The 144,179-nt window shown below is 39.0% G+C and overlaps 5 pseudogenes; all 5 read left to right on the forward strand.

Annotated features, from left to right (window-relative positions):
• The first annotated feature begins 23,600 nt into the window (after positions 1 to 23,600).
• LOC142840626 (transcription factor BTF3 pseudogene) lies at positions 23,601 to 66,527 on the forward strand (annotated as a pseudogene).
• LOC142841500 (uncharacterized) lies at positions 25,450 to 27,463 on the forward strand (annotated as a pseudogene).
• Positions 65,727 to 66,287, forward strand: LOC142840625 (transcription factor BTF3 pseudogene; annotated as a pseudogene).
• A 1,047-nt stretch (positions 66,528 to 67,574) lies between the features above and the next one.
• On the forward strand, positions 67,575 to 69,500 carry LOC142840305 (uncharacterized; annotated as a pseudogene).
• A 49,649-nt stretch (positions 69,501 to 119,149) lies between these two features.
• Positions 119,150 to 120,017, forward strand: LOC142841324 (large ribosomal subunit protein eL21-like; annotated as a pseudogene).
• Positions 120,018 to 144,179: the final 24,162 nt, after the last annotated feature.

Genomic DNA, 144,179 nt, shown 5'->3' on the forward strand with positions numbered 1-144,179 from the left:
TTAATATATCAAGAAACTGGGAAATATTTTTCCAAGTTATTGTCCCCTGTTTTCCATGGCCACCAGCAGTGGGTATGAGAGTTTCATCCTCCACAACCTTGCCAGGTCTTTGTATGACAAGTCTTTATTTCTGAGTATTTTATGGGGGTGTCGAGAGTCCCCTCAGAGTCACCTGTCTCTCTTCCCTAAGTGTTAAGCATGTTGCTGCTGTATGTTTCTCTTAGTGGAGCATCTACTCACCCTTCTGGCCAAGTTTTTTTTTTTTTTCGTGAATTGTCTATTTTCTTAGTGGCGCTTTTTGAAGCTTTCTGTATTCTGGAAACAAGAAGACTGTCATCTGATACACAAGTTCCCACATTCATTTTCCCAGGTAGGAAAAATATGTTTCTATCATATATTTGGAAAAGTGGACATTTTCTCACTTTATGGAATTCTTAACAATCCAGTTCTCCATTTAATGAAAGGTTGTTTGTTGTATCTAAGAAGTTTGTCTGTAATTCATGAACCTGAACATTAAATTATTTTCTGCTACAAGATTCATGTGTAGGTTGTATTTTGGATAAATTTCCTTTTAGATTTATTTTTACTACTTACTGAGTGTCTGCCTGTATGTCTGTGTGTGCCTTATATGAATATGAGTGCAGATGCCCACTGAGACCAGAAAAGACAGTCTGGATCTGGAGTTCTAGGCGACTGTGGGTACCATATGGGTGCTGGAAACTGAAGTCAGGTCCTCTGCAATAGCCAAAGGCTCTCCTAACCTCGGAGATGTCTCTCTAGTCCTGTGTTGATCATTTGTTCATTTTCGGTTGACTTTTGTATCCTGCGACAAACAACTTGTCTATATTTATATCTGTGCATGGTGATGTCTGCCTGTCCCAAAATAAGACAGAAAGACAGGGCATTGAAGTGGACATGAGAGGGGAATACACAGCCCCTCACCCTGTGATCATTTTTGATCATTTTTTCATTTTTATGACATTCAAGAAACCTCAACCCAACTGACAGAGCCAAAATTATCTGCAGATATGATGTAACTATTTCTAATCACATCTCAAAAAGAGTTTGAAAATAACAACAAATAAACTAGGGCCTGAAGAAATGGCTCATTTTTTTTTAATAAATGACTGGATGTCTTCCAGAGGATCCAGGAGCAACTACCCTATGGTTCACAACTGTCTGTAAGTCCAGATTCGAGACATCTCAAACTCTGGTGCTCTCCGTGGGCAGTAGGTACTCACTCATGTGGTGCACAGACATCCCTGTGGAAAAACATTAAAAAATAAGAAAAATTAATTGATTGTGCTTACTTAGGACAAGAATACTTGTAGAATCACATATTAACCTTACAATTTAACTTACTAAAGAAATTTTTAAAGTGATAAGAACATTTTAAAAGATTTTATTTTCATTTTTGACTATTTATTACCTATTGTATATTTTTTCTAATAGGAAAACAGAACCCATTTAAAGACTCAAAGTATTCTTATACGTAATTATAAAACAATGTAACATTGAGAGCCATAAATATCTTCCCATTTCTCCCTCTCCCACTTTCCCTCCCTCCCTGCCCTCCTCACATACCCTTTGTTATGACACCTAATCTCAAGTCTCCCTCTCGTCCTCACTCAGGCCTTCTTGCATGAGCCATCCTTATTCTATGTGAGCTTCTGTACAAAGGATTAATAAGCTCACAAGGTTTGCTTCATCCTGGCTTTTCCTGAATTTCTTTTCTGCAGCCTAATCATAGATACAGCTTCACCAGGGTCAAGGTCATCAAAGGGACAGATTGATCCTCAGGCTCCTGGTCATGGTGCTGGGCTGTACAACCACCAACAGTCCCAGAAAAACACGGTGAAGAACATATGTTTTGTTCAATGAAGTATCTTTGTGTCTTTGCTAAAGGTGTCCCCTCACACGTGTGTGACTCTTCTGTCCCTTCATATTCTTTTCTGTCTTATTGTCATTACCAATCAGGCCTGCTGTCTTCATTTCTCTAGGTTTATAAGGAGTCTGGAAATCATGTGTTCATCCTCCAAGTTTGTTCCTTTTCAAGGTTGTTTTCAAGCTGGGGTTCTTTATATTCACTGTGAGTTTCAGGATAAGCCTATTAGTTTATGAAAAGTCTGTTAGAGTTCTGTTGGTATTGCACTGGAGCTATAGGTCTGTATGAGGAGAAGAGACACCTGTATTTTTCATTGCATGAAGATGATTGTAGCGTGAATTCTAATTGGTCTTAATAATAAAATCTGGAGTCAGATATTAGGGGGTGAAAGGTGAAAGATGAGCAGAAAGGAGCAGCTAGACACTAGTTCTTTCCTCGACAAAATCCTTTGACCAAATGGAGTATCCTGTCTCTACAAGACCTCAGACTGAATGCCTGGATCTCCTATATCTTCCCACCTTATATTCCTCTCTTGGCCCAGCCATATCCCTTTCAGTCTCCATCGCCCTAGTGCTCGGATTAAAGGTGTGTGACACCAAAGCACTGATGAAAGATGTGAGTCAGGACTACCTGACTCTGTTTCTCTTTTAGACCTGATCAATCTAATGTAGCCCAGGATGGCCTTGAACTCAGAGTTCTGTTTCTTGAGTGTTGGGAAAGGTGAGAGAAAACTGCCTGTGCTCTCTGGCTAACTAGTGACTATCTGCACACACTGAGACTCAGGCAAGCTTTTTGTCATGGAAGAAACAAAATATCACCACAGTAGACGAATCTATACATCTTTACTCTCAGCAATGAGTTGTCCCATTCAGTGTCTAGGCACTACAGAGAAGCGGGCAGAGTTGTCCTAATTATTTCATATTTCCTGATGCTATCTCCAGTGACAGGGATTTTAAATTACAGCTTCTACACATTTCACTGTGGTCAACTGTCTGTGGGTAGATTTTAACAGAAGCTCTCTTTTAGGTTGAAATGTCAGGTTTCTTTCTCTATGATGAAAATGTCCTTGATGCTAACATATATTTGTTGTGTTTCAATTCCAGTTCTTGGAAGTTGCAAGGAATTTAGAGAATTACAAGAAAAGAAACAAATGTCCAACTCCCAGTTTGAGTAAAACTTTCTAAGGCAGCCATATGCAGAACATTTGCCCAAGTGGAATCTTTGGAATCATAGAGATAGTCCTTTAACTCCCAGCCAGCTCCATCATGGAGGTGCTGAGAGCACGGGTGGAGAGAAAAAAGGGGATACATGTGAAGAATTAGGTATGTATGTATAACTCCAGTAAGCTTCTTATTGTGAAGAATACTTAGATAAACATTTTCATAAGATGTAATATAATTTTTCTCAACAAAAAAAAGAGGTTAGTACTCATGTGTTTTCCCCTCTTGTTTTTCCATCAGTCATGCAGATTTCAACAGTTGTCTTCTGTGAAGAGTGTACAGAGGGGGTGTTTTATGTATAAATCTTTCCATATTGATTATTACCATGATACCTGCTAAGTGTTGCTGTGATACCTACTTCCCTGTGCAGTTACTAGTCTACAAGCATTGCTTGTCTTTGAGTAAAGTTTCACTTTTTCTCTTTTGCTTATTAATGTATTTACTCATGTGTTTGTGTCTACTCAGAAACACTCATTTTTAAAGGAGTACTCCTTTGTCATCATTATATACTGTGATGCTTAAATTATCCCATAACGTGCCCGTGCAAGGACACATATTCAAGTGGACCTGCTCTTCACTTGTTATCTGCCTAGAATTCTGGATTATCTGACCACCCCTGGAAGACAGTCACCAGGAAATGCTAGTTGTCAGTGACACTATGTATCCTCTGTCTGTCCATTTCAGGTCTCTTCTATGAGAAGAACAACAGGACTGCGGAGAGAACATGCAGAATGTTGACAAGAAGCAGACATGAGCCCTTGTTTCAAGTGTGTAAGTCATGTGTGTGTGTGAGAGAGAGATGTGTACATGGGTGTGTATAGGAAAGATCTGTGAGATGAACAAAGAAGAGGAAGATGTCACTGCACATCTTTGTCTTGACTGGATGCAGACAGACTACTCCATCACTATATTCAGTACAGTAGAGTGCATGAGCATTCTCATCTGCCTTCCTCCCCTCTCCATAAGATTTCTCTCCCCTTTCTCTGCCTTCTAGTAGAACAGGGGAGAAAACTGTGAACTCTCCCTGCAGAACCAGCTCCTGGAGAAGAACCAAGTGTGGTGTGGTCTTGCCAGCCTGTTACCTAGCAAGAGTGACAAGATCATGTGGGACTCACCAGGTGAGTCATTTCCTTTTCTCTTCCCATCTTTGTTACCTGCAGTGGATCTGTGATGCCTGGTAGGAACACATCCTGTTGAGCAGGTAGCAGCAAAGAGCAGCACACTGTGGAACAATGACATTCATAGACTCCCCAGATGACTGAACCCTGTAGGGGTTTCTTTAAATGACCAGGACTGAAATGGAAGCCATCCCCATCAGACCATTTCCTGAATGGGCCATGCATTTCTGCATCACATTTGCAGGGAGTGCTATTGAAATGGTAGATATCTGAGTCCACAATAGACACCGAATCAAACCCTGTGAAGTGGGGTGTTGCATAGCCACTTCTTTCTGATGGCTGTCCATTTTAAAATGTATTGCCAATGGGTTATATATTCTGTCTTTCAGGATATGGGGTCACAGACTGCTTAATTCCATATTGTGTTCTCTTGTTATTCCCGTAAATATCAGTGTGTTACATGGCATGTCACATACACATCAATTCCTTCATGTATATTTATTTAGATATTCACATACAAGCCTCTTTTGTGAGCACCAGGGTCCTGCACTGAGAAGATTAGCACGGGCCCTTGTATATCTTGTTAGATATGTAAACTGTCAGTAAGCAAAAGAAATCAGTAATGAGAGCAATTTCATGTATTATTTCTGTTTAATAGGTCATAAAGAGGATAGGAAATAGTTGTGATGGGCATTTTGGTATGTGATGTTACCTCCAAAGGTTTCAAAATTTAGAATGTGATCTGAGTCCTGAATGACAAAAAGAATCAAGGCCGTGCACAAACCATGTCATGGGCGTGCTTGCCCCAAGGGAGATCAGTGGATCTAAGAGCAGAGGAGAAGGCCAGTGGCCAGAGCCTTGAAGACAATGTGGACACTGCTTGGGGATAGGATAGAAAGGAAGATGTGTGTTGTTTTCAGCTGTGTATGACATTTGGATTATATGATAAGTGTGGAAGGTGAGTTATGGAATTGGTGTTATTTGATTCCTTTTGATGGAAGGTGACTTGGCACTGCACAGAGAAAGGCCTGAGGAGGGCGAGATGAGGGAGTGTGTGGAGACAGTGGAGATGTTTCAGAAGACAAGGGAGGGATGGAAGTGGATTGAAAGAGAGATGAAGCCATGCTGCAGTAATCAGTGGGAGAGCTGCCCTGTGCAGCCTTGTCTTGGAGAAGGCAGATAGCATCTGTATGCACTGTGCATTTTCCTTGTGGAGACATTGCTCTAACGTCTCTGGATTTGTCTGACCACATGGAGGCACAGTGCTTCCTTTTACTGACATCAGCTGTTCCACGTGTTTTTACACAGGATAGTTTGAATACCCAAACTAGTTATTGTAAAACTTAGTAATTTTCCTGAATATTTATGCCCCTAATATAAAAGCACCCATGTATGTAAAAGAAGCATTACTAAAACTCAAGGCCACCATCAAACCGCACACACTAATAGTAGGAGACTTCAACACTCCTCTCTCACCAATGGACAGGTCAATCAGACAGAAACCTAACAGAGAAATTAGAGAATTAATGGAGGTAAAGAATAAGTTGGACTTAACAGACATCTATATAATATTCCACCCAAATAGGAAAGAATATACCTTATTCTCTGCAGCTCATGGAACCTTCTCGAAAACTGATCACATACTCAGTAACAAAGCAAACTTCCACAGTTACAAAAAAATATTAGTAACCACCTGTGTCTTATCAGATCACCATGGATTAAAGTTAGAATTCAACAACAATGCTACCCCCAGAAAGCCTACAAACTCATGGAAACTGAACAGTCAACTACTGAACCATACCTGGATTAAGGAAGAAATAAAGAAAGAAATTAAAGTCTTCCTTGAATTCAATGAAAATAAAGAAACAACCTACTCAAACTTATGGGACACTATGAAAGCAGTCCTGAGAGGAAAGTTCATAGTACTAAGTGCCCACTTAAAGAAAACAGAAAAAGCACACATTGGAGACTTAACAGCCCACCTGAAAGCTCTAGAAAAAAAAGAAGCAGACTCACCTAGGAGGAGTAAAAGACTGGAAATAATCAAACTGAGGGCTGAAATCAACAAAATAGAAACACAGAAAACAATCCAAAGAATCAATGAAACAAAAAGCTGGTTCCTGGAGAAAATCAACAAGATTGATAAACCCCTATCCAAATTAATCAAATGGCAGAGAGAGAATATGCAAATTAATAAGATCAGAAATGAAAAGGGGGACATAACCACAGACACAGAGGAAATTCAGAGAATCGTTAGATCTTACTACAAAAGCCTGTATGCCACAAAACTGGAAAATGTAAAAGAAATGGACACTTTTGTAGATAAATACCATATACCAAAGTTAAACCAGGACCAGGTGAACAATCTAAATAGACCTGTTAGTCACAAAGAATTAGAAGCTGTTATCAAAAACCTCCCTACCAAAAAAAGCTCAGGACCAGATGGTTTCAATGCGGAATTCTACCAGAACTTCCAAGAAGACCTAATACCTATACTCCTTAATGTATTTCACAATATAGAAACAGAAGAGTCATTACCAAATTCCTTTTTTGAAGCTACAGTTACTCTTCCTCTACCAAAACCACACAAAGAGTCAACCAGGAAAGAGAATTTCAGGAAAATCTCACTCATGAACATCAACGCAAAAATCCTCAACAAAATACTGGCAAACCGAATCCAAGAACACATTAGAAAAATTATCCATTAAAAAAAAAGAAAAATTATCCATTAAGATCAAGTAGGCTTCATACCAGAGATGCAGGGCTGGTTCAACATGCAAAAATCTATCAATGTAATCCATCATATAAATAAACTGAAAGAAAAAAACCATATGATCATTTCATTAGATGCTGAAAAAGCATTTGACAAAATTTAACATCCCTTTATGATGAAAGTATTGGAGAGATTAGGGATACAAGGGTCATACCTAAATATAATAAAAGCTATACACAGCAAGCCGACAGCTGACATCAAATTAAATGGAGAGAAACTCAAAGCCATCCCACTAAACTCAGGAACACGTCAAAGCTGTCCACTCTTGCCATACCTCTTCAATATAGTGCTTGAAGTTCTAGCAATAGCAATAAAACAACATAATGGGAACAAGGGAATTCGAATTGGAAAGGAAGATGTTAAACTTTCGTTATTTGGAGATGAGATGATAGTGTACATAAGCGACCCCCAAAACTCCACCAAAGAATTTTACAGCTGATAAACACCTTTAATAATGTGGCCGGATACAAGATCAACTCCAAAAAATCAGTTGCCCTCCTATACACAAAGGATATGGAAGCAGAGAGAGAAATCAGAGAAGCTTCACCTTTCACGATAGCCAAAAATAGCATAAAATATCTTGGGGTAACTCTAACCAAGAAAGTGAAAGATCTATTTGACAAGAACTTTAAGACATTGAAGAAAGAAATTGAAGAGGATACCAGAAAACAGAAGGACCTCCCTTGCTCTTGGATTGGGAGGAACAACATAGTAAAAATGGCAATTCTACTGAAGGCAATTTATAGATTCAATGCAATCCCCATCAAGGTCCCATCAAAATTCTTCACAGATCTTGAGGAAAAAATAATCAACTTTATAAGGAAAAACAAAAAACCCAGGATAGCCAAAACAGTCCTATACAATAAAGGATATTCTGGAGGCATTACCATCCCTGAATTCAAACTCTATTACAAAGCTACAGTAATGAAAACAGTGTGGTACTGGCATAAAAACAGAGAAGTCGACCAATGGAATCATATAGAAGACCCGAATTTTAACCCACAAACCTATGAACAGCTCATTTTCAATAAAGGAGCTAAAAGTATACAATGGAAGAAAGAAAGCATCTTCAACAAATGGTGCTGGCACAACTGGATGTCAAGCTGTAGAAGAATGAAAATAGACCCATATCTATCACCATGCAAAAAAACTCAGTCCAAATGGATTAAAGACCTCAAGATCAGTCCGAATACACTGAACCTGATAGAAGAGAAAGTGGGAAGTACCCTACAACAGATGGGCACAGGAGATCGCTTCCTATATATAAGCCCAGCAGCACAGACATTAAGGGCAACATTGAGTAAATGGGACCTACTAAAACTGAGAAGCTTCTGTAAAGCAAAGGACACTGTCACTAAGACAAAAAGGGAACCTACTGACTGGGAGAAGATCTTCACCAACCCCGCAACAGACAAAGGTCTGATCTCCAAAATATATAGAGAACTCAAGAAACTAGACTGTAAAAGGCTAATCAACCCAATTAAAAACTGGGGCACTGAACTGAACAGAGAACAGAAGAAGTTCAAATGGCCAAAAGACACTTAAGGTCATGTTCAACCTCCTTAGCAATCAGGGAAATGCAAATCAAAACAACTGTGAGATATCATCTTACACCTGTCAGAATGGCTAAAGTCAAAAACACCAATGATAGCCTTTGCTGGAGAGGCTGTGGAGGAAGGGGTACCCTCATCCATTGCTGGTGGGAATGCAAACTTGTGCAACCACTTTGGAAATCAGTGTTTCGGTTTCTCAGGAAATTCGGGATCACCTACCCCTGGAGCCAGCAATACCACTCTTGGGAATAGACCCAAGAGATGCCCGATCATATGACAAAAGCATTTGTTCAACTATGTTCATAGCAGTATTATTTGTAATAGCCAGAACCTGGAAACAACCTAGATGCCCTTCAATGGAAGAATGGATGAAGAAAGTGTGGTATATATACACATTAGGGTACTACGCTGGGGTAAAAACAATGACTTCTCGAATTTTGCATGCAAATGGATGGAAATAGAAAACACTATCCTGCTTGAGGTAACCCAGACCCAAAAAGATGAACATGGAATGTACTCACTCATAATTGGTTTCTAGCCATAAATAAGGGTCACAGATTCTACAATTGGTGAACCTAAAGAAGCTAAATAAGAAGGTGAACCCAAGGAAAAACATATAGTTATCCTCTTGGCTATGAGAAGTAGACAAAATTGTCGGGGAGAAAATTGGGATCTTGGGGGTGCGGTGGGCTGGGGGTAAGGGGAGATGGGGAGAGAAAAGTGAGAAGTGGAGGATGGGGGGAACTTGGGGAAACAGGATGATTGGGATAAAGGAAGGTTGGATAGGGGAGCACGGAAGCACAATTCTTAGTTAAGGGAGCCACCTTAGGGTTGGCAAGAGACTTGAACCTAGAGTGGCTCCCAGAAGCCCAAGACGATGTCCCCAGTTAGTTCCTGGGACAGCTGAGAATAGGGAACCTGAAATGACCCTATCCTATAGCAATACTGATGAATATCTTGCATATCACCATAGAACCTTCATCTGGTGATAGATGGAGATAGAGACAGAGACAAAAACTTTTTTTTCCTTTTCTCAATAAAAAAAGAACACCTGAAAAAAAACTTAGTAATTTAACAACGTGTCAGCTGATGAATAATTTTCAGATGTAAAGTTTTCTGAGTACAACTGTAGCAGAATTTTCAAAAGAATAAGAATCTAACATTTGTCTAAAAAAAGTGAACAAAACATTTATTGTATTTTTGAAAGTGGTTATTCTACAGCATGTACTGCTCTTGGCAGGTTTACAGATGAAGCAAGTGAGTAGGTTTTAGGCAGAGTAAAGGTGAAATCAGTCTCTAGGTGCTGCAGCTACTGCTTGTCCCTATTCTTTCTCTAGAAGAAGACTTCCTTTAGAAATGTGTATTTTTGACAGGTGGGCATGGCGCAAATATTCACAAGACAGAGGCAGTGGGATATCTGAATGCAAGGCCAGCCTGTAATTCCAATCGCATATATCAACATTAGTCTGTCACATATGCAGGAACTTGTGACTGGTATTTAAAGCAGATATTATCACTAAAGACCCCCAAATTAGCACATGAGCAGTGTGATGCTATCATTTCACAGAGTGGGAAGCAGGGCTCAGAGCAGAACGTCTCCTTCTGTTTTCTCCTCACAGAAATTCCCAGCCTGTGTTTGGAAAATGGGTCCAGGACATCCTGGCTCAGGGAACCAAAGTTGCTGGGGCTAGAAGGTCCCACATCTCTCTGAATCTAGAAGAGTGTTTTTTAACCTGTAACATTTAACCTCTTCAGCAAACGTCTATCTCCAAAACTATTTCCATCATGATTCTGAACTGTAACAATATTACAGCGATGATGTAGCAACAGAAATAATTTTCTGGCTGGGATCAGCACAACATGAAGGACTGTATTAAGAGTCACGTCACAGCATTAGGCAGGCTGAGAACCACTGCTGTACAGACATCCAAACACACAATCTGGCTTCTCAGATATGTCTGGGATCCCTTCATCATTGTCCCCATACTCCTAGGGAGTCACAGCCCCACATCAGGACACACACACTCACATCTCTGTGCAAGGGGAACCCTGTTCTTCTTTCTCCGTCATTTCTATCTCCACACACTATGCTATATTTCCAAAGTTTCTTTTTTTATATCTTCATCACTCATTTTAAGGATGTATCTGATCTTTTGGCCAACCTTTTTCGTGTTTTGTGATTCTTTTGCAGGCTCTGTGTCATTTGCTCTGCACGCACAACCACAGACAGTACAACAGCAGCCTCCAGTCCCTTGTTGCTGACTTTTGAGGACGCTGGGCATGTAAGGTAGGTTTGCTGGCAGTAGACTTGTTCTCAGGAACATGATGTCCTTGCCAGAGTCTGGACTCGAGATTGCTCCAGCACTTAGATCTGCCCAGCATCTGACAGCCCTGTCCCACGCTCTTCACAAATGTGGTGGGAGCACATTTGGGGATATTTTAAAGTGGTCCCTAGACACTGTTATTGCCTCCCTGGCTGTGCAGGACATTCCCAGCTATATTCTTGATTTCTCTGGTAGCTGTTCAATGAGAATGCTATACCATGAAAAGAAGTCATTGGTGAATTTAAAAAGACACAGTATGGGGACTGGCGACGTAGCTCACGTGGTAGAATGATTGTCTAGAATGGAAATTGCTCTGTGTTCTTTGACACTCTGGGCATGTTCACCCTCACCTGTAATACCATCACTCAAGACGTAGAAGGAGGAGGAAAGAGATGTGAGAGTCATTACTGTTTATGTGAGTATGGCTCCCAGCACCCATGGCAGATAGCTCACAACTGCCTTTAACTCAAGCTCCATCAGGAGTCAATGCCTCTGACAATAAAGTGCATACCACAGACAGACATAATTAAAAGTAAAACTAAAATCTAAACAACAAAAAAAGGAGAATCAGCTCCAGGTCATTGAACCAAGGAGAAAACACAGTGAAATTTAAAATATATGAACATTATAATGGCTAATGGACTTTAACAGTCTACAGTCTTACAGGAGAGACGTTCAGTGGTTAAGAGTGCATTCTGTTCTTGCTAGGGACACAAGGTCTGTTTCCAGCATCCATTTCCAACATCTGTGATGGACCGTACCTCAGCTCCAGGAAGGTATGATCCCACCTGACCTCTGTAGGCACCGGAATTCATGAGTACATACACATAGGAATATACACAATGTAATTATTATTAAGTTATGTATATTTTCATATTATTTACAAATTAAAATAATTGTTGTGAAACATTAAAGAAAAATGCTCAAATGCCAGGCAATAATGAAAACAGTTTTTATCAGCTTTATGTGGCAAATGCGTGCACTTCCAGCTATTTGAACACTGGGGTTACAGGATCATTAGTGCTAAGAAGTTCCAGAACAGCCTAAATACAATAGAGAGGCCCTGACTTAAAATGAAAACCAAATAAAAACCAGAAATATCTCAGAAAATGCTAAATTTCTTAGAATAACAATCTTAGGATACATGGTTTTTCAAGAGATGTGTATCATTATAAAATAAATGTTTGCAGACAAAACAACTATAAAATTATTTAATTCTTTGGAATTAAACAATACATATGTGGAAAATGGAATGAAAATGTTACTGGGCTGAGAAGAAAACAGTAGCATTAAGAATGTGTTTACATTAAAATGAATACTTGAGCTGGGACAGTGTGGTAAGCTGGGAAGGCCGGCACTCTGAAGGCTGAGGAAGAAAGTTAAAGAGTCCCAGGCTGGACTGGGCTGCTCCGTGAGACTCTGCACTAAACACACAAAGTAGTTAGCGGGACTATAATCATTCCATTCACTGTGGGAAAATTTGAGCTTAGTTCTGGCATGGGAAGTCATCCTCTTTCCACCGGATGAGAGGCACAGCCCTGTGTGCCCCTGGCAGACACATTATAGATTACCATCCCCTAAATGGGGAAGTGACTTCTCCACCACTACATACAGCAAGGCGCACAGAAAATGGAGGCTGGGACTGTACTCACATAGCTCGTTCTCAGGAGATTTCGCTGCAGACAATCCTGTGTCTTAGGGGTCGGAAACAGCCCAGCGACAGACACAGGTTTTCTTATGGTACTACATGTGCTTTCCTGTGGTGTTTGAAATTTTGTGTCCAGGAAGGAAAGTACTTTAAAGTGTAAACTGAGAAAATACTTGTCCTCCAGCTGGTAAAAGCGGGGCTTAGGAGACAGCTAAATCAGTAAAGTGCTGGCCTTGTGGGTATGAGGCCCTGAGTTCCATTCCCAGAGAGCATCATCAAGAAAATGAAGCTAAACTACAGCAGGAAAAGTAGCAGGTGTGTCGGGAGATGCTTGTGTGTGAAGGTCGAGGTAAGCCCATCCCTGGAGTGTGCTGACGAGCTAACCCAGGTTGCCTTGTGTGTTCCAGGCCAGTGAGAAACCTTGTCTAAGAAAAACTTCAGGGGAATAGCGCCTGAGGTACAACACCAGAGGCTGTCTTCTGTCCCCTGACCACATGCATGTATGCATACAATTACAGAGACACACACACAGACACACACATATGCACACAGGCACACATCCACACACTGGATAAAGGATGTTTATACCTTCTGTACTTTAGAAGTAGTCATTGTGTTCTGATTCTGGGCAATGAAGTAGAAGGACAAATGGAATGTACTCTGATGTTCTGTGAATGCTTGTGTGCATGTGTGTGTGTGTGTGTTCGTGTTTACACACACAGCTCCACCATCTGTATCTAATGAGGCTGCTTTATGTTAACCTTAGACTGGGATTGGTCTCCAATCTCAGGTTTACATTTGATATACCTAAGATGTCAAGTTTTATGTGCCAGGAAAATATACTTAGGTGAAAAAACACTGCCTTATCTCCAGAGGAAAGGTCCCTTCAAGTCCAGGTCACAGGAAATGTTCCCTCCCACCCAACCATAGACTCCACTGGGCCCAAGACTCTCACTGATGTAGTTCCCACTATGGCCAGGAGGTGGCATTCAAACTACATGCCTACATTTATTTTCTTAAAAAGGGCTGATGTTTTATGGACCAGCAATGCGTTTTTAGTGTGTTTGGAAAGCTGGCACACATATAGAGCAGTTCCATTTATGGATTGCAGCAACTGTAGTGCTCCACAACTCACTTCATCCTCCCTGAGTGTAAAGTGGGCAGTGCACACGGGATACAGAGTGGTGCTCTGTAGAGAATATGAATGTGGTGGTCACCTTGAATCCCCTGACACTGGGATGGATGGATTTCCTAGACTTTCCCTCTCCTCTCCAGGAGGTTGTGGTACAGCCCCCAGATCGCTGCCTGCCAGGCAAGTTGTATCCTGGTCAGTCACTGCCATTGTATTGCACCATGCCTGCTGGGGAAATCCAAGAGCAACGTGGTGTTTGTGGTGCGGTTGCCAAGTACGCTTCCATGGTGTTTGTGATGTGTTTGCCATGTACTTTTCCATGAATATGGTCTGCATATGGTTTAGATGTAATATGTATTCACCCTTACGATTTAGACCAAGCTTGGGGTCTCTTCTCTGTTGCACGAAGGTCTACAAAGTATTTCCTTTGCCTCACCATCGTTTTGGAGCCACTAACTTGATACTGAAAGAGAAATTATCCCCTGAGCCGTACAAGAAGAGATAACACAGAAGAAAAGAGGCAGGAACCGCAAGTCCCTTGACAGCCACAGGACATTGTCTTAGCTACTGTTCTATTGCTGTGAAGAGGCGCTGTGCTGAAGGGAATTTACAGAACAAAGCATTAAATTGGGAGCTTGCTTTCAGTGTCAGAGGGTTAGTCCAGTACCATCACTGTGGGCAGCATGGCAGCAGGCAGCCTGGCAGGGCACTGAAGCAGTAACTGAGAGTTTACATCCGGATCACAGGAGGGGGCAGAGGGCTTTGAGACATCAGAACACACACCCAGTGACACGCCTCGTCCAATAGGGCCACACTTCCTAATCTTTCTTAAACCACCCACCATTGAAACATTAACCAGAGGAGCTTATGGGGACCATCCTCATTCAAACTACCACCGTCCTGTAAGGGATTTTCTCTCCCCATCAGCAGCTACAGAGGGAGAATTGGGGCTGGTTGAATACTCAAAACTGCATAGACTAGAATCTGTTCCAAGATGTCAGTCATTAATAGAAGAGACTACTGTGTGACATTTGGGGCGAGCAGGAAGCCATTCAAGTTACTTGTCTAAAATAATGTGCTCTTCAGAAGACAGTAGTCCCCTTTTGGCCCTCTTCATGGATACACCTGCATATACTGAAACTGTAAAGACCTTGAGCACACAGGAATTTACGAAACGCATCTGTCGTGGTCACTGTTCTATCACTGTGAAGAGACACCATGAGCAAGGCCACTCTTATCAAAGAAAGCATTCATGTGCCTTGCTTATAGTTTCAGAGGTTGGTCTGTTACCATCCCGGCAGGGAGCATGGTGGCACTCAGGCAGACATGGTGTTGGAGAAGTAGCTGAGAGTTCTATTACCTGATGCACAGGGAGAGAGACGTTGACACTGGGCCTGCCATGGGATTTTGAAATTCAAAGCCCACCCCCAGCGGCACACTTCTTCCAATGATGCCACATCTACTCCAACATGGACACCACACCACCTAAGCCTTCTCAAAGAGTGCCCCTCCCTGGAGACTAAGCATTCAAATACATGAGCCTATGGAGACCATTCTTATTCAAACCTCCACACCACCTCCAGACTCCAAGAGATTTGAGCTCTGTGTTTGCCAGGCGCATATCCCTGGGATTGTCTACGCTGTAACTAAGAGAACAAGAGCAGACGAAAAGCTTCCCTTTTATCCCACATTGATGCTCCCCCACTTTTCTACAAAGAGGATGTGTGAAATGTCTCTCTTTTATTCAGCATAATATGACCTTCTCCCCACTTTGTGCTCTTATAGGGGTAGCATAAACACAACTTGGCCAGTAAGGTTTCCCTTCCAATTCTAGAGTGGCTTCTAAGATACAGTCTGAGCCACTATAGCAGGATATCAGATGTGCACATAGCCAGACTTTGTGGAACTCATCAATTTCTCAGACATGCACAGAAAGGTGTTTTCTTCGGGTGCTTAGCAGACTTGGGGCAAAGGAAAACATCGTGCAACTTACTAAAACGGGAAACTCAGAGATTTGAATTGTCAAGATGCTTGAAAAAGCAGGCCCACTGGTAAAAGGAACTCTCCTTGGGCCATTTCTTATGAGTGGGCACAAATATCCACAGGGGAATTTCCTTTTGTAAGAAGCAGCTATAGAATGAGATGGTGGAGCATGCAGACATGGTACTACCATAATAAATTCCTAGTGCACTGTAGTAAGTTAACTATGTACATCACCCTTGGGGAGCTGGAGAGATAGATGGCTCATGGTAAGAAAAATAATCTGTTAAAATGGAGGCAGGTGGCCTGGTGGTAGTGGCACACACCTTTAATCCCAGCACTCCGGAGGCAGAGGCAGGTGGATCTCTGTGAGCTCAAGGCCAGCCTGGTCTACAAGAGCTAGTTCCAGGAGGGTTCCAAAGCTACAGAGACACCCTGTCTCAACCCCATCCCCCAGTGGAGGGAGGTAAAATCTGATGATTCATGTCATAATGGCAGGATCACAAGCTGTCTAGACAATTGTTCTATATCCATGAGAACTGGGGCTGCTGACGGGGATTCAAGGATCCATGAATACAGGGCAACAGAGAAATCAGTACACTCTGGTTCGTGGCATCTTTTAGCCATAATAGGAAAACTTTTGAGAAATTACATTTCCAGTGATTATCTCGCAAATGAGCTGAGGGTTTTTTTTTCCAGAATAGCAGTCCTTCACGTACAATATGGTACATAGAAGGACCTAACCCTAACCCTAACCTAACCCTAACACTAACCCTTGGGGAGCTGAACAGATAGATGGTTCATTAGTTAGGAGCGATACTTGTTTCCCCAGAGGAGCTGAGTACAAATCCCAGCACCCATGACAGGAAGCTCAGAACCTTGTGCAACTCCAGCCTCCGGGATCCAACACCACTGGGCACTGACATTCACATACATAGCACTCCTACCCAGAATTACAATAAATCTAAAGGCAAACACAAACAATGAAAATTAAAAAAGTTGTTGTCTGTCCTGTTGTATTTTGAAGAAAATTTTGTTTCTGTTCGTTAAAAAAAAAAAAGCCATTTAAAAAAAAATTTAAAAGATGTCATTTCGTGGTGATAAAATAATCTTATAAAAATGGAGTCAGGAGACATTTCATGATCCATGTAGGAACAGCAGGACTGTTTCCTATCACACACCCCAATCCAGAGCCCCTGCACATACAAACTCAGTGTCTCTATTGAGCTCTGACACTGCCAGCAGGTATTTTCCACTGTAAACATTGTGAGGCCTGCTACCACATAGCTCAGGGAAGTCCATGAATTCCAGAGCTTTCTGACATTCTTCAGAGGGCTGAACTACAAGCCTGCCTGTCACCTGGTGTGGAAGGAATACTGAGGCTCCTGCCTCGTTTTCCCCCTGCTTTTTCTTAATCTCTCTGCTGCTTCCTCTTGTGGAGGTTGTGTGGCAAGAGAGGCTGCTCATCTCAGCCACTGGGAGGACCAGACTCTCCCATAGCAGCAGCCACCTGGACACTTACCTGATCCTGCAAGAGCAGAGATGGAAGGCGCATTGTGAAACAATGCCTCAGGGTCAGAGTTCCCAAAGGAAAGGCTCTAGAAAATCTGGGGACATGGTCACCTCTATCTGAGCAGTGTGGACAGCAGGAGAAGAGGGACTGCTTCCTTAGGCAGTAGGAAAATTCATAGTTTTAACAAGAATTCATTGTACATATTTAGTGTGCTGGTATGTAGTGCGTTCATTCCAGGGAATGAGTGTGAGGCTCAGACGACAATTTACCAGCTTTGGCTCTTATCGTCCACCAAGCAGGTTCCAGGCATTGAACTTGTTGGGCTGGGCTGCAAGCACCTTTGCCTGGTGAGCCCTCAGATGGGCCAAGAATTCCATAGTCTTGGTACTTCTGTGTGCATGTCCCAACCCTGCCATAAAAGAATGCATGTATGTTTCCAATTGGCCAAAATATGCAAGTCACGAAATTGTAGTAGATGTTAGTCTTTGTTCTTGTAGTGTTAGAAAGTAGAATTGCTTTTCATTTTCTCTAATTTCCATATGTATTCCATAGTTTATATTGATGCCCCAACATATGTCTTGGGGTAATTCTGGACTTCATACTCTAGAAGGGAAAGCTTAATGACTGAGTTGTCTCTATGCTACACCCACTTAAATGGAAAATGTGACAGAGGAAAACCCCATACATTGCTGGAGGAGAAATTCCATGTACTTCCTATGTAGAAAAACTAGGCAACATTGACCAACAGTCAGATGTGAAGCTTCCACAGCTACCACAGTCACAGGTACTAAGGAGAGAGTCGCAGGGATGATGTACACATGAGAAAACATGCACAAAATGGTCGCACAGCATAGCTACACATGTCCAAGTGGTCCCAGATGACCTGACCCCAGAAACCTCAGAAATCCTCTCTGGAATGGAAAGTTGTAGTCTGTATATTAATCTATGGGTTCTTTGGCAGCTACGTACACGCTAACACTCAGTTGTATTGCATAATTCTCTAACCATCCCCAGATGTTGGGATCCTAAGGGCACTGATCTCCCTGAGGGCTCTGAGTCAGTGGACCCTGGCACTGCCCTCTGATGCCCCAACCTTGCCTATAAGGAAACTCCATAGTTGCCTTGAAGTCCTGCAACTCACATTTTGATCACCAGATGGCGCTTGGCTCTATTCTTTAAAGGCTACTTTTTCACTGAAAAAGGAAATGTTTTTTATGAACGGAAAAAAAATATATTCCTCAAAATAGGCAACAAAATAATAAGTACCAAAACACCATGATTCTCTTTGTGTATTGTGAATTATACAAGATTGAGTGAAGGTACACACACATTCAAACACACACACACACACACACACACACACACACACGCACACTTCCTTCAGCCACGTCATCAATTTATTTCTGTGAATTAGTAGTTTATTGTGTGCCAGGCATCATCAATCTAACCCCACATATACCTGTCTCACACAATTCCTTTTTTCCCTCTTTTGATCTGCTCAAGTGGATTACCATGGAAACCATTCAAAGAGACTGCTTTAAACTGTCTGGTCCACAAAGAAAAACAAATGCTGCCTTGGAAACCAAGGAAAATTTGGCCCATCCTTCCCATTGTGCTCGCTATCAGGCCCTACCCTGCTCCTGGTTATATCTCCCTTACAGAGGGGAGGGAGGATAAACCTTGTGTGGTGCCTGTCTTGGAAGCTATCCTGGGTGAGGAGTAGATTTTTTTCTGATTCTGCTTTCCATGTGATAGTACAGTTACCATGTCTCCATACTTAACCAAGTATGGATGATCTATAAGAAAGCAATTTGTTTAAGGGGGACATTGAGGTGACACCAAACACACGACTTCCCTTTCCCACACTGTGTGACTAGAACCAGAGCCACAGGACTCAGAGAGGAAGAGGAACCACGTCTTCAAAGACAAAGACAGGCAGAGGGTCCAGTCTGAGCATGTAACTCTCCTGATTTCAGGAAATGCTCACCGCAGGTTTCTCACATAGCAGTCACCTCCTCTCAGCTCTCTAAGTGGGTAGTCTGTGAGCAAAGAGACACTCTTCTCCATTGCTAGAGAGAATGCAACTGTTCTCCAAGCCTATGGATGGATCTTATGCTAGTGAAAACCACAAGTGTGCATTTTGTGGACCAGGGATCTTTCTTCTAAGGATCCATCCCAAAGAACACAGAAGGGGACACAAAGACTGTCAGAGCAACAATGTAGAACTCCAAGAGCAGAAGTATGAAAATCATCTGTGGGAAGGAGAGAGTGACGGCATGATCTCAGGTGTATCTATGACTGAAATGACGAGGTATGCATGTGCTTAGCCAGGTATGATGGTATGCATCTATGATGCCAACAGGCTGATGGTAAAGACAAGAGAATAGTCGTTTTGATGCTATCATGAGCTACGTAGTGAGTTCATGTTTTACCTGACTTATATACTGAGATTCTATCTCAAAACAAACAAAATAAATTTTAAGAAGGCAACATGAACTCCATGATTATAATTATAGAGTGATCTCCAGGACATATTGTGATTACACAATATAAGGTGACGAAATGAGGCCAGTGTTATCTGCCTAATGTTTTCCTCACAGTTACATGTGGCACATGGAAGTTAATAAATTATATAACCCTATTTAAAATGAATAAAGTCAGCTTTTAACAAACAAAATTTAACCATAATTATAAGTGTCACCCTTAGCACTGCTCAGATTTCTGGTGGCCAACAGCCACAGACAGCTAGTGCTTCCTGGGCTGGGCAGTGCAGATCCAGAGCATTTTCATCAATTCAGAAAGGTGCATTGGGAACAGAGAGTGCACACCTTTATTGTGAGTAGGAGAATTGATAAAATATGTATGCTTGTGCTTTGAAACACTGGATAGTTGAGCACCCCCGAAGAAAAGAAAATGATCTCCTATAGAGTGCCCTGGAAGAAACCATGACAGAGGTTGACATTTATGCTCTCGAAGATGCTGAAGTACTCATTCCGTGCACCAATTCCAATCAACTACTTATCACCAAAAACTCTATTGCTCAGATTGAGTACACTAAAAACACTGCCCCCTCAAAGATGGCTGGGGAAAGTGGCTGATTACAGATTTGGGGCCAGGAATGCAATAGATAAGTGCACAGTGACCTATCGCATCAGGAAGAATTTGTAAAAGACTAAGAAGTCTTTGTTAAAATGGAGATCTTCACGTGAGTGCAGCAAGTCAGACTTATCAGGAAGATGTGGAATATTTTCTCTTACAGATAGAATTAAAGACCAGACGTGATAGTAGTAGCCAAACCTATGATTGTTTAACATATATGAGTTTAATTGGAGTTACCTGACAAAAGAGATGATGCTCTTCCCAGAAGCCATGGATTATTAAAAAGCCCAGTGCCAAGTGTGGAACACCCCCTCCAGCTGTTGGTCAGGGCTGTTCCAGTGATCCCCCAAAACAATACAGGTCATTGTATTGTTTTGATCATGATTCCTATTGTCATTGCTCTTGATTCCTATTGCTTAAGACACCACACACGTTGGCCACAGGGTATGGAGAAATTAAGTTGACACTGACCAGAAACCTTCCTTCATACTACCTAGCTTTCCTATTACCAGAAGATACTACCAGGCTATTGAGGGGAGGAAACTCGTCAATGTTCTTATTCCTCTGTGAACTACAATAATGGCCAGCATGACAAGATATACCCATGGGTCAACAGTGGCATGAATATCACAAAGGTAACCAAGTAACTTTATGTTTCAATTTAAGGCCCATTCCACAGGAGGAAACAGTTGCCTAGTACTGTAAATCTGATCATGATCCCATGGTTGGCGAGTTCAGAGGTCCCAGAGGTAAAACTACTACCACTCCCACTACCACCACCAGTAACACCACCACCATCACCACTACCACCACCATCACCACCACTACTACTACCACCACCATTACCACCATCACAACCACCACCACCACCACTACCACTACCAACACCATTACCACCAACACCAACACCAATACCACCACCACTATCACTACCAACACCATTACCACCAAGACCAACACCAATACCACCACAACTATCACTACTACTACCTTTACCACTTGTACCATTACTCCTCCTCCTCCTCCTCTGGTAGGTGAACATTGTATGACACTTCCAGGTGTCACTAAGATGAGCAAGTATTTCTGGAGAGATGAGAGAAGCTTCTACATCAACTGATATGTGTTATTAAATCACCAAGTTTCACGATAAAGGGTCATTGGGTTTACAAACCATCCAGGGAATGTCTCAGAAACACAAGAAACAACTGATATCAGAAAACAGCACCACTATGTGACCAGTAGGATCAAAACCTAGTGCCATTGTTCTTGATGTCTCAGCAGTCCTCATTGTCCACTATGTTCAGCGAGTCCGGTTTTATCCCATGCTTTTTCAGACCCAGTCCAGCTGGCCTTGGTGAGTTCTCCATAGAACATTCTCATTGTCTCAGTGTGTGGGTGCACCCCTTGCTGTCCTGAGTTCCTTGCCTGTGCTCTCTTCACCTTCTGCTCCTGATTTGGACCTTGGGGTTTCAGTCCAGTGCTCCAATGTGGAACTCTGTCTCTGTCTCCTTTCATCGCCTGATAAAGGTTAATATCCAGGAGGATGACTATATGCTTTTCTTTTCATTCACCTTCTTATTTAGCTTCTGTAGGATCACGAATAATAGGGTCAATGTCCTTTATTTATGTCTAGAAACCAATTGTGAGTGAGTACATCAGGAGACCGCTTCCTACGTATAACCCCAGCAGCATAGACATTAAGGGCATCATTGAATAAATGGGACCTCCCGAGACTGAGAAGCTTCTGTAAAGCAAAGACACGGTCACTAAGACAAAGAGGCAACCTACTGACTGGGAGAAGATCTTCACCAACCCCGCAACAGACAAAGGTATGATCTCCAAAATATATAAAGAACTCAAGAAACTAGATTGTAAAAGGCTAATCAACCCAATTATATAATGGGTCACTGAGCTGAACAGAGAATTCTCAACAGAAGAAGGTCAAATGGCCAAAAGACACTTAAGGTCATTCTCAACTTCCTTAGCAATCAGGGAAATGCAAATCAAGACAACTTTAAGATACCATCTTACACCTGTCAGGATGGCTAAAATCAAAAACAAAAATGATAGCCTTTGCTGGAGAGGTTGTGGTGAAAGGGGTACACTCATCCATTGCTGGTGGGAATGCAAACCTGTGCAACCACTTTGGAAAACAGTGTGGCGGTTTCTCAGGAAATTCAAGATCAACCTACCCCTGGACCCAGCAATACCACTCTTGGGAATATACCCAAGAGATGCCCTATCATACAACAAAAGTATATGATCTACTATGTTCATAACAGTATTGTTTGTAATAGCAAGAACCTGGAAACAACCTAGATGCCCTTCAATGGAAGAATGGATGAAGAGTGTATGGAATATATACGTATTAGAGTACTACTCAGCAGTAAAAAACTATGACTTCTTGAATCTTCTGTTTAATCCTAACGCTCTTAATATTACTTCTCATCATGTAGTTTCTATACCAGCTTTCCCTGATGGATCCATAAGACAGAAACTCATGTTCTTGTCCTCTTCATAGTCCCAAGTCCTATCTGTGGGAACACAGATTAAGCACTGATTTCCATGATGATTTTCCCCATAATCTCTTCTGCTCTGTGTCATTTCCACACTCCTTGACTTTGCTCTGGTAACACAAGTTCATTCACTGGCTTTCTCTGCCATGTACCATAAGAACAGATCTTGCACCAGTGCCTTGATATGATACCTACTTCTCAATACACACATTGCTTAGCCATTTTCCTACTGCAAAAACCTCAGCTGTCAGAGTTATCCCCATGTCCCCAGTCCTACTTCTGATGACACAGTTATGTAACTGCCTTGCCTTGTGAGTGCCCCTATTCCATATACACCTACTTTATCTCCAAATACAAAGCCCTAGACCTGAATGCAGATTCAGTACTCAGTTTTCCTCATGACATTCAACTTATACTCTGCTATCTCTGGACTAGCCAACTGTACAATGGCTTTGCATGGGAGTTTTCCAAGAATACCAATTCACAGCCTCAAAACCACACCTCTAACCCAACCAGTAGTCATGCAATTCCTACATCAGATTTCATCAAATCCAAATTCATCTGATCCATCTCTACACTTCAGTTCAACCCCGTGTTTGCAGGAATCTAACACATGATTGGCTCGGGACAAAAGACAGATACCACAAGAGAACTGAAGGAGACTTTGAAAGGACAAACACGACCCATACCCATTCAAACCAGACCATATGCCAGTATTATTAACTGTTTAGCAGACACAAAAAGTCTCCACTAACGAAGAAGATATTTGCAATTGATACTTGCTGGAAAAAGAAGATCAGAGCTGCCACTGTGCGTCCCTGCATGTGTGCGCATTACCTCAGCTGATCCGCCTGAGACCCCCTGAGTGCAAACCCTAGTCCCCCACGCGGCCCCATTTCCACTCTGAGAAGATGAAAGAAACGATCATGAACCAGGAAAAACTGGCAGAGCTGCAGGCAAAAGTGCGCATTGGTGGGAAAGGAACTGCTTGCAGAAAGAAGAAGGTGGTTCACAGAACAGCCACAGCAGATGATAAAAAACTGCAGTTCTCTTTAAAGAAGTTCTCTGCTATTGAAGAGGTGAACATGTTCACAAACCAAGGAACAGTGATCCATTTTAACAACCCTAAAGTTCAGGCGTCTCTGGTAGCAAACACCTTCACCTTTACAGGCCACGCCAAGACAAAGCAACTGACAGAAATGCTTCTCAGCATTCTAAACCAGCTTGGGGCAGACATTCTGACTAGTTTAAGGAGACTGGCTGAAGCTCTGTCCAAACAATCTGTGGATGGAAAAGCACCCCTTGCTACTGGAGAGGATGATGATGATGAAGTCCCAGACCTGGTAGAGAATTTTGATGAGGCTTCTAAGAATGAGGCAAACTGAACGGAGGCGACTTCTGAAGAACTGACACTTGCAGAAGTTACAGGAGCTGCTATTTTATATCATTGCTGCTTTTAAAAGGTCTTTTGTTTATGGATCTGATCAAATCTAGATCGCTAATATTTTTAAGCCCAAGCCCCTTGGACACTGCAGCTCTTTTCAGTTTTTGCTTAAATACAATTCATTCTTTGCAGCAAATTAAGCTGAAGAAGCCTGGGAATAAAGTTTGGAAAAGGGTTAATAAAATTCTTTGCCTAGAAAAAAATCAAAAGAAAATCAGTTTTGTTCAATGGAATATAACTGGGAATACTCAATACATTCCAGTGTAGGCTTCATAACTAGAAGTAGCTGGCCAATGCAAACCTTATGCCATGTGTTCATTTTGGATTTTCGTCTTTCTAGTATTAAGATTTTTTTTCAGAGGGACAGAGAAAGCAAAGACTGAACAAGTGGGCAGGTAGAGATGTGGGAAACAAAGGGAGTAGAAAACGTTGTTGAAGGGAGAAATCATGATAAATTTATTCTATTAGAATTTTTTCAAATTAATCCTAGATTAATTTATACCTTTTATAGATTATTTATATCTCTAAAGGTTTGTACATATGAGAGGGGCATTAACAACTCTGGCCCTTTAAGACTATATGTCTTGACTCTGGTTCTTTGCTCATAATGTGACATTCATCTCTGGTAGCTACGGAAACAAGAATTTTTTAAAGTCACTCTCTCATACTGGGCAGTCACAAGCATTTGGCCTTCATAGAAGGGAAGAAAGGCAAGTATTTTATGTTTTCTAGATGGTTTTTGTTAAAAGCTTTCAATTTCAGGAGACATAGAAGGTCAAAGAAGTCAATGACCTAAGATTCAACTCTTCGTTGATATCATTTCTATGTAAGTAAATCCTACTGAATATAAGCACTGGAAATCCCTGTGTAGCTGTGAAGCCTCTGTAGCCTGTATTGACCTCTATACATTTGCAGTTTTTTGAAAGTGAGTATGTGAATTAGACTTTCTGTGTTTTTTTTTCTGTTTATATAATGGGGTAATGATTGTGTGGATCTCATTGGAGGGTCAGGACTATCAGATGGGCTAATATCCCTGAAGAGTATAAATGAGGCTTCAACTAAGCAAAGCAGAGGAAGGGGTTGGTTTGTGTGAACCAGAGGTTGATGGTGAGACACCATTCTGAGCTGAAATATCTGCCTAACAGAACTTCTTTTACTGAAGGTGATTCAACTCTTGTGTGACTCCCTGTCTGTTCAACATTTCCTGCTATTAGGAAGATATTTATGATCTCGACATTTCTCAAATGGATCTCTTCCTCCTTGATAAACAAAGGTAAAAGCTTAAGATGAGCTTCATGGAGGGTTTCAAATTGGATCTTTATGAAGAATAAGCACCTCTTCCATAGGTTTCAGACATGGGCATCTTGCCATGCTAGCTCATTTGTCTTGCACAACAGAATTTTCCACCCTGATTCTGGTTGTGCTTCAAAACTCACTGATTCTGACATCCAAAGTCTCATATCTGCCTTAACAAGGATAGGGCATGGGTAGGGTGTTAATCAATTCATACTAGATTTTAAAGTCACCTTGCTGATATGACTTCCCAATTCAGTAGAGCTACTTCCTTCACCCTGTTAGGAAGTACATTCCACAGACAATGTGGAATAGTGGGAAGCTGGTAGGGAAATTTTTGTGGCAAGGAGGTACAGTTTGTAGTGCACTCAAACCTTCCGCATTGGAGGTGGCAATGTTATCATGTACATGCCTGAACTTTATTTATGCTCAAGAACACAGTGACATCCTTCAGGGCATAGTTATTCATGAACATTAACCCTACATCCAAAGATAGGAACCAATAAGTGATCTAAATAAATTGGTGCATACAGTAAATGTATAGTACTAATTTGGTGCTGGAGAAGATAGTTTCTCACATAAGACAATTGGGATACTTCACATTCAGCAATGAAATGAAGGTAATTTTCTAATGTGTATGTTTGAGTAAGTCATGAGAAATGATTGAAATATTCATGAGGGCTCATGTTTCACATACAGATTTTAATTTTGGTCACATAATAATAATTCAGGTTTTCCAATATGTTTTCCGATAACACATACGCTAGCATACGCATGTAGAAATATAGCAGACAATATAGGTGAATTATATTTGTGTAAGTTCACTACCATAATTTATAGATATTTGTGCATTCTTCTGCTTATACCTCTCATTTAAGCTATTTATCTTATTTATGTATTGTAAACACTGCTTAATTAAACATCATTTAACATGTGTTGTAAATTATTGAGTATTAATTCCAAGCATTAACATGTTTAGTTAACAAATTTGCACATTTCAGCATTTGATAGATATAGTGAAATTGCTAATCAAAACCTCATATAGAGGGAACTTTGGCCATAGGTATATTACTTGAATACAACTTTTTGTGACAGCAAGGACAAGGTATGAGAACTTATTGCTCTGTAAACCATGACTCATTTTGTTTTCCACTGTCCCTTGTGTTCCTGACATGACTATATACTTGTTCAATTTCATCTTCAGACTTGCCAATGCGAAGCAGTACCTCTTCAAGTTTAGTGGCCTCCTTTGCAGCCTATCAGCCTTGGTGTTTCAGATAATCATCTCAAGCAGCCAATTCTGGCACCTCTGGGAATTCAACGACAAGCTTGTGCAATTCGTGTCTTTTGGCCTGTGGTAAGCTTACTACCCTCAAGAATTTAATATTTCAGGCACTGTAACCAAAATTTTGGTGGAAACCCCTTTCAATTCCACGTGGACCATTTCACCTGAATTTCAGTATGCACAGACCCTGATCATGTGGTCTGTTACGATGAAGCCTGTAGTTCTGATTTTCATTGCAATCGCCATTAATATTGGCTGCATGAAAGACCCATTTATTGAGATGCGGTTATATTGCTACAAGGTTGCTGCCTTAGTTTTGTGTGTTAGCAGCATCTTCACATTTGTTTCTGTGAGCTGGAACCACTTTGCAGATCATTATGGCCAAACCACTTTTGACTTTCCACCTGACTTTCCGGTTAAAAAAGAAGACTTAATAAGCAAACACTATACTGTTGTGTTCCCAATAGGGGTACTGATTGCCACCATGTCACTGTTTGGTGTTATCTTCTTTCTCTTTGAGATAAACTCTTTGAAACTAAAGAATCAGGTGAAGGCCAAGTGTGCTTCCATAGTGGCCGATCAAGAGATATGAAGTGAGAACTACATTTGCAACATCTGTCAGAAGGTTCCTAGAAGAAAGTTCCTATTCATATAAATACTCTTGTAGTTCTCAACTCGTTCTAAATAAAGCATCAACTTTATTTTCTTGGTCTGTCTAAATGACTTCCTCCTCTGTCTAACCTGTTTCTTTCTTTGGGTATCTTCGTATCCTAATCTCTGAAGGCCACGATCATGGGTTCAGATATTTCCGACAGGCAGGAGCATGGAAAAGGAATGGTGAAATGCATGCTGCAAAGATATTGATCACAGGATAAATATCAAGTGAAAGAAGGTTTGTAAGGAAGCTGACACATAAACAGAAAAGTAAACACAATTCTGTCTGGAGACAGTCTGAAACTCAGGTCTCCTGAAGGGAGAGCTGGACTTCATAGTGTTAGATCTGCAAATAGTTTGTTCCCTTGTCATGTAGTAGGAAGACTATGCTGTACACTGGACAGTCATGCATATCTTTCTGTTTGTGAGTATCACAAATTGCTGAGCATTCCCTGTGTGATCTGATAGAAAATATGGTGTAAAGATCAGAGGGCTGCTTGTCCGAGTTGTTTTTCTTGTTTTTACCTTCTGAACCACTGGGTTCAAACCCACATTAAGCTTGGTGGCAATCTTACATAGCTACTGGGCAATCTCGCTAACTTCAAATATACCCCACTTCACATTTAGGATATCCCATGCTTGGCATCCATAGGATGTAGGCCATTTTATAAAGTACAAGAAATTTGCTTGCAAATGGGTAGAACTAGAAAAGTTCATCCTAGAGTGAGGTAACCCAGACCCAGATAGACAATTATATTATGTACTCACGTATAAGTTAATATTAGCTGTAAGGTAACCATGATGCAATCACAGGCCCAGAGAGGATAACCATGCTACAATCACAGGCTCAGAGAGAAGCTAATTAACAAGGGGTCACAATGGGGCTTGAGAATCTCACTGTGAAAGCATAATAGAATAGACATCACTGATGGATGGGATAGGGGTCTAGATGGGGGCAAGGAATGACAACAGTATGGATCAGGTGAGGGTAAAATGGAGAGAGAGGTACTGAGCGAGACAACTGGCTTCTGGGACATCTCTGGGATGAGCTATAAACCTAGTAAAATGAAAATTCCCAGCAATCTAACCCATTCCTCTCCATCATGCCTTGTACTCCATCCACTCTTCCTCCTCTGTTTCTCTTCAGAAAAGGGTGGGACTCCCATGGTTTTCAGTCAATCAAGGAATATCAAGTTGCAATGAGACTAGGCATCTCCTGTTTCATTTAGGCTGGATGAGGTAATCTGGTAGGCAGAAAGGGTCCCCAAAGTAGGCAACAGCATCAGAGATAGCCCCTGTTGCCATTGTTAGGAGTCCCACAAGTAGACCAATCTACATGGCTGTAACACACACACATACACACTCATATATAAGTACACAGAAGGCCTAGGGTTCCTGTTTTTCCTTGTTAGATTTACATATCTTTATTCACCAGGGCAATTTCTAACAATCAAGACCTATTTCCTGTATCTCTGCTACTATATGGATTCCCTGCTTAATCCCATTAAAGCCAGGCCTACCAGAATAATCTGCAATCCTCAAATCCTGACTGTGGACGAGTATATTATAATTTGGAATTCCCTGTTGCTTTTGACCATATCTTACTCTTCTTTTTAATCCTTTTTTGCATAATAGTTCAGGTTTAATAATTAAAGCAATAATGAAATAAGAACAATGACAAATGACCAGAAGAGGTTAAGCAGCTTGTGCCACAGAAACAATATGTTATGTTCTGTGGACTTAAGGGCCTCTTGCTTCAAAGGCAACAGGAAGAACATGTTTATAACAGTAGTTGAAAATAAATGATAAATATGAGCATAGGAATATAGTAGGTGAAAATATTCTACACGTGAAAAAGAAAATATATTCAGAAAAATATTAAGTGAGCATGTTTATTTATTTATTTATTTATTCATTCATTAAAGATTTCTGTCTCCTCCCCAACAAAACCTTCCATTACCCTTCCCCTACCCCTCCTCCAATCCTTCTCTCTCATCAGCCTGAAGAGCAGTCAGGCTTCCCTGCCCTGTGGGGAGCCCAAGAACCTCCCACCTCCTTCTAGGTCTAGTAAGGTGAGCATCCAAACAGCCTAGGCTCCCACAAAGCCAGGACGTGCAGTAGGATCAAAACCCAGTGCCATTGTTCTTGACTTCTCAGCAGTCCTCATTGTCCACTATGTTCAGCGAGTCCAGTTTTATCCCATGCTTTTTCAGACCCAGTCCAGCTGGCCTTGGTGAGTTCTCCATAGAACATTCCCATTGTCTCAGTGTGTGGATGCACCCCTTGCTGTTCTGAGTTCCTTGCCTGTGCTCTCTTCTTCTGCTCCTGATTTGGACCTTGGGGTTTCAGTCCAGTGCTCCAATGTGGAACTCTGTCTCTGTCTCCTTTCATCGCCTGATAAAGGTTAATATCCAGGAGGAAGACTGTATGTTTTTATTTGGGTTCACCTTCTTATTTAGCTTCTGTAGGATCACGAATAATAGGGTCAATGTCCTTTATTTATGTCTAGAAACCAATTGTGAGTGAGTACATCAGGAGACCGCTTCCTACGTATAACCCCAGCAGCATAGACATTAAGGGCATCATTGAATAAATGGGACCTCCTGAGACTGAGAAGCTTCTGTAAAGCAAAGGACACTGTCACTAAGACAAAAAGGCAACCTACTGACTGGGAGAAGATCTTCACCAACCCTGCAACTGACAAAGGTCTGATCTCCAAAATATATAAAGAACTCAAGAAACTAGACTGTAAAAGGCTAATCAACCCAATTATAAAATGGGGCACTGATCTGAACAGAGAATTCTCAACAGAAGAAGTTCAAATGGACAAAAGACACTTAAGGTCATGCTCAACTTCCTTAGCAATCAGGGAAATGCAAATCAAGACAACTTTAAGATACCATCTTACACCTGTCAGAATGGCTAAAATCAAAAACACCAATGAAAGCCTTTGCTGGAGAGGTTGTGGAGTAAGGGGTACACTCATCCATTGCTGGTGGGAATGCGAACTTGTGCAACCACTTTGGAAAGCAGTGTGGCGGTTTCTCAGGAAATCCGGGATCAACCTACCCCTGGACCCAGCAATACCACTCTTGGGAATATACCCAAGAGATGACCTATCATACAACAAAAGTATATGCTCAACTATATTCATAGCAGCATTGTTCGTAATAGCCAGAACATGGAAACAACCTAGATGCCCTTCAATGGAAGAATGGATGAAGAGTGTATGGAATATATACATATTAGTGTACTACTCATCAGTAAAAAACCAATGACTTCTTGAATTTTGCATGCAAAGGGATGGAAATAGAAAACACTATCCTGCTTGAGGTAACCCAGACCCAAAAAGATGAACTTGGGATGTACCCACTTTTAATTGGTTCCTAGCCATGAATAAAGGACATTGAGGCTATAATTTGTGATCCTAGAGAAGCTAAGTAAGAAGGTGAACCCAAAGAAAAACATATAGTCATCCACCTGGATATGGGAAGTAGACAAGATTGCCGGGCAAAAACTGGGAACTTGAAGGTGGGGTGGGATGGGGCTGAGGAGAAATGGGGAGAGAAAAGTGAGTAGGGAAGGATGGGGGGAACTTGGGGAAATGGGATGTTTGGGATAAAGAAAGGGTGGATATGGGAGCAGGGATGTATATATCCTTTTTAAGGGAGCTATCTTAGGGTTGGCAAGAGACTTGATTCTAGAGGGGCTCGCAGATGTCCAGGGAGATGTCCAGAGCTAATTCCTTGGGCAACTGAGGAAAGATAACCTGAAATGACTCTATCCTATAGCCATACTTATGATATTTCTTGAATATCACCATAGAAACTTCATCTGGCGATAGATGGAGATAGAGACAGAGACCCACATTGGAGCACTGGACTGAACTCCCAAGGTCCAAATGAGGAGCAGAAGGATGGAGAACATGAGCAAGGAAGTCAGGACCAAGAGGGGTGCACCCACCCACTGTGACAGTGGGGCTGATCTATTGGGAGCTCACCAAGGCCAGCTGGACTGGGACTGAATAAGCATGGTATAAAATCAGACTCTATGAACATGACGAACAATGAGGGGTGATTAGAAGCCAAGGACAATGGCACTGGGTTTTGATCTTACTACATGAACTGGCTTTGTGGAAGCCTAGCCTGTTTGGATGCTCACCTTCCTGGACCTTGATGGAGGGGGGAGGATCTTGGACTTTCCACAGGGCAGGGAATCCGGACTGCTCTTCAGACTGGAAAGGGAGGGGGAACGGAGTGGGGGAGGGGGAGAGGAGTAGGGGAGGAGGAGAGGAGTGGGAAGAGGGGAAGATAATGGGAGGCAGGGAGGAGGCAGAAATTATTTCAATAAATAAATATATAAATAAATAAATTGGAAAAAAGAAAACTTTTCTAAACTAAAGAAAAAAAATTGATGGGTAACCTCCTTCAGCCAAACGCCTTTGAAAGGTATACTGTAATAAAATCTGGTGGTTCTTCTGCCAGTAGCACATAGTTCATGACTCACAACTGAATGAAAGCTTTGGTCTTCCTTCTTCTTCTGATCATCAACTCTCAAAACCACATCAATTGTTCTTAATAACTGCTATCAATTTGTTAAACAAAGCATATTTATCAGTATAAAAGAAATGATGTCCCTCTACTAGATGGCTGCAACCATGACACCTTCTGGTCAACAAAGATTATTACACCTATTCCAATTCACCATAATTACCTAAGGCAGGTTAAGATTTGAGAGTTATATGATGACTAACAGTATTACCATTCACAAATTTAATAATCATTTTGCAAGGCTTATGTGATTTTCCTGATACATCCATTTATTTGATTTGGGGAAATAGTTTTGTTTTTCATATTATATCGCTAAGAATATGGATTTATAACAGAGCCAAGAAGAAGACACTTTTAGAAATAGTACAGTCTTAACAGACTAATAATGAACAGCTAGTTGAAAAATTTATACTATTGAAAAGGATAACATTAATTTAACAGACAAAATCCAATTAATGTTGAAGGATGCTGAGATATTTGACAGAATTCATTACCTCTAGCACAAGGTAATGCAGAAATTGATCAATTATTGATTACAAGTGTGTTGAAGGCCTCAGAATTTCATAAGATACATCATTTCAATAGCAAAGGTTTAACAAAGGAGTTTTCTATTACATGACAACAAGCTAATGAGATTATAAAGAGATGTCCTACTTGCTGCTTCTATAATCAAACACCACTATCTGCAGGGAATAACCCAAAGGATACTCAAAGGAATAAACTTTGGCAGATGGATTTGTTCCACTTTGCAGAATTTGGAAAATTAAAATATGTACAGCACACTATTGATACTTATTCAGGTTTTCAATGGGCAACTGCCTTGAGCTCAGAAAAGGCTGGTTCAGCAATCATGTGTTTATTATAAGTTATGACCATCATGGGTATTCCTGAGCAAATAAAGATAGACAATGGTCAAGCATATGTGTCTAAGAAAATGAAATGTTTTCTTGTTTATTATAATATAAGGCATATTATAGATATACCAAACAATTCTACAGGTTAGGCAGTTGTAGAAATGTCAAATGTGAAGCAAAGAGAAAGTTATGGAAAATACCCCCAGAAATAGATTGCATAATGCTTTATTAACCTTAAATCTTCTTAACATTGGTGAGAAAGATTCAATGGCAGCAGAGAGACATTGGATAATAGAAAAGACTTCTGAATTAAATCAGCCATTGTATTTCAAAGATGTGTTTACCTCAGAATGGAAACCAGGAAATGTTCTACATTGGAGCAGGGGGTTTGCTCTTGTTTCCACAGGAGAAGAAAAGTATAAATAGAATCAAAATTAATAGATTCGATTTGAAAAGGAGAGACCTCTTGAGAAAGAGAAATGACAGCTCATTCACATAGGTGGCAATCATACATGTGGTAAGGAAACCTCAAAATGATTTGTACTATTCTTTTCTTTGCAGGAAAATTCAAATCTTCAAAAAATTAAGAGACCCTGTATTTTTAGATTCCTAAAGAGGAAAAAATAACAATCAAGAAATGATCATCAAGCAAAAAGGAATATGATTTATGAGGACATGTCACCTGAAGTTAAAAATTCATATATATACTTAAAAAAAACAGACTTAAAATTTAAAGCTGGCTTTGGAGTTGGACAATGGCTATTCTTCCCTAAATTCAGAGTTTCTGTCTCATGTCAGGAGCCATCTGGTATGTGACACAAAGAAGAAAGATTTTAGGAAAACTTTACTTTTCTCCATACCTATATTTATTATCTATTGTATATTTTATTGAATATATGTATATACAAATAATGTTTAAGTTTTCTACAATGAACAGTATATATTCTTGTAGTAATTTTTAAAGCTTTCAGGGAGAAGATGAGGCCCCACAACGACTCCATGTGATTGATATGGTGTTATGATGCTGATAGCACTACTATAAGAATGGCTTTAGGTACCAGCTGCTCAAGACGTTTCAGCATTGTTACCTGAAATGTTGCACCTTATTACAACATTCTGGTCAGAACTCCAAGTAAGAACTACAGAATAGCCATATCTACTACCAGGGGAACAAATGCAATTATGCCAGACAGTAATCTTGAAACTTAACCATTGTTTTAGTTTTACAGGATCCCTTAGAAAGAATATTGCCCCTATGTCAGTTGGAAGTTAAAAGACGACAGCCCTTCTCCCAACAAACTCTGTTCTCAGAGTTAGTGTCATCATTTAAGAGTTGATTGTTACTGGTATGGGGTTGGGGGTTGGGGTAGAAATTATGTAGGTCTAGAGATCTCTTTTAAAAAAGAAGAAAAACAAAGGGGAATTGATTGGGATTGTTGGGGACTGCAGACACTCAGAACCTCTCCCTCTCCCCCCACTCCTCTCCCCCTCCCTCTCAAGTCTGAAGAGCAGTCAGGGTTCCCTGGCCTGTGGAAAGTCCAAAGTCCTCCCCCCTCCATCCTGGTCTAGGAAGGTGAACATCCAAACTGGCTAGGCTCCCACAAAGCCAGAACATGAAGTAGGATCAAAACCCATTGCCATTGTCCTTGGCTTCTCAGCAGCCCTCATTGTCCGCCATATTCAGAGAGTCCGGTTTTATCCCCTGCTTTTTCAGTCACAGTCCAGCTGGCCTTGGTGATCTCCCAATAGATCAGCCCCACTGTCTCCGTGGGTGGGTGCACCCCTCTTGGTCCTGACTTCCTTGCTCATCTTCTCCCTCCTTCTGTTCCTCATTGGGACTTTGGGAGCTCAGTCCAGTACTCCAGTGTGGGTCTCTGTCTCTATCTCCATCCATCGCCAGATGAAGGTTCTATGGTGATATGCAAAATATTCATCAGTATGGTTATAGGATAGGATCATTTCAGGTTCCCTATCTTCAGCTGTCCCAGGAACTAACTGGGGACCTCGCCTTGGGCACCTGGAAGCCCCTCTAGGTCCAAGTCTCTTCCCAACCCTAAGATGGCTCCGTTAATTAAGATATGTGCTTCCCTGCTCCCCTATCCAACCTTCCTTTATCCCAATCATCTTGTTGCCCCAAGTTCTCCCCATCCTACCCTTCTCACTTTTCTCTCCCCATCTCCCCTTACCCCCCTCCCACTCCACCCTTAAGATCCCGATTTTTTGCCTGGCAATCTTGTCTACTTCCCCTACCCAGGAGGATAGCTATATGTTTTCTTTGGGTTCACCTTCTTACTTAGCTTCTTTAGGATATCCAATTATAGACTCACTGACCTTTACTTAAGGCTAGAAACCAATTATGAGTGAGTACATCCCATGATCATCTTTTTGGGTCTGGGTTACCTCATTCAGGATAGTATTTTCTATTTCCATCCATTTGTATGCAAAATTTGAGAAGTCATTGTTTTTTACCGCTGAGTAGTACTCTAATGTGTATATATTCCACACTTTCTTCATCCATTCTTCCATTGAAGGACACCTAGGTTGTTTCCAGGTTCTGGCTATTACAAATAATGCTACTATGAACAATGCCCTTGTCATATGATTGGGCATCTCTTGGGTATATTCCCAAGAGTGGTATTGCTGGGTCCAGGGGTAGGTTGATCCCGAATTTCCTGAGAAACCGAAACACTGCTTTCCAAAGTGGTTGCACAAGTTTGCATTCCCACCAGCAATGGATGAGGGAACCCTTTCCTCCACAACCTCTCCAGTAGAGGCTATCATTGGAAGAGGGAAGGAAGTAAATACAGAGGAATATGGGAGGTAGATAAAGCAGATTATCTGTATATAATAAATCTGGTAGGGGAAATAGAAAAAGGGGGTCCTTAGGGATAGGTGAAGGTAAACACAGGGAAGGAAGGAGGTGAGTAAGAGAACAATATGGGTGGTTGAAAAAGCCACAAGTAATCATACTTATTTTACTATTTACTATTTATCTACAGTGGTCCTATGCAAGTTCCCTGTTGTCTGTCCAGAGTCAGTGAGTTCCCCTAGCTCAGGTCAGCTTTCTGTTGTCAAACTTCACTCATCAATTGATAGAAGCAGATGCAGAGATCCATAGCTAGTACCAGGCAGAGTTCCCAGAGTCTAGTTCAAGAGAGGAAGGAGCAATAATATGAGCAAAATGGTCAAGACCAGGATGGGAATATCCATAGAAACAGCTGACCAATTATTCTTAGAAGTTTGGTTTTAGACTGGAGTGTGGGCAAGTTATCAGGGGCTACACTCAGAGAAACTTGATTCTTCCTTTTCCATGAATCAGCAATTGCCAATTATTCTTTGGCTAGGAGTAGAGTTCCTGCCTAGTTCTCTCCATGCTAAGGTTACTCTAGCCACAGCCTGTGGAATCAGGTATTATACATGATATCATACCTATCATGAATATAAATATGCAGGTAGGTGTTTTTCTGTGTTCAGAATTTACTTTTTCCTTGTAACCATCAACTATTTCTGTCTCTTATACCCTTTCTGTCCCTTCTTTCACAATGGCCCCTGAGACTTGGGAAGAGGTGTAAAAATATGTAAGTTTCTGTTAGGGTTGAGAATTCAGGGACATCTTATTATCTGCACCTTGTACAGCTGTGGGTCTCTATGTTGATTATTATCTAGTACAAACAGAAGCTTCTCCCATGAGTGTTAATAATTGTCTTCATCTATATGTATAACAATAAATTATTAGGAGTTGTTTTAATGCTATGTTAATTTGGCAGAATAATAATAGAGTCTATAATCTGTCTAGCCATAGGTTCTTGGCCCAATAATCGTAAAAGATACGGGTTTAACCTTGAGACGTAGGCCTTAAATACATTCTGAAAGTAATTGGTAATGTCTATAACTTTCATTGCACAATTGTACCAATGGACATTTCTTGCTAGACCAGCCATTATTGTGACTTGCAGGATTCACAGTTGGGTAGTTGTATGATTACTTTTTTCCTTTTGATAGTATGCATAACAACTTCCAGCAACTATTCACTAAGTGCGTTTGTGTTGTAATTGTCTCTTTGTTATTGGTGGTTGTATTTAGGCCTAATGTTTCCAGGTTCTTGGCATCTTACTCAAGAATAAAATTGATGTGCATATAGGTTGCAAAGTAGGAAGACTAATGTATGCAAACAAAAGTAATAGTATAGATCAGACATAATAGTACAGCAGCCCAGATACACAATACTCAAACACCCTGACTACGGCCCTGGTCTTCCTTTATGGAGTTTGATTGCTAAGGAAAATGGCATATGTATTTCTGACTTGACTGAGAGGCTTGAATTAACTTTTTGCTTACTGTCTATGTCTTTTTCCATTATGCATCTGATTTTAATTATTTATATACTCAACTGTTCATAGGCATGAGATAGTATCTAGGGTCTAGGGCAGTTTTCATAAAAGTTCATTCAGGAGACAGTTTCCCTTCTTGTCTGTGTTAACTAGTCTTAGCAAGTTATGCCTCCTTAATTCTGTACCCTGGTATGTTTTGAAATGCATTTCAATAGATTTTTGCAGGCAAATGGATGGGTCTAGAAAACATCATCTTGAGTGAGGTAACCCAGACACAGAAAGACAATTATCACATGTACTCAATCATAAGTGGTTTTTAAACATGAAGCAAAGAAATCCAAGCCACAAATCACAACCCCAGAGAACTTAGACAACAATTAGGACACCAAGGAGACAAATATAGATCTAATTTACATGGAAGTAGAAAAAGGCATGATCTCCTGAGTAAATTGGGCACATGGGGACCTTGGGGGAGGGTTGAAGAGGAAGAGGAAGGCAGGGAGGGGAGCAGAGAAAAATGTAGAGCTCAGTAAAAAAAATTGTATTCTATGTTGTTAATACATAAAATAGAAATAAAATTTGGGCAAATAAAAAAAAGGAATTCTCTGTCAAATGGCCAAGAAACCCTTAAAAGAAATGTTCAACGTTCTTAGTCACTGGGGAAATTTAAGCCAAAATGACTCTGAGATTCCTTCTTATACCTGTCAGAGAGGCTAAGATCTAAATACAAATGACATGCTGCAGAGGATGTGAAGCAAGGGAAAGATTTCTTCATTGCTGGCAGGAGTGCAAACTTGTACAACCACTTTGGAAATCTGTATGGCAGTTTCTGAGAAAATTAGAAATTGATCTACCCCAAGACACAGCCATTCCTCGTCAATCATACCACAAAGCTCCTTACTCAATTATGTTCAGAGTAGCTTCTTTCATAATAGACAGAAACAACTTAGATGTCTCTCAACTGAATAATTGATAAAGAAAATGTGATACATTTGTACAATGGAGTATTACACAATTGTTAAAATGTGTGATACCAGGAATTTAATGACAAATGGATTGAACTAGAAAAGATAATCCTGAGAGAGGTCACCCAGGTCCAGAAAATAAGTGTGGTATGTACTTACTCCTAAATGAATATTATCTCCAAAGGAGGACCATACTACAACCCACAGACTCAGAGAAGCTAAGAATCAAGGAAAGCACAACGCAGGATACATGGATCTCCCTATAAAGGGAAAATAGAAGAGATCTCATATGTGGACTGGGTTGAGAACAAGAGGAATCAGGTTGGGGGTGGATGGAGGGAGCGAGTTACTAAAATAAATAACTGGAAAGGGGAGGGGTGTCATTTCAGGGTCAGGTAGAAATTTGGTGCAAGAGAAACTCCCAGGAATCTACAATGATGACACCAGCTAAGATTCCCATAAATAGTGGCTAAGTACCCTGAACTGGCCATCACCTGTGGCCAGGCAAGACTTTCAGTAGATGGATTCGGACATCAACCCAATCACACAACTTTTGACCTACAATCTGTCCTGCCTATGGGATATGCTGGGTTAGTAAGAATGGAACAGAGATTGTGGGACTGACCAAACAGTGACTGGTCCATCCATCCTCAGGTGCATGCTACACTCTGATCCTGCTTGAAGCACCAGGACCCAGAGCCTAGATGGCCCAGAGACCTAGTATAAAACTAATAATGAATGGAGGAAAAAAAAGTCAGTATAATGATGGCTAATGATATTCTTCTATATGCTAGCTCAATTGTCATCAGTAAGGCTTCATTCAGCAACTGATGGAAACAGATGCAGAGACACATGGGCAAATACTAGGCAGAGCTTGAAGAATCCTGCTGAAGAGAAGAAGGATTGTAGGAGCCAGAGGGGTCAAGGATATCACAAGAAAACCCACAGAATCAACTAACCTGAGATTACAGGGGCTCACAGAGACTGAACCAAAAATTAGGGAGCCTGCACGTGATTGACCTAGTTTGGTTTTCTTGTGGGACTACTAATAGGAGGAGCAGAAGATCTCTCTGATCTTTTACTAGCTTTTGGGAATCTATTCCTCATACTGGGTTACCTTATCCAGGCTTAATACATGAGTAGGTGATTAGTCCTACAGCAACTTGATACTCCATGCTGTGTTGATACCCAGGAGAGTCCTGCCCCTTTCTCAACAGAAAGAGGGGAGCACATTGGGGGACGGAGGGAAAGTGGGGTGAGAAAATGGCAGATGAAGGAGAGAAAAACAGCAGTCAGGATGTAAAATAAATTTAATAATAAAAGTGCACTGTTTATATCTGTACTCCAGTTTTCATTGATATCGAGTTTTTTCTTTAGTTCTTTTTATGTTTTGATATTAGCTCTCTATCAGACTTGTAGCTAATAAAAATCTTTTTCCAATTTGTAGCCTGCCACTTTGTCTGAACAATAATGTCTTTGCCATATAGAGGGTTTTCAGTTTCTTGATATCCCACTTAAAAAGTATTCATAGTATCCTTCTTATAGGATATCTGATCACACTGTGAACCTCGAGATTGTGTTATTTACTGGAAAAACCTGCTTCTAGCTGTAGTATGGCTCAGCCCTAGCACACATCTTTAAGTCAAGAGTTTTCTGCTTGAATTTTGTAAACAGAATTATATAAAATCAACCAAAGGTCGAGAGGCAGAGCAAGCAACCAGGTGACAGGCAAGGATGACCCCAGCTAAGAAAGAGAAAGTGAGGAGGACAGAGAGAGATGCACAGGAGGTATGACGGAAGGACTTCTGGTTGGAGGAGTTTTTGTTTCAGAAGAGGAGAAAGATCTATTTCTGAGATAACAATGGAGGAGAAAGCAGTTGCTTTCTCTGCTTCTCTGAGCTATCAGGTTTTCAGGTCAGCATCTGGCTTCCAACAGTGCCTGTGTAAATACTGTTCTATTTAGAAAACTATTTGCTTTACCAATAAGTTCAGTATTACTCCCAACATTATATTATGTTTGATTCGGTGTATCTGGCATTATGAAAGGTCCTTGATTTATTTGCAGTTCAGTTTTATGCAGGGTAGATTTATTTACATCCTTCTACATGCAGCCACCAATAAGATCAACAATTAATAAAGGGACCTCATGAAATAGAAAAGCTTCTGTATGCCTAAGGACATTTGGACAAAGAGGCAGGCTACAGGGTGGGAACAATTCTTTATCATTAACACATCTAATATCCAGATTATATCTAATAAGAACTAAAATAAGTGGACATCAAAAAATTCAATTAAAAAATGGGGCACAGAAGTAATCAGTGATTTCTAAAAAGAAGAAAACAAGTAAAAATGACTAGCATCACTAGTTAACAGAGAGATGCAAATCAAAACTACTTTTTCTTTTGAGACAGGGTTTCTCTGTAGCTTCGGAGCCTGTCCTGGAACTAGCTCTTGTAGACCAGGCTAGCCTCGAACTTACAAAGATCCACCTGCCTCTGCCTCCCAAGTGCTGAGATCCACCTGCTTCTGCTTCCTGAGTGTGAGTGCTAGGATTAAAGGCATGCACCACCTCCACACGGCCAAATGTACTTTGATACTTCATTTCATATCATTCAGAATGGGCAAGATCAGCAAAACAAATGACAGTTCGTGATAGCTAGCATGTGGAAAAAGGAGAATACTTATGCCTTGCTGGTTTGAGTACAAACTTATACAGCCACTATGGAAATCAGTGTTGCAGTTCCTGGGGAAATTGGGAATAGATTTACCTTATGGACCAGCTATACCACTCCAGAGCAATTACACAAAGGAATTTACATTCTAATATACATAGACATTGTTTCTCTATGTTCATTTCTGCATTATTCAGAAGAATCTGAAATTCAAAACAGCCTAGATGCCTATCAACAGAAAAAAATGGTCAAGGAAAATGTGCTTTTATATAAAATATTACTCAGTTGTTAAAAATGAAATTATTAAATCTGAAGAAAATGGATTAAGATATAAAATGTTACCTTGAGTTAAACCAGACCCCAAAAGACAAATATATGTATTCCTTTTTTTAAGCCTTTGAACTGCATGTTCCAATTCATAAAACCACAGGTTAGATATTCAGTAAGGAACTAGTTGGGAGAGAATGGTCTCACAATCAAGGGGAAATATAAAGCACAGCTGAAGGGTTGTAAGAAAATCTACTACTGCAGGAGGTTTTTCATTTTCTTCTTTTTACATACTAACCATAGCGTCCTCTCTGCCCCCTTTTCCCAGATCTCCCTCATTCTTCTCTTCCTTCCCCAATCCATCTATTCTTCCTCTACTTTTTCTCTTCGGATACAAGTGGGCATCCTTTGAGTATCAGCCAGCCATGCTATATAAAGCTGCAGTAACACCAGGCACCTCCTTCTCCAGTAAAGTTGGATGAGGCAAGCCAGCAGGAGTAATGGGTTCCAAAATCAGACAAAAATGTAAGACACTTGCTCTACTCTCACAGCTAGGAGCTCACCACAAAGACCAAGTTACACAAATGTAACATATATGTAGAGTGCCTAGTTCAGTTCCATGCAGGTCCCCTGGTGGTCAGTTCAGTCTCTGTTGACCCCCTATAAGCCCTGCTTAGTTGGTTCTGTGGATTATCTTGTGGAGCCCTTGACACCATTGGTTCCTACAATCCTTCATCCTCTCTTCTGCAAGATTCCCTGACCTCCACCTAACATTTGGCTATTGGTCTCTGAATCTGTTTCCAACAGTTGCTGCATGAAGCCTCTCTAATGACAACTGTCCTAGGCACCAGTCTGTAATATAGATAAATATCATTAGGACACCAGGGATACAGAGTTTCTGAGATACAACATGACTGACACACAAATCAACTCACTGAGATGGTAGCAGCATGCACTAGGCCTGCACAGGTTCAAGTAAGACAGGGTCCTGACACTGACATGGTGAAGTGGATACGATTTTCCATAAGCTATCTTCATTTGATTTTCACCTGTATAGAAAAAAAAAATTGTTTTCCCCAATGAAGTCTGTAGTAAAAGACACTTGTTTGTTCCCAGATGCTCAGCCCTGAAATAATCACATAGAAAACATACTGTTTGCAATACTGTTTGGCTAATAGCTTAAGCATATTTCTGGCTAACTCATATCTTAAATTAACCAATCTCCATTAATCTGTGTACTGTCATGAGGCTGTGCCTTACCAGGTAAAGTTTGAACATCTGTCTCCAGCAGGGCTACAGGGTTTCTCCTTGATTCCGCCTCACCTAGCATTCAGTTTAGCTTTCCCTGCCTAGCTCTAGTCTACCCTATCACAGGCCAAGGCAGATTTCTTTATTAACTAATGGTATTCACAGCATACAGAGGGGGGAATCCCACATCACGTTCCCTTTTCTGTTTAAATAAAAAGGAAGGTTTTAACTTTAGCACAGAAAATTATAATATTTATACATACTTTATCTTTTATCATAACTAAGGAAAACTATAATTATAACTATCTATTCTTCAACGCCATCAAAGACTCCAGAGGAATATAATATTACCTAAGCAAACAAGAAGTGCACTGTAAGCAACTTCCAAAACTTTAGACTTGATAGAGATATCTTGCTGCCTAGAGAGTCACTCCAAGTTCTTCTGTAATACTGCAGGCATCCATCTCCAGCCTACTGGCCCACAGTTTCTGAAAGACTTTACCATAAAACAGGATATTTCAAAGACAATTCCACCTATATTGGCAGTTTGTCAGTCACTTTCTTCTGTGTCTTACAGAATGTCTGCAGAATCTTTTATGAAGCATGAACCCTGGAGGATCATTGGGGAAATTAATAACTTAAGGGTAGGCCCCACAACCAGCAATAGATGGCCAACACTAAATGAATTCAAAAGATTTTTGTTGCATATTATTTTATTTGTACTTTTGTCTCACATTGTTTTATTCGATATTTTTTTTACTTATCTTTTGAGTGTATATTATGGTATCTAATTTTGTATTTTATAGGGTTTTTTATGTTTGTATGTTTCTTATGCTTTCTCTGTATTTTTTTTAAATTCTGGTTACTTTGCTGTTTTATTTCCCTTTAATTTTTTCAAAAAGATGAGAAAGAAGAGGTGGAATTTGGTGGATGGATGGGGAATAACTGAAAGGAGTAAAGAGGAGAAACTTTGATTAGAATATAGTATATAATATTATTTTCTATAAAATTTAGAGAAAGGAATATGTATATTCCATCTTATAAGATAAGAAAATATCTAAAGTTCATTTTTATACATATGCATCTGTCATTATGTGCCCATATATGTAGGTAACTGTTGAATACAAAAATATCTTAATTACTGCTCTATTGCAAAGACACCATGATTAAGACAGCTTATGAAAGAAAGCATTTAGTTGGGAGCTTGTTTAGTTTTGAGGATTTACCCATGACTAACACAATGAGAAGCAGGTTGGCAAGCAGGCAGACATGGTGCTGGAGAAGTAGCTGAAAACTTAAGTCTTCATCTGCAGGCAGAGATCAAGGCTGGGCCTCACATGGATTTTGAAAGCTCAAAGCCCACTGTAGAAGGAGCTGTGGGCTGCTTCCCACTGCCCGGCACCCGCATGGCTAGCTTTACATCCGAAATAACAACACACAAATTGTATTTATTTAACACTGCCTGGCCCATTATATCTAGCCTCTTCTTAGCTAACTCTCACATCTTGCTTAACCCATATTTAGTAATCTATGTAGCACCACGAAGTGGTGGCTTACCGGAAAGGATTCTAGTGTATGTCCATCTTGGGCTGGAGCTTCATCACGTCTGCCCCAGAGAGGAGAGGCATGGCATCTGGCTCACTTCTCGTCTTCCCAGCATTCTGTTCTGTCTACTCCACCTACCTAATTTTCTGACCTTTCAGACCAAGCAGTTTTTTTATTGATTAACCAGTGAAACAACAGATTGACAAATGACCTTCCCACATCAGCCCACCCCCAATGACACACTTCCTTCAATGAAGCCTCACCTCATAGTCCTAGCTAAAAGGTTCACCAACTGTGAAACATGGCATTCAAATATATGAGCCTATGCTGGCCTTTCTCATTCAAATCACCAAGAAGTAACTTCAATACTGGTTCTGAAGCAATGCTTTTCAAAGAATAAAACAGTTATTAATGTAAATGAAAAAATATGAACATGTTTTTCCTAAATGACAGAAGACATCTAATCTAGGGTTGGTTGAAGAACTCTTTCATTTCTTTTATTTTTTTATTTATTAAAAATTTCCACCTCCTCCCATCCCCCATTTCCCTCCCACTCCCCAACTCCCCCACCCCTCCCTCTTCAATCCTAAGAGAAGTCAGGGTGCCCTGCCCTGTGGGAAGTCCAAGGCCCTCCCCTCTAATATTCAGGTCTAGGAAAGTGTGCATCCAAACAGACTAGGCTCCCAAAAAGCCAGTACATGCAGTAGAATCAAAACCTGGTGTCATTACTATTGGCTTCTCAGTCTGCCCTCATTGTCAGCCACATTCAGAGAGTCCAGTTTGATCACATAGAAATTAAGCTACAAAATAGGATACAATATTTTCAAACATTTCTGAAAACTAGTATTTCCAAAACTCAACTGTTCAAAAAAATTCAATTAGAAAACGGAAAAAATATACTAGCAGAATATTTAATTTATGGCATAAAGATATGGCAGATAACTTCGTGGGATTATGTGTACCATCAGCATGAAGAAAGACGCAGACAGCACAATGAGTATCAGCACACTCTAATCAAACCAGTTAAATTTAATGACAATAGGTATAACAGCACATTTTGGCCAGAATATTGAAAAATCTGTGCTATGAATTCACTGCACATGGGTGTAGTAATAAGGAGCGGCGGCAGGGCTGCGTCCCCAACACCCCAGCCGCCTGCCCGGCTAGCTTATGCCCAGAAATAATTACACACAAACTGTATTCATTTAAACACTGCTTTGGCTCATTTCTACCTAGCTTCTTCTAGGCTAACTCTCGCACCTGGACTAACCCATTTCTTATCATCTGTATGGCACCGGTCTTACCGGGAAGATTCTAGCCAAAGTCCATCCTGGGTGGGAGCTTCATAGTGTGCATCTTCCCTGGAGCAGGGAGCATGGCATCTATCTGAGGCGTCTGCTCCGGAGAGGAGAGCTGTGGAATCTGAGCTCACTTCCTCTTCCTCTCAGCATTTTGTTCTGCTTACTCCTCCTACCTATCTTCTAATGAAATGGGCCGAGGCAGTTCCTTTATTAGCCAATGACCTTCCTCCATCACATGGGAATATAGGTAATATTACCATTAAAAAGAAAATAGTACCTGAGTGGTGTTGACGCACACATTTAATCTAAGGAGAATAATCTATTTTCACTAAAGGAAAAATTAGTTAAAAATACCTATTCAAGATCTTGAGATCTAAACAGAGTTCTCAAAGGAAGATATAAAGCTAGTTATGAAATATCTAAAAAAAATATCACCACCCCAAGCAATTAGAGAACTGAAAATCAAAACAACTTTGGTATTCCACCTTACCCTATTTAAAATGCCAAACAAAAGAATAAAATAACCAACAACAAATGCTGGAGAAGATATGGGGAAATGGGGAAATATTGGAAACCATTTCATTTTTACTGCCGATGGGATTAGAAACTGGATTGTAGCAACTTTTAAAATCAGTATGGGAAACACTTCAAAGACTAAAACTAAATATACTGCATGACTCATATTTACCACTGCTTTGCATATATCCATGGGATTTGACATCATGCTCCATTGATATTTGCTTAGCCATCTTTATTGCCACGTTACTATCAATGGGTACTGGAAAAAATCTTAATGCCCTACAACTGATGAATGAATGATGAAAATGCGGTTCATATATACCACTGAATACTAGTCAGTTGTAAAGGAAAATAAATATCAGCATGTAAGTATCTACCTAAAATAAATTGTATGCATATATACATACATACTTACATACATACATACATACATACATACATAGTTGAAATGAAAGTTCCTCATGTTTGTTTACAAGTCTCCTTCCAAGAGCCATAGCCTACATAACAAAACCCAAAACACCATATATCTGAAGTCTTCTTTGGAGTTGTTGGTCAGGGCTGTTCAAGAGAGTTAACATTATATTTTCTTGCTCTGGTCCCTGGCTACTTCCAACAGTTGAAAGGATAAGGTCCCAATTGCTAAAGACACCATGTACTTCTGCCTCATAACATAGAGAATCTGAACTGGATAGGATTTGAAAACTTCTTTTCTAAGGACTACCTTTTATAGTACCAGAAGTTTCTATGCAAGCATCTGAGAGATGAAAGCCACCAATATTCCTACCCAACTATAATGCTCATGAAGTACAATAATGAACAACATGGCATCATATACCTAATGGTGCAACAGTGTCGCACATTTTCTGATGGTAAACAATGTGACTTAAGGCTACTCAAGAAGAGGGAAATCATGCCTGGTACTAAAAACCTACCCAGTTATCTTTGGGATAGTGAAGTTATGGATCTTGGAAAACTTCCACTGCCTTTTTACTAAAACAGCACAATCCCTTCTAAATATTTAACCTTATACCAACAGCTATGTATAGTTTTACCTTCTCATCCAAAGAAGGTCTCTTTGAACAGACTAAGGCCATTGTGGGAAATCACAACTGATTTGCACAAATGCAGATAATTAAGTGACCATATGTTATCCACCCAGCCCCAATTTTGTAGTTCGTTGGCATCTGTTAACACAGCTTTTGCACCCAAGGCTCAAGAACCACAGGAGAAGAGCAGCCTGGAAGATTTTAAGAAGCCAGAGGAAAAAGAAGTTTGCTGTAAAACTTTGTCTCCTAGAAAATCCACAGAAGCTACACTCATGAATTTTCAACAACAGGGCTGCCTAAACAAGACCAGAACATGGATGACACTAATTGTCATGCTAATATGGAAGGGGGTCCCAACCCTAATGAAAGAATTACAGGCATTCTAGGAATGTTAAGATCAGCAGAAACTGTTCAGCAGAGAGAACCCACTAATTGCTTATCCAATTCCAAGTGGTCAGTGCTAAAGTCACATACAATACAACCTACATAAAATGACTGAGCAGAGCATGAATTTGATTAAAGTTGTTGAAGGGAAGAAAAGGAAGGGAGAATAATAAAATTTTGATACTAAATTGATTACCTTTCGTTTTGATAGTACCATGTCCATAAAAGTTCTTAGTATTTTTCACCTTTGACATGTAGGAATTATATGTAAGGTTGCTCCTCTATCTCCATGTAAAGGAAGTCTTGTGAAGTGGCTACAATACATCTTAGGATCAAAAGACAAATACTCTATGCATGTGCATCTATATCATCATGTTCTTACATTTACAATGACATTATTTTATAAGCATGATATTTACAATGAGTCCAAGTATGTCATTTACAAATAAAAGTATTGTATTATCCATGTAAGCCTAATCATATGGAGAGAGGTTGGAGTTACTCATATTAGAAAGTGACTAGTGATCGGGAACTCACCAAGGCCAGCTGGCCCGGGTCTGAAAAAGCATGGGATAAAACCGGACTCGCTGAACATAGCGGACAATGAGGACTACTGAGAACTCAAGAACAATGGCAATGGGTTTTTGATCCTACTGCATGTACTGGCTTTGTGGGAGCCAAGGCAGTTTGGATGCTCACCTTACTAGACCTGGATGGAGTTGGGTGGTCCTTGGACTTCCCACAGGGCAGGGAACCCTGATTGCTCTTTGGGCTGAAGAGTGAGAGGGACTTGACCGGGGAAGGGGGAGGGAAATGGGAGGCGGTGGCGGGGAGGAGGCAGAAATCTTTAATAAATAATTAAAAAAAAAGAAAGTTACTAGTGCCTGTGCAAGTATCACAGTGCACACTGCTTGTCTCATCTGACTCTTCTATTGTCGAGAACATTCATGAGTCCTCCCAGTAGCATATAGATACATGAATGATAAATTTATTTAGTCAACTCCTAGGGAACAAATGTACTATCCTTCACTTTTCATCTCTACTTCTGGATCCAGGGAAATAATAGTCTTTTAACTTTATTTAATCTAACCACTGAGAAAGAAATTGCTCTCTTTTTTCTTAAGATTGTCTTCTTCCTTTGCATTCTCTATCTTGTAGGTATCCATGAGGTATGGGTAGCCTATACTATCTTAAAGCCAGGATATGAGGCAACAAAGGCTAGTATATAAGTAAGACTCATTAAAATGCCAGTTTTAACCTTTCATTCTGAAGACAACACAGTATATCTCATTCAAGCAAACATTTTCAGGATTCTCACATAAAAAGAGCCATCACTACCTAGAAGTTATAATACTTAAATTTATGAGCAATACTTTACCTAGAAAAACTTTGCAGGCAGTCTAATTATCTAACAACTCTGAGTGAGACATTACCAAAAGCAAGATGATGTGAAGGCAGCATCTATGTAGCCCAATCATCCTAAGCAGTTTTCTTAACTTCACTAATTACAGCATAACATATTAACAGATTGATTTACTCTTAACTGTTAGGTAATAAAAAATACATTTTGTAACCTTATATGACAAAGGAAGACATATTTACTTATACCCAGAAAAAAATAGGTGATTCTAATGATCAGAGACATATTTTTCATATAAATTTCTTGATCCTGGGATTAAAGGTACACATTACCATGCCTGGCTAACTTCGTAGACTTTTATCATTTATGTATACCCAATGGTGTGAAACCTAAATCCTGATTTTGTTTATCTACAGTTTCTAGGAAATGTACCTACAACTGTCATTTATCTTATATTTCCTACCCAAATACTGTAACTGGTTATTCATTCAGATTATTTAAATACATGTAGTAATTAAAAAATGTAGTAATTTTATTTACATAAAGGTTAATTTTATTCTCATAGTTTTATGTTTCTGAGTCTATCTGTTCCTGAAGCAAATGCTGTAGAAAAGAAATTTTAGTTACAGACCAAGGTTCATACAGGTACAAGAAAGCAAGTTATGAAGCCATAGTGTAGATAGTTGAAGTTTCTTCAACTTTACTACCCAAGGCCAAAACAAATGAGCATTATTCTACTCAATATGGTGGCTTTCACTTGCGTTTCACATGATTAGCATTCATCTAGTAAAGCACTGCCCAGGCACTCCATAACTACCATTTCTGGTCTTCATTTCAGCATTTGGAATAAAGAAGTCTGGGACAATGAGCTATTTTTTTAACAAGTCATAGACAATAGTTACTTAACTTTACCACACATTCCTCTCAAAAGCAATACTATCTGTTACATCATTATCATTTTTCTTTCTTGGTGTGCTTCTAAGGGTTCTCCGACTTTTTCTTCTATAACCCATAGAACTGAAACCATCAAGAAGAAGTCAGATGTGAAGACAGATGAAATGTATTCTGGATTCAGTAAATTCATCTTCTGTTTGGAGACATATTATGACTATATCCATGCAGCTACCACCCTTGCATTTGTTGAACCTTACAATACCGAGAGAGGTTGCAGTTACTCATAGTACAAAGTAACTGCTACTTCTCTCAGCATTATAGTGCACACAATTTATTAGATGTGGATTCACTGTCTCAGTTGACTCCAAAAATCAACAACTTTCATAATTATTCTCAGGATAACATGCTACAAATGCAATACATCTCTTTATTTATAATTTCTATGGAATGATAATCATATTGCCCATTGCCATCCACCTTCATTTCAAGGTATCAAACTTGTTTCTTCTTTCTTTACATTCTCAAATCTTTGTGTATTAATGAGGTGAAGAATTAACAAACCCAAACATCTTACAAAGACTTAAGTCAGGAGACAAAAACTAACATATAAATAAGGCAGAACTCAAGATATCGGCAATAATTCAATCATCATCAACAAAAGGACACATTAAACGAAGACTCTGGTGTGTTTTAATCTACTCTAAAAGTAGACACATTGCAATGGAATTGAACTGAAGACCCATATATAAGTCCTCACACTTAAAAGACATTCGATAATTTGTTAAAGTATACAGAAATACAGAGATACATACAGCATCTTAAACAATTGGTGCTGGTCAGACTGGATAGCTGCATGTAGAACACAAATAGATCCATATTCACCATGCTTCGTAACATCAACTCCAAATAGGTCAATGACCTCAATTCTGAAAATTTATCAGCCTTTGGGGGTACTGAATTTAGGGGTGTAATCATCTGCAGACATGATCACTTATAAGAGAAAGGAAGGGGTTTTCTTGCTCTCCTTCGCTAATAATTGGAATTCTGCTCACAGCGCCCACAGAGCAGAGAACCTTGGTAGCTGGTGGTTCTCTACCTTTATTGTATGAGTGTTCCTCAAATAAATATTTGTTATCCTTTACTCTGGACTCTTGTTGACTTCCTCAGTTATGTCAACAGACCTCAACATGAGGTAGTATACACCTCATCTAATAGATAAAGTGTGGACTATTCTAACTCATTACACAGGAAGACTTTTTGAACAAAACACTGATAGCACAGGCACGAAGAAAAACAATTAAATAAATAATACCTCATGACCCTGAAAATCTTCTGTTATGACAAAAGACACCTTCATTTACACAAGGCAGCAGGTTACAGCATGGAAAATGATTTTTACTAACTATACATGAGATAGACAGTTAACATCTAAAACATATAAAGAGGTCAAAGAACTGGAAATCATGAAGACACTTAATACAGAGTTCTAAAATGTGGATATACAAGTGGCTGACAAAGACTTATAGAAATGTTCAACATCCTTAGCCACAAGGGAAACATAAATAAAAACTTTGTCATTTTTTTTTCTTACACCAGTCAGAATGGCCAAGATCAATAAAACAAATGTCAGCTCATGGTCACAAAAATGTGCAGTAAGAGGAAGACTCAACCCTTGCTGATGGGTTAGCAAACATGGATAGCCACAAAGGTAATCAGTTTTAGTTTCACAGAAAAATAGGAATAGATTGATCCAACTCCTAGCCATATATCCAAAAGATTCTTCAACCTACTAGAAATTCTCTATACAACTATGCTCATAGCTGTTCTATTTCTAATAGCTGGAATTTAGAAACATCTTAGATACCCATGAACAGATGAATGCATAAAGAATGTGTGATACATTTGCACAATGGAGTATTATTCAGTGCTTTAAAAAATGAAATTTGAAGTTAAAGGAATTGAACTAAAATAAAATTCATCCTAAGTGAGGTAAACCAGATTCAAAGACAGATACAATACATATACTCTTATATGTGAATGTCACCTGTTAATTCACTCATAAGCAGGCTACAGTCTACACAGCCACAAAGGTTAAGAAGAGAGTAAGCTACTAACTATGGTTTGGGAGGAGGAAGGTTCTCCCTACTAAAAGGGGTGAAGTAGGGATAAAATTGGGAGGGGATGGAAAAAAAGAACTAAGCGAGAGGAAACATAAAAGGATAACTAAATCTAAGGTCATTTGTGCTCTTGTATGAAAAATTAATACTGTTGAGGATTCTGAGAAGATGCATGTATATGAAGGTGTTCTAAATGGAATCTACAAATAACAGGGAAGACAAAGCCACATCTCCTGCCACAAATGAAACCTCCATTGTCCAGAATGGGTTACATCTAATAGAGTTTTTGTCCAAAGGGCTTCAATTGGAAGCCCCAAATGACCCAGCCTATTAGTCACTCTCAATAAAATGATGTTGAAGACAACACCTATATAACTCACTGGATACAGAGTTGAGCTGGTGCCTCTATAGCTCCTTCACCACTCTGTTGTACTGAAAATTACTCTGCATACTACCAGAGGAGAAAGGTAAACAACAGTGTAGCTACCAACCATTCTATCTACACAGGTGACTTGATGCATGGTACAGTGGTCCAATAGTGGCACGGAAGTGTGGGAGTAACCAAACAAAATCTGACTGAATTTAATGCCCAATCAATGAGATAGAACCCATGCCTGGTACTACTTGGATGGCCAGAAACCTAAGACTAAATAGTACATGGACCTAGGAGGAAAAAGTACTTCTGTTCTACAAAATAAATAAATAAATAAATAAATAAATAAATAAATAAATAAATAAAATAAAATAAAATGGCTCCCCGTGACATTCTGCTATTCTCATAGATCAGTGTCTTGCTTGGCGACCATCAGAGAAGCCTCTCTCTGCAGTCTATGTGATCAAATACAAAGACCTACAACTGGATAAAGTGCAGAGAGTGAGAGACTTGGAAACAACCAGTCCTAAAGGGGATGCTTAAGACAAATTCCTCCTTTCAGGATTCAGGGAACTCTTCCAAACAGGGTGTCACAAATTACAAATATTGTTAAGAGCCAGCAGGATGGAAGACACTAAGGAAACCACAGGTTCTAAAATGGACATCACTGATGCACATATAAACTCAAAGAGACTGTGGTAATGTGAAGGGCCTATACAGGTCTGAGCCACAGGAGGTCCCAATGCTAAAAGAATACAAGCACCCATTCCTAACCTAGAACCCATCACCAACTGATAACTACTGGAAAAGCAAAACTTAAGTTTTCACCAATGGAGTCTCACTGGGTATTCCAACTATATTTAAAGGAAGACCCCATATCCTACAGTAGATAGTCAACAAAATAAAAAAACTCAATTGCATTTTTGGAGGGTTTCTTTTTATCTTTTATCTCATGCTTTCCTGTGCATTTCATTTTTAGCATAATGTGTCTTTTACTCATAAAAGTTTCTGATTGTGAGTCTTCATGGGGTTTTTGCACGTCAGAGTAAAAGTGTATGTGCATCTATGTGTTTCTTGTGCTTTTACTTTGGCTCTTTTTGTTTCTGTTCAATTGTTTGTCATATTCAAATGTGTTTGTCTTTCTTTATTAATTTAGAGGCCTGTGTGTTTTCTAATGAGAGGGTGTGGATTAAGGTAGGTGGGGAGGATCTGGGAGAAGTTGGGCGAGGGTAACCAGTAATCAGAATATATTATATAGACAAATCCTATTTTCAATAAAATAAAATATATTAACAGAGTTATTTCAATAAGCATTAGTAGGCACAAAGGAATAAAATGTATGCATGCATTTCATTGCCACAATACCCACCATCACCAGGCAGGTGCCTCATTCATCAGTGAAGTACTTGGTTTATGTTTCACTTAAAAAAAAACACCTCAGAAATCAATAGTAAAATGTACCTGATAACTCTCTGAGTAGGGGATATCTTCTTCTTCCCGTGGAAGATATGTTTCTTTATGAAAACTATCAATTACTATATCAACTTCGAACTTGATATGAAGGACTTTCTCATAGAATGAGATAACTGAAACTCCTATTTATTTACTCCTCCAACCTCAGAAATGAGATTTATAATGATCTTCAACTTTCCATGTCTGTCTCCTAACCTATTTATCTATTTTGTATTTGGTCTACCCTGACAACCCAAGGCCAAAACCAATGAAGACTACAAAGAGACTAACCTTACCCAGAATGTCATCTTTTACTTGTAGTTCACATGATAAATGCTGTTATGATGACTTTCCACAAGATGTATACTAATACTAATGTTACACTGGAACCCCAGCTACCATAATATCATTAGTATTTATCTCAATATCAGGAATAAAGAAGACTCACATTCCTTCTGCTCTTCATCTGGACCTTGGGAGCTCAGTCCAGTGCGCCAATGTGGGTCTCTGTCTCTATCTCCGCCCATCGCCAGATGAAGGTTCTATGGTGATATGCAAGATATTCATCAGTCTGGCTATAGGATAAGGCCAGTTCAGGCGCCCTCTCTTCTGCTGCCCAAGGACCTAGCTTAAATCCCCTTGGACACCTGGGAACCCCTCTAAAATCAAGTCTCTTGCCAACCCTAAAATGGCTCCCTTAGTTAAGATATCTTCTTCCCTGCTCCCATATCTACCCTTCCTCCATCTCAACCATCTCATTCCCCCAAGCTCTCCCCAATCCTCCCCTTCTCCCACAACCCACCTCACCCCCATGCTCCCAACTTTTGCCCGGCGATCTTGTCTACTTCCAGTATCCAGGAGGATAAATACATGTTTTTCTTTGGGTTCACCTTATTATTTAGCTTCTCTAGGATCACGAATTATAGGCTCAAAGTCTTTCATTTATGGGTAGAATCCACTTACGAGTGAGTACATACCATATTCCTCTTTTTGAGTCTGGGTTATCTCACTCAGTAAAGTGTTTTCTATTTCCATCCATTTGCATGCAAAATTCAAGATGTCCTTTTTTTTTGTTTTGTTTTGCTGCTGAGTAGAACTCTATGTATATGTGCCACACCTTCTTTATCCATTCTTCTATTAAGAAGGGAGAACATGAGCAAGGAAGTCAGGACCGCCAGGGGTGTATCCAAACACGGAAATGGTGGGACACTCTGAACTGGAACTGAACGAGCATGTGATCAAAGCGAACTCTCTGAAAGTGGCTAACAATGAGGGCTGACTGAGAAGCCAATGATAATGACACCGGGTTTTGATTCTACTGCATGTACTGGCTTTTTGGGAGCCTAGTCTGTTTGGATGCATACCTTCCTAGACATGGATGGAGGTGGAAGGGCTTTGGACTTCCCACAGGGCAGGGCACCCTGTCTTCTCTTAGGACTGGAGAGCGAGGGGGAGAGGGAGTGGGAGGAGTGGGAGGGAAATGAGAGGATGGAAAGAGGTGGAAATTTTTAATAAATGAGTTAAAACAAAAAGACTCACACTCTATTCTGGTTAGTTTTAACTGTTAACTTGATACAAGCTAGATTTATATAAGAAAACCTCAGTGAGGTAATGTCTACATTTGTTTTGACTACAGAAAAGCAAAAGGGGATTTTCTTGATTGTTAATTGATATGAGACTATCTACCCTAAATATGGGTTGTACCATTTCATGGGTTGAACCCTAGACTGGGACTGGAGAGGTAGCGCAGTGGTTAAGAGTACTTGCTGTTCTTGCAAAGTACAAAGACTGGGAAAAACTAAATGGCATGGTGGGAAAAAGGAGGAAGAGTCAGAGAGAAGCCATGTACTCCTGCTGGACACAGATGCCGGAACTTTAGCTGGTAAGCTACAACCTCAAAGCAATACACAGATTACTAAAAATGGGTTAAATTAATAGATAAGAGTTAGCCAATAAGAAGCTAGAGCTAATGAGCCAAGCAGTGATTTAATTAATACAGTTTCTGTATCACTAATGTATCCATGTATCACTAATGTAACCATATAAGACTACAACAAATGAAGAATATTGTGAGCCTTTCTCTACCCAGTGGGGTGTCATGCACTTCAATTTTACATGATTGACACCGAACTAGATAAAGCACTGCACACGAATGACACATTTCATATTCATTTCTGTGTATGCAGCCTCTATCATACACCTCAGCTTTCATCAGAGCTTAAAATACTTAAACATGATAACTGCCTTTGACATAATTTGTTTATCTGTCTTTGAGAATAATTGCTCACTTTCCTTGACCACACATTTTTTTCTTAGGCATGTCCTTTGACTTACTTTCTGTTTTAATGAATACATTCAGAACCCACCCCCAATAAGCATATTGTATTAGGATAACCCAATGGTTCTCTTTGACTTCTTTTTTAAACCTGTAGATTTACAATTAAAATTACCAATGAATCCATCTTGAGGATGTCTGTTGTAATGATGGATACAATGCCTCTTGGGATGTTCAAAGAGCATACCACAAGGGTTAGATTTGGCAATCATTATTCTATTCAGAAAGGCCACAGTTACACTGAGTACACAGTGAACTGTTTGAATATCACAGTGCACACTACTTTATCAATAAGGATGAGATTTGTCAGCAGAGTCCTGAAACACCAGAACTTTTTATATTATATTACACACAAATCATATGGGACTAGTCTCATCAACCACTTCGTGTGGAATTCAATTTAATACACATACTACAGATTATAAATTCTCAGTACTGATCATATTTATAATAATCACAGATCTTCTCGCTTACACTCTTACAAACTGGATGTTTTTGAAAAGCAGTATTATAACCTTTGTATTATCATTAAGTTTTATATTGTATTTAATCCTGTCCAAATTAATGAAGTAAAGAATAGGAATCAAAATAATCATAATGATGCTTGTATCCCATAAGTATATCATTGTATTAAAATGCTGAATGATCATATTTCTCAATCCACAGGGACCAATGAGTGGCTATCCCTGAGACGGGTTACTAGGTCCTGAGCCTTAAACTATGCATAAAGTATACTTACATTTAGGCACTGCATAGAGAACAGAGTTTGCTGAATTTAGAGGTACTGACTCTGGTTACTATAACATCACTAGAACATTAATCAGTCCTCCAAGTACTGTGTGATACCTGAATACTGAATACATTTATTCCTAACTAATATTTTGAGAGATGTTCAACATATTTTCATTTATAGTGCATGACAAATGCAAACCTTTAGTCCTATTCTCTTACTTATCTGGATGATTTCACAGACCAGAAATGTATGTTCATTTCATATTTTTATAGAAAAGGTATTTTTATGTTATTTAACCTATGTAAGCCAATTAGACAAATAATAGGAATGAAGTCATTATTAATAAACCATATGTTCTAGAAGTATCAAAGAACTACTTAAGATAATTAAGGAACAGACAAAAAGTTCAGGAGCTACACAAAAGTCATTGTCCAGACTTATAATGAAGTAATATACTTAGTGAAACTTACTCTTAAGCAGTTGGTAACACTTCACTCAAACTGGGACAACTTTGTTCCCACACAAACAAGAAATCTTGCCATGTAATGTGTATGTTATTTTAATTGCAAAATTTTAAGAATGGGATAAACTATGAAACATAATTCTAGGCATATTATTGAATATGTTCCCAGAAGGAATTAAATGAATGGAGATAACCCATCAAAATGGACAACTCAGATTAAAGAAAAGGGGGTCCCAAAAACAAAAAAAATTGTTGCATACAAGCCTTCTATTCTTTCTGAACAAATGCAGATAGCCTATATATTGCTGCTATCCTTCACTGATATCAAAGTAAGGCTTCTTTAATTTGACCTTGCAATATGGACTAAAGAAAAATGATATATCAAGCTGAGTACTAGTACTCCTCTTTCACTGTTTTCTAACTACGAGGACCTTATTACAAGACATAGAAAAACTCATTAAAAATACAAATTGAAACTATAATAGATGAAAATTTTTAAGTTAAATAAAAATCATAGTGCAAAGTTTCACAAAAATTAAATCAAGATGAAATACATAATTAGATATATAACTAGCAATGTGAGGTGGTTGTATTTTATCAACTTGACACAAACCTACACATATCTGGGAATAGGGAAATACTAATTTTGAAAGTATCTCCAGAAGGTTTACATTTGATATACCTAAGATGTCAAGTTTTATGTGCCAGGAAAATATACTTAGGTGAAAGAACACTGCCTTATCTCCAGAGGAAAGGTCCCTTCAAGTCCAGGTCACAGCCAATGTTCCCTCCCACCCAACCATAGACTCCACTGGGCCCAAGACTCTCACTGATGTAGTTCCCACTATGGCCAGGAGGTGGCATTCAAACTACATGCCTACTTTTATTTTCTAGAGTGGCTTCTAAGATACAATCTGAGACACTATAGCAGGATATCAGATGTGCACATAGCCAGACTTTGTGGAACTCTTCAATTTCTCAGACATGCACAGAAAGGTGTTCTCTTCGGGTGCTTAGCAGACTTGGAGCAAAGGAAAACATCGTGCAACTTACTAAAACAGGAAACTCAGAGATTTGAATTGTCAAGATGCTTGAAAAAGCAGGCCCACTGGTAAAAGGAACTCTCCTTGGGCCATTTCTTATGAGTGGGCACAAATATCCACAGGGGAATTTCCTTTTGTAAGAAGCAGCTATAGAATGAGATGGTGGAGCATGCAGACATGGTACTACCATAATAAATTCCTAGTGCACTGTAGTAAGTTAACTATGTATGTCACCCTTGGGGAGCTGGAGAGATAGATGGCTCATGGTAAGAAAAATAATCTGTTAAAATGGAGGCAGGTGGCCTGGTGGTAGTGGCACACACCTTTAATCCCAGCACTCCGGAGGCAGAGGCAGGTGGATCTCTGTGAGCTCAAGGCCAGCCTGGTCTACAAGAGCTAGTTCCAGGAGGGTTCCAAAGCTACAGAGACACCCTGTCTCAACCCCATCCCCCAGTGGAGGGAGGTAAAATCTGATGATTCATGTCATAATGGCAGGATCACAAGCTGTCTAGACAATTGTTCTATATCCGTGAGAACTGGGGCTGCTGACGGGGATTCAAGGATCCATGAATACAGGGCAACAGAGAAATCAGTACACTCTGGTTCGTGGCATCTTTTAGCCATAATAGGAAAACTTTTGAGAAATTACATTTCCAGTGATTATCTCGCAAATGAGCTGAGGGTTTTTTTCCAGAATAGCAGTCCTTCACGTACTATATGGTACATAGAAGGACCTAACCCTAACCTAACCCTAACACTAACCCTTGGGGAGCTGAACAGATAGATGGTTCATTAGTTAGGAGCGATACTTGTTTCCCCAGAGGAGCTGAGTACAAATCCCAGCACCCATGACAGGAAGCTCAGAACCTTGTGCAACTCCAGCCTCCGGGATCCAACACCACTGGGCACTGACATTCACATACATAGCACTCCTACCCAGAATTACAATAAATCTAAAGGCAAACACAAACAATGAAAATTAAAAAAGTTGTTGTCTGTCCTGTTGTATTTTGAAGAAAATTTTGTTTCTGTTCGTTAAAAAAAAAAAAGCCATTTAAAAAAAAATTTAAAAGATGTCATTTCGTGGTGATAAAATAATCTTATAAAAATGGAGTCAGGAGACATTTCATGATCCATGTAGGAACAGCAGGACTGTTTCCTATCACACACCCCAATCCAGAGCCCCTGCACATACAAACTCAGTGTCTCTATTGAGCTCTGACACTGCCAGCAGGTATTTTCCACTGTAAACATTGTGAGGCCTGCTACCACATAGCTCAGGGAAGTCCATGAATTCCAGAGCTTTCTGACATTCTTCAGAGGGCTGAACTACAAGCCTGCCTGTCACCTGGTGTGGAAGGAATACTGAGGCTCCTGCCTCGTTTTCCCCCTGCTTTTTCTTAATCTCTCTGCTGCTTCCTCTTGTGGAGGTTGTGTGGCAAGAGAGGCTGCTCATCTCAGCCACTGGGAGGACCAGACTCTCCCATAGCAGCAGCCACCTGGACACTTACCTGATCCTGCAAGAGCAGAGATGGAAGGCGCATTGTGAAACAATGCCTCAGGGTCAGAGTTCCCAAAGGAAAGGCTCTAGAAAATCTGGGGACATGGTCACCTCTATCTGAGCAGTGTGGACAGCAGGAGAAGAGGGACTGCTTCCTTAGGCAGTAGGAAAATTCATAGTTTTAACAAGAATTCATTGTACATATTTAGTGTGCTGGTATGTAGTGCGTTCATTCCAGGGAATGAGTGTGAGGCTCAGACGACAATTTACCAGCTTTGGCTCTTATCGTCCACCAAGCAGGTTCCAGGCATTGAACTCGTTGGGCTGGGCTGCAAGCACTTTTGCCTGGTGAGCCCTCAGATGGGCCAAGAATTCCATAGTCTTGGTACTTTTGTGTGCATGTCCCAACCCTGCCATAAAAGAATGCATGTATGTTTCCTATTGGCCAAAATATATAAGTCACGAAATTGTAGTAGATGTTAGTCTTTGTTCTTGTAGTGTTAGAAAGTAGAATTGCTTTTCATTTTCTCTAATTTCCATATGTATTCCATAGTTTATATTGATGCCCCAACATATGTCTTGGGGTAATTCTGGACTTCATACTCTAGAAGGGAAAGCTTAATGACTGAGTTGTCTCTATGCTACACCCACTTAAATGGAAAATGTGACAGAGGAAAACCCCATACATTGCTGGAGGAGAAATTCCATATACTTCCTATGTAGAAACACTAGGCAACATTGACCAACAGTCAGATGTGAAGCTTCCACAGCTACCACAGTCACAGGTACTAAGGAGAGAGTCGCAGGGATGATGTACACATGAGAAAACATGCACAAAATGGTCGCACAGCATAGCTACACATGTCCAAGTGGTCCCAGATGACCTGACCCCAGAAACCTCAGAAATCCTCTCTGGAATGGAAAGTTGTAGTCTGTATATTAATCTATGGGTTCTTTGGCAGCTACGTACACGCTAACACTCAGTTGTATTGCATAATTCTCTAACCATCCCCAGATGTTGGGATCCTAAGGGCACTGATCTCCCTGAGGGCTCTGAGTCAGTGGACCCTGGCACTGCCCTCTGATGCCCCAACCTTGCCTATAAGGAAACTCCATAGTTGCCTTGAAGTCCTGCAACTCACATTTTGATCACCAGATGGCGCTTGGCTCTATTCTTTAAAGGCTACTTTTTCACTGAAAAAGGAAATGTTTTTTATGAACGAAAAAAAAATATATTCCTCAAAATAGGCAACAAAATAATAAGTACCAAAACACCATTATTCTCTTTGTGTATTGTGAATTATACAAGATTGACTGAAGGTACACACACATTCAAACACACACACACACACACACACACACACACACACACACACTTCCTTCAGCCATGTCATCAATTTATTTCTGTGAATTAGTAGTTTATTGTGTGCCAGGCATCATCATTTTAACCCCACATCTACATGTCTCACACAATTCCTTCTTCCCTCTTTTGATCTGCTCAAGTGGATTACCATGGAAACCATTCAAAGAGACTGCTTTAAACTGTCTGGTCCACAAAGAAAAACAAATGCTGCCTTGGGAACCAAGGAAAATTTGGCCCATTCTTCCCATAGTGATAGCTATCAGGCCCCACCCTGTTCCTGGCTATATCTCCCTTACAGAGGGGAGGGAGGATAAACCTCGTGTGGTGCCTGTCTTGGAAGTTATCCTGGGTGAGGAGAAGATTTTTTTCTGATTCTGCTTTCCATGTGATAGTGCAGTTAACATGTCTCCATAATTAACCAAGTATGGATGATCTATAAGAAAGCAGTTTGTTTAAGGGGGACATTGAGGTGACACCAAACACGTGACTTCCCCTTCCCACACTGTGGGACTACAGTCAGAGCTACAGGACACAGAGAGGAAGAGGAAGCACGTCTTCAAAGACAAAGACAGGCAGAGGGTCCAGTCTGAGCATGTAACTCTCCTGATTTCAGGAAATGCTCACCGCAGGTTTCTCATATAGCAGTCACCTCCTCTCAGCTCTCTAAGTGGGTAGTCTGTGAGCAAAGAGACACTCTTCTCCATTGCTGGAGAGAATGCAACTGATCTCCAAGTCTATGGAGGGATCTGATACTAGTGAAAACCACAAGCGTGTATTCTGGGGACCAGGGATCTTTCTTCTAAGGATCCATCCCAAAGAACACAGAAGGGGACACAAAGACTCTGACAGAGCCACAATGTAGAACTCCAAGAGCAGAACTATGAAAATCATCTGTGGGAAGGAGAGAGTGACGGCATGATCTCAGGTGTATCTATGACTGAAATGACGAGGTATGCATGTGCTTAGCCAGGTATGATGGTATGCATCTATGATGCCAACAGGGTGATGGTAAAGACAAGAGAATAGTCGTTTTGAGGCTATCCTGAGCTACGTAGTGAGTTTATGTTTTACCTGACTTATATACTGAGATTCTATCTCAAAACAAACAAAATAAATTTTAAGAAGGCAACATGAACTCCATGATTATAATTATAGAGTGATCTCCAGGACATATTGTGATTACACAATATAAGGTGACGAAATGAGGCCAGTGTTATCTGCCTAATGTTTTCCTCACAGTTACATGTGGCACATGGAAGTTAATAAATTATATAACCCTATTTAAAATAAATAAAGTCAGCTTTTAACAAACAAAATTTAACCATACTTATAAGTGTCACCCTTAGCACTGCTCAGATTTCTGGTGGCCAACAGCCACAGACAGCTAAGTGCTTCCTGGGCTGGGCAGTGCAGATCCAGAGCATTTTCATCAATTCAGAAAGGTACATTGGGAACAGAGAGTGCACACCTTTATTGTGAGTGGGAGAATTGATAAAATATGTATGCTTGTGCTTTGAAACACTGGATAGTTGAGCACCCCCGAAGAAAAGAAAATGATCTCCTATAGAGTGCCCTGGAAGAAACCATGACAGAGGCTGACATTTATGCTCTCGAAGATGCTGAAGTACTCATTCCATGCACCAATTCCAATCAACTACTTATCACCAACAACTCCATTGCTCAGATTGAGTACACTAAAAACACTGCCCCCCTCAAAGATGGCTGGGGAAAGTGGCTGATTCCAGATTTGGGGCCAGGAATGCAATAGATAAGTGCACAGTGACCTATCGCATCAGGAAGAATTTGTAAAAGACTAAGAAGTCTGTGTTAAAATGGAGATCTTCACGTGAGTGCAGCAAGTCAGACTTATCAGGGAGATGTGGAATATTTTCTCTTACAGATAGAATTAAAGACCAGACGTGATAGTAGTAGCCAAACCTATGATTGTTTAACATGTATGAGTTTAATTGGAGTTACCTGACAAAAGGGATGATGCTCCTCCCAGAAGCCATGGATTATTAAAAAGCCCAGTGCCAAGTGTGGAACACCCCCTCCAGCTGTTGGTCAGGGCTGTTCCAGTGATCCCCCAAAACAATACAGGTCATTGTATTGTTTTGATCATGATTCCTATTGTCATTGCTCTTGATTCCTATTGCTTAAGACACCACACATGTTGGCCACAGGGTATGGAGAAATTAAGTTGACACTGACCAGAAACCTTCCTTCATACTACCTAGCTTTCCTATTACCAGAAGATACTACCAGGCTATTGAGGGGAGGAAACTCGTCAATGTTCTTATTCCTCTGTGAACTACAATAATGGCCAGCATGACAAGATATACCCATGGGTCAACAGTGGCATGAATATCACAAAGGTAACCAAGTAACTTTATGTTTCAATTTAAGGCCCATTCCACAGGAGGAAACAGTTGCCTAGTACTATAAATCTGATCATGATCCCATGGTTGGCGAGTTCAGAGGTCCCAGAGGTAAAACTACTACCACTCCCACTACCACCACCAGTAACACCACCATCACCACCACCACTACCACTACCAACACCATTACCACCACCACCAATACCATCACCACTATCACTACTACTACCTTTACCACTTGTACCATTACTACTACTCCTCCTCCTCTGGTAGGTGAACATTGTATGACACTTTCAGGTGTCACTAAGATGAGCAAGTATTTCTGGAGAGATGAGAGAAGCTTCTACATCAAGTGATATGTGTTATTAAATCACCAAGTTTCACAATAAAGGGTCATTGGGTTTACAAACCATCCAGGGAATGTCTCAGAAACACAAGAAACAACTGATATCAGAAAACAGCACCACTATGTGACCAGTAGGATCAAAACCTAGTGCCATTGTTCTTGATGTCTCAGCAGTCCTCATTGTCCACTATGTTCAGCGAGTCCGGTTTTTGCCCATGCTTTTTCAGACCCAGTCCAGCTGGCCTTGGTGAGTTCTCCATAGAACATTCTCATTGTCTCAGTGTGTGGGTGCACCCCTCGCTGTCCTGAGTTCCTTGCCTGTGCTCTCTTCTCCTTCTACTCCTGATTTGGACCTTGGGGTTTCAGTCCAGTGCTCCAATGTGGAACTCTGTCTCTGTCTCCTTTCATCGCCTGATGAAGGTTAATATCCAGGAGGATGACTATATGCTTTTCTTTGCATTCACCTTCTTATTTAGCTTCTCTAGGATCATGAATTATAGGCTCAATGTCCTCTATTTATGTCTAGAAACCAATTATGAGTGAGCACATCAGGAGACCGCTTCCTACGTATAACCCCAGCAGCATAGACATTAAGGGCATCATTGAATAAATGGGACCTCTTGAGACTGAGAAGCTTCTGTAAAGCAAAGGACACTGTCACTAAGACAAAGAGGCAATCCACTGACTGGGAGAAGATCTTCACCAACCCCACAACAGACAAAGGTCTGATCTCCAAAATATATAAAGAACTCAAGAAACTAGATTGTAAAAGGCTAATCAACCCAATTATATAATGGGTCACTGAGCTGAACAGAGAATTCTCAACAGAAGAAGGTCAAATGGCCAAAAGACACTTAAGGTCATTCTCAACTTCCTTAGCAATCAGGGAAATGCAAATCAAGACAACTTTAAGATACCATCTTACACCTGTCAGGATGGCTAAAATCAAAAACAAAAATGATAGCCTTTGCTGGAGAGGTTGTGGAGAAAGGGGTACACTCATCCATTGCTGGTGGGAATGCAAACCTGTGCAACCACTTTGGAAATCAGTGTGGCGGTTTCTCAGGAAATTCGGGATCAACCTACCCCTAGACCCAGCAACACCACTCTTGGGAATATACCCAAGAGATGCCCTATCATACAACAAAAGTATATGCTCAACTATGTTCATAGCAGTATTATTTGTAATAGCAAGAACTTGGAAACAACCTAGATGCCCTTCAATGGAAGAATGGATGAAGAGTGTATGGAATATATACGTATTAGAGTACTACTCAGCAGTAAAAAACTATGACTTCTTGAATCTTCTGTTTAATCCTAATGCTCTTAATATTACTTCTCATCATGTAGTTTCTATACCAGCTTTCCCTGATGGATCCATAAGACAGAAACTCATGTTCTTGTCCTCTTCATAGTCCCAAGTCCTATCTGTGGGAACACAGATTAAGCACTGATTTCCATGATGATTTTCCCCATAACCTCTTCTGCTCTGTGTCATTTCCACACTCCTTGACTTTGCTCTGGTAACACAAGTTCATTCACTGGCTTTCTCTGCCATGTACCATAAGAACAGATCTTGCACCAGTGCCTTGATATGATACCTACTTCTCAATACACACATTGCTTAGCCATTTTCCTACTGCAAAAACCTCAGCTGTCAGAGTTATCCCCATGTCCCCAGTCCTACTTCTGATGACACAGTTATGTAACTGCCTTGCCTTGTGAGTGCCCCTATTCCATATACACCTACTTTATCTCCAAATACAAAGCCCTAGACCTGAATGCAGATTCAGTACTCAGTTTTCCTCATGACATTCAACTTATACTCTGCTATCTCTGGACTAGCCAACTGTACAATGGCTTTGCAAGGGAGTTTTCCAAGAATACCAATTCACAGCCTCAAAACCACACCTCTAACCCAACCAGTAGTCATGCAATTCCTACATCAGATTTCATCAAATCCAAATTCATCTGATCCATCTCTACACTTCAGTTCAACCCCGTGTTTGCAGGAATCTAACACATGATTGGCTCGGGACAAAAGACAGATACCACAAGAGAACTGAAGGAGACTTTGAAAGGACAAACACGACCCATACCCATTCAAACCAGACCATATGCCAGTATTATTAACTGTTTAGCAGACACAAAAAGTCTCCACTAACGAAGAAGATATTTGCAATTGATACTTGCTGGAAAAAGAAGATCAGAGCTGCCACTGTGCGTCCCTGCATGTGTGCGCATTACCTCAGCTGATCCGCCCGAGACCCCCTGAGTGCAAACCCTAGTCCCCCACGCGGCCCCATTTCCACTCTGAGAAGATGAAAGAAACGATCATGAACCAGGAAAAACTGGCAGAGCTGCAGGCAAAAGTGCGCATTGGTGGAAAAGGAACTGCTTGCAGAAAGAAGAAGGTGGTTCACAGAACAGCCACAGCAGATGATAAAAAACTGCAGTTCTCCTTAAAGAAGTTCTCTGCTATTGAAGAGGTGAACATGTTCACAAACCAAGGAACAGTGATCCATTTTAACAACCCTTAAGTTCAGGCGTCTCTGGTAGCAAACACCTTCACCTTTACAGGCCACGTCAAGACAAAGCAACTGACAGAAATGCTTCTCAGCATTCTAAACCAGCTTGGGGCAGACATTCTGACTAGTTTAAGGAGACTGGCTGAAGCTCTGCCAAAACAATCTGTGGATGGAAAAGCACCCCTTGCTACTGGAGAGGATGATGATGATGAAGTCCCAGATCTGGTGGAGAATTTTGATGAGGCTTCTAAGAATGAGGCAAACTGAACGGAGGCGACTTCTGAAGAACTGACACTTGCAGAAGTTACAGGAGCTGCTATTTTATATCATTGCTGCTTTTAAAAGGTCTTTTGTTTATGGATCTGATCAAATCTAGATCGCTAATATTTTTAAGCCCAAGCCCCTTGGACACTGCAGCTCTTTTCAGTTTTTGCTTAAATACAATTCATTCTTTGCAGCAAATTAAGCTGAAGAAGCCTGGGAATAAAGTTTGGAAAAGGGTTAATAAAATTCTTTGCCTAGAAAAAAATCAAAAGAAAATCAGTTTTGTTCAATGGACTATAACTGGGAATACTCAATACATTCCAGTGTAGGCTTCATAACTAGAAGTAGCTGGCCAATGCAAACCTTATGCCATGTGTTCATTTTGGATTTTCATCTTTCTAGTATTAAGATTTTTTTCAGAGAGACAGAGAAAGCAAAGACTGAACAAGTGGGCAGGTAGAGATGTGGGAAACAAAGGGAGTAGAAAACGTTGTTGAAGGGAGAAATCATGATAAATTTATTCTATTAGAATTTTTTCAAATTAATCCTAGATTAATTTATACCTTTTATAGATTACTTATATCTCTAAAGGTTTGTACATATGAGAGGGACATTAACAACTCTGGCCCTTTAAGACTATATGTCTTGACTCTGGTTCTTTGCTCATAATGTGACATTCATCTCTGGTAGCTACGGAAACAAGAATTTTTTAAAGTCACTCTCTCATACTGGGCAGTCACAAGCATTTGGCCTTCATAGAAGGGAAGAAAGGCAAGTATTTTATGTTTTCTAGATGGTTTTTGTTAAAAGCTTTCAATTTCAGGAGACATAGAAGGTCAAAGAAGTCAATGACCTAAGATTCAACTCTTCGTTGATATCATTTCTATGTAAGTAAATCCTTCTGAATATAAGTACTGGAAATCCCTGTGTAGCTGTGAAGGCTCTATAGCCTGTATTGACCTCTATACATTTGCAGTTTCTTGAAAGTGAGTATGTGAATTAGACTTTCTGTGTTTTTTTTTCTGTTTATATAATGGGGTAATGATTGTGTGGATCTCATTGGAGGGTCAGGACTATCAGATGGGCTAATATCCCTGAAGAGTATAAATGAGGCTTCAACTAAGCAAAGCAGAGGAAGGGGTTGGTTTGTGTGAACCAGAGGTTGATGGTGAGACACCATTCTGAGCTGAAATATCTGCCTAACAGAACTTCTTTTACTGAAGGTGATTCAACTCTTGTGTGACTCCCTGTCTGTTCAACATTTCCTGCTATTAGGAAGATATTTATGATCTCGACATTTCTCAAATGGATCTCTTCCTCCTTGATAAACAAAGGTAAAAGCTTAAGATGAGCTTCATGGAGGGTTTCAAATTGGATCTTTATGAAGAATAAGCACCTCTTCCATAGGTTTCAGACATGGGCATCTTGCCATGCTAGCTCATTTGTCTTGCACAACAGAATTTTCCACCCTGATTCTGGTTGTGCTTCAAAACTCACTGATTCTGACATCCAAAGTCTCATATCTGCCTTAACAAGGATAGGGCATGGGTAGGGTGTTAATCAATTCATACTAGATTTTAAAGTCACCTTGCTGATATGACTTCCCAATTCAGTAGAGCTACTTCCTTCACCCTGTTAGGAAGTACATTCCACAGACAATGTGGAATAGTGGGAAGCTGGTAGGGAAATTTTTGTGGCAAGGAGGTACAGTTTGTAGTGCACTCAAACCTTCCGCATTGGAGGTGGCAATGTTATCATGTACATGCCTGAACTTTATTTATGCTCAAGAACACAGTGACATCCTTCAGGGCATAGTTATTCATGAACATTAACCCTACATCCAAAGATAGGAACCAATAAGTGATCTAAATAAATTGGTGCATACAGTAAATGTATAGTACTAATTTGGTGCTGGAGAAGATAGTTTCTCACATAAGACAATTGGGATACTTCACATTCAGCAATGAAATGAAGGTAATTTTCTAATGTGTATGTTTGAGTAAGTCATGAGAAATGATTGAAATATTCATGAGGGCTCATGTTTCACATACAGATTTTAATTTTGGTCACATAATAATAATTCAGGTTTTCCAATATGTTTTCCGATAACACATACGCTAGCATACGCATGTAGAAATATAGCAGACAATATAGGTGAATTATATTTGTGTAAGTTCACTACCATAATTTATAGATATTTGTGCATTCTTCTGCTTATACCTCTCATTTAAGCTATTTATCTTATTTATGTATTGTAAACACTGCTTAATTAAACATCATTTAACATGTGTTGTAAATTATTGAGTATTAATTCCAAGCATTAACATGTTTAGTTAACAAATTTGCACATTTCAGCATTTGATAGATATAGTGAAATTGCTAATCAAAACCTCATATAGAGGGAACTTTGGCCATAGGTATATTACTTGAATACAACTTTTTGTGACAGCAAGGACAAGGTATGAGAACTTATTGCTCTGTAAACCATGACTCATTTTGTTTTCCACTGTCCCTTGTGTTCCTGACATGACTATATACTTGTTCAATTTCATCTTCAGACTTGCCAATGCGAAGCAGTACCTCTTCAAGTTTAGTGGCCTCCTTTGCAGCCTATCAGCCTTGGTGTTTCAGATAGTCATCTCAAGCAGCCAATTCTGGCACCTCTGGGAATTCAACGACAAGCTTGTGCAATTCGTGTCTTTTGGCCTGTGGTAAGCTTACTACCCTCAAGAATTTAATATTTCAGGCACTGTAACCAAAATTTTGGTGGAAACCCCTTTCAATTCCACGTGGACCATTTCACCTGAATTTCAGTATGCACAGACCCTGATCATGTGGTCTGTTACGATGAAGCCTGTAGTTCTGATTTTCATTGCAATCGCCATTAATATTGGCTGCATGAAAGACCCATTTATTGAGATGCGGTTATATTGCTACAAGGTTGCTGCCTTAGTTTTGTGTGTTAGCAGCATCTTCACATTTGTTTCTGTGAGCTGGAACCACTTTGCAGATCATTATGGCCAAACCACTTTTGACTTTCCACCTGACTTTCCGGTTAAAAAAGAAGACTTAATAAGCAAACACTATACTGTTGTGTTCCCAATAGGGGTACTGATTGCCACCATGTCACTCTTTGGTGTTATCTTCTTTCTCTTTGAGATAAACTCTTTGAAACTAAAGAATCAGGTGAAGGCCAAGTGTGCTTCCATAGTGGCCGATCAAGAGATATGAAGTGAGAACTATATTTGCAACATCTGTCAGAAGGTTCCTAGAAGAAAGTTCCTATTCATGTAAATACTCCTGTAGTTCTCAACTCGTTCTAAACAAAGCATCAACTTTATTTTCTTGGTCTGTCTAAATGACTTCCTCCTCTGTCTAACCTGTTTCTTTCTTTGGGTATCTTCATATCCTAATCTCTGAAGGCCACGATCATGGGTTCAGATATTTCCGACAGGCAGGAGCATGGAAAAGGAATGGTGAAATGCATGCTGCAAAGATATTGATCACAGGATAAATATCAAGTGAAAGAAGGTTTGTAAGGAAGCTGACATATAAACAGAAAAGTAAACACAATTCTGTCTGGAGACAGTCTGAAACTCAGGTCTCCTGAAGGGAGAGCTGGACTTCATAGTGTTAGATCTGCAAATAGTGTGTTCCCTTGTCATGTAGTAGGAAGACTATGCTGTACACTGGACAGCCATTCATATCTTTCTGTTTGTGAGTATCACAAATTGCTGAGCATTCCCTGTGTGCTCTGATAGAAAATATGGTGTAAAAATCAGAGGGCTGCTTGTCCGAGTTGTTTTTCTTGTTTTTACCTTCTGAACCACTGGGTTCAAACCCACATTAAGCTTGGTGGCAATCTTACATAGCTACTGGGCAATCTCGCTAACTTCAAATATACCCCACTTCACATTCAGGATATCCCATGCTTGGCATCCATAGAATGTAGGCCATTTTATAAAGTACAAGAAATTTGCTTGCAAATGGGTAGAACTAGAAAAGTTCACCCTGAGTGAGGTAACCCAGACCCAGATAGACAATTATATTATGTACTCACGTATAAGTTAATATTAGCTGTAAGGTAACCATGATGCAATCACAGGCCCAGAGAGGATAACCATGCTACAATCACAGGCTCAGAGAGAAGCTAATTAACAAGGGGTCACAATGGGGCTTGAGAATCTCACTGTGAAAGCGTAATAGAATAGACATCACTGATGGATGGGATAGGGGTCTAGATGGGGGCAAGGAATGACAACAGTATGGATCAGGTGAGGGTAAAATGGAGAGAGAGTACTGAGCGAGACAACTGGCTTCTGGGACATCTCTGGGATAAGCTATAAACCTAGTAAAATGAAAATTACCAGCAATCTAACCCATTCCTCTCCATCATGCCTTGTACTCCATCCACTCTTCCTCCTCTGTTTCTCTTCAGAAAAGGGTGGGACTCCCATGGTTTTCAGTCAATCAAGGAATATCAAGTTGTAATGAGACTAGGCATCTCCTGTTTCATTTAGGCTGGATGAGGTAATCTGGTAGGCAGAAAGGGTCCCCAAAGTAGGCAACAGCATCAGAGATAGCCCCTGTTGCCATTGTTAGGAGTCCCACAAGAAGACCAATCTACATGGCTGTAACACACACACACACACACATACACACTCATATATACGTACACAGAAGGCCTAGGGTTCCTGTTTTTCCTTGTTAGATTTACATATCTTTATTCACCAGGGCAATTTCTAACAACCAAGACCTATTTCCTGTATCTCTGCTACTATATGGATTCCCTGCTTAATCCCATTAAAGCCAGGCCTACCAGAATAATCTGCAATCCTCACGTCCTGATTGTGGACGAGTATATTATAACTTGGAATTCCCTGTTGCTTTTGACCATATCTTACTCTTCTTTTTAATCCTTTTTCGCATAATAGTTCAGGTTTAATAATTAAAGCAATAATCAAATAAGAACAATGTCAAATGACCAGAAGAGGTTAAGCAGCTTGTGCCACAGAAACAATATGTTATGTTCTGTGGACTTAAGGGCCTCTTGCTTCAAAGGCAACAGGAAGAACATGCTTATAACAGTAGTTGAAAATAAATGATAAATATGAGCATAGGAATATAGTAGGTGAAAATATTCTACACGTGAAAAAGAAAATATATTCAGAAAATTATTAAGTGGGCATGTTTATTTATTAATTTATTCATTCATTCATTCATTAAAGATTTCTGTCTCCTCCCCAACAAAACCTTCCATTACCCTCCCCCTACCCCTCCTCCAATCCTTCTCTCTCATCAGCCTGAAGAGCAGTCAGGCTTCCCTGCCCTGTGGGGAGCCCAAGAACCTCCCACCTCCTTCTAGGTCTAGTAAGGTGAGCATCCAAACAGCCTAGGCTCCCACAAAGCCAGGACGTGCAGTAGGATCAAAACCCAGTGCCATTGTTCTTGAGTTCTCAGTAGTCCTCATTGTCCACTATGTTCAGCGAGTCCAGTTTTATCCCATGCTTTTTCAGACCCAGTCCAGCTGGCCTTGGTGAGTTCTCCATAGAACATTCCCATTGTCTCAGTGTGTGGATGCACCCCTTGCTGTTCTGAGTTCCTTGCCTGTGCTCTCTTCTTCTGCTCCTGATTTGGACCTTGGGGTTTCAGTCCAGTGCTCCAATGTGGAACTCTGTCTCTGTCTCCTTTCATCGCCTGATAAAGGTTAATATCCAGGAGGAAGACTATATGTTTTTATTTGGGTCCACCTTCTTATTTAGCTTCTCTAGGATCACGAATAATAGGGTCAATGCCCTTTATTTATGTCTAGAAACCAATTGTGAGTGAGTACATCAGGAGACCGCTTCCTACGTATAACCCCAGCAGCATAGACATTAAGGGCATCATTGAATAAATGGGACCTCCTGAGACTGAGAAGCTTCTGTAAAGCAAAGGACACTGTCACTAAGACAAAAAGGCAACCTACTGACTGGGAGAAGATCTTCACCAACCCCGCAACTGACAAAGGTCTGATCTGCAAAATATATAAAGAACTCAAGAAACTAGACTGTAAAAGGCTAATCAACCCAATTATAAAATGGGGCACTGATCTGAACAGAGAATTCTCAACAGAAGAAGTTCAAATGGCCAAAAGACACTTAAGGTCATGCTCAACTTCCTTAGCAATCAGGGAAATGCAAATCAAGACAACTTTAAGATACCATCTTACACCTGTCAGAATGGTTAAAATCAAAAACACCAATGAAAGCCTTTGCTGGAGAGGTTGTGGAGAAAGGGGTACACTCATCCATTGCTGGTGGGAATGCGAACTTGTGCAACCACTTTGGAAAGCAGTGTGGCGGTTTCTCAGGAAATTCGAGGTCAACCTACCCCTGGACCCAGCAATACCACTCTTGGGAATATACCCAAGAGATGACCTATCATACAACAAAAGTATATGCTCAACTATATTCATAGCAGCATTGTTTGTAATAGCCAGAACATGGAAACAACCTAGATGCCCTTCAATGGAAGAATGGATGAAGAGTGTATGGAATATATACATATTAGTGTACTACTCATCAGTAAAAAACCAATGACTTCTTGAATTTTGCATGCAAAGGGATGGAAATAGAAAACACTATCCTGCTTGAGGTAACCCAGACCCAAAAAGATGAACTTGGGATGTACCCACTTTTAATTGGTTCCTAACCATGAATAAAGGACATTGAGGCTATAATTTGTGATCCTAGAGAAGCTAAGTAAGAAGGTGAACCCAAAGAAAAACATATAGTCATCCACCTGGATATGGGAAGTAGACAAGATTGCCGGGCAAAAACTGGGAACTTGAAGGTGGGGTGGGATGGGGCTGAGGAGAAATGGGGAGAGAAAAGTGAGTAGGGAAGGATGGGGGGAACTTGGGGAAATGGGATGTTTGGGATAAAGAAAGGGTGGATATGGGAGCAGGGATGTATATATCCTTTTTAAGGGAGCTATCTTAGGGTTGGCAAGAGACTTGATTCTAGAGGGGCTCGCAGATGTCCAGGGAGATGTCCAGAGCTAATTCCTTGGGCAACTGAGGAAAGATAACCTGAAATGACTCTATCCTATAGCCATACTGATGAATATCTTGAATATCACCATAGAAACTTCATCTGGCGATAGATGGAGATAGAGACAGAGACCCACATTGGAGCACTGGACTGAACTCCCAAGGTCCAAATGAGGAGCAGAAGGATGGAGAACATGAGCAAGGAAGTCAGGACCAAGAGGGGTGCACCCACCCACTGTGACAGTGGGGCTGATCTATTGGGAGCTCACCAAGGCCAGCTGTACTGGGACTGAATAAGCATGGTATAAAATCAGACTCTATGAACATGACGAACAATGAGGGGTGATTAGAAGCCAAGGACAATGGCACTGGGTTTTGATCTTACTACATGAACTGGCTTTGTGGAAGCCTAGCCTGTTTGGATGCTCACCTTCCTGGACCTTGATGGAGGGGGGAGGACCTTGGACTTTCCACAGGGCAGGGAATCCGGACTGCTCTTCAGACTGGAAAGGGAGGGGGAACGGAGTGGGGGAGGGGGAGAGGAGTAGGGGAGGAGGAGAGGAGTGGGAAGAGGGGAAGATAATGGGAGGCAGGGAGGAGGCAGAAATTATTTCAATAAATAAATATATAAATAAATAAATTGGAAAAAAGAAAACTTTTCTAAACTAAAGAAAAAAAATTGATGGGTAACCTCCTTCAGCCAAACGCCTTTGAAAGGTATACTGTAATAAAATCTGGTGGTTCTTCTGCCAGTAGCACATAGTTCATGACTCACAACTGAATGAAAGCTTTGGTCTTCCTTCTTCTTCTGATCATCAACTCTCAAAACCACATCAATTGTTCTTAATAACTGCTATCAATTTGTTAAACAAAGCATATTTATCAGTATAAAAGAAATGATGTCCCTCTACTAGATGGCTGCAACCATGACACCTTCTGGTCAACAAAGATTATTACACCTATTCCAATTCACCATAATTACCTAAGGCAGGTTAAGATTTGAGAGTTATATGATGACTAACAGTATTACCATTCACAAATTTAATAATCATTTTGCAAGGCTTATGTGATTTTCCTGATACATCCATTTATTTGATTTGGGGAAATAGTTTTGTTTTTCATATTATATCGCTAAGAATATGGATTTATAACAGAGCCAAGAAGAAGACACTTTTAGAAATAGTACAGTCTTAACAGACTAATAATGAACAGCTAGTTGAAAAATTTATACTATTGAAAAGGATAACATTAATTTAACAGACAAAATCCAATTAATGTTGAAGGATGCTGAGATATTTGACAGAATTCATTACCTCTAGCACAAGGTAATGCAGAAATTGATCAATTATTGATTACAAGTGTGTTGAAGGCCTCAGAATTTCATAAGATACATCATTTCAATAGCAAAGGTTTAACAAAGGAGTTTTCTATTACATGACAACAAGCTAATGAGATTATAAAGAGATGTCCTACTTGCTGCTTCTATAATCAAACACCACTATCTGCAGGGAATAACCCAAAGGATACTCAAAGGAATAAACTTTGGCAGATGGATTTGTTCCACTTTGCAGAATTTGGAAAATTAAAATATGTACAGCACACTATTGATACTTATTCAGGTTTTCAATGGGCAACTGCCTTGAGCTCAGAAAAGGCTGGTTCAGCAATCATGTGTTTATTATAAGTTATGACCATCATGGGTATTCCTGAGCAAATAAAGATAGACAATGGTCAAGCATATGTGTCTAAGAAAATGAAATGTTTTCTTGTTTATTATAATATAAGGCATATTATAGATATACCAAACAATTCTACAGGTTAGGCAGTTGTAGAAATGTCAAATGTGAAGCAAAGAGAAAGTTATGGAAAATACCCCCAGAAATAGATTGCATAATGCTTTATTAACCTTAAATCTTCTTAACATTGGTGAGAAAGATTCAATGGCAGCGGAGAGACATTGGATAATAGAAAAGACTTCTGAATTAAATCAGCCATTGTATTTCAAAGATGTGTTTACCTCAGAATGGAAACCAGGAAATGTTCTACATTGGAGCAGGGGGTTTGCTCTTGTTTCCACAGGAGAAGAAAAGTATAAATAGAATCAAAATTAATAGATTCGATTTGAAAAGGAGAGACCTCTTGAGAAAGAGAAATGACAGCTCATTCACATAGGTGGCAATCATACATGTGGTAAGGAAACCTCAAAATGATTTGTACTATTCTTTTCTTTGCAGGAAAATTCAAATCTTCAAAAAATTAAGAGACCCTGTATTTTTAGATTCCTAAAGAGGAAAAAATAACAATCAAGAAATGATCATCAAGCAAAAAGGAATATGATTTATGAGGACATGTCACCTGAAGTTAAAAATTCATATATATACTTAAAAAAAACAGACTTAAAATTTAAAGCTGGCTTTGGAGTTGGACAATGGCTATTCTTCCCTAAATTCAGAGTTTCTGTCTCATGTCAGGAGCCATCTGGTATGTGACACAAAGAAGAAAGATTTTAGGAAAACTTTACTTTTCTCCATACCTATATTTATTATCTATTGTATATTTTATTGAATATATGTATATACAAATAATGTTTAAGTTTTCTACAATGAACAGTATATATTCTTGTAGTAATTTTTAAAGCTTTCAGGGAGAAGATGAGGCCCCACAACGACTCCATGTGATTGATATGGTGTTATGATGCTGATAGCACTACTATAAGAATGGCTTTAGGTACCAGCTGCTCAAGACGTTTCAGCATTGTTACCTGAAATGTTGCACCTTATTACAACATTCTGGTCAGAACTCCAAGTAAGAACTACAGAATAGCCATATCTACTACCAGGGGAACAAATGCAATTATGCCAGACAGTAATCTTGAAACTTAACCATTGTTTTAGTTTTACAGGATCCCTTAGAAAGAATATTGCCCCTATGTCAGTTGGAAGTTAAAAGACGACAGCCCTTCTCCCAACAAAGTCTGTTCTCAGAGTTAGTGTCATCATTTAAGAGTTGATTGTTACTGGTATGGGGTTGGGGGTTGGGGTAGAAATTATGTAGGTCTAGAGATCTCTTTTAAAAAAGAAGAAAAACAAAGGGGAATTGATTGGGATTGTTGGGGACTGCAGACACTCAGAGCCTCTCCCTCTCCCCCCACTCCTCTCCCCCTCCCTCTCAAGTCTGAAGAGCAGTCAGGGTTCCCTGCCCTGTGGAAAGTCCAAAGTCCTCCCCCTTCCATCCTGGTCTAGGAAGGTGAACATCCAAACTGGCTAGGCTCCCACGAAGCCAGAACATGAAGTAGGATCAAAACCCATTGCCATTGTCCTTGGCTTCTCAGCAGCCCTCATTGTCCGCCATATTCAGAGAGTCCAGTTTTATCCCCTGCTTTTTCAGTCACAGTCCAGCTGGCCTTGGTGATCTCCCAATAGATCAGCCCACTGTCTCCGTGGGTGGGTGCACCCCTCTTGGTCCTGACTTCCTTGCTCATCTTCTCCCTCCTTCTGTTCCTCATTGGGACTTTGGGAGCTCAGTCCAGTACTCCAGTGTGGGTCTCTGTCTCTATCTCCATCCATCGCCAGATGAAGGTTCTATGGTGATATGCAAAATATTCATCAGTATGGTTATAGGATAGGATCATTTCAGGTTCCCTATCTTCAGCTGTCCCAGGAACTAACTGGGGACCTCGTCTTGGGCACCTGGAAGCCCCTCTAGGTCCAAGTCTCTTCCCAACCCTAAGATGGCTCCGTTAATTAAGATATGTGCTTCCCTCCTCCCCTATCCAACCTTCCTTTATCCCAATCACCCCGTTGCCCCAAGTTCTCCCCATCCTACCCTTCTCACTTTTCTCTCCCCATCTCCCCTTACCCCCCTCCCACTCCACCCTTAAGATCCCGATTTTTTGCCTGGCAATCTTGTCTACTTCCCCTACCCAGGAGGATAGAAAAACAAAGGGGAATTGATTGGGATTGTTGGGGACTGCAGACACTCAGAGCCTCTCCCTCTCCCCCCACTCCTCTCCCCCTCCCTCTCAAGTCTGAAGAGCAGTCAGGGTTCCCTGCCCTGTGGAAAGTCCAAAGTCCTCCCCCTTCCATCCTGGTCTAGGAAGGTGAACATCCAAACTGGCTAGGCTCCCACGAAGCCAGAACATGAAGTAGGATCAAAACCCATTGCCATTGTCCTTGGCTTCTCAGCAGCCCTCATTGTCCGCCATATTCAGAGAGTTTTCTTTGGGTTCACCTTCTTATTTAGCTTCTTTAGGATATCCAATTATAGACTCACTGACCTTTACTTAAAGCTAGAAACCAATTATGAGTGAGTACATCCCATGATCATCTTTTTGGGTCTGGGTTACCTCACTCAGGATAGTATTTTCTATTTCCATCCATTTGTATGCAAAATTTGAGAAGTCATTGTTTTTTACCGCTGAGTAGTACTCTAATGTGTATATATTCCACACTTTCTTCATCCATTCTTCCATTGAAGGACATCTAGGTTGTTTCCAGTTTCTGGCTATTACAAATAATGCTGCTATGAACAAATGCCCTTGTCATATGATTGGACATCTCTTGGGTATATTCCCAAGAGTGGTATTGCTGGGTCCAGGGGTACGTTGATCCCGAATTTCCTGAGAAACCGCCATACTGCCTTCCAAAGTGGTTGCACAAGTTTGCATTCCCACCAGCAATGGATGAGTGTACCCCTTTCTCCACAACCTCTCCAACAAAGGCTATCATTGGTATTTTTGATTTTAGCCATTCTGACACGTGTAAGATGGTATCTTAAAGTTGTCTTGATTTGCATTTCCCTGATCGCTAAGGAAGTTGAGCATGACCTTAAGTGTCTTTTGGCCATTTGAACTTCTTCTGTTGAGAATTCTCTGTTCAGCTCAATGCCCCATTTTATAATTGGGTTGATTAGCCTTTTACGGTCTAGTTTCTTGAGTTCTTTATATATTTTGGAGATCAGACCTTTGTCAGTTGCGGGGTTGGTGAAGATCTTCTCCCAGTTGGTGGGTTGCCTTTGTGTCTTAGTGACAGTGTCCTTTGCTTTACAGAAGCTTCTCAGTCTCAGGAGGTCCCATTTATTCAATGAGGTCCTTAATGTCTGTGCTGCTGGGGTTATACGTAAGAAGTGGTCTCCTGTGCCCATGTGTTGTAGAGTACTTCCCACTTTCTCTTCTATCAGGTTCACTGTGTTCAAACTGATATTGAGGTCTTTAATCCATTTGGACTTGAGTTTTGTGCATGGTGATAGATATGGATCTATTTTCATTCTTCTACAGGTTGACATCCAGTTTTGCCAGCACAATTTGTTGAAGATGCTCTCTTTTTTCCATTGTATACTTTTAGCTCCTTTATCGAAAATCAGGTGTTCATAGGTTTGTGGGTTAATGTCAGGGTCTTCTATTCGATTCCATTGGTCGACTTCTCTGTTTTTATGCCAATACCAAGCTGTTTTCAATACTGTAGCTCTGTAGTAGAGTTTGAAGTCAGGGATGGTAATGCCTCCAGACGATCCTTTGTTGTATAAGATTGTTTTGGCTATCCTGGGTTTTTTGTTTTTCCATATAAAGTTGATTATTGTCTTCTCCAGATCTGTGAAGAATTTTGATGGGATTTTGATGGGGATTGCATTGAATCTATAGATTGCTTTTGGTAGAATTGCCATTTTTACTATGTTGATCCTCCCAATCCAGGAGCAAGGAAGATCTTTCCATTTTCTGGTGTCCTCTTCAATTTCTTTCTTCAAAGACTTAAAGTTCTTGTCAAATAGATCTTTCACATCCTTGGTCAGAGTTACCCCAAGATATTTTATGCTATTTGTGACTATCGTGAAAGGTGATGCTTCTCTAATTTCCCTCTCTGTTTCCTTATCCTTAGTGTATAGGAAGGCCACTGATTTTTTGGAGTTGATCTTGTATCCCGCCACATTACTAAAGGTGTTTATCAGCTGTAGGAGTTCTTTGGTAGAGTTTTTGGGGTCGCTTATGTATACTATCATATCATCTGCAAATAACGAGAGCTTAACTTCTTCTTTTCCGATACGAATCCCCTTGATCCCTTTATGTTGTCTTATTGCTATTGCTAGAACTTCAAGCACTATATTGAAGAGGTATGGAGAGAGTGGACAGCCTTGTCGTGTTCCTGATTTTAGTGGGATGGCTTTACCGCTGAGTAGTACTCTAATGTGTATATATTCCACACTTTCTTCATCCATTCTTCCATCAAGGACATCTAGGTTGTTTCCAGGTTCTGGCTATTACAAATAATGCTGCTATGAACAAATGCCCTTGTCATATGATTGGGCATCTCTTGGGTATATTCCCAAGAGTGGTATTGCTGGGTCCAGGGGTAGGTTGATCCCGAATTTCCTGAGAAACCGAAACACTGCTTTCCAAAGTGGTTGCACAAGTTTGCATTCCCACCAGCAATGGATGAGGGTACCCTGTCCTCCACAGCCTCTCCAGCAGAGGCTATCATTGGAAGAGAGAAGGAAGTAAATACAGAGGAATATGGGAGGTAGATAAAGCAGATTATCTGGATAAAATAAATCTGGTAGGGGAAATAGAAAAAGGGGGTCCTTAGGGATAGGTGAAGGTAAACACAGGGAAGGAAGGAGATGAGTAAGAGAACAATATGGGTGGCTGAAAAAGCCACAAGTAATCATACTTATTTTACTATTTATCTACAGTGGTCCTATGCAAGTTCCCTGTTGTCTGTCCAGAGTCAGTGAGTTCCCCTAGCTCAGGTCAGCTTTCTGTTGTCAAACTTCACCCATCAATTGATAGAAGCAGATGCAGAGATCCATAGCTAGTACCAGGCAGAGTTCCCAGAGTCTAGTTCAAGAGAGGAAGGAGCAATAATATGAGCAAAATGGTCAAGACCAGGATGGGAATATCCATAGAAACAGCTGACCAATTATTCTTAGAAGTTTGGTTTTATACAGGAGTGTGGGCAAGTTATCAGGGGCTACACTCAGAGAAACTTGATTCTTCCTTTTCCATGAATCAGCAATTGCCAATTATTCTTTGGCTAGGAGTAGAGTTCCTGCCTAGTGCTCTCCATGCTAAGCCTACTCTAGCCACAGCCTGTGGAATCAGGTATTATACATGATATTACACCTAGCATGAATATAAATATGCAGGTAGGTGTTTTTCTGTGTTCAGAATTTACTTTTTCCTTGTAACCATCAACTATTTCTGTCTCTTATGCCCTTTCTGTCCCTTCTTTCACAATGGCCCCTGAGACTTGGGAAGAGGTGTAAAAATATGTAAGTTTCTGTTAGGGTTGAGAATTCAGGGACATCTTATTATCTGCACCTTGTACAGCTGTGGGTCTCTATGTTCATTATTATCTAGTACAAACAGAAGCTTCTCCCATGAGTGTTAATAATTGTCTTCATCTATATGTATAACAATAAATTATTAGGAGTTATTTTAATGCTATGTTAATTTGGCAGAATAATAATAGAGTCTATAATCTGTCTAGCCATAGGTTCTTGGCCCAATAATCGTAAAAGATACGGGTTTAACCTTGAGACGTAGGCCTTAAATACATTCTGAAAGTAATTGGTAATGTCTATAACTTTCATTGCACAATTGTACCAATGGACATTTCTTGCTAGACCAGCCATTATTGTGACTTGCAGGATTCACAGTTGGGTAGTTGTATGATTACTTTTTTCCTTTTGATAGTATGCATAACAACTTCCAGCAACTATTCACTAAGTGCGTTTGTGTTGTAATTGTCTCTTTGTTATTGGTGGTTGTATTTAGGCCTAATGTTTCCAGGTTCTTGGCATCTTACTCAAGAATAAAATTGATGTGCATATAGGTTGCAAAATAGGAAGACTAATGTATGCAAACAAAAGCAATAGTATAGATCAGACATAATAGTACAGCAGCCCAGATACACAATACTCAAACACCCTGACTACGGCCCTGGTCTTCCTTTATGGAGTTTGATTGCTAAGGAAAATGGCATATGTATTTCTGACTTGACTGAGAGGCTTGAATTAACTTTTTGCTTACTGTCTATGTCTTTTTCCATTATGCATCTGATTTTAATTATTTATATACTCAACTGTTCATAGGCATGAGATAGTATCTAGGGTCTAGGGCAGTTTTCATAAAAGTTCATTCAGGAGACAGTTTCCCTTCTTGTCTGTGTTAACTAGTCTTAGCAAGTTATGCCTCCTTAATTCTGTACCCTGGTATGTTTTGAAATGCATTTCAATAGATTTTTGCAGGCAAATGGATGGGTCTAGAAAACATCATCTTGAGTGAGGTAACCCAGACACAGAAAGACAATTATCACATGTACTCAATCATAAGTGGTTTTTAAACATGAAGCAAAGAAATCCAGGCCACAAATCACAACGCCAGAGAACTTAGACAACAATTAGGACACCAAGGAGACAAATATAGATCTAATTTACATGGAAGTAGAAAAAGGCATGATCTCCTGAGTAAATTGGGCACATGGGGACCTTGGGGGAGGGTTGAAGAGGAGGAGGAAGGCAGGGAGGGGAGCAGAGAAAAATGTAGAGCTCAGTAAAAAAAAATTGTATTCTATGTTGTTAATACATAAAATAGAAATAAAATTTGGGCAAATAAAAAAAAAGGAATTCTCTGTCAAATGGCCAAGAAACCCTTAAAAGAAATGTTCAACGTTCTTAGTCACTGGGGAAATTTAAGCCAAAATGACTCTGAGATTCCTTCTTATACCTGTCAGAGAGGCTAAGATCTAAATACAAATGACATCTTATGCTGCAGAGGATGTGAAGCAAGGGAAAGATTTCTTCATTGCTGGCAGGAGTGCAAACTTGTACAACCACTTTGGAAATCCGTATGGCAGTTTCTGAGAAAATTAGAAATAGATCTACCCCAAGACACAGCCATTCCTCGTCAATCATACCACAAAGCTCCTTACTCAATTATGTTCAGAGTAGCTTTTTTCATAATAGACAGAAACAACCTAGATGTCTCTCAACTGAATAATTGATAAAGAAAATGTGATACATTTGTACAATGGAGTATTACACAATTGTTAAAATGTGTGATACCAGGAACTTTACTGACAAATGGATTGAACTAGAAAAGATAATCCTGAGAGAGGTCACCCAGATCCAGAAAATAAGTGTGGTATGTACTTACTCCTAAATGAATATTATCTCCAAAGGAGGACCATACTACAACCCACAGACTCAGAGAAGCTAAGAATCAAGGAAAGCACAACGCAGGATACATGGATCTCCCTATAAAGGGAAAATAGAAGAGATCTCATATGTGGACTGGGTTGAGAACAAGAGGAATCAGGTTGGGGGTGGATGGAGGGAGCGAGTTACTAAAATAAATAACTGGAGAGGGGAGGGGTGTCATTTCAGGGTCAGGTAGAAATTTGGTGCAAGAGAAACTCCCAGGAATCTACAATGATGACACCAGCTAAGATTCCCATAAATAGTGGCTAAGTACCCTGAACTGGCCATCACCTGTGGCCAGGCAAGACTTTCAGTAGATGGATTCGGACATCAACCCAATCACACAACTTTTGACCTACAATCTGTCCTGCCTATGGGATATGCTGGGTTAGTAAGAATGGAACAGAGATTGTGGGACTGACCAAACAGTGACTGGTCCATCCATCCTCAGGTGCATGCTACACTCTGATCCTGCTTGAGGCACCAGGACCCAGAGCCTAGATGGCCCAGAGACCTAGTATAAAACTAATAATGAATGGAGGAAAAAAAAGTCAGTATAATGATGGCTAATGATATTCTTCTATATGCTAGCTCAATTGTCATCAGTAAGGCTTCATTCAGCAACTGATGGAAACAGATGCAGAGACACATGGGCAAATATTAGGCAGAGCTCGAAGAATCCTGCTGAAGAGAAGAAGGATTGTAGGAGCCAGAGGGGTCAAGGATATCACAAGAAAACCCACAGAATCAACTAACCTGAGATTACAGGGGCTCACAGAGACTGAACCAAAAATTAGGGAGCCTGCACGTGATTGACCTAGTTTGGTTTTCTTGTGGGACTACTAATAGGAGGAGCAGAAGATCTCTCTGAGCTTTTACTAGCTTTTGGGAATCTATTCCTCATACTGGGTTACCTTATCCAGGCTTAATACATGAGTAGGTGATTAGTCCTACAGCAACTTGATACTCCATGCTGTGTTGATACCCAGGAGAGTCCTGCCCCTTTCTGAACAGAAAGAGGGGAGCATATTGGGGGACGGAGGGAAAGTGGGGTGAGAAAATGGCAGATGAAGGAGAGAAAAACAGCAGTCAGGATGTAAAATAAATTTAATAATAAAAGTTCACTGTTTATATCTGTATTCCAGTTTTCATTGATATCGAGTTTTTTCTTTAGTTCTTTTTATGTTTTGATATTAGCTCTCTATCAGACTTGTAGCTAATAAAAATCTTTTTTCCAATTTGTAGCCTGCCACTTTGTCTGAACAATAATGTCTTTGCCATATAGAGGGTTTTCAGTTTCTTGATATCCCACTTAAAAAGTATTCATAGTATCCTTCTTATAGGATATCTGATCACACTGTGAACCTCGAGATTGTGTTATTTACTGGAAAAACCTGCTTCTAGCTGTAGTATGGCTCAGCCCTAGCACACATCTTTAAGTCAAGAGTTTTCTGCTTGAATTTTGTAAACAGAATTATATAAAATCAACCAAAGGTCGAGAGGCAGAGCAAGCAACCAGGTGACAGGCAAGGATGACCCCAGCTAAGAAAGAGAAAGTGAGGAGGACAGAGAGAGATGCACAGGAGGTATGAGGGAAGGACTTCTGGTTGGAGGAGTTTTTGTTTCAGAAGAGGAGAAAGATCTATTTCTGAGATGACAATGGAGGAGAAAGCAGTTGCTTTCTCTGCTTCTCTAAGCTATCAGGTTTTCAAGTCAGCATCTGGCTTCCAACAGTGCCTGTGTAAATACTGTTCTATTTAGAAAACTATTTGCTTTACCAATAAGTTCAGTATTACTCCCAACATTATATTATGTTTGATTCGGTGTATCTGGCATTATGAAAGGTCCTTGATTTATTTGCAGTTCAGTTTTATGCAGGGTAGATTTATTTACATCCTTCTACATGCAGCCACCAATAAGATCAACAATTAATAAAGGGACCTCATGAAATAGAAAAGCTTCTGTATGCCTAAGGACATTTGGACAAAGAGGCAGGCTACAGGGTGGGAACAATTCTTTATCATTAACACATCTAATATCCAGATTATATCTAATAAGAACTAAAATAAGTGGACATCAAAAAATTCAATTAAAAAATGGGGCACAGAAGTAATCAGTGATTTCTAAAAAGAAGAAAACAAGTAAAAATGACTAGCATCACTAGTTAACAGAGAGATGCAAATCAAAACTACTTTTTCTTTTGAGACAGGGTTTCTCTGTAGCTTCGGAGCCTGTCCTGGAACTAGCTCTTATAGACCAGGCTAGCCTCGAACTTACAAAGATCCACCTGCCTCTGCCTCCCAAGTGCTGAGATCCACCTGCTTCTGCTTCCTGAGTGCGAGTGCTAGGATTAAAGGCATGCACCACCTCCACACGGCCAAATGTACTTTGATACTTCATTTCATATCATTCAGAATGGGCAAGATCAGCAAAACAAATGACAGTTCGTGATAGCTAGCATGTGGAAAAAGGAGAATACTTATGCCTTGTTGGTTTGAGTACAAACTTATACAGCCACTATGGAAATCAGTGTTGCAGTTCCTTGGGAAATTGGGAATAGATTTACCTTATGGAGCAGCTATACCACTCCAGAGCAATTACACAAAGGAATTTACATTCTAATATACAGAGACATTGTTTCTCTATGTTCATTTCTGCATTATTCAGAAGAATCTGAAATTCAAAACAGCCTAGGTGCCTATCAACAGAAAAAAAATGGTCAAGGAAAATGTGCTTTTATATAAAATATTACTCAGTTGTTAAAAATGAAATTATTAAATCTGAAGAAAATGGATTAAGATATAAAATGTTACGTTGAGTTAAACCAGACCCCAAAAGACAAATATATGTATTCCTTTTTTTAAGCCTTTGAAGCGCATGTTCCAATTCATAAAACCACAGGTTAGATATTCAGTAAGGAACTAGCTGGGAGAGAATGGTCTCACAATAAAGGGGAAATATAAAGCACAGCTGAAGGGTTGTAAGAAAATCTACTACTGCAGGAGGTTTTTCATTTTCTTCTTTTTACATACTAACCATAGCGTCCTCTCTGCCCCCTTTTCCCAGATCTCCCTCATTCTTCTCTTCCTTCCCCAATCCATCTATTCTTCCTCTACTTTTTCTCTTCGGATACAAGTGGGCATCCTTTGAGTATCAGCCAGCCATGCTATATAAAGCTGCAGTAACACCAGGCACCTCCTTCTCCAGTAAAGTTGGATGAGGCAAGCCAGCAGGAGTAATGGGTTCCAAAATCAGACAAAAATGTAAGACACTTGCTCTACTCTCACAGCTAGGAGCTCACCACAAAGACCAAGTTACACAAATGTAACATATATGTAGAGTGCCTAGTTCAGTTCCATGCAGGTCCCCTGGTGGTCAGTTCAGTCTCTGTTGACCCCCTATAAGCCCTGCTTAGTTGGTTCTGTGGATTATCTTGTGGAGCCCTTGACACCATTGGTTCCTACAATCCTTCATCCCCTCTTCTGCAAAATTCCCTGACCTCCACCTAACATTTGGCTATTGGTCTCTGAATCTGTTTCCAACAGTTGCTGCATGAAGCCTCTCTAATGACAACTGGCCTAGGCACCAGTCTGTAATATAGATAAATATCATTAGGACACCAGGGATACAGAGTTTCTGAGATACAACATGACTGACACACAAATCAACTCACTGAGATGGTAGCAGCATGCACTAGGCCTGCACAGGTTCAAGTAAGACAGGGTCCTGGCACTGACATGGTGAAGTGGGTACGATTTTCCATAAGCTATCTTCATTTGATTTTCACCTGTATAGAAAAAAATTGTTTTCCCCAATGAAGTCTGTAGTAAAAGACACTTGTTTGTTCCCAGATGCTCAGCCCTGAAATAATCACATAGAAAACATACTGTTTGCAATACTGTTTGGCTAATAGCTTAAGCATATTTCTGGTTAACTCATATCTTAAATTAACAAATCTCCATTAATCTGTGTACTGTCATGAGGTTGTGCCTTACCAGGTAAAGTTTGAACATCTGTCTCCAGCAGGGCTACAGGGTTTCTCCTTGACTCTGCCTCCCCTAGCATTCAGTTTAGCTTTCCCTGCCTAGCTCTACTCTACCCTATCACAGGCCAAGGCAGATTTCTTTATTAACTAATGGTATTCACAGCATACAGAGGGGGGAATCCCACATCACGTTCCCTTTTCTGTTTAAATAAAAAGGTTTTAACTTTAGCACAGAAAATTATAATATTTATACATACTTTATCTTTTATCATAACTAAGGAAAACTATAATTATAACTATCTATTCTTCAATGCCATCAAAGACTCCAGAGGATTATAATATTACCTAAGCAAACAAGAAGTGCACTGTAAGCAACTTCCAAAACTTTAGACTTGATAGAGATATCTTGCTGCCTAGAGAGTCACTCCAAGTTCTTCTGTAATACTGCAGGCATCCATCTCCAGCCTACTGGCCCACAGTTTCTGAAAGACTTTACCATAAAACAGGAAATTTCAAAGACAGTTCCACCTATATTGGCAGTTTGTCAGTCACTTTCTTCTGTGTCTTACAGAATGTCTGCAGACTCTTTTATGAAGCATGAACCCTGGAGGATCATTGGGGAAATTAATAACTTAAGGGTAGGCCCCACAACCAGCAATAGATGGCCAACACTAAGTGAATTCAAAAGATTTTTGTTGCATATTATTTTATTTGTACTTTTGTCTCACATTGTTTTATTCAATATTTTTTCTTACTTATCTTTTGAGTGTATATTATGGTATCTAATTTTGTATTTTATAGGGTTTTCTATGTTTTTATGTTTCTTATGCTTTCTCTGTATTTTTTTTTAAATTCTGGTTACTTTGCTGTTTTATTTCCCTTTAATTTTTTCAAAAAGATGAGAAAGAAGAGGTGGAATTTGGTGGGTGGATGGGGAATAACTGAAAGGAGTAAAGAGGAGAAACTTTGATTAGAATATAGTATATCAAATTATTTTCTATAAAATTTAGAGAAAGGAATATGTATATTCCATCTTATAAGATAATAAAATACCTAAAGTTCATTTTTATACATATGCATCTGTCATTATGTGCACATATATGCAGGTAACTGCTGAATACAAAAATATCTTAATTACTGCTCTATTGCAAAGACACCATGATTAAGACAGCTTATGAAAGAAAGCATTTAGTTGGAAGCTTGTTTAGTTTTGAGGGTTTACCCATGACTAAAACAGTGAAAAGCAGGTTGGCAAGCAGGCAGACATGGTGCTGGAGAAGTAGCTGAAAACTTAAGTCCTCATCTGCAGGCAGAGATCAAGGCTGGGCCTCACATGGATTTTGAAAGCTCAAAGCCCACTGTAGAAGGAGCTGTGGGCCGCTTCCCACTGCCCGGCACCCGCATGGCTAGCTTTACATCCGAAATAACAACACACAAATTGTATTCATTTAACACTGCCTGGCCCATTATATCTAGCCTCTTCTTAGCTAACTCTCACATCTTGCTTAACCCATATTTAGTAATCTGTGTAGCACCACGAAGTGGTGGCTTACCGGAAAGGATTCTAGTGTATGTCCATCTTGGGCTGGAGCTTCATCACATCTACCCCAGAGAGGAGAGGCATGGCATCTGGCTCACTTCTCTTCTTCCCAGCATTCTGTTCTGTCTACTCCACCTACCTAATTTTCTGACCTATCAGACCAAGCAGTTTTTTTTATTGATTAACCAATGAAACAACAGATTGACAAATGACCTTCCCACATCAGCCCACCCCCAATGACACACTTCCTTCAATGAAGCCTCACCTCATAGTCCTAGCTAAAAGGTTCACCAACTGTGAAACATGGCATTCAAATATATGAGCCTATGCTGGCCTTTCTCATTCAAATCACCAAGAAGTAACTTCAATACTGGTTCTGAAGCAATGCTTTTCAAAGAATAAAACAGTTATTAATGTAAATGAAAAAATATGAACATGTTTTTCCTAAATGACAGAAGACATCTAATCTAGGGTTGGTTGAAGAACTCTTTCATTTCTTTTATTTTTTTATTTATTAAAAATTTCCACCTCCTCCCATCTCCCATTTCCCTCCCACTCCCCAACTCCCCCACCCATCCCTCTTCAATCCTAAGAGAAGTCAGGGTGCCCTGCCCTTTGGGAAGTCCAAGGCCCTCCCCTCTAACATTCAGGTCTAGGAAAGTGTGCATCCAAACAGACTAGGCTCCCAAAAAGCCAGTACATGCAGTAGAATCAAAACCTGGTGTCATTACTATTGGCTTCTCAGTCTGCCCTCATTGTCAGCCACATTCAGAGAGTCCAGTTTGATCACATAGAAATTAAGCTACAAAATAGGATACAATATTTTCAAACATTTCTGAAAACTAGTATTTCCAAAACTCAACTGTTCAAAAAAATTCAATTAGAAAACGGAAAAAATATACTAGCAGAATATTTAATTTATGGCATAAAGATATGGCAGATAAGTTCGTGGGATTATGTGTACCATGAGCATGAAGAAAGACGCAGACAGCACAATGAGTATCAGCACACTCTAATCAAACCAGTTAAATTTAATGACAATAGGTATAACAGCACATTTTGGCCAGAATATTGAAAAATCTGTGCTATGAATTCACTGCACATGGGTGTAGTAATAAGGAGCGGCGGCAGGGCTGCGTCCCCAACACCCCAGCCGCCTGCCCGGCTAGCTTATGCCCAGAAATAATTACACACAAACTGTATTCATTTAAACACTGCTTTGGCTCATTTCTACCTAGCTTCTTCTAGGCTAACTCTCGCACCTGGACTAGCCCATTTCTTATCATCTGTATAGCACCGGTCTTACTGGGAAGATTCTAGCCAAAGTCCATCCTGGGTCGGAGCTTCATAGCGTGCATCTTCCCTGGAATTGGGAGCATGGCGTCTCTCTGAGGCATCTGCTCCGGAGAGGAGAGCTGTGGAATCTGAGCTCACTTCCTCTTCCTCTCAGCGTTTTGTTCTGTTTACTCCTCCTACCTATCTTCTAACCAATGAAATGGGCCAAGGCAGTTCCTTTATTAGCCAATGACCTTACTCCATCACATGGGAATATAGGTAATATTACCATTAAAAAGAAAATAGTACCTGAGTGGTGTTGACGCACACATTTAATCTAAGGAGAATAATCTATTTTCACTAAAGGAAAAATTAGTTAAAAATACCTATTCAAGATCTTGAGATCTAAACAGAGTTCTCAAAGGAAGATATAAAGCTAGTTATGAAATAGCTAAAAAAATACCACCACCCCAAGAAATTAGAGAACTGAAAATCAAAACAACTTTGGTATTCCACCTTACCCTATTTAAAATGCCAAACAAAAGAATAAAATAACCAACAACAAATGCTGCAGAAGATATGGGGAAATGGGGAAATATTGGAAACCATTTCATTTTTACTGCCGATGGGATTAGAAACTGGATTGTAGCAACTTTTAAAATCAGTATGGGAAACACTTCAAAGACTAAAACTAAATATACTGCATGACTCATATTTACCACTGCTTTGCATATATCCATGGGATTTGACATCATGCTCCATTGATATTTGCTTAGCCATCTTTATTGCCATGTTACTATCAATGGGTACTGGAAAAAATCTTAATGCCCTACAACTGATGAATGAATGATGAAAATGCGGTTCATATATACCACTGAATACTAGTCAGTTGTAAAGGAAAATAAATATCAGCATGTAAGTATCTACCTAAAATAAATTGTATGCATATATACATACATACTTACATACATACATACATACATACATACATAGTTGAAATGAAAGTTCCTCATGTTTGTTTACAAGTCTCCTTCCAAGAGCCATAGCCTACATAACAAAACCCAAAACACCATATATCTGAAGTCTTCTTTGGAGTTGTTGGTCAGGGCTGTTCAAGAGAGTTAACATTATATTTTCTTGCTCTGGTCCCTGGCTACTTCCAACAGTTGAAAGGATAAGGTCCCAATTGCTAAAGACACCATGTACTTCTGCCTCATAACATAGAGAATCTGAACTGGATAGGATTTGAAAACTTCTTTTCTAAGGACTACCTTTTATAGTACCAGAAGTTTCTATGCAAGCATCTGAGAGATGAAAGCCACCAATATTCCTACCCAACTATAATGCTCATGAAGTACAATAATGAACAACATGGCATCATATACCTAATGGTGCAACAGTGTCGCACATTTTCTGATGGTAAACAATGTGACTTAAGGCTACTCAAGAAGAGGGAAATCATGCCTGGTACTAAAAACCTACCCAGTTATCTTTGGGATAGTGAAGTTATGGATCTTGGAAAACTTCCACTGCCTTTTTACTAAAACAGCACAATCCCTTCTAAATATTTAACCTTATACCAACAGCTATGTATAGTTTTACCTTCTCATCCAAAGAAGGTCTCTTTGAACAGACTAAGGCCATTGTGGGAAATCACAACTGATTTGCACAAATGCAGATAATTAAGTGACCATATGTTATCCACCCAGCCCCAATTTTGTAGTTCGTTGGCATCTGTTAACACAGCTTTTGCACCCAAGGCTCAAGAACCACAGGAGAAGAGCAGCCTGGAAGATTTTAAGAAGCCAGAGGAAAAAGAAGTTTGCTGTAAAACTTTGTCTCCTAGAAAATCCACAGAAGCTACACTCATGAATTTTCAACAACAGGGCTGCCTAAACAAGACCAGAACATGGATGACACTAATTGTCATGCTAATATGGAAGGGGGTCCCAACCCTAATGAAAGAATTACAGGCATTCTAGGAATGTTAAGATCAGCAGAAACTGTTCAGCAGAGAGAACCCACTAATTGCTTATCCAATTCCAAGTGGTCAGTGCTAAAGTCACATACAATACAACCTACATAAAATGACTGAGCAGAGCATGAATTTGATTAAAGTTGTTGAAGGGAAGAAAAGGAAGGGAGAATAATAAAATTTTGATACTAAATTGATTACCTTTCGTTTTGATAGTACCATGTCCATAAAAGTTCTTAGTATTTTTCACCTTTGACATGTAGGAATTATATGTAAGGTTGCTCCTCTATCTCCATGTAAAGGAAGTCTTGTGAAGTGGCTACAATACATCTTAGGATCAAAAGACAAATACTCTATGCATGTGCATCTATATCATCATGTTCTTACATTTACAATGACATTATTTTATAAGCATGATATTTACAATGAGTCCAAGTATGTCATTTACAAATAAAAGTATTGTATTATCCATGTAAGCCTAATCATATGGAGAGAGGTTGGAGTTACTCATATTAGAAAGTGACTAGTGATCGGGAACTCACCAAGGCCAGCTGGCCCGGGTCTGAAAAAGCATGGGATAAAACCGGACTCGCTGAACATAGCGGACAATGAGGACTACTGAGAACTCAAGAACAATGGCAATGGGTTTTTGATCCTACTGCATGTACTGGCTTTGTGGGAGCCAAGGCAGTTTGGATGCTCACCTTACTAGACCTGGATGGAGTTGGGTGGTCCTTGGACTTCCCACAGGGCAGGGAACCCTGATTGCTCTTTGGGCTGAAGAGTGAGAGGGACTTGACCGGGGAAGGGGGAGGGAAATGGGAGGCGGTGGCGGGGAGGAGGCAGAAATCTTTAATAAATAATTAAAAAAAAAGAAAGTTACTAGTGCCTGTGCAAGTATCACAGTGCACACTGCTTGTCTCATCTGACTCTTCTATTGTCGAGAACATTCATGAGTCCTCCCAGTAGCATATAGATACATGAATGATAAATTTATTTAGTCAACTCCTAGGGAACAAATGTACTATCCTTCACTTTTCATCTCTACTTCTGGATCCAGGGAAATAATAGTCTTTTAACTTTATTTAATCTAACCACTGAGAAAGAAATTGCTCTCTTTTTTCTTAAGATTGTCTTCTTCCTTTGCATTCTCTATCTTGTAGGTATCCATGAGGTATGGGTAGCCTATACTATCTTAAAGCCAGGATATGAGGCAACAAAGGCTAGTATATAAGTAAGACTCATTAAAATGCCAGTTTTAACCTTTCATTCTGAAGACAACACAGTATATCTCATTCAAGCAAACATTTTCAGGATTCTCACATAAAAAGAGCCATCACTACCTAGAAGTTATAATACTTAAATTTATGAGCAATACTTTACCTAGAAAAACTTTGCAGGCAGTCTAATTATCTAACAACTCTGAGTGAGACATTACCAAAAGCAAGATGATGTGAAGGCAGCATCTATGTAGCCCAATCATCCTAAGCAGTTTTCTTAACTTCACTAATTACAGCATAACATATTAACAGATTGATTTACTCTTAACTGTTAGGTAATAAAAATACATTTTGTAACTTTATATGACAAAGGAAGACATATTTACTTATACCCAGAAAAAAATAGGTGATTCTAATGATCAGAGACATATTTTTTTCATATAAATTTCTTGATCCTGGGATTAAAGGTACACATTACCATGCCTGGCTAACTTCGTAGATTTTTATCATTTATGTATACCCAATGGTGTGAAACCTAAATCCTGATTTTGTTTATCTACAGTTTCTAGGAAATGTACCTACAACTGTCATTTATCTTATATTTCCTACCCAAATACTGTAACTGGTTATTCATTCAGATTATTTAAATACATGTAGTAATTAAAAAATGTAGTAATTTTATTTACATAAAGGTTAATTTTATTCTCATAGTTTTATGTTTCTGAGTCTATCTGTTCCTGAAGCAAATGCTGTAGAAAAGAAATTTTAGTTACAGACCAAGGTTCATACAGGTACAAGAAAGCAAGTTATGAAGCCATAGTGTAGATAGTTGAAGTTTCTTCAACTTTACTACCCAAGGCCAAAACAAATGAGCATTATTCTACTCAATATGCGTTTCACATGATTAGCATTCATCTAGTAAAGCACTGCCCAGGCACTCCATAACTACCATTTCTGGTCTTCATTTCAGCATTTGGAATAAAGAAGTCTGGGACAATGAGCTATTTTTTTAACAAGTCATAGACAATAGTTACTTAACTTTACCACACATTCCTCTCAAAAGCAATACTATCTGTTACATCATTATCATTTTTCTTTCTTGGTGTGCTTCTAAGGGTTCTCCGACTTTTTCTTCTATAACCCATAGAACTGAAACCATCAAGAAGTCAGATGTGAAGACAGATGAAATGTATTCTGGATTCAGTAAATTCATCTTCTGTTTGGAGACATATTATGACTATATCCATGCAGCTACCAGCCTTGCATTTGTTGAACCTTACAATACCGAGAGAGGTTGCAGTTACTCATAGTACAAAGTAACTGCTACTTCTCTCAGCATTATAGTGCACACAATTTATTAGATGTGGATTCACTCTCTCAGTTGACTCCAAAAATCAACAACTTTCATAATTATTCTCAGGATAACATGCTACAAATGCAATACATCTCTTTATTTATAATTTCTATGGAATGATAATCATATTGCCCATTGCCATCCACCTTCATTTCAAGGTATCAAACTTGTTTCTTCTTTCTTTACATTCTCAAATCTTTGTGTATTAATGAGGTGAAGAATTAACAAACCCAAACATCTTACAAAGACTTAAGTCAGGAGACAAAAACTAACATATAAATAAGGCAGAACTCAAGATATCGGCAATAATTCAATCATCATCAACAAAAGGACACATTAAACGAAGACTCTGGTGTGTTTTAATCTACTCTAAAAGTAGACACATTGCAATGGAATTGAACTGAAGACCCATATATAAGTCCTCACACTTAAAAGACATTCGATAATTTGTTAAAGTATACAGAAATACAGAGATACATACAGCATCTTAAACAATTGGTGCTGGTCAGACTGGATAGCTGCATGTAGAACACAAATAGATCCATATTCACCATGCTTCGTAACATCAACTCCAAATAGGTCAATGACCTCAATTCTGAAAATTTATCAGCCTTTGGGGGTACTGAATTTAGGGGTGTAATCATCTGCAGACATGATCACTTATAAGAGAAAGGAAGGGGTTTTCTTGCTCTCCTTCGCTAATAATTGGAATTCTGCTCACAGCGCCCACAGAGCAGAGAACCTTGGTAGCTGGTGGTTCTCTACCTTTATTGTATGAGTGTTCCTCAAATAAATATTTGTTATCCTTTACTCTGGACTCTTGTTGACTTCCTCAGTTATGTCAACAGACCTCAACATGAGGTAGTATACACCTCATCTAATAGATAAAGTGTGGACTATTCTAACTCATTACACAGGAAGACTTTTTGAACAAAACACTGATAGCACAGGCACGAAGAAAAACAATTAAATAAATAATACCTCATGACCCTGAAAATCTTCTGTTATGACAAAAGACACCTTCATTTACACAAGGCAGCAGGTTACAGCATGGAAAATGATTTTTACTAACTATACATGAGATAGACAGTTAACATCTAAAACATATAAAGAGGTCAAAGAACTGGAAATCATGAAGACACTTAATACAGAGTTCTAAAATGTGGATATACAAGTGGCTGACAAAGACTTATAGAAATGTTCAACATCCTTAGCCACAAGGGAAACATAAATAAAAACTTTGTCATTTTTTTTTCTTACACCAGTCAGAATGGCCAAGATCAATAAAACAAATGTCAGCTCATGGTCACAAAAATGTGCAGTAAGAGGAAGACTCAACCCTTGCTGATGGGTTAGCAAACATGGATAGCCACAAAGGTAATCAGTTTTAGTTTCACAGAAAAATAGGAATAGATTGATCCAACTCCTAGCCATATATCCAAAAGATTCTTCAACCTACTAGAAATTCTCTATACAACTATGCTCATAGCTGTTCTATTTCTAATAGCTGGAATTTAGAAACATCTTAGATACCCATGAACAGATGAATGCATAAAGAATGTGTGATACATTTGCACAATGGAGTATTATTCAGTGCTTTAAAAAATGAAATTTGAAGTTAAAGGAATTGAACTAAAATAAAATTCATCCTAAGTGAGGTAAACCAGATTCAAAGACAGATACAATACATATACTCTTATATGTGAATGTCACCTGTTAATTCACTCATAAGCAGGCTACAGTCTACACAGCCACAAAGGTTAAGAAGAGAGTAAGTTACTAACTATGGTTTGGGAGGAGGAAGGTTCTCCCTACTAAAAGGGGTGAAGTAGGGATAAAATTGGGAGGGGATGGAAAAAAAGAACTAAGCGAGAGGAAACATAAAAGGATAACTAAATCTAAGGTCATTTGTGCTCTTGTATGAAAAATTAATACTGTTGAGGATTCTGAGAAGATGCATGTATATGAAGGTGTTCTAAATGGAATCTACAAATAACAGAGAAGACAAAGCCACATCTCCTGCCACAAATGAAACCTCCATTGTCCAGAATGGGTTACATCTAATAGAGTTTTTGTCCAAAGGGCTTCAATTGGAAGCCCCAAATGACCTAGCCTATTAGTCACTCTCAATAAAATGATGTTGAAGACAACACCTATATAACTCACTGGATACAGAGTTGAGCTGGTGCCTCTATAGCTCCTTCACCACTCTGTTGTACTGAAAATTACTCTGCATACTACCAGAGGAGAAAGGTAAACAACAGTGTAGCTACCAACCATTCTATCTACACAGGTGACTTGATGCATGGTACAGTGGTCCAATAGTGGCACGGAAGTGTGGGAGTAACCAAACAAAATCTGACTGAATTTAATGCCCAATCAATGAGATAGAACCCATGCCTGGTACTACTTGGATGGCCAGAAACCTAAGACTAAATAGTACATGGACCTAGGAGGAAAAAGTACTTCTGTTCTACAAAATAAATAAATAAATAAATAAAATAAAATAAAATGGCTCCCCGTGACATTCTGCTATTCTCATAGATCAGTGTCTTGCTTGGCGACCATCAGAGAAGCCTCTCTCTGCAGTCTATGTGATCAAATACAAAGACCTACAACTGGATAAAGTGCAGAGAGTGAGAGACTTGGAAACAACCAGTCCTAAAGGGGATGCTTAAGACAAATTCCTCCTTTCAGGATTCAGGGAACTCTTCCAAACAGGGTGTCACAAATTACAAATATTGTTAAGAGCCAGCAGGATGGAAGACACTAAGGAAACCACAGGTTCTAAAATGGACATCACTGATGCACATATAAACTCAAAGAGACTGTGGTAATGTGAAGGGCCTATACAGGTCTGAGCCACAGGAGGTCCCAATGCTAAAAGAATACAAGCACCCATTCCTAACCTAGAACCCATCACCAACTGATAACTACTGGAAAAGCAAAACTTAAGTTTTCACCAATGGAGTCTCACTGGGTATTCCAACTATATTTAAAGGAAGACCCCATATCCTACAGTAGATAGTCAACAAAATAAAAAAACTCAATTGCATTTTTGGAGGGTTTCTTTTTATCTTTTATCTCATGCTTTCCTGTGCATTTCATTTTTAGCATAATGTGTCTTTTACTCATAAAAGTTTCTGATTGTGAGTCTTCATGGGGTTTTTGCACGTCAGAGTAAAAGTGTATGTGCATCTATGTGTTTCTTGTGCTTTTACTTTGGCTCTTTTTGTTTCTGTTCAATTGTTTGTCATATTCAAATGTGTTTGTCTTTCTTTATTAATTTAGAGGCCTGTGTGTTTTCTAATGAGAGGGTGTGGATTAAGGGAGGATCTGGGAGAAGTTGGGCGAGGGTAACCAGTAATCAGAATATACTATATAGACAAATCCTATTTTCAATAAAATAAAATATATTAACAGAGTTATTTCAATAAGCATTAGTAGGCACAAAGGAATAAAATGTATGCATGCATTTCATTGCCACAATACCCACCATCACCAGGCAGGTGCCTCATTCATCAGTGAAGTACTTGGTTTATGTTTCACTTAAAAAAAAAACACCTCAGAAATCAATAGTAAAATGTACCTGATAACTCTCTGAGTAGGGGATATCTTCTTCTTCCCGTGGAAGATATGTTTCTTTATGAAAACTATCAATTACTATATCAACTTCGAACTTGATATGAAGGACTTTCTCATAGAATGAGATAACTGAAACTCCTATTTATTTACTCCTCCAACCTCAGAAATGAGATTTATAATGATCTTCAACTTTCCATGTCTGTCTCCTAACCTATTTATCTATTTTGTATTTGGTCTACCCTGACAACCCAAGGCCAAAACCAATGAAGACTACAAAGAGACTAACCTTACCCAGAATGTCATCTTTTACTTGTAGTTCACATGATAAATGCTGTTATGATGACTTTCCACAAGATGTATACTAATACTAATGTTACACTGGAACCCCAGCTACCATAATATCATTAGTATTTATCTCAATATCAGGAATAAAGAAGACTCACATTCCTTCTGCTCTTCATCTGGACCTTGGGAGCTCAGTCCAGTGCGCCAATGTGGGTCTCTGTCTCTATCTCCGCCCATCGCCAGATGAAGGTTCTATGGTGATATGCAAGATATTCATCAGTCTGGCTATAGGATAAGGCCAGTTCAGGCGCCCTCTCTTCTGCTGCCCAAGGACCTAGCTTAAATCCCCTTGGACACCTGGGAACCCCTCTAAAATCAAGTCTCTTGCCAACCCTAAAATGGCTCCCTTAGTTAAGATATCTTCTTCCCTGCTCCCATATCTACCCTTCCTCCATCTCAACCATCTCATTCCCCCAAGCTCTCCCCAATCCTCCCCTTCTCCCACAACCCACCTCACCCCCATGCTCCCAACTTTTGCCCGGCGATCTTGTCTACTTCCAGTATCCAGGAGGATAAATACATGTTTTTCTTTGGGTTCACCTTATTATTTAGCTTCTCTAGGATCACGAATTATAGGCTCAAAGTCTTTCATTTATGGGTAGAATCCACTTACGAGTGAGTACATACCATATTCCTCTTTTTGAGTCTGGGTTATCTCACTCAGTAAAGTGTTTTCTATTTCCATCCATTTGCATGCAAAATTCAAGATGTCCTTTTTTTTTGTTTTGTTTTGCTGCTGAGTAGAACTCTATGTATATGTGCCACACCTTCTTTATCCATTCTTCTATTAAGAAGGGAGAACATGAGCAAGGAAGTCAGGACCGCCAGGGGTGTATCCAAACACGGAAATGGTGGGACACTCTGAACTGGAACTGAACGAGCATGTGATCAAAGCGAACTCTCTGAAAGTGGCTAACAATGAGGGCTGACTGAGAAGCCAATGATAATGACACCGGGTTTTGATTCTACTGCATGTACTGGCTTTTTGGGAGCCTAGTCTGTTTGGATGCATACCTTCCTAGACATGGATGGAGGTGGAAGGGCTTTGGACTTCCCACAGGGCAGGGCACCCTGTCTTCTCTTAGGACTGGAGAGCGAGGGGGAGAGGGAGTGGGAGGAGTGGGAGGGAAATGAGAGGATGGAAAGAGGTGGAAATTTTTAATAAATGAGTTAAAACAAAAAGACTCACACTCTATTCTGGTTAGTTTTAACTGTTAACTTGATACAAGCTAGATTTATATAAGAAAACCTCAGTGAGGTAATGTCTACATTTGTTTTGACTACAGAAAAGCAAAAGGGGATTTTCTTGATTGTTAATTGATATGAGACTATCTACCCTAAATATGGGTTGTACCATTTCATGGGTTGAACCCTAGACTGGGACTGGAGAGGTAGCGCAGTGGTTAAGAGTACTTGCTGTTCTTGCAAAGTACAAAGACTGGGAAAAACTAAATGGCATGGTGGGAAAAAGGAGGAAGAGTCAGAGAGAAGCCATGTACTCCTGCTGGACACAGATGCCGGAACTTTAGCTGGTAAGCTACAACCTCAAAGCAATACACAGATTACTAAAAATGGGTTAAATTAATAGATAAGAGTTAGCCAATAAGAAGCTAGAGCTAATGAGCCAAGCAGTGATTTAATTAATACAGTTTCTGTATCACTAATGTATCCATGTATCACTAATGTAACCATATAAGACTACAACAAATGAAGAATATTGTGAGCCTTTCTCTACCCAGTGGGGTGTCATGCACTTCAATTTTACATGATTGACACCGAACTAGATAAAGCACTGCACACGAATGACACATTTCATATTCATTTCTGTGTATGCAGCCTCTATCATACACCTCAGCTTTCATCAGAGCTTAAAATACTTAAACATGATAACTGCCTTTGACATAATTTGTTTATCTGTCTTTGAGAATAATTGCTCACTTTCCTTGACCACACATTTTTTTCTTAGGCATGTCCTTTGACTTACTTTCTGTTTTAATGAATACATTCAGAACCCACCCCCAATAAGCATATTGTATTAGGATAACCCAATGGTTCTCTTTGACTTCTTTTTTAAACCTGTAGATTTACAATTAAAATTACCAATGAATCCATCTTGAGGATGTCTGTTGTAATGATGGATACAATGCCTCTTGGGATGTTCAAAGAGCATACCACAAGGGTTAGATTTGGCAATCATTATTCTATTCAGAAAGGCCACAGTTACACTGAGTACACAGTGAACTGTTTGAATATCACAGTGCACACTACTTTATCAATAAGGATGAGATTTGTCAGCAGAGTCCTGAAACACCAGAACTTTTTATATTATATTACACACAAATCATATGGGACTAGTCTCATCAACCACTTCGTGTGGAATTCAATTTAATACACATACTACAGATTATAAATTCTCAGTACTGATCATATTTATAATAATCACAGATCTTCTCGCTTACACTCTTACAAACTGGATGTTTTTGAAAAGCAGTATTATAACCTTTGTATTATCATTAAGTTTTATATTGTATTTAATCCTGTCCAAATTAATGAAGTAAAGAATAGGAATCAAAATAATCATAATGATGCTTGTATCCCATAAGTATATCATTGTATTAAAATGCTGAATGATCATATTTCTCAATCCACAGGGACCAATGAGTGGCTATCCCTGAGACGGGTTACTAGGTCCTGAGCCTTAAACTATGCATAAAGTATACTTACATTTAGGCACTGCATAGAGAACAGAGTTTGCTGAATTTAGAGGTACTGACTCTGGTTACTATAACATCACTAGAACATTAATCAGTCCTCCAAGTACTGTGTGATACCTGAATACTGAATACATTTATTCCTAACTAATATTTTGAGAGATGTTCAACATATTTTCATTTATAGTGCATGACAAATGCAAACCTTTAGTCCTATTCTCTTACTTATCTGGATGATTTCACAGACCAGAAATGTATGTTCATTTCATATTTTTATAGAAAAGGTATTTTTATGTTATTTAACCTATGTAAGCCAATTAGACAAATAATAGGAATGAAGTCATTATTAATAAACCATATGTTCTAGAAGTATCAAAGAACTACTTAAGATAATTAAGGAACAGACAAAAAGTTCAGGAGCTACACAAAAGTCATTGTCCAGACTTATAATGAAGTAATATACTTAGTGAAACTTACTCTTAAGCAGTTGGTAACACTTCACTCAAACTGGGACAACTTTGTTCCCACACAAACAAGAAATCTTGCCATGTAATGTGTATGTTATTTTAATTGCAAAATTTTAAGAATGGGATAAACTATGAAACATAATTCTAGGCATATTATTGAATATGTTCCCAGAAGGAATTAAATGAATGGAGATAACCCATCAAAATGGACAACTCAGATTAAAGAAAAGGGGGTCCCAAAAACAAAAAAAAATTGTTGCATACAAGCCTTCTATTCTTCCTGAACAAATGCAGATAGCCTATATATTGCTGCTATCCTTCACTGATATCAAAGTAAGGCTTCTTTAATTTGACCTTGCAATATGGACTAAAGAAAAATGATATATCAAGCTGAGTACTAGTACTCCTCTTTCACTGTTTTCTAACTACGAGGACCTTATTACAAGACATAGAAAAACTCATTAAAAATACAAATTGAAACTATAATAGATGAAAATTTTTAAGTTAAATAAAAATCATAGTGCAAAGTTTCACAAAAATTAAATCAAGATGAAATACATAATTAGATATATAACTAGCAATGTGAGGTGGTTGTATTTTATCAACTTGACACAAACCTACACATATCTGGGAATAGGGAAATACTAATTTTGAAAGTATCTCCAGAAGTTTGGGTTATAGTTGTGCTTGAGCTAATGGGAGCTCACCAAATCCAGCTGGACTGGAACTGAAGGAACATGGGATCAAACTGAACCCTCTGAATGTGGCTGACAATTGGGGCAGACTAAGAAGGCAATGATAATGGCACTGGGATTTCTCTACTGCATGTACTGGGTTTTGGGGATTCTATTCTATTTGGATGTATACCTTCCTAAGCATGAATGGAGGGGGGAGGGCCTTGGACATCCCACAGGGCAGGGTACCCTGCCCTCTCTTAGGACTGGAGGGGGAGGGGAGAGGGTGAGTGGCAGAGCTGGAGGAAAGAGGGAGGAGGGGAGGAAGTGGAAATATTTATAAAGTAATATAAAATTAAAATAAAATAAAAATCTATTAAAAATATTCCAATGGAAAATGGCAATGTAAAATATAGGATGGATGGATCCATCTTTACCAAAGATAGGAGCTTATATTGGTAGAAAAAGTACGGTATAGTGAGAAAGGAAAAGAGTGCATTGTCAAAGTCTGCCTTTTACAGAGACATTGAGGCATGCAAACATTTTAGAGGAAAAGGAACTATTTAAAAAATATATCTTGCAGCTATGAAAAACTTGTCCGGGTTTGAATATTCTTGTCCTTGGAGCATTGTACCCATGTCTATTAAAATTTTTTGATTTTATTTATATACCTTTGTGATGAAGGCTACAGTGCACCATGGGCTCTCGTGTTTGTACATATATACCACATCAAAGTCAATATAGTTACCACCATAACAAACTGAAACTAGAAAGCTTTACACAACTAGTGGAGGATTATCCATACATAGTAACTGGCACCTATATGAATATTGTAGTCACACAACATGTTAAATGATGTTTGACTAAGTCAGCTGAATTCCATAATTTCCTATTAAGAGAAATGCAAGAACATAAATTTCTTTATTATCTGCTTTAATGAAAACAATCTACATTTATATTGTCTTACTTGGTTTTTAATTAGATTAATCTAAAAAATATATTTGATAGACATCAAATCCTACCTAGCATCACAGAAACAGGTAAGTTTCAAATGCAAGAATGTTGTCTCTATGTTTTTGATGGCAACAAAATAAATAAGTAGAAAGTCTTTATTCTAGCCCTGTGTTGACAGTTAAAATATATTTCACCGATAAACTGTAGTGTGAGTAAAGTACTGCACACACAGAAATAATGCGAGACTGATCTGGGATTTCCCTCTGTATGCTGTAAGACCACTGGTTAATTAATGAAGCTGCTTTGGGCCTATTGTAGCAGAGAATACTGAAAAGCATAAATTCCAAGAAAATAGAAAAGGAGAGAGTAGGCAGAGTCAGAGAGTAGCCATGTAGCCACCACAGGTGACAAACAGCAGATGCTAGACTGAACCTTACAGGTAAACCACAACCATGTGACGATACACATATTAAAATGAATGCATTGATTTAAGATATAAGAGCTAACCAATGAGAAGCATGAACTAATAGGTTAAGCAGTGTAATAACACCGTTTTTGTGTGATTATTGCAGGTCTGGGCAGCAGGGAAATGAATTAGTGGTCTCTGCCTACAAACTGGCATGCCAGTGTGGGGCAAGAATTTCAACGTGAAGTCTCAGAAAGCTTTAAAACAATAAAAAAAGGACTTCTAGACTCATAAAACGGAATTCAAGCACAGATTCTTAGTAGCCACATTATTTCAGATAAGTTCTGTTTGCTGGCAGTGAACAGAGATGCTGCTGCTCCTTTAAGAGAGGTCTTACTGACTCAGCATTAGCAGATAAACAAAACAAAACAAAATCTGCACAGCTACTTTAAGAAACGGTGACTTCCTAGTTTGTAATACTTGCTCATACAGCTCTGGTTCCTTCAGGATACCAAGGACTTCAATGGGGTCTGTGAGCAGTGTGTTACATTGCTTAATGGTGACAGACTCTCTGCAACCCTTGGTATGTGGCAGAGAGAATGATTCTCAGAGGCAATGAACATGCCTCTGCCATGTTGGATTTGGTGGATCAAGACCTCACAGTTACTCCTAGCCGTGCCCTCTTTGCAGCTAAAGAAAGTGCTGAGGTCAAAAATTTGCATATACACAATAAAAACAAATTCAAATAAAAGACCTCTACCTCTAAATGGATCACAGTGTTGAATAAATGTATGTAGGCTTGAGAGAGAGAGAGAGAGAGAGAGAGAGAGAGAGAGAGAGAGAGAGAGAGAGGAAAAAGAATGTAGAAAGTTATAAAAAGTAAATGTTTTTTTAAAAAAGTAAAAAGTCTTTAAAGAGACATAGTACAGTCATATATTAAAGGAAGAAATAAAAATAAGACACATAAAGATTGAATATACACAGAGAGTCTGAATTATGTATGCTATTGTGTTTTCTCTGAACATTTTTTTTTTAAATTTGAAGGAGCTAAGTAGAAAGAGACATTTCATTTTACGGGCTGCCAAGGTAAACCAACATATATATTTTAAATGTGTCTTGACTTCAAAATTTGGGTCTAAGGATATGTTGCAATGGAAAAGAGGTTCTGCTTTTGTTTCCATAGAGGATGAGAACCTGTGGATTCCTTCCAGAATAATGTGGTTTGATGGACCAAGACCCCCACCCCAACAGGACTACATGAACTCCCCTCCCCCAAAATTACTTCACCCAACAAAAAGCAGAAAGAAGTTTGCCTTACTCAGAGTACCCAGATATACGTAGTAAAATCTCAAAAAATAAATATATCAAACATGAAGGCTATAAACATGAGCAACAGCAGATTCTCTGTCAACTTCATTAGTTCTCCCCATATTACATAATTCACGAATAGTAAAAGTTTAATATATTAGCCTTATGGATTATCAATTCTACTGTTATTTATTTTACACTTGTTTGGATTCTGTGACCTATTCCACTTACAACATTTTATGGATTTTTTACCCATGAGGAACTTAACCTATGAACATGATTAAAATAAAAATAATTTTGTTTAAGTTTACATTATGGATCATCCATTACCTTATACTTAGGATAAGTGAATCAGAGTTATTTGTGACTGTACATTCACAAGCATTTAGAGATAATATCAATTGCAGGAACTGGTGAAATTCAGTCCATCTAGAGAGGACAAATGTATGTAAACTCACTGGCATGTAGCTGAACAGGGCACTGCCCATAGCATCTTTAAGACATTACTTTCCAGAAATGTACATCATATGCTTCAGTTTTTCTCATACTCTCAACAATGCATAGTATTTGTGTCCTGATTTAATTTATTATAAATGCCATGAGAAAAGCCACATCACTATCTTTCACTTTGTATTTTTTCATTTTATGTGTTAATTATTTAACTGTCACTACATAGAAAATAAGTAAAGTTTTAGCCATTTTCCTTTACTAGGAAAATGTACTAGGAAGTTCCTCAATATATTTTATATATCATTTCTTCAAGATACTCATGGCCAGGCGGTGGTGGCGCACGCCTTTAATCCCAGCACTTGGGAGGCAAAGGCAGGCGGATCTCTACAAGAGCTAGTTCCAGGACAGGAACCAAAAAGCTATGGAGAAACCCTGTCTCGAAAAATCAAAAAAAAAAAAGATACTTATGTTAAGAATAAGTCACATAAGTGATTTTCTAGGAAGCCTGACTTATAAATGCCTAACAAAGCATTCCTGGGATCAGAGAATGCAAGCCAAGTGTGTAGCTATACCAACATCACAATCCAAACTATATTATAAACATGGAGATGCACTACTACAACTGAATAAAGATCAATATCCAAATAAAGCTACATCAGCATTGAAATATCCAAATAAAGTTCAGTTAAGGAAAGCAGGCTAGAAAAAAAGCCAAGATGAGGCAGAGAATTTATAATAATAAGCCACTATGTGTGTTTATTTGGCCTCTGTGTAGGATTTATTTGGGATCTGGGTGGTGGGCCCAAATAGCCAAAAGAGTAAAGAGCAAAACGCAACAACATCCAAGTGAATCAAAGACTGTAACATAAAACCAGACACATTGAACCTCTGGGAAATAGCCTTGAACACATATACACAGGAAACTACATCCTGAACAGGACACCAATAGCTTACATATTCAGATCAACAAATATCCATTTATACAACAAAAAGGCAGCCCACAGAATGGGAAAAAAATTTTCTCCAATGACACAGGGGAGTGATTTATACAGTAAATAGGTAACTCAAGAAATTAGAAATCAACTCCAAATGAATCAAGGACATCAACATAAGACTTAATACCCTAAATCTACTAGAGGAGAAACTAAAAAATATACTTCAAGTTTTTAGCACAGAAAATAATTTTTGAATAAGATTCTAACAGTATGGTGGTTGAAAACAGGACTGAACCTTCTGGACATGACAGGGTCACTGCATTCATGAATTCACAGCAGCTGTGCTCTCCTGTAATGACTTGTAAAAGATCAAGCCACAACAACATTTTATCAATGAAAGAGCTAGAGGCAACATAGTCATCAGTCTAACTATAGGACAAGGCCAGTTTAGGCACCCTCTCCTCCACTGCCCTGGGTCCTAGCTGGGGTCCTACCCATGGACTCCTGAGAATCACCACAGAGCCAAGCCTCTGGCCAACCCCAAAATGGTCCCTCAATTAAGATATCTCCTTCCCTGCACCCATATCCATCCTTCCTCCATTTCAACCATCCCACTCCCCCAAGCTCTTCCCCAATCCTCGCCTTCTCCCTTCTCTCTCCCCTTCCCCCCACCTCATCCCCACACCCATGCTCCCAACGTTTTGCCTGGCGATCTTGTCTGCTTCCAACTTCCAGGAGGATCTATATATGCTTTTCTTTGGGTTCACTTTATTACTTAACTTCACTAGGATCACAAACTGTAGGGTCAATGTCCTTTGTTTATGGCTACAATCCACTAATGAGTGAATACATACCATATTCATATTTTTGGGTCTGGGTTATCTCACTCAAGACAGTGTTTTCTATTTTCATCCATTTGCATGCAAAATTCAAGATGTCATTTTTTTTTACTGCTGAGTAGTACTCTAATTTGTAGATGTGCCATAGAACCTTTGTCTGGCAATGGATGGAGATAGAGACAGAGATTCACATCGGAGCACTTGACTGAGCTCCCAAGGTCCAGTTGAAGAGCAGAAGGAGGGAGAATATCAGCAACGAAGTCAGGACCTTAAGGGGTTTGTCCACCCACTGAGACAGGGTGTCTGATCTAATGGGAGCTCACCAAATCCTGCTGGACTGGGAGTGAACAGAGCATGTGATCAAACTGGACCCTCTGAATGTGGCTGAAAATTGGGGCAGACTAAGAATCCAATGATAATGGCATGGTGATTTGTCTCTACTGCAGTACTGACTTTTTGGGAATCCTATTCTATTTGGATGCATACCTTCCTAAGCCTGAATGGAGTGGGGAGGACCTTGAACTTCCCACAGGGCAGGGGACCCTGCCCTCTCTTAGGACTGGAGAGGGAGGGGGAAGAGGGAGTGGGGGAGTGGGAGGGAAGTGGAAATTTTGATTGGTATTATTTATAAAGTAATAAAAAAGAAAATAACCTTCCTCAAAAAAAGAAAAACCAAGCTAGAGTCTAGGAGTTCTCATCACTAGCTAAGACACTATTTATACTTTATGGTTTCTGTGGTTGGCAAGTCAATTTTCTTTAATGGTGTAGCTTTTAGTAGGTCAATGATACCCCTACTAGATGACCCCAAATTAAAGAGATAGAGGTATGAAGGCGTAAGTCATAAACAATCCCACACCAGTTTGGAATTATGATTAATAGGGTGGTATTTATTTAAAGGGGAAAAAATTTACAGATCACCGTCCCAGACAACAGCCCTCTGAGCAATCAGGAAGGAGTCTAGTCGCCGGAAACGGAGCAGGAAGCAAAAAGAGCGTGAGGAGGGAAGTGGCCTCTTTTTTAAAGAGAGAGACCATGCCCTAATGGGCTGGCATCTCAGCGGCCATTGGCTGGAGGAGCGGAAGGACCTCCCACAACAGAGATAGCACAGTTTGAACTGATACTCTTTGTGACTCAGGAAACTAGATGGAGGTTGGGGGAATCTAGGAGGAATTAGGAGGTAGAGTAAGGGCTGAATATGATCAAAATACACTGAGAATTTCTCAGAGTTAAAAATATTATTATAAAAAAGTAATAGACAAATGGAATCTCATTAAATTGAAATTCCCTGTATTGCAAAATAAGTCACCATTCAAATACAGAGGCACTTATAGAATGGAAAAGAAATTGTGTACCAGAAAAATAACTGACAAAGTTAGCATTTAAAATATAAAGAACTCAAAAACTAAGCATTAAAATTAAAGACAATACAATTTAAAAGTTACTAATTTAATTAAACAGAGTTATCAAAATAAGAAATAGAAATGCTCAATAAATGAGATGCCATCTTATTCCAGTCAGAATGGTTATAAAATAACATCTAATACTATTGTGTATATGGGCAAATAACATTTATTCATTGCTATTAACAATAAAAACTCAAGTAGTCACTATAGAAACCTAGAAGGAGGTTTCTCTAAAAAATAGAAACATATCTACTCTATCATCTAGCTAACTACCCTGGCATATTTCCAAAGAACTTTCTAACTTCCTTCAGATATGCAAGTTTATCCATATTCACTGATTCTTTAATCACAGTAGTTATAGTCAGGAGGTGGAAACAACCTAAATGTCCGTCAACTGATAAATGTAAAATGACACACTTCACAGGCTATTCATATAACAATTGCTATTCTAGGTAGAACTCAACACATGAACCAATGTTGATTTGGATTGGTGGAGCCCAATGTCTCCATCATCAAATTCGGCTTTCACCATAGTACCAAACAAGGAAGGTATTTGTACAGTGATTAGATCCTTTTATATTTCTTAATAACCAAAACACTGTTCTTATCTACACATTTCACTTCAATTGTTCTTTAGCCGAATGACTGTCAATATCAAGAGAACAAACTTATTTCCATTTTATTTTCTAGTATTAAAAGGTCCACATCTTCTGATCTGATATCTAGGAATTAATATTAATAATTTTTTGATTCTTCTTAAATGCATGAAAAATATTTAGCATGACTGCAGCTGTGTCACAAATCATTACTAAATTCTCATCTTCAATATACATCCTGATCATTACCAGATTTCAAGGTAGCCATTTAGTTTGAAAACAGCCTAGAAGTCAATTGTAATGAAAATGTGGTGAATTTACAAACTTGAATATTATTTGTAGTGAAATTTTGTTTGTGTTTTAATAAATCAAGCTTGACTGAAGATCAGAGTACAGAGCTAAGGCACTAGAGGTCAGTCAGTGGTAGTATGCACCTTTAATTCCAGGACTCAGGAAACAGAGGCAGAGGGATCTCTGAGTTCAAGGCCACCCTGGGCTACACTAGACTGATTCAGCCTCAAAGACAAACACAGCAGGGTACTAAGGGTCAATACCTTTAATCCCAGCACCAGGAAGGTGGAGACTCTAAGTGATATGGCTAAGTTGAGAAAGGAATATAAGGTAAGAGGAGACAGGCATTCAAATGTAGTAAGGACACAATCTGAAGCAGTCAGTCTGAGGACTTGTTGAGACAGGATATCCCCTTGATGATTTGGTGGAGGTAAAAGGTCTCTCTAGTGGCTAGCTGAACTGCTTGTCTGATCCCTCAGCTTTTGCCCCCTAATATCTGATTCCTGGATTTTATTTTTAATACAAATTAGAATCTATGATACAACCTTGGATATAACTTATTCTAAAATCACATTTTGTTTTAGAATGCTTTTCATTCAAATTACATCCCATATCGTGGTTCACAACCACCCATACTTCCAGTTCCACTTCCTATTCTGGCCTGGTGCACATGCAAGCAAAACATCGACATATATAAAATAAAAATCGCCCCATATAAAAATATAAGTTGAGATATTTCCAATTAACAAATAATGCATCATATCACCTTGAAAACCTTCCTAGACCTGGATGGAGGGGTGGACCTTGGACTTCCCACAGGTCAGGGAACCCTGACTGCTCTTTGGACTAGAGAAGGAGGGGGAGGGGGAGGGAAATGGAAGGCGGGGAGGAGGCAGAAATTTTTAATAAAATAAAAAATAAAAAAAGAGCTAGTTCCAGGACAGGCTCCAAAGCTACAGAAAAAACATATTTAGAGAAATTAAAATCCCTTTATTTAAAAATCACATAATGATATCTAATATCTACTTACTAATTTTAAAGATAATAAAAATAAACTGAGATAAGATAAGGCCTTTAAAAAAGGTTTCTGTACCTATATTACTCTGACAATCTGGACAACAAAAATGAGGAACAAGGTGATCCTTAATCTACTCAGAATGATGCCTTACACATACATATCACATGCCTGACAACAGTCTGAGTAAAATACGGCATACCACGTACTATACAGAGAACTGATAGAGATGTAGCCTTTATCCTTTCTGTCCAATTTTAGTCATTTCAATAAAATGACGCATTCACTCTGATTTAATTCATTCCTATGTCCTATAAAATAACTAACCCAGTCCTTCATCAGGAAATTCTTAGTGAAGATCCTATTCTCTGTCCCATTTCTCTGTAGATATGGTCATGAAAAATAACTATGTTTTCTCTTTTCTTTTCTACTAAGTGATCTCTTAATATTGTCAAATTCTTTACTTTTCTAACTCGTAGGATTACAATAAAAATTATTTTCACAACCTGAAAACACACGTGGTCAACAGTATATAATCTGAAGAGTTTAAATTTATGAATTCAGAAATATATTTGTATAAATATTTATATATATATACATATGTGTATGTATAACAACTATTAGCGAAAAGAGATGCCATGAATTTGAAAGAGAGCAAGGAGGAGTATAAGGGAAGAAGGAAATGACATAATATATTATGAAAATTATATATATTTTTATATAAGTATAATATATATTTTTATATAAGTATAATATATATTTTATATAAGTATTATTTATATATATATATATATATATATATATATATATATATATATATATTCGCTTCATACCCTCCTTATGTTTAGAACAGAGACACACCACTAAAAAATTCCACAAGTGGTCAAAATGTAGAGATCCTATTTTGTGTACTTTTCTCCGTGGATGGTTCAAGTGACCATGAATATAACTTTGTTTTCTCTTTTCATTTTTACTAGGAGATCCCTTAACATTGTCCAACTTTTTTACTTTACCTGTAGGATTACCATTAAAAATTATCTTCACCATCTACCCCTCAACATAGCTTCCTTGAAACAGAAGGAGAGCATTTCAGAAAACCTTACCTGGTCAAAATGTAGAGAATAAATGGCTGTGATGCAGTTGTCTTCGATTGTTCAACGGTACAATGCAACTTGAACATCCAGGGTTCAGAGAAATCCAAAGAAGAGTTAGAAAAAAATGACTGTGAGATCCAAAAGACTGGGAATTCTGCAGGGTCTTCTAGATTTGACAGGTCTTCTAGATATGAAATGGAAGCTGCACACATGAAATGCCAACAATATGGTTTAGATAATGCATACCTAGTGTTTGGGAAATTCCCAAGAATTCCCAAGGATGACCACAGCCAAAACTCCTAGCAATAGTGGGGAGGGATCCAGAATTTGCCTTGCCCTGTAATCAAAATGGTGACTATCTAACTATCGTTATGGAGCCTTCATCCAGTAATGGATGCAATGAGATCCAGAGATCTACAACCAAGAACCAGGCAAAGATATGGGAATGCAGCTGAAGAGAGGAAGGATGGAATATATGAGTAAGTGAAAACAAGATCATGATGGAGAAATCTCTCTGTACTTAGCTTCTTCATAGTAAAAAAAATTAATAAAACAACAATATACATAATCCAGACTCTCTGCATATATTTCATCTTTACGTGGCTTATTTTTCTTACTCTACTAATTTTTGTACAAGTTTCATATTCATTTTATTATCTTTACTAGTTTAATCTATGACTATCTGTACTCTTTTATATTACATTTACTGTCTCTTTACTCTTTTTCTTCTCTCTCTCAAGCCTACGTACATTTTTTAAATACACTGTGTCTCATTTAGATGTTTTTATGTCTGAATACATCCTTACTGCACATGTGTAATCCTTTTCTGACCCGGATAGCTTCTTAAAATGCTAAGCACTTCTTAAAAACCTAAGCAATAGCTTTGCTAGCCCATACAAGGCCCTGCCTGCTTGTTCTGCCCAGTCCAGCATGGCAGAGCTTTTCACTGCCTCTGAGAACCATGTACATTTCCCCATTTTTAGGCACACAGCCATTAAGCAAGTTGTAGGACTCTGCTCTCAGAACCCATTTAAATGCTTCAGAGCCAGATCTCCCAAAAGAGTCAGAGTTTATGATAGTAGCATGGCCCAGGAAGGCAAGTTTCTAAACCTCGAGGCAATTTCCCTGCTACTGCTGAATCAGGAAAACCTCTCTTAAAGGAGCCATGGCATTAAGCTGCGCTTAACTCTGTTTGTTTGTTTGTTTGTACCTAGAATTCCTTCCCAAACTCTCTCAGATTTTAAGGACTTTTGTTGGCCACGTTGGCACCTATTTGCCATAGGAGGAGCAAACAAGCGACCTCCAACTACATGGATTGGGATACCAACTCAGCCACAAAACAATAAAACTACACTTTGTTCTGCCTGCAGAGTGATCTGGGATCTGAGCCTAGCAGAAACCTCATCAAAGAAACCAGAGAGAATTTATCCAGCAACTGACAGGAGCAGATGCTGAGTCCTACTGTCAAACATTTGGCAGGGAGTCAAGTAAAGGAGGTGGAATGTCTTAGTTAGGGTTTCTGTTGATGTGAGGAGACACTATAGCCATGGCAACTCTTAAAGAGAAAGTATTTAATTGGGGTGGCTCACTTACGGTTTCAGGGGTTCAGTTCATTATCATCCTGAAGCAGAGCATGGTGGCATGCAGGCAGATGTGGTACTGGAAAGTTCTACATCATCCAGACAACAGGAAATCAAACTGAGACATTGGGCATTATCCTGAGCATAGAAAACATCAAAGCCCACAGTAATGACTTCCTCTAACAAGGCCACGCCCATTCCAACAAAGCCATACTTCCTAATAGTGGCATTCTCTATAAGATTATGGGCTCCAATTACATTCAAAGTACCACAGAGAGGAAGGATTTGAGGAACAAAAGACAGAGGCTTCAGGGACACCACAAGAACATAACCCACAGAACCAACTAATTAAGACTTATTGGGGGCTTGCAGAGATAAGGAAGCCTGTAGGAGTCTGACCTAGGAGCCTTGTATGAATGTTATGGCTCAGCAGCTTGGTGTCATTGTGGGATTCCTAACAGCAGGAGTGGAAGTTGTCTATGACTCTCCTGCCTGCTTGTGTGACCCTTTTTTCTCCTACTGGGTTGCTTAGTCTATCTTTGATGTGACAGTATGTACCTGGCCTTATTGTAGCTTGTTATGTCATGTTTGATTGCTGACCCTTAGAGGCATGCTCTTTTCTGAGGAGAAGTGATAGTAGGTGTAAATCTGGGGGAGAAGGGACATGAAAAGAAGGGACTAGGAGGAAGGAAGATATGGGAAACAATATTAGAATATAACGTGAGAGAAAATGCATGAATGAATGAATGAATGAATGAATGAACAATCTGATCTTTCCCTGTAATCAGATTGATGACTACCTTCATCCAGCAGCTGATGGAATCAGATGCAGAGATGCACAGCGGAGCACTGGGCCCATCTCCCCCTGAGCCCAGTCAAAGAGACATCAGGGTCAAGACCATGATGGGGATACCAACAAAAATGACAAACCTAAGTTAATGAAGCCTTTCAACTCTGACATGACAGCAAGGAAACCAGCATAGGACCAAACTAAGCACTCTAAATGTGGGTTACAGTTGTATGGCGGGGGCATACTGTGGTGCCACTGACAGTGAGACCAGGATTTATCCCTACTGCTTGTACTGACTTTTGGGCACCAATTCTCTTTGGAGGGCTACCTTGCTCAGCCTAGATTGAGTGGGGATGACCATGGTCCTGCCTCAAAGCAATGTGCTAGACTTTGATTCCCCATGGGAAGCTTTATACTCTCTGAGGAGTAGATGGTGGTGGGATACAGGGGAAGGTGGAGGGAGTGAGATGAGGGGAGGGAGTGGTAACTGGGATTGACACGTAAAATGAGGAAATTAATTTAAAAAACAAACAAAAAAGAGTTTTTCATTGAATAAAAATAAACTCAGGGCTACCTGCTCAGGACTGATACTACCAACAATGAGACAAGCCTTCCTATATTAAATACTAATTAAGAAAATGCTCCACAATCTTGCCTAAAGGCCAACCATATAACGAATTTTCTCTATTCAAAATCAGTTTTCTCAAATGACTCAAAATTGTGTTTAATGTAAATTAGTCAATACACCATAGCTCATATAAGTTATCAAATGCCAAACACTGGATCATGGCAGAGCGTGTCACCAGTAACTGGCACCTATACTATACCATTACTACCAAGCCGTCACAGGTAAACTTTCTTCACAATTGCTCACCGAGAGAGAACAGATGTGAAAATCCTGCCACAATCATTTCCTTTAGCCTTCATTACTGCAATGACAAAATTATGATTGATGCATATTAAATGCCATTTACTTATCAACCTACAAACAATCAATCCCACTGTCCTGAATTATACATTTCTTCCAGAATAGATTTTGTTATTTTCTTGTTATTTATATGAAATCCAAAACACTGAAAAGGGAGTAAATTTGATGTCATAGAGTCTTTCTTTTATAAGAAAGATATTCAATGCCTTTCATCATTTATATTCATGGTTAATAGAAGATATCTGAAAGATGACTGATTTAAAGATATCTAACTAAAATTTAGGGATCAGGTTAAAAAAATCTCCAATGCATGTGAAGATGCAGAACCATGTTCACAATGTGTTTCAGAACCACTTTGTATTAGCAATGGTTTGCATATTGTTGGCAAAAGGGGTCCTATGGGAACCCCCAAATAAGCCAAACTATTGCAAAGGCTATTGATTAGTCTCTATCAATATACAATAAGGCACTATTGCTGAAGAAAACACCTATATGAATACTGAAAACAAAGAAATCAAGCTGGATCTACCTAGAGCCCCTATCCATACTGACCACTGTTCACAGTACTAGAATGTACTCTGCACCCTATCAAAGGGATAGCATAACACCAACCCAACTGCAGTTGATAGAGGATTCCACTCTGTAAGCTTTGAATATGTTTTTCTATCATTTGTTAATAAAGAAACTGTTTTGGCCAATGGCTTAGCAGAGTAAAGCCAGGCAGGAAATCTGAACAGAGATATAAAGAGAGAGTAGGCAGACTTCAAGAGACACCATGTAGCCGTCCAAAAAGTAAGAGGTAACAAACCAAGAGACTCGTGGTAGAATATAGAATAATAGAAATTGATTAATTTAAGGTGCAAGAGCAAGCTAGAAAAATGCCACAGATATCAGTCAAACAAAATTGCAATTAATATAGTTTCTCTGTGATTATTTGGGTCTGGGTGACCAAGAAACAAAAGAAAGTCTCTTTCTACATACAATGGTAACCTGAATGCAAGATTGGCTAGTGCAATAGCACAAATCTTGTGGGAGTAACCAAACAAGAACTGAATAAGGCTTATTACTAGTAAGTTGTCTATACCTGACAGTACTTGGGTGACAAAGAACCTGAGACTAGATAGCACAGATACCAAGGATAAAATGAAATACTACAATTTTACTAAAAGATTGTAGCAATAAAATAACTCCAATGACATTCTGCTATACTCAAAAGTCAGTGCCTTTCTCAGTCATTATCAGACAAACCTTCTCCTACAGTAGATGAGAACATACAGGGCGATCCACAGTCATAAAATATGCAAAGAGTGAGAGAACTTGGAACACTCAGTCCTAAATGAAAATTTTCCATCAAATCAAGGATCTTGGGGATCCCTGGGAAGAAGAAGGAAGATAGTAAGAGCCAAGGGGATAGAAGACACTAAGGAATCAAGGCCTCCTAAACACAGCATAGCAGGACCGCACAAGTGACCTCACAGAGACTATGGTAACATGGAGAAAGTGTGTATGGTTCTAATATCCCAGTACTGAAAAGAGAAGTGTCCACAAATATCCCCATCCCTGGACCAGAAGCTGTCTTCAAATGATAACCACTTGCAAGTGAAAAATTTGTTTTCTCCAAGGATGTCTCATTGAGTACATAAATGGGAGGCCACATGCCTAACAGTAGATGACTAGCACAGAACAAACACAATGGCATTTTGGGAAGTTTTGCCTCATAAATGTTGTATCAGGGCATTTTTTAGCTTATAGGTCCCTTGTGCATATATTATAACTTCCAGTTTTATGTTTTTATGGGATTCCTGTGTGTACAAAAATGTCTATCACTGAGTCTATGTTTCTTGTGTTTTTTTCCTTTGGCTATTTTTTATTTTGTTTGTTTAGACCTATTTTAACTTCTTTGGTTTGTTTCGTATTTTATTTTATTATTATACTTTTAATTCCTGTTTGTTTTCTCATGAGAGACAGAAAAGTTGTGGATTCAAGAGGAGGAAAGTTTGGGAAGATCTGGAAGGAATTGCAGAAATGAAAACTGTTATCAGAATATACTGCATAAAAATATTTTCATAAAAGGTAAATGAAGTCTTCTCAGAGTATACAGAGCTCCCCAAGGGAAACTATAACAAAACAACCGTAATGTTTAGGTCCACACAAACAAGTAACTTGGTAAGACTTCCTCTGCTCATAGATATCCTGATTTTATATGCATTGACTCACCAGCACCAAACCAAGAAGGACACTGCAAATGACAGTCATAATATGGAATTGGTACTCCACTAGTATCTACCATGCCATTCAGCTCTTTAATATAATTTATAACTAAATACCATGAGAATAATAATCACATCCAGGGTGAAACCTAGGCAATGATCTTATTTATTTGCATGTCATAGGAGGCAAATTATACTGTTTTCCAGCTTCTTTTAATTACTTCCACCAAAACTTCAACTTATAGTGTAGCATTAATAAATCATCAGACTTCCACCATGATATAATTTACTCATTTGCCTTTGGGAATATTTATTTTATATCCTTTGTCATTAATTTCTCTTAGAATATATCCTCTCAGCTTTATTTTCAGCAAATAATTTTAAGTACCAAGACAATATTCTTATCACTTTATTTCTTTTTTAATACTGTCTCTTAATTATCTTTATAATTTTCTTCCATAATCTTCAAGCACTATAGTAAATAATTCTCAAATGACTCCACCTTGAGGAAATCTGATGTAAAGGTAGGTTCAATACATTCATGGGATGAAGGACTACATCTCTAGTGTATGTTCAGGTTACTAATGTGATTTTATGCTTACTACTGTTGTTGGATATTTGTACACTGTGTGATAATATACTGTTGTGATTGGTTTAATAAAAAGCTGAATGATCAATAGCCAGGCAGGAGGTATAGGCAGGACTTCTGTTCAGAGACAAGAACTAGGAGGAGATAACGGAGGCAAGTAAGAGACACAAGGAGAGAGGGAAGAAGCAGAATGGATGGTATATGACAAAAGGTAGATTAATATAAATGGGCTAATTTAAGTTATTAAGAGCTAGTTAAAAACAAATATAAGCTAAGTCCAAACTTTCATACCTAATAAGTCTCCATGTGTTATTTGGGAACTGGCTGGCAGGACAAAGAAGACTTGTTGCATACCACAAAAAAAAAAAAAACATTGTTCTCCATATACATGTACTTGTTCTCCAGTTGCATGTACTACAAAGTCCCTAATACATATCTGTCAAGTATATTTCACACATCTTTAATCCCAGCTCTAGGGAGATGGAAACTGGAGCAATATGGCTGGGTAGAGAGAAGAATATAAAGGGGAAAAGACAGGAACTCAGTGGAGTGTGGAGTTTGAAATTGGTGGAGAGTATTGCAGGACTGCCACTTTGAGTCTTGGTAGAGACAAGATCTCTCTAGTGGCTTGGCTGCTTTGCTTTTCTGATCTTTAGGTTGAACCCCAATATCTGTCTCTCGGTTTTATTTTTCATTCTACAGAAACAGAAAATACAATTGAATTCACCAATACAGGATAATTTCAAGTAGGTTTTGCCTCTCAGCTAGATCCATCAATCCTAATAATTTTATCACTATGTATCTTATAGTTTAACATTTACAAATGGACTCTATTCATAAACCCTACAAAAGGACACACAAATGTATTTTTTTTTTTTTTTGGTTTTTCGAGACAGGGTTTCTCTGTGGTTTTGGAGCCTGTCCTGGAACTAGCTCTGTAGACCAGGCTGGTCTCGAACTCACAGAGATCCGCCTGCCTCTGCCTCCCGAGTGCTGGGATTAAAGGCGTGCGCCACCACCGCCCGGCAAATGTATTTCATTTTGTGTCTCTGTCCAGACTAACATTCCCCCAATTTACTTGGATCACTATAATCATCAATTAGCCATGTTTACATTTAATTTATTTTTCTTTATAAAAGAGAAAATTAGTGTCCTCTGTCTTTATGCAATCAAAGTTGTGAATGTTCTTGGGCTAAAGATAGTATGGTAGATGTAATCTTAGGTAAACATAATGCCTTGGTCCATTCAATCCATACAAATCCATATATACACTAAAATGCAGAGATGTCCTATGAAGAGTAATGGCACCCAGAGAACACCTTAATTTAGGAACATAATAAGCCTTATGTGTTTAGAAACTGAAACCAATCAAAAGTACAACATGGCATATGCTATGGATTTTCTGAATCCTTAATCACCACACTTTCAAATTCCATTATAACATCAATAAATCACTATAGGCAAAGACTGCTCTTCGTTTCCTGGCCACTCAGACCCAAATAATCACACAGAAACTCTATTATTTACAACACTGTTTAACCATCAGCTTATGCTTATTTCTAGCTAACTCTTATATCTTGAATTCACCCATTTCTATTAATCTGTTTGCAGCCACAGGATTGTGGCCTACTGGCTAACATTCTGGTATTCTGGCGACTTTCTGCTTTGGCAGCTACATGGTATCTCTTTGACTCCACCTACTTTCTGTAACTGTTCAGAATTCCTGCCTGGCTTTATTCTGCCCTGCCATAGAATCAAAGCAGCTTCTTTATTAACCAATGATAATAAAACATTCACAGCATACAGAGAGGAATCCCACATCAAATCACTAGCTTTCACTCTGACCTAATTTAATCATAAGACTTGGTAAATTATCTTACTATCCATCAAGAATTTTGTTCAGAGAATATTTATTTGCTCACTTACTTTTTGATTGGTTTATGTGACTAAGCAATGTGCTGACTACTACTTTCTTTCCGACTTATTTTATTTCACCTTTTGTTTTCTTATCTGTAGGTATTACAGTTAACTGTTCTGTAATGACTCCACGCTGAGGTTCACTAATTTTAAGATGGTTACAAGGCACAGTCTTATAAGAGAAAGTACTGCTTTCTGCCGGCCGCGGTAACCATCTTTCAGTAACTCGCCAAAATGACAAACACAAAGGGAAAGAGGAGGGGCACTCGTTATATGTTCTCTAGGTTCCTTTGGCTACGTATATGTGAATCTACAAGAAGGGTGATATTGTAGACATCAAGGGAATGGGCACTGTTCAAAAAGGAATGTCCCGTAAATGTTACCATAGCAAAACAGGAAGAGTCTATAATGTCACCCAGGATGCTGTGGGCATCATTGTAAACAAGCAAGTTAAGGGCAAGATTCTTGCCAAGAGAATTAATGTGCAGATTTGATGCGGGAGTCTTCTGTTTTGTGTTGATTTCATTGGTTAAATAAAGAAACTGCCTTGGCCCTTTAATAGGACAGAAAATTAGGTGGGTTGAGTAGACAAACAGAATGCTGGGAGAAAGAAGCCTAGTCGGTCAGTCGCCATGATTCTCCCACCTGACGCATGCAGGTTAGGATCTTACCAGTAAGCTACCACCTTGTGGTGGTACACAGATTATTAGAAATGGGTTAATCTGGATGTGAGAGCTAGCCAGTAAGAGGCTAGAGCTAATGGGCCAAGCAGTGTTTAAAAGAATACAATTTGTGTTTTGTTATTTCGGGGTATAAGCTAGCCAGGCGGCCGGGAGCTGGGGTGGCAGGAACATAGCCCGCCGCTCCTATGACAACATGGATTGAACACATTAAGCACTCGAAGAGCAGAGACAGCTTCCTGAAGCGGGTGAAGGAGAATGACCAGAAGAAAAAGGAAGCCAAAGAGAAGGGCACCTGGGTTCAGCTGAAGCACCAGCCTGCTCCACCCAGAGAAGCACACTTCATGAGGACTAACGGGAAAGAGCCTGAGCTGCTGGAGCCCATTCCCTACAAATTCATGGCCTGATGTACAAAAAGAAATAAAAAACCTGGACTGTAAAGGATTTTTCTTAGAGAGAGAGACAGAGACAGAGACAGAGAGAGAGAGAGAGAGAGAGAGAGAGAGAGAGAGAGAGAGAGAGAGAATTTCCCACATGTCTGTAGCTATAACCAAATTTTCATAGGGCATTGGATGAGTAAGACTTAGCTCTAGTCAGAGAAGACATAATATGATCTAATTTATCTTTATAGCATCAACACAATCTTGTACTTTTCCTATATCCCTCATCATGTCCTGGAACTTTCATCACATCCCTAGTAAAGTGATTCTACAACATCCCAATATTAATTCTAAAGACAATGAGAATAACTGCTTCAATGGTTCTCAATGTGTGTGTCTTTTTTTCTATAAAAGATTTCACTTGTAATCTTCTTAGGTGAATGATTACAAAGCAAAAAGGGGGAAATGCCATACTTTCATTTTTTCGAATGTACCTTAATGTACTTTTTCTTTTTTGTTGATATTCTACTTGTTTTTATATTAAAAACATACTATCAAAATTATATTGAGGATGTCTGATTTACAAGTGTCCAGAAATGCATGTCTGAGTTGTAAGTATACATGTACAGGGTACTTGTAGTTATACTACCATCACCACTCATTTGTTATAGCATAGCATTTTGTAAGTATTACTATCTTCAGAGAGGATTTTTAAAAAACTAACAATAAATAGCCTACAATTATTTAATTAAGACAAAACAGAACATGTTAACTATAGAGGTTCTTTCCCAAGCTGATATCATCAGTCTCTGAAGGTCTGAATCTATGGTATAAACTTTCTCTCACTCATTTTTTTCCTATAGCAAAACTTAATCTCCATGACCATGTTCTCTTTAATGCTCATGACTAAAATAATGGACATCTTAAGTAAGAATGTATCTTAGAAACACCAAATGTGCAGATTCGATCAGAGAAACCAGTTTGAGGGAAGCTACAACATACTGGCATTACCAGCCAGAGAACAGTAAAACTGAGCAATACAATAGAACTTCATAGAGAGATTTGAGATACATGGTTTCTAAAATGAGGCCACAGAAGAAAAATAATCGCTTATAAATTTTCTAAAGTGTTATTTTCCATTAGCCCCCTTCAACTTTTCTAACATGACAAAGCAAAATAATACTACCACAAGCTGATTTAATAATGTGATAACAAAATAATAAATTCAATATTTAGCATATATTTTTACCAAAAATATCCTTTTAATAGTATTCTCATTACCTAATGGTTGTCAATATTAAAAGAAAATGTTTGTTACCCTTTCAGATATTATAATATGGTAAAAGCTCATATACTATGTTTACCTTTATCTGCTTGTAATTTGACCTGAAGGTGCTAAAAATTTTCCATGAAGGTAACCTTAAGAGTGCCTGGTAAGTGGTCAAAAACAAATCCACAAGTGTTCTTTTGATACATTAACCTTACTATCCAGATGTCATCATATATACACAGAGAGAATCAAGTTGAATGCAGTTCAATTGCCTGTCAACTGACTAAGTAGGGCACTGAACACAAGAAACTGAATACAGAGGTGCTAATTCTGCTGACTTTATTATCTCCTGCAGCTCTTGCCATTCCTCCTAAAACAGCATGATACATGAACTCTGCACTTATTTCTCAGAAGTCCTGGGAAGTGTCAAATATAATGACCTTTACATTGAATTTATAACTCTGTATCCTGAGCTGTACAATGCTTATCTGGATATAGGATAAGCATATAATAATTTGTTCCTTTTTCTATCAGAAAGAACATCAATGTCTTCTACATTTATATGCAATTGCCTATGTGAGTTGCTGAGATAAGAAATTAAACTTAAGGAACTCATGACCATATAAACAAAGGGCTACAAGAGATCAAAGAAATTTTTGAGACCCAGAGCTTTCTGTCAATCTTTCACTATCCAAATGTTAAAAGAAAAGAATAATTTAATATGCTTTAAACTGAGAAGATGAAGTCACATTGGCAGTAATTCCTCAGCATCAGTGTTGATGGAATATACTACATAAAAGAATTCATGAGTGAGTTATGCTATAGTTTGTTATCCACATCAAAACTCAGACAAAATCATATATTCTCAGTCATATACACTGATCCTTGCATGTAATAAATACACTTGCTTGTGAGTACATGTGTGTATGTGTGACTGTAATGATTAAACCTAAAAACTAAAAGTGATACCAAAGGAATGTAAAAATAGATGATGAGGGAGAACCGGGTAGACAAAAGGACATATAGGGCATGAAAGAGAAGAAAAAAACTAAAGGAAAAAACAGAATTTGGGGTAGCAGGAAAATGGGGAGGCTGAAGGGGAAACAGAACCTACTTAAACAGAATTTGATTACAATACCCATCTATAAAATTCTGGAAAAGAATTTAAAAAGAACATTGCACAATTATATATAATATTCAATATGGTAATTTAAAAATTATAAATAAGCCGGGCAATGGTGGCGCACGCCTTTAATCCCAGCACTCGGGAGGCAGAGGCAGGCGGATCTCTGTGAGTTCGAGACCAGCCTGGTCTACAGAGCGAGTTCCAGGACAGGCTCCAAAAGCCACAGAGAAACCCTGTCTCGAAAAACCAATATATATATATAAAACAAGTTTCACACTGAGATCAGATAAGGCTTTTAAAAAACAGTTTCTGCGCCAATATCACTCTGACAATCTTGATGCCAAAAACACAAGGAACAAAGTGAGTCTAAATCTACTCGAAATGATGCCTTACCCATACATATCACATGCCTGATGCCATTCTGAGTAGAGCACTGCACACCACATACTACATAGGGAACTGATGCAGATGTAGCCTTTATCCTTCCTGTCCAATTTTAGTCATTTCAATAAAACGATGCATGCATTCTGATTTCAATGATACAAACACTCTGACTTAATTTATTCCTATGTCCTATAAAATAACTAACCCACAGTCCTTCACCAAAAATTTCTCTCAGTGTAGATCTTATCCTGTATCCTAATTTCTCTGTGGATGTGGACATGAAAATAACTTTGTTTTCTCTTTTCTTTTGTACTAGGAAACCTTTTAATACTGTCAAACTTTTTTACTTTTCTAACTCATAGGATTATAATTAAGAATTGTTTTCACAACCTGAAAACACACATGTTCAACATTATATAAACTAAAAAGGTTATATTTATGTATTCAGGAATATATATGTATGTATATATACGTATATATGTAGGTATTATAGATATAGATATACATATTCTATTCACCCCCTCCTCAAAGAAGTTTATGCTCACAACAGAGATATACACATAAGTAAAGTAATCCACAACTACTCAAAATACAGAGAAGATCTGTCTGTGCATACTCTGCACCAACGGATACATCTACAATGCAAACCGTATACTTAAATCTTTAAGGATATTTGATCACACTGGGAGCCCCCAAATTGCATATTTACTGGAAAAACGTGTAATTAATATATAAAAGTTAGCGAATAAGAAGCTAGAGCTAATGGGCCACGCAGTGATTAAAATAATATAGTTTCTGTGTGATTATTTCGCTTCTGAGTGGCTGGGGTAAAGCAAGTGGCCTCCTTACTACACTTGTATCTAGTTGTGACATGTCTCTGTCTTAGTACACAACTTTAATTAGAGACCTTTCTGCTTGAATATTGTAAACAGGATTAAATAAAGTTAACCAAAAGTCAAGAGGTGGAGTACGCAACCAGCTGACAGAAAGTGAACAAGAAGAAGTCATAGAAAGTAAGAGGGAGTCAGGACAATTAAGAAAGACACACACAGAAAGTAGAAAGAGGGACATTGAGTTGGAGGAGTCTTGGTTGAGACAATATAGGAGGACAATCTTTTTACTAGGACATAGGAGGAGAAGGAAGGTCAGCTGCATGCTTTCTCTGCCTCTCTGAACTAACAGACTTTCACCCCAGCATCTGGCTCCCAAAAGTTAGGAAAATCAAACAATTAAAATTTTGTTAAAACAACACTTGGTATTTGAATACATGGCATGATTATATGAACAGAGAAATCATGCCAACTGTGAACACACTAAGTGGCCATCAGATTTGATAAGACACCTGTAAAGTCCCAAAGGAAAGAATTAAGTAATATTAAAAGGAAAAATCTTTCCCATACTAAGGATAGCAAATATCATAATGCAGGGAGGGCATTAGGTCCCTCTAAAATGGTACATTAGATGGCTTGAAAATAGAGAATTCTAGAACTTATCGAGGATATAAGATCTGTTTACAGAAAATTCAACCACAGAATGTACAAATCATGTGAGATCAATTACAAACTCAATGATTTTCAAAAATTGCTGGGAGATATTAACTGGTTAGTGCCCACTACTGGATTAACTAATCAAGATACAAGTAATTTACTTCAAATATTACAAGGTGATAAGGACTTTAACAGTCCAAGAATATTTTCAGCTGAGGCTAAGAGAAAATTGTCTCTGGTGGAAAAGAAATAACAGGATGCACATGTGTATACAAAGATTTATTGCATTTTAGCTATTTTGCCTTTTACTCATTCTCCTACAGGAATTTATATGCAGGGAGAAAACAATATCTTAGAATTGATATTTTAGCATACAAGCAGAGTAAATAGTTAAAGACTTATGAAAAAGTTAGAAAATGTTTCTGAATTGATTATTAAAGGAAAAATGAGATGTCATTAATTAAAGGAATAGACCCAGAAAAAAAATGTGGTACCTTTTACTAGTACTGAAGTTGCCTCACTACAGGCAGAAAATGAACATTACAAAGAAGCTTACAGTAATTTTTGGGAGAGATTAACAACAAATATACCCAAAGCAAGAAACTTAATATTAAGATAACTAATTGGATTTTTCCTAATATAGTAAAAGAGATACAAATTTCTGGTAATCTTATATTCTTAAACTGATGCAAATAAATTAGAAAAGTCAGGTTATAAATCAGGAAAAATAAGTAAAGTGCCTCAAAGTCCACATGATTCAGTTAAAAAATCAGAGCTGTGTGTCAATTCTTACAGTATTATTTAGCTTTCCTGAATCTCTTGATATAGAGACTGATTCTCAATAAGCAAAGATTTTAGATGTTGAAACCAATGAACTTATTCCAGATGATTCAGAATTAACTCACTACTTATTCAACTACAATGGGAAATTAGAAATAGAAATAATCCATTGTATATAACACATATCAGATCCAGTATAGGTCTACCAGGCACTCTACCACAAAGTAATGATGAAAATAATCACCTATTAACAGGAAATGTGCTAGAAGCCTCAGAATTTCATAAGAAACACCATGCTAATAGCAAAGGTTTGAGGAGTTTTCTATCACTTGGCAGCAAGCCATGGAAATGTCCTACTTGTTCTTTGCATAACCAAACACCATTACCTGCAGGAAGCAACTCAAAAGGTACCCAAAGAAATGAAATTTGACAAATGGATGTTTTTCATCTTGCACAGTTTAGAAAATTAAAGTGTATGTACCATACTATATATATATATTCGGAATTTCAGTGGGAAACTGCTTTCAGTTCTGAAAAGGCTGATTCTGTCATTACACATTTATTGTAAGTTCTCGGATACCTGTACAAATTAAGACTGATAATGCTCCAACATATGTCTCTAGTAAAATGAAACAGCTTATTTGCATATTACAACATAAAGAGTATTACAGGTATAGCACAAAATCCTACAGGACAAGCAGTTATAGAAAGATGTAATTGCATTTTAAAAGATGTACTTAATAAACAGAAAGGGGTAATAAAGACCTAATAAAGACAATAATTTCCAATTTTAAGTGTTCATGGGAAGACCACTGAAATTACCCTCTCCTCACAACTTAATGTAGATAAATGTCTCTGTTAGCTTTCTCATTTCTATAGTTCTCATCACCACCCACAATACAGTGACAATACAGAATTCTTATGAAACTGACCTTACTTCCATCTTCACTCCCTCCCATATTCCCCACAGTCTAGCCTAATATCTGTTTCCAAAAAATTAAATCCTATTATAAAGCAACTTAAGATTCCTAGTCTTATCTTTTTTAATCCCCTAATTATGTGAGGAGTGAAAATTAAAATCATCTTAAGTATATACCCTATATTCAAATATTATCGGGAAAGGTATGCATATAGTAGATGCATCTACTCCACACATATAAGTTATAACAAATAAGGAACTTAGTGATCCTGAATCTACCCAGAGAAGTGCTTCTGACATATACTTCATATGTCTGGAATAGTACGAATACACTTATGACACACTTCAGATTAAAATTTTGCATCTTAACCTCTATCATGTCTTTTACTTTTCATCAAAGCACCAATAAAATAGGCTATATTTACATCTTGACATTCGTTCATAATTCCTATAAAGGAATAAACTCACTGTCCTTTACTATTCAGTTTTCTTAGAGGATGTCCTTTTACTTGCCTCCTCTTTTGGTGTAAAGTTGTGACTATCAAGAGAATAAATTTGTTTATCTTTGCTCTTCTTATATTAGGACATACTGCAATGTCTTTCTCCCCCCCCATATTAACCAATGGCTATTACTTTTATGCATCCCCCATCTTATTATGCTTGAGTGTACAGAACTGTAAAGATGGTTAACATACTATCATTTCACTCATGTATAACTGATGCAGTAACATCTCTCTTGCCCTACTTCAGGTAAATGGTTGTAAACTTGCTCAATTTCTCTTGCATATATTATTAAGTATCTTGTGGTCTATATTTTCTCTGCTAATCTGAGGTGTTGATGTTAAAACTAACAATGCAGTGATAATTACAGATGTCTAACAAACCCTTCTGGGATAAAGAATTGTATCTTCAAGAAGCCTAAAATTTATATCATTTTTTCTGGAAAGACACTGCCTGTCAAGAAATGTCCCAGGTACACAAGTTCTGACATCTGAATGGGGGATTGCTTACAACATACTGAATGTAGAGGTCTTACATCAGCAAGCTCCACCATCCCATACAGTTTTTATGACTCCTTCCATTATAGCATGATAGCAGAACCTAGGTTACTTCCTACTTAGTCCTAGTTACTTTAAAATCTACTGTACATCAAATCCAATTACATCTTTTCTATGGATGTTCTCACCTATTGTCTTTTACTTGGATGAATTTCTGGGTCAAAAGGATATACTTTTGTTCATTTTTATTTTAGAAATAACCATTGTTTCTTCCTTCTGTACTGTAACTGAATGCTTTGGAGATCATGAATGGAGAATTATCTTATTAAGGTAAACTGGCTCCTGTTATCATAACAAGCCTGACTAAAATCAGAATCAGTAAGGCAACTTTAATGGTAATTGCCTATAGTCTCGTATATTTGAATGCTTGGTCCCCAGTCAGTGCAACTATTTGGGAAAGATCAGAAGATGGTATGGTCTTGTTGAGAGTATATCACCCCTAGGAGGGCTTTGAAGTTTAAAAAGCCTGTGGCACACCTAGTTAGATCTCTGCCTGATATCTGAGGATAGAGGCTAAACTCTCAACTACTGTTCCAGTGTCATTCCTCCCTGCCTGCTGCCACGTTCCCCACTATGATGGTCGTGAATTCTGAAACTTTAATTCCTCAAGAGAATCTTTCTTTTATAAGATGCTCTGGCCACAGTGTCTTTACAGCATTAGAAAAGCAACTAAGAAAGGCCATACAAGGGTAAATTCAGCTATAAACAAATGATAGACTTTGCAAGCTTTAGTCTACGATGAAAACTTGATCACATATATTTATTGTGATCCATTATGAGGCTAGTATGAAACCTAGCACCAGGGAAATTCCCAGGAATCCACAAAGATGACCACAGCTAAGACCCTAAGAAACAGTGGAGAGAATGCCTGAACTGGCCTTCCCTTGTAATCAGATTGATGACTATATTAAATGTTACCCTCGAACCTTCATCCTGCAACTAAGGGAAGAAGATGCAGAGATCCACAGTTAAGCATTGGACCATGCAACTAGAGACCAGTCAATGAGAGGGAACTACAATGCTTCCAGAGACCAGTCAAAGAGAGGGAAGAACAATGCTCCAGAAACCACTAATGAGATGCTTGAATTGAGATATAAGAGCTAGAAAGCAATACATTTAAGCTAACTGGCCAAACAGTATTTTAATTAATAGAGTTTCTAAGTGGTTATTTCAGGTCTGGGTGGCTGGAATCGAATGAGCAACCTCCATCTGCGGCATGGATCAATGTAAGACCTAAAAAAGCTTATGAAAAAAAAGAGGGCTCTGGACTCACAAAAATGAGAGTCAATTGGAGCTTGTTTATAGCCGTATATTTTTAGGTAGTCTCTGTTTGCTGGCAGCAGGCAGACATGCAGCTTCTTTAAGAGGTTTCCTGATTCAGCTTTAGTGGCAAAAAAATACACACCATATTAAAGATCGAGCTTCCTGGTCCATCCTGGCAAAATGAACTCTGGCTTTTTCAGGAAGTCCTGAACTTAAATGGGTTCTGTAAGCAGTATGTTACAAACTGCTTAATGGTGCAATATAGACACCCTGTATACCTAGAATTGTCTTGGTGTGCACAGCTCACAGAAGCAGTGAACATGCCTTCAACATGTTGGACTAGGCAGAGCCAAAAGACAAAGCAGTCTTAGTCCTAGCCAACACTGCTTAGCATTTTAAAAAGTGGTCTTGGTTGACCCAGAGATCTCTGTGGGACTGGGACCAAGCCAGGGACCTCCATAGGAACAGGCCAAGGCCAAGAACATCTGTGGAAATAGGTCTGAGTGGGCACAGGAACATCTATGGAAAGAGGCCTTAGGCAGTGAACTCCACAGGGGCAGATACAAGAAAGTAACCACTAAGGGACTAGGCCAGAACCAGAGACCTCTGTAGGTCTAACTATGAATCCAGAACTTCCGAGGGAGTAGGACTAACCCAGAGGCTTCTGTAGGATCTGGAAGAAGCTAGGGACCTCTGCTGGAAGAAAGGGTCCAAATCAGCGACCTCTGCCTGAGTAGGCCTGAGGCAGCAAACTCCACAGTAGCAAGAACAAGGGAGCAACCACTGAGGAAGTAGACCTCTGCAGGACAAATAAAAACTAGTGGCCCTACAACAGCAAGATTTAAACACCCAAATATAGATGAAACAGAACAAAATGACCTAAAAAATAACTTTAAGAAAATGTTTCAGGCCGTTAAAGAAGAAATGAAAATTTTCCTCAAAGAAATGGAGGAAAAGACAAACAAAAAACAAGAAATAAAAAAAAATCCTTAAAGAAAAGCAATCAAACATCTGAAAGAGGCTATTCAAGACCTGAAAACTGAAATAGAGACAATAAAGAAGACATAAGCTGAGGGAATTGTAGAAACAGAAGTTATGAGAAAATGATCAGGAATCACAAATGCAAGCATAAACAGCAGAATACAAGAGACGAAAGCGAGACTCTCAAGCACGACAGATACACTAGAGAAAATTGACTGACCCAGCAAAAGAAAGCATTAAATATAACTAAATCTTAACACAAAATATCCAGAAAATATGGGACAACATGAAAACGGGAAACCTAAGAATAATAGGCATAGAAGAAGTTCAACTTAAAGGCACAGAAAATATATTTAACAAAATCATAGAAGAAAACTTTCCCAACCTAAAGAAAGATATGCCTATGAAGATACAAGAAGCTTACAGAATCTTATACAAGATCTTATAGACTGGGTTAAGATCCCTCAACACATAATAATCAAAACACTAAACATACAGAATAAAGAAAGAACATTAAGAGCTGCAAAAAAAAAGAAAGAGTAACATATAAAGATAGACCTATCAGCTGTACAGCTGACTTCTCAAAGGAAACAATGAAAGTCAGAAGGTCATGGTCAAGGGTTATGCAGACATTAAGAGACCATGGATGCCAGCCAGGACTACTATACCTAGCAAAACTTTCAATCACCATAGAAAGACAAAACAAGATATTCCATGACAGAACCACATTTAATCAATACTTATCTACAAATCCAGCCCTACGCAAAGTACTAGAAGGTGACTATTCAAGCAGTGAGATGTGTGTTAATTCTATAATTCTGCAAGTTCCTTTCAATGCACTTCCTGTTTACTTAGGTAATATTGTATCCTTCTGTGGTCTTTGAGTTGAGGAATAGATAATTATAGTTTTCCTTAGTTATGATAAAATATAAAATAGATATTAATATTCTAACTAAAATTCTTGCTTGCTAACTGTTTTTTTGCATGTAATCTTGCTGTATTCAATTTAAAACCTTTCTTTTTATTTAGAAAGAAAAGGGGAGGTGATGTTGGATTCCCTTCTGTATGGTGTGAATACCATTAGAATGCAGCCTCTTTGGGCCTATTACAGTGCAGAATAGGATAAGGTGGGAATTCCAAGCAGACAGAGGAGGAGAGAGTAGGCAGAATCAATGAGAAGCCATGTAGCTGCCACAGAAGACAGACAGTGGATGCTGGACCCCAGACGGAACTTTACCCTTAGGCCACACCTCATGGTGAGCCATAGATTAATGGAGATGGTTTAATTAAAATATAAAAGCAAGCTAGCAAAATGCTTAAGCTAATTGGCCAAACAGTGTTTTAATTAATACAGTTTCTGTGTGCTTATTTCAGGTCTACTTGGCTGAGAATGAATGAGCAGCCTCCACCTAGAATGTGGAAAATAACTATGATGTTTAAAGCAGATGAAATACAATCCTAATTCACAGCTGGGTGTGGTGGCACACACCTTTAGTCCAGCACTTGGAAGAGAGAGTCAGGCAGATCTGTAAGTTCGAGGCTAGCCTAGTCTACAGAGTGAATTTCAGGACTGTCAGAGAAACCCTGCTTTTAAAATGAAAAGATTACAATCCTAAATTCACAGAATAAAAATTCTAAGACAGTAGAATTTAACTAAGTATTCAAATAAATTTTATACCAGTTACAATTATTCAAAAGTATACTCATGAGACAATGAGTTCTGAATTTCTATAATCAACTATAAAAATGGACAGACTTAATATTCTGGGGGGGTGCTGTTTTTAACTTTTTATACTAAGTGTGTTTCTATGTAGCCCAAGTTGGCCTTCCACTTGTGACATAATTGATAGCAAGTACTGGGATTGCAGATGTTTAGTTTAATTTATACTAGTCTAGTGTGTTTTGCTGTCAGAAACCCAGTAGGTTTCCGAGCATTGTGTGCAGTAATTTAAACAGACATCCCCTCCTAATGCAAAATTTTGATAACTTCATGGAAAAAAAACCACCACACAGAGAGAATTATACAAAGAGAGAGATAAAAACAGTCTTTAAAAATGTAGATAGATGAAGAAGTACACATTCACTGGAACTAGGTAGAAATATGGTCAATGTAAAATTAGTTATGCACTCTTTATTTTACAATACAGAGTATTACATTGCTTTTTAGATTTTTTTTTCTGGCACTAAAAAGGGACTATGATTCCACAACTAATGAGAACTGTGGACCTTTCTGAACACCTGGAATAAGTGGTTGTGTTTTCAAATTGAAGCAATAAGTAGATAAGAGATAAGCATTTGGAGTTATAGATAACAAAGGCTAAGAAAATTCCTTGCAAAAATGAATAGACAAATACAAAAGACTCTGCAACACCTGAGAAATACTGTGAATAAGCATCAATAAATGGCCCACATACTAAGGTCCAAATCTATAGTGGCTTACTGGCAGATGGTATTTGATTGAGAAATCATAAGCAGTGGCCATTTACTTTAATGTACAAACATAAGAGAAAATAATTAGAAGTATCTAACAAAATAGGTAAATAATAATTAATATGGATGTCTACCATTTTTATCAATGCTATTAAGGACCTATTAATGCAGTATTGTGACTCACTAGTAAAAACCAGTAACATAATCTAAATTTCAGATTGTGATCTAATTTTATGACCACAGCTTGATAAAATTTCACAAGTATTCTGGACATATCTGTTACGGAAAAACTTCCTGTTCCAATAAAAACAAATAAATCTGGAACTACAAAAACATCTCTACAGTACTCTTTTTGTTGTAGTTAAAAAATAGAGAGAGTAAGGAGAAAGAAGAAGGAAGGACATAAATATTCATGTAATAAAGGCTATCATATTACATATTTTCATGGATAGACTCTAAATCTCTTAGCAATATAATAAAAGTATTGTTATCAGTATATTATGCAGGAAACATTCAGAGATAAAGACTGTAAAGGTAAAAAGAGAAAAAGAGACTCCAGGTTTCTAATTCAGGCCTCTTTGAAAACTTTATAAAACAGTAAATAATAAAAATAAAATTTTAATGAATAAAACCTTCATGAAAAATGCAATAAAGTACAAAATATTAGACACAAAGCCATACTAATATAGATCTAATGCAAGAAAGTGATCCACCAGCCACACAATGGAGATAAGAGAAATAGAAATTGCTAGTGCCTTCCCGTCCAATTCTCCAATACCTGAGCTATAGTCATGAACTGGTCAAAAGGGGAAAATAGTAAACACAAGCTATTCTGGGTCATAATAATGTTTATTAACTGCATTACTCAGCAACTTGACCTCATTCTCCTCCTAGCTCTTAAGAGCAACAGCAACAATGACAAAACTCAGTAGAGTGCATTAACTATGAGTCCTATCCAAGGTAGAACCTGGACAAATGCCTATAGAAAGAAATTGACAGTGTTCCACTCAATGAATCAGGAGAAAAGGCTAAAGCAGAAAGAGAAATTTAGCTCTGAACAATGAAGGGAGCAAGTGATGATAGGGGAAAAAAATCCTATTTCACAAAGTGGCTTTAGAAAAAAGCAGTGTTAAGTAAATGACTGTCTAACTAGACATTTCTCATTTGCTTCTTTTCACAATCCTGGTGATTAAATGCAAGGTTTTACACATGCTAAGCAAGTATTCTACCACTGATTTATATTCCCTGTCCTGATACTAATGATATTAGTGTAGTTGTTTTAAGAAGTATTTTGTCATAATACTCTAACAAGTACAGCAATCAAACAATCCAGGTCCCCAGTTGCTTCTTCTATGGGACAAAAGTGACACAGAAAGGGAATCTAGTCTGCTGTGTGGCTGAGAGAGACAATAGGTAGTATCATTGCCCCAGTATCCTGGAAATTTTCATCTAGTCTTCTTTCCAGCTACTGAAACTAAGACTTAAAAACCTTTATTTATGCCATTGATCCAATTAAAAGATTGTTCACAGAGACAGAATTTCATGAGAAAGAAGTTTCTGCTGTGGAGAAACATGAATAACACTGTATCTGAAAAGAAATCCAAAGATTACAAATTCAAATCTATATACAAAAGCCCAAAACTCACAGAGAAAGTCTTCAGACTACAAGCCTGCTAAGAGAAGCATTCATTAAGATAACATCCACATAACAAAGAAAATAACACTGACTCTTCATCTCTGAATTTTTTAACTGAAAAAAACATCCAAAGAGATCACAGAAAGGAGGAAAAAACTCAAGATTTTTCAATCATGTAGCCTAGTCTTCACTGTAAAAGCAGAAAGAGACAAGTTATCTTGAATGTGTTACTATCTTGCCTGTACTAATAAGAGTACTTTTATGATTTATCTGAAGCACATTTTTGAGATATCTATTTACTAATTTTCTCAGTCAAACAAGGCAGTGAAAACACTGGTAAACAGAAGTAGAGACAAAGAAATAGAAGTTAGGATTGCAAACAAAATGCACATACTTTCAATTTTCTACAATCTGGAGGAAAGACGATTTTGATCATATCCCATCAAATTAGCTTGGATCAGCTGTGGTTAGGTTAAATTGAACTCTGAATTACTCCCTTCAGAGAGGAAAATGATTGCAAAGAAGGAATGTACTTGTATTAAACTGCAAACCACCTGCTTTTGACAAAAATTATATATTATGAAGCAAGTATAGCAAACCCTGTATATTGTTAGCTTTTCTGGAAAATATTATAACAAATTCTGCTTTTTGTTAATTACATCAAAGTAAATAATTCAATATGGCCTTACACTTTACATGTTTCTAGTTACTGACGAAACAGCTAAGATTTCAGAGCAGCCTAACAATCAAAATCCCCTGAGTTTCAGTGTAACCATAAAAGATTTTAAATGATAGCATAAAGTGATCAAAAATAGTGCTGAGACTGACCCAATTTCAATAATAGGCTAGACTTTAGTCAAATACAAGAACTAAGCAAATGAATTAAATTTTAGATATTTTGTCTCGGGGCCAAGTATTATTTTCTACATCAAAAACAACAAATTGTTGGAAGAGGCTGCTTGTTGGTTCCCGACCTCCTGCTAGCTTAGACCTGAAATAGCCACACAGAAACTGTATTAATTAAATCACTGACTGGCCCATTAGCTCAAGCTTCTTATTGGATAACTCTTATTTAATTTAACCCATTTCTATTGATCTATATATTGCCACATTGGTGTGGCTTACCGGGTGAAAATCCTAGCTTCTGTCTCTGGCAGATCCATGGCTTCTCTCTAACTCTGCCTTTCTTGCTCACAGCATTCACCTTAGTTTTCCTTGCCTGTTTAGGTACTGTGCAGTTCCATCTGGACGGGTGAGTGTGTGCTATCCAGGGGCGGATTGTCCTGGAAGAGAGCACAAACCCCCCTCCCCCAGCTCCTTCTGCAGGGCTGTCTTTCTTATGCACAACCCAGCCCCCCAGGACCCCCCCAACCCTGCCCTGCTGTATGCTAGAACCAGTGCTCAAGAATAGTTTTCTGCTCCTACACTAAGGCAACCCACCCAGAGCGGTGCATGCCTGCCTACCCAGCAGGCCTCAAGCTCCCCTGTAAGGGAGCCCGGGCACCTTCAGCTTGTGCTCCAGGGGTGCGTATGCTCTCCTGGATCTCGCCCGGCCTTCCCGGTTTTTCCTTTTGTCCCCGGATCATTGGGCTACCAGGCGGCACTGTTTAGGCACTGAGGAGTTCCATCTGGATGGGTGAGTGTGTGCTATCCAGGGGCAGATTGTCCCGGAAGAGAGCACAAACCCTCCTACGCCAGCTCCATCTGCAGGGCTGTCTTTCTTACAAACGACCCCCCCCACCCACACACACACAAGCCTGTGTTTTCTGCTAGGTCCTTTGCTCAGGAACAGTTTTCTGCTCCTACACTAAGGCTACCCACCCAGAGAGGCCTACCAGGCAGGCCTCAAGGACCCCTCCGCCCCCGAAAGGGAGCAAGTGCACCTTCAGCTTTTGTGGCAGGGTGTCCTGTGTTCTACTCATCCCTGCCCTGCCCCCCAAGTTCTCCCTTTTGTCCGCGGGTCATTGGACTACCAGGCGTCTATGTTTCGGTGCTGAAGAGTTCCATCTGGACTGGACAGTTCCTGCTTCTACACTGAAGAGTTACACCCAGAGAGTCCATCACAGCAAAGACTGGACCAAGACACCAGGCCTCTCCTGGCTCCATTTGAATAGAGAGATGGGAAGGCGCCAATGCAAGAATTCCTCCAACAACCTGAAAGGCAACATGACATCACCAGAATCCAGGGATCCCGAAATAAGAAGAATTGTACACCCTACTCTAGAAGAATTAGAAGAAATCAACTCAAAAGTGAATTATATGAAAATAATAGAAGACCTTAAACAGGAGGTGAAAAACTGCCATAAACAATTAGAGATCACAAACAAAAGTTAGAGGAAATGAATAAATCGCTCAAAGATACCCAAGAAAACCAAGAGAAACAAGAAAAAGCAATCAAACAGGTAAGGGAAGCGGTTCAAGACATGAAGAATGAAATGGAAGTAATGAAGAAAACACAAACCGAGGGAAGGATGGAGATGGAAACTCTGGGTAAACGAACAGGAAATACAGAGACAAGTACTACCAACAGATTACAAGAGATAAAAGAAAGAATTTCAGACACTGAAGATACCATAGAGAAAATAAACACACTGATCAAAGAAAACAGCAAAGCCAACAAATTCTCATCACAAAACATTCAGGAAATCTGGGACACAATAAAAAGACCAAACCTAAGAATAATTGGGATAGAAGAAGGAGAAGAAGTACAGCTCAACGGTCCAGAAAATATATTTAATAAAATCATAGAAGAAAACTTTCCCAAACTAAAGAAAGATATTCCTTTGAAGGTTCAAGAAGCATACAGAACACCGAATAGACTGGACCAAAAAAAAAAAAAAACCCATCTCCTCGCCATATAAGAATCAAAACACAAAACATACAGAATAAAGAAAGAATATTAAGAGCTGCAAAGGAAAAGGGCCAAGTTACTTATAAAGGTAAACCTATCAGACTTACACCTGATTTCTCTATGGAAACAATGAAAGCCAGAACATCCTGGATAGATGTTCTGCAGAAACTAAGAGACCATGGATGCAAGCCCAGACTACTATACCCAGCCAAGCTTTCATTCACTATAAATGGAGAAAACAAAATTTTCCAGGATGAAAACAAATTTAAACAATACATAGCCACAAATCCAGCCTTACAGAAAGTAATAGAAGGAAAATCACAAACCGAGGAGTCCAACAATAGCCACAATAACTCCAACATCTAGAGACCCTTCACCAGCAAAACTCAAAGAAAGGAAACACACAAACTCTACTACTAAAAATGTGACCGGAGTTAACAACCACTGCTCATTAATATCACTTAATGACAATGGGCTCAACTCACCTATAAAAAGGCACAGGCTAAGAGATTGGATACGAAAACAGGATCTAACATTCTGCTGTCTACAAGAAACACACCTCAACCACAAAGACAGGAACCTACTCAAAGTAAAGGGATGGGAAAAGGTTTATCAAGCAAATGGACCTAAGAAACAAGCAGGTATGGCCATACTAATTTCTAACAAAGTTGACTTCAAACTTAAATCAATCAGAAGAGATGGAGAGGGACATTTTATACTCATAACAGGAACAATTCATCAGGATGAAGTCTCAATCCTGAATATCTATGCCCCTAATATAAAAGCACCCACGTACATAAAAGAAAAATTACTAAAACTCAAGGCTGCCATCAAAACACACACACTAAAAGTAGGAGACTTCAACACTCCTCTCTCACCAATGGACAGGTCAATCAGACAGAAACCTAACAGAGAAATAAGAGAATTAATGGAGGTAATGAAGCAAATGGACTTAACAGACATCTATAGAAATATCCACCCAAATAGGAAAGAATATACGTTCTTCTCTGCAGCTCATGGAACCTTCTCAAAAACTGACCACATACTGGGTAACAAAGCAAACTTCCACAGTTACAAAAAAAATATTCGTAACCTCCTGTGTCTTATCAGATCACCATGGATTAAACTTAGAATTGAACAACAATGCTATCCCCAGAAAGCCTACAAAGTCATGGAAACTGAACAGTCAACTAGTGAACCACACCTGGATCAAGGAAGAAATAAAGTAAAAAATTAAAGTCTTCCTCAAATTCAATGAAAATAAAGAAAAAACCTACTCAAGCTTATGGGACACTATGAAAGCAGTCCTGAGAAGAAAGTTCATAGCACTAAGTGCCCACTTAAAGAAAACTGAGAAAGCACACATTGGAGACTTAACAGCCCACCTGAAAGCTCTAGAAAAAAAAGAAGCAGACTCACCTAGGAGGAGTAGAAGACTGGAAATAATCAAACTGAGGGCTGAAATCAACAAAATAGAAACACAGAAAACAATCCAAAGAATCAATGAAACAAAAAGCTGGTTCCTGGAGAAAATCAACAAGATTGATAAACCCCTATACAAACTAATCAAACGGCAGAGAGAGAATATGCAAATTAATAGGATCAGAAATGAAAAGGGGGACATAACCACAGACACAGAGGAAATTCAGAGAATCGTTAGATCTTACTACAAAAGCCTGTATGCCACAAAACTGGAAAATGTAAAGAAATGGACACTTTTTTAGATAAATACATATACCAAAGTTAAACCAGGACCAGGTGAACAACCTAAATAGACCTGTTTGTTGCGAAGAATTAGAAGCTGTGATCAAAAACCACCCTACCAAAAAAAGCCCAGGACCAGATGGTTTCAATGCGGAATTCTACCAGAACTTCCAAGAAGACCTAATACCTATACTCCTTAATGTATTTCACAATATAGAAACAGAAGAGTCATTGCCAAATTCCTTTTAAGAAGCTACAGTCACTCTGATACCAAAACCGCACAAAGACTCAACCAGGAAAGAGAATTACAGGCCAATCTTACTCATGAATATTGACGCAAAAATTCTCAATAAAATGCTGGCAAACCGAATCCAAGAACACATTAAAAAAATTATCCATTATGATCAAGTAGGCTTCATCCCAGAGATGCAGGGCTGGTTCAACATATGAAAATATATGAATGTAATCCATCATATAAATAAACTGAAAGAAAAAAACCATATGATCATTTCATTAGATGCTGAAAAAGCATTTGACAAAATTCAACATCCCTTTATGATAAAAGTCTTGGAGAGATTAGGGATACAAGGGTCATACCTAAATATAATAAAAGCTATATACAGCAAGCCGACAGCTAACATCAAATTAAACGGAGAGAAACTCAAAGCCATCCCACTAAACTCAGGAACATGGCGAGACTGTTCACTCTCGCCATACCTCTTCAATATAGTGCTTGAAGTTCTAGCAATAGCAATAAGACAACATAATGGATCAACTGGATTTAAATTGAAAAGGAAGAAGTTAAACTTTCCTTATTTACAGATGATATGATAGTGTACATAAGCGACCCCCAAAACTCCACCAAAGAACATTTACAGCTGATAAACTGCTTTAGTAATGTGGCAGGATACAAGATCCACTCCAAAAAAATCAGTCGCCCTCTTATACACAAAGGAAATGGAAGCAGAGAGGGAAATCAGAGAAGCTTTACCTTTCACAATAGCCACAAACAGCATAAAATATCTTGGGGTAACTCTAACCAAGGAAGTGAAAGATCTATTTGACAAGAACTTTAAGGCATTGAAGAAAGAAATTGAAGAGGATACCAGAAAATGGAAGGACCTTCCCTGCTCTTGGATTGGGAGGATCAACATAGTAAAAATGGCAATTCTACCAAAGGCAATTTATAGATTCAATGCAATCCCCATTATGGTCCCATCAAAATTCTTCACAGATCTGGAGAGGACAATAATCAACTTTATATGGAAAAACAAAAAACTCAGGATAGCCAAAACAATCCTATACAATAAAGGAACTTCTGGAGGCATTACCATCCCTGACTTCAAACTCTATTACAGAGCTACAGTAATGAAAACAGTGTGGTACTGGCATAAAAACAGAGAAGTCGACCAATGGAATCGTATAGAAGACCCTGACTTTAACCCACAAACCTATGATCACCTCATTTTCGATAAAGGAGCAAGAAGTATACAATAGAAGAAAGAAAGCATCTTCAATAAATGGTGCTGGCACAACTGGATGTCAACCTGTAGAAGAATGAAAATAGACCCATATCTATCACCATGCACAAAACTCAGTCCAAATGGATTAAAGACCTCAAGATCAGTCCGAGTACACTGAACCTGATAGAAGAGAAAGTGGCAAGTACCCTACAATACATGGGCACAGGAGATTGCTTCCTATATATAAGCCCAGCAGCACAGACATTAAGGGCAACATTGAATAAATGGGACCTACTAAAACTGAGAAGCTTCTGTAATGCAAAGGACACTGTCACTAAGACAAAAAGGCAACCCACTGACTGCGAGAAGATCTTCACCAACCCCGCAACAGACAAAGGCCTGATCTCCAAAATATATAGAGAACTCAAGAAACTAGACTTTAAAATACTAATTAACCCAATTAAAAAATGGGGCACTGAACTGAACAGAGAATTCTCAACAGAAGAAGTTCAAATGGCCAAAAGACACTTAAGGTCATGCTCAACCTCCTTAGCAATCAGGGAAATGCAAATCAAAACAACTTTGAGATATCATCTTACACCTGTCAGAATGGCTAAAGTCAAAAACACCAATGATAGCCTTTGCTGGAGAGGCTGTGGAGGAAGGGGTACCCTCATTCATTGCTGGTGGGAATGCAATCTTGTGCAACCACTTTGGAAATCAGTGTTTCGGTTTCTCAGGAAATTCGTGATCAACCTACCCCTGGACCCAGCAATACCACTCTTGGGAATAGACCCAAGAGATGCCCTATCATATGACAAGAGCATTTGTTCAACCATGTTCATAGCAGTATTATTTGTAGTAGCTAGAACCTGGAAACAACCTAGATGCCCTTCAATGGAAGAATGGATGAAGAAAGTATGGAATATCTACACATTAGAGTACTACGCTGCGGTAAAAAACAACGACTTCTCGAATTTTGCATGCAAATGGATGGAAATAGAAAACACTATCCTGAGTGAGGTAACCCAGACCCAAAAAGATGAACATGGGATGTACTCATTCATATTTGGTTTCTAGCCATAAATAAAGGACATTGAGCCTATAATTAGAGATCCTAGAGAAGCTAAATAAGAAGGAGAACCCAAAGAAAAACATATAGGCACCCTCCTAAATATTAACCTTCATCAGGAATAAATTTCATTACAGCAGAATATAACCAAATGAGGATTGGGAAAAAAAGACACTATTACAAAAACAACACATGCCTTCAAATAATTTTGACTGTTAATTGTCTCACATTCCAATTAAAAGACATGGATTGACATATTAGATTGCACAAAGGGGATCAAGCTGTTTGTTACCTATAATAAATGCACTTCAGTGTCAAAGAAACAGGCTGAAAATTACACGTGCAAAAAAAAAAGAATAACCATACTGATATTCCAAAAAGTACATTTTAAAGAGACAAAGAAGGTCACTAGGTATTGATAAAGTGAGTAATCCAACAAAAGGGCACAAACATGTGATACTGGTGTAGCCAATTTTATAACAAACAGTACTGAGCATAAGATAACCGATTCCAACATTCTTTTGAGTGAGTGCAATACATGATTATTACCAATATACAGGTCATCACAAAAGGAAAACAAGGAAACAAACTATGTATTAATAAATGGACTGAACAACAGCAGAACACATTCTCAGCAGGCTAAGAAATTTTTTTTCAGTCACATTTTATATAAAGCAAGTCCTAGCAAATACAAAATAACTGAAATAACTTATATTTTATCAGATCACATTATTAAAAAGTACAAGACAAAACAGAAATAAACTAGAAAAACTGTACAATCAGAGATTAGAAAAGTAAAACAATTTAAACAATCAGTGAATCACTAAAGAAATTAGGAGTGGGATCAAAAATTCTTAGACACAAATAGTGGTAGGAATGAGACCTACCATACTTGAATTTTTGTCTTCTTTGTTTGTTTGAGACAGAGTTTCTCTGTTGCTTTGGAGCCTGTCCTGGAACTAGCTCTTGTAGATCAGTCTTGGCCTCAAACTCACAGAGATCTACCTGCTTCTGCCTCCTGAGTGCTGGGATTAGAGACATGTGCCGCCACCACCCAGATCCATACTTAAAATTTATGAGAACAGAATATAACAGAACATTGGTAAATATAATGAAAGTTGTTTCAAGAAGAAAGTCTACTGCTGTAACTATTTACATTTTAAAATTGGGACTGGTGAATGTCTCAGCAGATAAAGGTGTTTGCCAACATGTCTTAACTCCATTCCTGGGAAACATGGTAGAAAAAGGGGAATGAACCTCAGTAAGATATCCTCATCCACCATCCGCATGTGAATTATAGCATGTGTATACCTGAGTGCATTATGCTATATGAATGTGTGCACACATAAATGTTGAAAACAAAGAAAAGTTCAGTATCGTAAGATAGAAAAAATGACAAAGATCAGAACTCATTAACATAAGTTCTGAATCTTAACCCCTAGAGGAGCAGAGAATACTGAGTCAACTCTAATAAAATCAAACCTGAATCAAGAATAGCAAAAGAACCAAAGAAACATGACAAAACCTTTAAGCCAATCTAACCAAAATAGCTAGAGAAGGCACACTAAAATAATGATAGCACAAGATTCCCCTTAAATGCATAGGAAAAGGTGAAGGAAAAGAAGGGGAAGTATGAAAAGAATGGAGAGAGAAAGAAGAAAGCATGGAAGGATAGGGAGGGGCAGGAGCAAAGTAGGGGAGGAAACAGGATGGGAGGGGATGAAGAGGTATGGAAAGAGAAAGGAGAAGGGAAAGTAAAAGAGGAGGGAACAGAGTGAAGGAGGAAACAAGATGAAAACACAAAAGATAAGAGGGAAAAGAAGCAGAGAGAGAGGAAAAGAGAAATGGAGAGAGAAAAGAGAGGAAGAATGGAAGAAGACATAGGGAGAAGGAAAGGGAGGAGGAATTAAGAGCAGAGAGATAGTAGGGAACTGGAGGGAGGCATAGAGAAGAGGAGACAGGACAGTGAGGGAGTGAAGGGAAAAGAGAAGGAAAGGGAAGAGATAGGAAGAGAAGTACAGGGAGAGAGAAGGGAGATTGAGCAGAAGATGAGAGGAGGAGAAGGGGAAGAAGGGAACAGAGAAGGTGGAAGAAAGAAGAGGAAAAAGAACAAAGAAGGAAAAGGTACAGGAGAAGATGAGGGAGTAGAAAAGAGGTAGAAAAAGAAGATGAGGGAGAGAGCTTGAGGGAAGTGGAGTGGAGGAGAACAGGGAGAAGAGAAGGAAAGGGTGGGAGAAAAGAAGAGGGGAGAGGGTAAGGGAAGAAAGAGACAGCGAGAGAAAGGAGAGGACCAGACAGGTAAAGAAGGAATGAAGAGGGAGACAAAGGAATGAAACTAGTGAAACTGAGGAAAAGAGGAATAGTAGGAAGATATGATAGAGGGGAGGGTCAGAGGGAGAGAAGGGGGACAAAAGAAAGAAATCTGAGGTATAGGGAAGGGTGGGAATTAATATTAAAGGAAAGGGAAAAAGAGGGAGAATAAGTGAGGAAAGGGGTAAGGAGACAGGAGAGGGTGACTACAGGGTTAGGGAGAGGAGAGTGGTAGGAAAAAGGACAGAAAGTAGGGAGGAAGAGATGAAGAGGTTGATGCAATTGAGATAGTAATAGGGAGACGACCACTGAGTGAGAAGAAAATAATAGGTAAAAGTTAAATAATAAAAATAATACCTGAAAATTGAATCTGGAGAGATGGGTGAGTGGTTAAAAGTATATACTACCTTTGAAATGGATCAATTTGGGTCCCATGTCAGGTCACTCACTATAGCCTGTACTTCCATTACCAGGATATCTGATTCCGTCTTCTGGATTCTGAAGAAACCTGCATATAAGGGCACATACCTATACAAAGATGAATATATATACACATAATTTAACATTTCTTAAAAAAAATCGTAAGTAATGGAACAAATAGGTAAAAGAGATGTGATCATTTACCTTCATTGTCAGTTTCATTGTATTTGGAATCACCTAGGATTTACACCACTAGGCATGCCTGTGAAGGCATTGCCAGAGAAACTGAGGAGAGAAGATCTATCCTGAACATACATTGCATTATTCCAAGGGCTTGGGGTCCCAATATGAATTTAAAAAGTAGAAAGCATGGGGCTGAGCAGATGGTTCAGTTGGTAAATGCATTTGGTGTTCTAGCATAAGGATATGAGTTCAAATCCACACTACCCACATAAAATATTAGAAATGACTGTACATGCCTGTAATTTCTGTGCTGGAGGACAGAGATGGGCAGACACTAGGAACTTGCTGACCAGCCAGCCTAGTTGGAACAGTGGGTTTCTAATTCAATGAGAACTCTATCTGAAAGGAAAAATTAAGGCTCAGAGTGATGAAGGAAGGTACTTCTACTAGTTTCTGCATGTGTGTACGTGGGTTCATGCACCCAAACACTAAGTGAACCCCCATATACACATGTACCACATGCTCACAGACACCAAAACTAAAAAAACAATAAAAGCAAATAAGAGGATAGAATGTCAGCTGAACAGTATCATCACTTTCCTCTCTCTGCTTCCTGATTGCAGATGCAATATAATTATGCATGCTGTGCATGTTCTTGCGGCCATACTTTCCCTGCCAGGCAGGACTACATTTTTATGAATATTTTCTAAATCTTCACTTCCCTAATTTGTTTTTTGCCACATACATTGTTGAAACAATGTGAGAACTAATATTTATGAAAATATGACTTACAATGGCACAAATACAAAGATAAGTGCTAAAATTGAAAAAAAACATACTTTTCTAATATAT

The sequence above is a fragment of the Microtus pennsylvanicus genome, chromosome X (genome assembly GCF_037038515.1).
Source record: "Microtus pennsylvanicus isolate mMicPen1 chromosome X, mMicPen1.hap1, whole genome shotgun sequence".
NCBI lineage: Eukaryota > Metazoa > Chordata > Mammalia > Rodentia > Cricetidae > Microtus > Microtus pennsylvanicus.